The sequence below is a fragment of the Lacerta agilis genome, chromosome 10 (genome assembly GCF_009819535.1).
Source record: "Lacerta agilis isolate rLacAgi1 chromosome 10, rLacAgi1.pri, whole genome shotgun sequence".
Classification (NCBI taxonomy): Eukaryota; Metazoa; Chordata; class Lepidosauria; order Squamata; family Lacertidae; genus Lacerta; species Lacerta agilis.
In genome coordinates, this window is record NC_046321.1 from 47,629,217 (window position 1) to 47,773,395 (window position 144,179).

At 41.8% G+C, this 144,179-nt stretch overlaps 1 protein-coding gene across 4 annotated transcripts; it reads left to right on the forward strand.

Annotated features, from left to right (window-relative positions):
- The first annotated feature begins 19,145 nt into the window (after window positions 1-19,145).
- Window positions 19,146-97,678, forward strand: ADAMTS20 (ADAM metallopeptidase with thrombospondin type 1 motif 20). 4 transcript variants are annotated; one of them, XM_033161650.1, is made up of 39 exons: window positions 19,146-19,292; window positions 20,668-21,014; window positions 33,739-33,904; window positions 38,623-38,882; window positions 40,790-40,873; window positions 41,438-41,562; window positions 42,097-42,137; window positions 42,391-42,496; window positions 43,432-43,578; window positions 50,184-50,325; window positions 52,389-52,493; window positions 53,699-53,844; window positions 55,970-56,151; window positions 56,246-56,382; window positions 57,917-58,034; window positions 58,722-58,817; window positions 59,518-59,684; window positions 59,789-59,918; window positions 61,720-61,846; window positions 62,169-62,379; window positions 62,668-62,832; window positions 64,008-64,172; window positions 64,625-64,747; window positions 64,860-64,967; window positions 65,738-65,902; window positions 66,145-66,435; window positions 67,479-67,640; window positions 68,261-68,437; window positions 86,494-86,661; window positions 89,276-89,449; window positions 90,265-90,435; window positions 90,917-91,117; window positions 91,230-91,359; window positions 91,456-91,550; window positions 91,635-91,729; window positions 92,410-92,543; window positions 94,380-94,471; window positions 97,010-97,114; window positions 97,584-97,678. In XM_033161650.1, the coding sequence occupies exons 1-39, from the start codon at window positions 19,202-19,204 to the stop codon at window positions 97,671-97,673; spliced, it is 5,739 nt and encodes a 1,912-aa protein (XP_033017541.1). In that variant the 5' UTR covers window positions 19,146-19,201; the 3' UTR covers window positions 97,674-97,678. The 4 variants fall into 4 exon arrangements, with proteins under 4 accessions (XP_033017541.1, XP_033017543.1, XP_033017542.1 ...); XM_033161653.1 differs by lacking the exon at window positions 19,146-19,292 and adding an exon at window positions 26,563-26,667 and having other exon boundaries at window positions 20,883-21,014; XM_033161652.1 differs by lacking the exon at window positions 94,380-94,471.
- The last annotated feature ends 46,501 nt before the right edge of the window (window positions 97,679-144,179 follow it).

Genomic DNA, 144,179 nt, shown 5'->3' on the forward strand with positions numbered 1-144,179 from the left:
CCTCCATAAGGTTGGAGAATATTCCTTTCTGGAATCCTGGAGAGCTGCTGCCAGAACTGTGTCAAACTCGGTGGACCAATGGTCAGATTTGGAATAAGTCATCTAAGTTCCAAAAGGGACGTACATTTTATGGGTTGTGCCTTCTTGCTCTTGGATCTGTTTTCCTGTTTCAAATTCTAGATCTACTTCAGTGTCACAAACAAGGAGTCTCAATTTCACAACATGGACAAAAATTTCTGTATATTTCTGGAGTATTGGTAGAATAAGGTCAGAACGTAAATCTCTATAAAACAAACACTGGGGGGAAAGCATGTGTTCTACAGTTTCAAATTGGCCAGAGCCACAGGGACGGTGTCTCTCCAAATATGAGATTTTTCTATAACGCCCTTCAAGGACAGCAGAGGCGAGGACACGGCATCAAGCCAGGGTCACCCTCTGAGGGTTCAATCCCTAGTGTGTCAAGGTAGGCCCCAGCTTAATCCAACTGACTTCAGTGGAACTAAATTAAAGTAACTTGGTAAAACTGTCTTCTGAACTGGGCTGTTCCTGATTCACACCTTTACCATGCTTCTGATTCAGATATTAATGTTTAAATCTTGTTTATAATTGATCAACCCATTCTGCAAAACATGTTTCCCTCTTGGGCTTGCTCTCTTTTTCATGTAGGGAAATATGTTCAGTGTCTCTTCTCGGTATATATGGTTGATCTCAGATATATTTACCACCGTGACCTTTCGCACTAGAAGCTGAATGATACAGTCCCACCAAATTAGTTCTGAATCAGTAAGTTAAAACAAAACAAACACCTCAGCTAGTGAAATCTGAGACAGGGCTGGATTATGAGATGGTGGTTGTTTCTAAACCAAAGCCAGTGAACAGAATACAGAAAATAGGAAACTGGGTTCATGAGGCCACCACAGACTCATCGAGTTAACTTTGTTTTTTTGTTCGAAAGACCTCCTTGCACAAACAAGATTCAGAGACTGCCATTTCCAGGTTATAATCCTGTGGCAACATCCTCTGTTTAAGCAAGTAAATGCTTTTAATGTCTTTCAGTTGTGCACCCTTGCTGGCTAAATTGTGTTATGCAGCTGTCATTGCATTCATATGAAGCTACGAACTCTGTTCAGTAGGCATAACCCAACAATTATTTACCTACAGCTCATTCTGAAATGAAAGGAGTGAGACAGATTCCTGATCTTGCAGGAATGTTGGCTCCCGCTACCCCCACTAGTTAGTGATGAGGAGAAGCTCAGTTTCCCTACCTAGTTCACACTTCTCGAAACAGTACGCAAAATGAAACATAGTCATCTTTCAAAATTCACGTTTCTCTGGGATTTTGCAACGCAGTCCTCCAACAAAGTAATGTGTATCAAAATGCATAGACTAGGGTAACATATGCATAAAAATATATTGGTGAAGATAACATAAAAGTGCACAATATTAGGCAAAATCACTTTGCAAAAGTGTGTAATTACCATATTTTCCTCTCCATAAGACGCACTTTTTCCTCCTAGAAAGTAAGGGGAAATGTCTGTGCGTCTTATGGAGCAAATGCATGGTCCCTGGAGCCAAATTGCCCAGGGGCCAAAAGCAGATCCTGCTCTTTTTTTTTTTTTACAAAGAGAGAAGGGGGTGTTGAAAGGAAGCTGCTGAACAGCTGTTCAGCAAGTGATTGGGAGAGAGATAAGGCTCCCTTTCCAGCCCCGCCCCCTTGCCCAGGCCTCCATTGTTGAATGCAGAGGGAGGCTGTTTGTTTCCCCAGCGACATGTGACTGGCTGATTAGATTATCTGTCTGGAAACTGTAGAAATGGCTGCAGGACTAGAAGCTGCAGAACTGTAATTTGAACCCCATAAAAATGGGGCTTTTCCTCTTTGAAAAAGAAGCTGCACAACTTTCAGATGATCCTCAAAAAATCAGGGCTTTTCCCTTTGCAAAAAAGCCTCACCACTTTCAGCTGATCCTCAAAAAACAGGGCTTTCCCCCTTTCCTCCTCTAAAAACTAGGTGTGTCTTATGTTCAGGTGCATCTTATGGAGCGAAAAATACGGTAGGCAAAATTTTCATGAAAATATGTGCATATTGTGATAAATTTGCTGATGTATTTTGATGCAGACTTCTTTTCTTAAGCAAATTGATATGGAAATGTAATAAACTGAAGATAAGATTGGGAAATGAGAAATTAAGAGAAAACAAATCTGACAGATCTCCTGATCCATGTTCCTAATCCTATTGCCACTATAAGAGAATTCAATAAAATTTACCTCAGGATGTAGCTACAATCTTCAGCACATTGACTTGGAAGGTATCTCCACTAAAATCAAGTATTTAAGACCTGGGATGCCAGACAGCAGGGAGGATGCTTGAGTGCCATTTCAAGTGTTATAAAAATATTTCAGGCTTATGCTGCTTGTTTTAAAGACACAGTAGGGGAGGGAAATGAAAGAAATGACTCACTGCTATCGTTTTAGCGGAAGTATCACCACATAGAGAATTACAGCCATCCAAATCAATGTCTCAAATGTTGCCGAGGCATATTCTTGTCCATGTTGCAAGCCTGGCAGAGTTGCTGATGCATTTGAAGATGGGTAGAAGAATTTACTCTCAGACCAGTAGTATACAACCAACATAAACTCTAAGGAATACTAACTTTCACATCATTTCTGAGACCTATAATAAGTGTCACAACAATGAAGTGCTAATAATGGGTTTAAGGGTGGACTGGAACTCATAGGAGAACCATTTAGCCACCATGCCAACTTCAAGAGATATGTGCCTAAATCAGGGTTGGAGAACTTGTGGACTTCCAGGTGTCTCAAACTTCCCTTGGCCCCAGTCAGCATGGCCAATGGTCAGGAATGATGGGAGCTGGAGTCTTGGAACATCTGGAACACCAACAGGCCTAAGTTCTTGGGAGTAGCATTTGCTTTCCAAAGTGCCATACTTAAGTTGCCGTAAAGAGACATATTTAGAGATGTTCGCTATAGTAATAAGCTCAACACTGTTTCATTCAAACATCCATTCATGGCAGAGCATATGCATATTTCAAGCTTGTGTTTTCATGTCAAACACTTTGCAGTAATTAGGGTTTTTTTAAACTCCTTTAAACATAACTATATTTATCAAAGGTCATATGAAAACAAACAGCTTGTAAATTGTTTTACGAATTACGCCACACTTTATAAGCCTCCCTTGTTAGGCATCAATATTATATATAAACCTCAGTAATAAATATAACTTGGTGATGTTTCTACTAACCTCTTTGGAGAGAGGTGGGGCAGGGGCCAGAAAGTGGAAAGAGAGAATCTGTCTAGTTATATACACTGACAACTTTTCCAGGGCATGTTTACTTCCTCTTGCCAATGGTTTATTCCACTGAAGTGTAAAAGAAACGATAGCTTATTGTGTCTCTAATGATGGTTTTATATCAAAAACTGACTCTGTGATTTTAAAGGCTTACAAATTGTCCCTAGGCACAAGTTTATACAAGTGCACGGCACCATCTGCATGTAATTTTAGCAAACAGATATCATGGAAACTTGCAGTCTCTCCCAGAATAGTTTAATTAGATGTGAAAAGTGGGCTATGCTCTTCCATTAACTTCAACAGTTATAAAAACAGTGTCAAGTGTTTTGCGATTGAGCTGGCTCCACTTTGAAGGTGTGTCTAAGGATCTGGAAGGCATCCATTGCTTCAAACTACCCACTGTCAAGATCAGGCTTCTACTTTGCATCACTTCAGCAGAATTTCATAGGAATGTAAGAAGCTGCCTTAAATTGAGTCGGTCCATTGGTAGATCTAGCTTAGTATTGTTACGCTGACTGCAGGATTTCAGGCAGGGATCTCTCCCAGCCCCACCAGAGCATGCCAGAGATTGAAACAGGGCCTTGGGAACCAAAGCAGATGCTCTACCACTGAGCTGCATGTGGCCCTCTCCCATAACTGAAGAGTTCAACTTGCCATGCCAAAATCAGTGCCAAATACTCCCTTGACTCCATGCGATACTAGATTGAATTACTAGTTTAAGTTCAGCATTGAATGATGCTGCTGTGAATATATATATATGATGAATATATATATATATATATATATATATATATATATATATATGATGACAGTTATGCTGGTGTTACTTGATCCTTTGGCAAATGACTAGGCAAATTCTAGTTCTAGTAATATATCTTTATTCTGGTGAGTCACTGATTCAAACAGAGCGGTGGGACATAAGTGATAGTTTCCCAGACAGAAGGAGAAAGGGTGCAAACATTTAGCTCAGTTGAGCCTCTAGCAAACAGATGTTGCATGCTTCTTATTTTTCCAAAAAACCTCCCAACATGGGGCAAAAGAACACATGAAGCTGCCTCATATCGTTAATTTTTGATAAGAGCTGTTGGAACAGTCTCCCCCAGGAGGTTGTGGGCTCTCCTTCCTTGGAGGTTTATAAGCAGAGATTGGATGGCTGAGACTCCTGCATTACAGGGGGTTGGACTAGATCAAGCATAGCCAAACTTGGCCCTCCAGATATTTTGGGACTACAATTCCCATCATCCCTGACCACTGGTCCTGTTAGCTAGCGATGATGGGAGTTGTACTCCCAAAACACCTGGAGGGCCAAGTTTGGCCATGCCTGGACTAGATGATCCTTGGGCCCCTTCCAACTCTACGATTCTATGATTTGTCCATCTAGCCCATTATTGTCCACTCTAAGTGGTGGTGACTCTTTGGGGTCTCAGACAGAGATCCTTCCATGGAAATACCAAGGATCGAACCTGGGAGCTTCTGCATGAAAACCATGCACTCAGACACTGAACTATAGCCCATCCTCATGATGTGCATCCACTCTATGGAAAGTGCCCGTTCTCTCAGACCACTTTCAACTTCCAAAAGAATTATTGTCCAGCTCTGATCTCCATAGATCTATATCGCTGCTTGCTTTTGATGCTGCTTCTTATTGCTGCCCATAAAAATTAGAATCTGCATATTAAAATTAAAAAGCCACCCCATAAAGGTCTTTGTGGCAATATAGGACATTTCCAGATGACCTGCTTATTGAGCATTCATCCTAATTTGTTTGCATGGAGATTAGATGATGTTGGCTCCGAGATGTTGTATCAAAACAAAGGTTCTTCCACACTTCCCATTTCCTCATCACTTTCCTTGTGGCAAAAATGCCTGATCTTTTGGGATTTGTTGTGCAAGAGCTGCAAATCAGCTTTAATTGTGCAACCTGAATTTTCTGGTATGCAATTGGATCTGACTCGAAAATAGTGACAGTCTGGAAGTGCCCATGGAGGAAAAACTTTCATTTTATACAAATATTCCACAGCCTGCCAACTCAGGGCATTTTGCATGGAGTTTGCTGGCTTCCACCCCTCCAGTCTGGCTTCAGTTGTGTCTGTATTCCTTCATCTGCCGTTTTGCTAATTCTACAAGAAAGGAAGCACATGCTGTTGCTCAGCAACAGTTGGATGGAAAACAGTCTTTTACCACTTTTGGAGTCTTTTTATGTTTCTCAGTGTTTCTATGATATCTTCATAAGCTGCCCTGGGAATTTATTTGAATAGCAGGATAACAATTCTGTAAATCATATATATTAACAGTGATCCCACGTCTCCAAGTATTGGTACTTATGTAGCAGCGTCCATGCAATAGATATTGGCAAGCTTGGAGACCCCCCAAAATTGCCGAAGTATAATCTTTGGGTGGAAATTCCTAAACTGGGGAACCCCAAAATGCCATGATGAAATCTGAGTATGCACAGTGGCCATGGGATGCTGGTTGATTATTGTGGGGTGGGGGGTGGGAGAAGATGGGCAGAAAACTGGGTGGGAAGGAGTATGGAAGACAGCATCCTGATCAGGAACACACCACGCTGCAACATTATGCAGCAAGTCCGACTTTGCAACTGACTAATTTTATGATGGGAAGGGTCATAATGAAGGGAAAGAAAGGCGAAGGGCATTTGACTGAAAAGGAGGAAGTGGGAGACTGGAGAAGTGGGCCCCTGTCTAAGGCAAGGAACTCACAGAGGTTGCAAACTATTTTGAAATAGCTTTACAATCTTTCACTTTCTCCTGCCTGGTGGTAGCTAAGTTTCCTTCTAATAGTGCTTCAAATCTCCAGAGATGAGATAAAATGCATACTGAATGTATGCCAAAAATTGGGCTTGGAGAAGTGTAGGGGTTTTGGCTCCCTCTGGTTTTAGCCAAATTGTGCCCCCCTCCTTGTGTTGTCTTCTAAGAACAGTAGCTAAGGGGAGGCTGAGCCAGTCTGCAAGAAAAGGTGAGGTGGTTGAGTCCTTCTGTCCTCCCTGTAATGTGAGCATTCTGCAAAACATTTTGCAAAACTCTCTTTGCTGTACTCTTGCAGCCTTCACGAACATAGTTGTAGCATAGCAGATAGTAGCATGTGCTTGGACTGTGGCCATCAGCACAAACTACCAAAGGTTCCTTGCCTCTTCTTCACCCCTGGCCTGCTGCCCTTTCACCTTATTTGGCACAGTTATCAGGTCAATGGGGTAAAGTGTAACAGAAGTTGTTGAATTCAGAACATCCTGATGGATGACTTTCCTGGCATGGACTTCCAGGAGAGGAGCCATGTGGTGCCCTTTGCATTTGGAAAAAGAAAAAGAAAGAAAGAAACACCCTCCCTCTGTATAAGATAGTTACTAACTCTGTCTGGAATTAGCACGCCGTACTTGGAAAGTGGACTGTAGCTCGTAACAGCACACTGTTTAGCTTTCTTGTAATTGTAGGTCATTTCTTGAAACTCTTGCTGTGTACAGCAGGCAACATTGGCTCTAGGATTTGAGGGCTCTCATGTTTTGGCAGCCTCAGTCGAGCCCCCTAACCCAGAAAAGTAAAGCCACGTGACCTGATAATTCCCTGAGGCTGCATCTGATCTCCTTTGTTATCCTTTGCAAAATAGAAATGGTATCACTTCTCGAATGATGGGGCATTGATAAATAGGGTGGCCATGTGTCCTCCTTTACACAGGACAGTCCTCCTGTTTCAGGGATGGGACACCTTTTGTATCCCAAGCGCCATGTTCCCTTTTGGGAAACCTTCTGAGAGTTACATGTGCCAGTGTTGGTTGGGGTCAGAGGCAAAAGTACATTTTGCTTTTCTACTGTAGGCTAGTTTCTACACACAAACCTCCATGTCCTTCCTTCAGATAAGCAAAAGGCATTTTCACAGTTCATGGACACATTCCAGTCAGACCACAACACTTGGGGCTCAAAGCAGGGCAAGTGAGAGTTGTGCTCAGAGGAGATGAGGTGTGTGGCCCGATGAGAGTTTTGAGGGCCAGCTAGAAAAGTCTGGAGGGCTTCATTCAACCACTGGGCCTAAGGTTCCCCACACCTACTCTGTTTGGAGTTGCCTTCTTCTTGAAGAGATACATTTTCAAAGCCCGTTTTAAAGGCAAAGAGCCATAAGGAAGGAGGGCAGGAACCTTATAGCGACTCATCAGCAGTTAGCACCCGAACAGCAGAGTTACCTGATAACAGCTTGCTCCACTATAGCATAGTAATTGACTACTCTGGGGCTTTCTAAATTAAGAGCGGTGTAATAGGAGCAGGTGGCGCTGTGGGCTAAACCACAGAGTCTAGGGCTTGCTGATCAGAAGGTTGGCAGTTCGAATCCCTGCGATGGGGTGAGCTCCCATTGCTTGGTCCCAGTTCCTGCCAACCTAGCAGTTCAAAAGCACGTCAAAGTGCAAGTAGATAAATAGGTACCGCTGCAGCGGGAAGGTAAACGGCATTTCTGCTCTGGTTTGCCAGAAGAGGCTTAGTCATGCTGGCTACATGACCCGGAACCTGTACGCCGGCTCCCTTGGCCAGTAACGCAAGATGAGCACCGCAACCCCAGAGTCGGACACGACTGCACCTAATGGTCAGGGGTCCCTTTACCTTTAATAAATGAACCTAAACAATTAGTAAAACATATTTCTAAATTTTCATGTATGCACATAAATTGCCATTATGATGCATTTCCTCTTCCTTTTGGGGGGGTAATAGATCACCCTACTGGCAAATGTTCAACCTGGCCACCTCTAGAGCAGTGATTCTCAATTAGCCAAATACTGCAGACCAAACCATGGCCCACCAATTTTTTATATCTCTGTGGTAGTTTATTGTTATGTGAATGGTGCCATGGACCACAAGGGTGGGTTATGTGGACCCCCTGGGGGTCTGTGGACCACCAATTGGGAACCAGAGCATGACGTAATGCCGCGGTCTTATGAACCTCTGTTCCAGACCTCTAACTCAGCCAGTCACTCCTCAATTCCCTGCATGCAAGAACTGTTGCACCCGATTCACTGCACCACACAGACAGAACAGGCCAAGGAAAGCAACAAAGTTCTCTTCTTATCTCTTGCGCAATGTACTGTGGGGCTTTTTGGTCTGAGTCCCAGAGCAGTAAGATTTAAGTATCTAAATTTAGGTAGTGTGGCAGCTAAATTACAATGCCCTTCAGTAAAAACGAATACTGGAACACCAAGTGACTAGGCGTAACTTTAAGGTTGCAGCTTTTTTGGCAAAATTGTTGAGCTCTTTTTAGTTCCGCCATACATCCAATTTCTACCCGGACACTGCTGCCGACTTCAGTATTCCAAATATGTCCGGGAAAATCTGGATGTATGGCAACCCTACATTACTACGTTTCTTAAGACCCATTGACAGCCATGCTCACCTCCCCAGCATTTTCTGTTGATTCATTTGAAGTGTAGTAGAATCAGCAAGATGGAACCTATGGGTGGGGGGATCCAACTGTTGTCTTTTAAGGGCCGGGTTGCAGGGAGGGAGAACCTGGGATCAGCAGGCCACTGGTCACTGTTAAAGTTACATGTAGCACAACCCTATGCCTGTTCTCTCAGAAGTGATTGTGCAACTCTACTTGCCCCACACCCATAGTCACAAGTGGCATCACCTCTGGGGCAGGACAGCATGGTTTGAGGGGAAGGGCTTCAGGTGTCGAAACAAATCCCTGGCTGCAGGTTCCCCACCCCAGTACAGATTGCTTTGTGTGATTTTGCTAAAACAAATGCTTTGGGTAAAATAATGGTCTCTATAGTGGATATATTGCATATTTTCATGGGTATGGCTGTTTGTCTTATTTAGCCTTGAATCCACCCGAAAATCAGTACCGTCACTGCTTCTGCCTCGTTCATCCTTTCTGCTTTTCTGCCAGTGGTGTGTCTGGTTAACTGGCTGTACTATTTTGACTTAACTGGGGTGCGAATTTAGCAGCCCTTTATTTAAAAAAATAGCTGCCCATTATTCAAATAAGTTTATGAAGGTTTGCTTTGAATTTCTCCCTCCATCCCCTAGATTGACATGAAATGTCACTTTTATTTTCTTTTGTGCGATATGCATGAGATGTATGAGATTCTATTTTGAGATGAAAGGCATAGCATGCATTACCATATTTCTGATAGTATCTTTTTTTCTGTGGTTGGAATATCCCTGCAACCCACCACTGAACGACACAAAGGCAGATTGTTCCATACGGGCAACAATGCATCCTATGTGCTTCAGCTGAAAATTCCAAAAGTACAGTGAGTGTTGTTGGAGAAACTGTCATCTTTTTCATCACAGCATTGAGTCCAGAATTAAGAGCGTCCAGTTCTACAAGCTTCATGGAAACTGTATAAAATGTATGCATGTGGAAATGCTTCCACGATGGCAGTATGCTACACTCGTGTGACTTATAGAGAGTCTGCACAGAATTCATGTCGGCAGCATGCCAGGCTCAAGAGAAAGTTAACTTTCTGACTTGTTACTTAAGCCACATTCACATGGAGGATTTGAAGAGTCAGAGATGTACCAAAAGCACATGGAATTCCTGAAGAACACACATAAACCAACTTATTCAGAATAAAGCTAAGGGCCACAGAGAGAAAACCAGTTTCAGATGCATGCCATAGAGACAGCCGGATGGGCCTTTTCCCACCTCACTTAGCTTGGTGTCACATCATCCTAGGATGGGGAACAATAAGCCAAGAGGGCTGTGTATCTGTGAGTTTTGGGTGATGATGGAAGCTGGAGAAACAGACATGTCTGCCCCACGTAAGACCAGAATCTGTTTTTGGGGGCTCTCCTGGAACCCTAATGTGGGGAAGCAAGATCCATTGGGGTGCTAATGCCTTGAGCCCCTCTATCCTAAGATCAGGTGGCATATCTGCATAAATAAAAACATACAAATTAAACATATCACACTCCCCACTGACCTTCATTGCAAGGAATCTGAATCCTGGATAAGTGTGGGTATCCCTGGAGTCTCTTGAGACTGGGGTGCATGGAACCACTGGCGGAGGAAGAGGAGTGCGGAGGGAGCGCACCGCCCCTGGCAGCGCGATTCTGGTGGGGTGCCATTGTGGCTGCCCCCCACCCACGCTGGGTGCCACGCCCCTGCAGATGGCATGCCACACCCCCAGGATGCACATCACACCCCTGTGAGCGGCACACCATGCCCCCAGGACGTGCGCCACCCCCACCCCCGCCTGCTCTCTGCCCCCCGGTGCCGGAGCATGAGGCTCCGCCACTGCACAGAAGAATCAAATTGGAAGGGACATAGTTGCTCACCAAGCTCATTTTTGAGGCAGGACACTGACTAAACTTTGCCTAACCTTTAAACAAAGGCAGTCCAATAGACTCAAGAGGCAACTTGCTTTACTGGAGAACTTTATGTTGAATCTGTGGTTTAGCCAGTTTTGTTGTGCTTATTGCAACTCTCTGATTATATTATGTCAATAAAGTAAAATAAAAAATTCATGGCCTATAGATTCGGGGGGGGATTGTGGAAAGTAAGATTATATAATATTAGTGTTATGAAACCAATGTGGAACTATCATGGCTATTCCTAGAACATCATGAAGAAAATGGGATCCGTCATTAGGAAAAAAAAAAACCTTTATGAGCCAGACTGAACTCTGTAGGAATACTGCTGATGTTATAGTAGGATGATTTTGATTTATTCCTTGTGAGAGCTATTTCTCATTCACCAAGATAACAGCTGCAGAATGCTCATGACAACTGTAATCTTATTTATTTATTTATTTATTTATTTATTTATTTATAGGATTAGAAGTACAAGACTCTCCAGGACAGAATGATAGCCCAAACTTTCTAGCTCTGTAGTAATGGAGTAAGCAGTATTTTTTTCACAATTGTGTTTTGTGTGAAGCAAGTCTCAATTCTTGTGCAAGTTCTTTGCTTCACACACACACACACACACACACACACACAGAGAGATATATATATATATATGGAGTCTGCACTGACCTGAATTTCCATCCCCTCCCGTGTGTAGCTGAAAATTCCCGCCAGCTGACATAAACAGCTGTACAGTGCTGAAGGAGATCCAAAAAAGGCTGAAGTGCCATTCTCTGGTTGCTGTTTCCAGCCTGACAGCATAAATGAAGTAGCCATTTGCCAGCTTCTGATTCTCTGCTCTTGGTATCTGCTTACAGTACATGACGATTGCAGGGCATGGCACATCTTACACTGAAGCAGGATATCTGAGTATTGAGAAAACCTTATGTAAGATGTTAAGGTGTTGTTACGCTGCTGCGGGTACTACTGCAGGTATTAGTGTCCAATGTGCACTCAAAAGACTAAGAATCTACATTTCATGGAGTAAATACTTTTTTTCAGACTTTTCTGTATTAATTTTTTTAAATGAGGAACATGTACCTGTTCGTTAAACCAATTTCTTTTTGTGCCATTTGTGAACCTAAAAAAAGGACAGCACATTTCAATAGTCCTAATATCACTATAGCAAACTGCCTATATTTGGTTTTTTAAAAAATAAAATAAAAAATAATAATAAAAGGAGGCTGGCTCAAAAGGTTAACATCCCTAATAAACTAAAATGGTGATTTAATAAAAAAAAGAATGTTAAAAGATTTCTTGAGTTTTTGTAGCATGGGTTGGCAACAGTTTTGCATCTATCATACTGGAATGCCAGACTCAACACCTATCTCTCGTTAGAATTTATAACCTGCCACTTCATTCACATGGGATGTGAAGTTATATATTTTAAGACTTGCAAAGAGGAGTATGCATCTTTTTTATTTTTAAAGGTGAGGTGTATGCACACTTTTCCTATACCTGCTTTAGAAGTGCAACCTCTGCTTGAATTGCTCCTATTCCTGTATTCCCCAAGTGGTAACTCCTTCAAACTCAGTTGCAGTTTGACTTAATTACCAAACATCAAGCACTGGTTATTCTGACTGTAATTCAACTTGCAGCGTGGACAGAAGCAGGAAGCAGTTTTATTACTTCTCCGCTTGCACAGAGTGAGTTCTTCCCTACTGTCAGGAAAAACCCCCCCCCTCGCCGCGGCTGGCTGAGCCGGGGGAGCGTTTGCAGTATAGGGACCCACCCCCGCTGTTTACCAGTTCGTCCAGCCCCTCCTCCTCTGGAAGCGACCATTCCTCAGGAGGAGAGGGGGAGTTAGAGGCAGGAGGGCGGTGCAGGGGCTCTGATGGGGTCGCAGAGCCTGAACACCGTAGGGAAAGCGGGGAGCGGGGTCAGGTTCCCACGCTCAGAGGTCGCAGGCAGGAAGGACGTGGAAGGGGGAGGCGGGGGTTCAGAATCCCGCGCCTCTTTTGCTGGACAAAGAACCGGAAGGGGTCATTCCTGGACTCTGCGGAGAGATGAGATGGACGTTTGGCGTTTCACTCATGAGCAACCACTGAACGTCCTTACACCTACTTTTGTCTCTAATCATAGCAACACGTTGTGGGATAACTATGAACCAGTGTTTTCAAAAAGGGAGGGTATAAATCTGGAAGAAACTATGGTGGTATACTCTGAAAGGCCAGAAAAAATGTTGACGGAGCCAAAGAAAATGAGGTACTGCTATTTATTAATCCAACAGTAGGAGTTTTCTCCTGGTAAAATGGAGAGTATGGGTAAATGTACCTACAAGTGTCAGGCTGGGAATATTTTTCCCCCTTCAGAGAACTTTTCCCCCAAAGCTACTAGGGCTAATGGACTGAGTACTGTACTAGGATACAATGGTGTCTTTGTAAGATGCAGGGGAATTTTAAGTGGGAATCTCCAGGACATTCATTTCAGCATACATCACCACTGAAAAGGTCTAAAAATCACTGCAATTTTAACTGAAAGGAGAAAGTATGAATAAGCACAGATTTTGTTTTTTTGATATACAGCCTTTTGAAGGAACTGGCTTAGGCACATCATTCCATACATTTCTACTAGACAATGTAAGTGGATGGATTCATTTCACTGCATTTGGAACTATTTCTCAAAGGCAATTCTTTGTTAGCAGCAACAATATGCATGCAGATTTGAAGAAACAGAAAACGTTTCCACACCAGAAGTTATGGTTTCAGGATGTGTAACTTGGCATATTTCTATTGATTTCATCAGACTAACTTTGTTTATAGTAACAATCAATTTCTACATAGTCAAAGCTATGAATGTTTTTTGTATTTTACTTCTCACTAGAATAATTGCAGAGCAATAGATTTCGCATTTCCTCCTACAATGAAAGATTGGCGAATGGATTTTGTAAAAAGAAAAAGAAAAAAGTATTTATTGATCTATGGATAAAGAGAGTAATAAGTCTGAATTCTCCTTCCCTTAACTGTGTTGCATATTCTCATCCCTACCATTGAAGAATAAAGCTGGAAGACAGGCTGGCACTGTTGTGGAGCAGAGCCTCCTTGGTAGCTGCACCACATCTGTAATTCCCCCTCCCTGGGAGGATCATCTAGTGGGAAAGACCTGATATTAATCCCTAACACAACAAGGTGGGCAGGGAGGCCATGCACTGGGATAGGAATGAAAAGTGAAGCTCCCTGTTCCTCAGCTGATTGGTGTGGATCCCTTGAAGGTCCAGTTTTTATCCCTATCGTGGTGCACTGGGGAGGTTTTACCCTTCCTGTTCAGTGTGCCACAATGAGGATGAATTCATCACTCATCAGATGATTCACGTAAATATAAGGGGGAGGGTGTCTTCCCAATTGTGTGTGAGGCATGGAGGTTAAAACTTCTCCATCCAGCATACCACAATGGAGATGAAAGTCAGACCATCTCTGCTGCCCTTCAGCAGATCAACGCTGTTGAACTGGGTAGGCACAGATTTCATCCTCATCCCAGTCCATGGCAAATGCTGGGAAACAGATTGAGAGACCTAGCAACCAAACTAGGTCCTCCATCCCTGACCTAGCCCAACAGTCTGAACCATCTGGCAGTTTTCTGTTTCAAGTTTTCTGGAGCAGTGTAAGAAAAAGTGTCAATGGTTTAATGTTAAAGGTTTGTTTGAGAATATTAATCCACGTTGTGTGCATAGTTACTGCCTTAGGTTAATTCTTAATTGGTAAAAGGTGGGATATGAAAATCATGGGCAATCCAAAGATTATATTCTAACAGCTGTGCATCACTGAAGATAACACATTCCTCAGATATCTTTTATTTTAGGGTATCAGTTAAAAACTGGTCCCTTCTACCTGGCAGCAAAGGGTTAGAGTCGAAAGCCCTCATTTCAGAACATTCTTCCATAAAACTCCACTGAACAAGCATCACTAGTTTGCAATATATGGCAGCCATCTTCAAATATTGAAAGTGCTGTCACATGGAAGATGGAGCAAGCTGTTTTCTCCTGCTCTGGAGGGCAGGACTCAATCCAATGGATTCCAGATACGAAAAAGGAGATTCCGACTAAACATCAGGAAGAACTTTCTGACAGTGACAGCTGTTCAAGAGTGGAATGGACTCCCTTGGGAGGTTGTAGACTCTCCTTCCTATGAGATTTTTAACCAGAGGTTGGATGACCACCTTCATGGATGCTTTAGTTGAGATTCCTGCACTGCAGGGGGTTGGACTAGATGACACTCTCAGAGTCCCCGCCAACTCTACAATTCTATGATTATTTATTCTTAATTATTGGCAGGAAGGAAGCACTGTGTATTGTCATAGTCTTAATTGACTCTGCTTTTAAATGAAGAAGACATTGCAGTTGTTTATTTCCCCCCGAAAGGTATACAGGCTTTGGTGGCATCATCACAGTGGTGATAATTTATTGGGGTGGGGGTGGGGGAGGGAAAACCTGGGTTCAGCCCAAAGTATCCTATCCCATCCCAAGATAATTGATGCCATACTTCCTCTTGGAGGTGTGCAATATTTTGAGGACTATCAGTTTGAGGAATTAAAAAAAGAGAGAGCCAATTACCATATTTTTCGCTCCATAAGACGCACCTTTTCCCTCCTGAAAAGTAAGGGGAAATATCTCTGCGTCTTATGGAGCGAATGGTGGTCCCTGGAGCTGAATTGCCCAGGGGCCAAAAGAGGATCATGCTTTTTATTTTACAAAGAGAAAAGGGGGTGTTGAAAGGACCCCACTCAGCAGCTGATCAGCAAGAGATCAGAGAGATAAGAGTCCCTTTCAGCCCCGCCCTCCTTTGTTGAATGTGCTGCAGAGGGAGGTTGTTTGTTTCCCCAGTGACATGTGACAGGCTGATTAGATTATCTGTCTGGAAACTGCAGAAAAGGTTCCCTGCAGAAATGTGAGTTCAACTCCATAAAAATGGGGCTTTTCCTCTTTGCTTTTCCCCCTTTGGAAAAGGAGCTGCAAAACTTTTAGCTGATCCTAAAAAAAACCCTGGGTTTTTCCCTTTGCAAAAAAAAGCTGCAAAACTTTTAGCTGATCCTCAAAAACAAAACAAAACAGGGCTTTTAGAGGAGGAAAACCAGAAAAATATTTTTTTTCTTGTTTCCTCCTCTAAAAATGAGGTGCGCCCTATGGTCCGGTGCACCCTATGGAGCAAAAAATATGGTAGATAAAAGGCAGAAAATGACACTGCACCCTCTTTGTGTGGGCTAGACAACTATTTCCCACAACTCTGCCTTGCAGACTCTTGGAAGGATGGCTGTGGCTTCTGAGCCAATGCCACACAACTTACAGATATCAGGACACCACTGAACCCAGGCCCCAACACCTAGTGTTTTTAAAATAAAAAATAAAAAAATTCAGTAGCAGACAAGCATCAACCTAGAGTGTAGCCCCCTCTCCTCCCTATGCATCTTTGCCCAGTCCAGTGCACAGTCTCCCTTTTTTTTTTGCAAGAAACTCCCTTATTCCAAGCTGTTTCCCGCTGCTATCCCTGATTTTTTATATCCCTTAAATTTCTCTTATTTCAAAGGGAATATTCCTCTCCCCAGGCACGTCTCTACCCTGTGGCGCCAGTGGCATGGGGAACCAGGGCCGGGCGGCAAGCTGAGTGTCCGGGAAGGAGAGTTGGAGTCCAGGGAGAGCAGAGCTTCTCCCCCTCTGCAATCCTAGAGCGCCGCTGAGGGAGGAGGAGGAGCTGGAGGAGGAGGAGAGTCCACCACCCACCCACCCACCCACCTCCCCGCCCGCGCAGCTGGAGGACCATGCTAGGGAAAGAGGCCACACTTCCCAAACTTCCTGCCCCACGTTCCTCAACATCCGGCTGCCGAGCACGCGCCAAGTGTGAGGAGCGAGGAGAGAGCCACGTCAGGCCCAGCAATTATTAGACACAGGGCTACTCAGTGGGGCCCAATTTGAAGCAGTGGGGCGTAACTTGTTTTTTTTTTTTTCTTGTAGCACCTCAGTTCACACCCAAAGTCTGCAAAATCTTATGGATATAAATAAAATCCATCTAGATTGCCTTGGTGCAGGGGCCCCCTTAGGAGCGGCCCGCAGGGTCCAGGTTGGCCCAATTGCTCCAATTGCCTTAAGGTCAGCCCTGATGAGACTGTGTAGGGGTTGGACTGACAAGCCCTGCACCTTCTAGGTCCCTGATGTCACCATTAAGAGTACAGACTCAAGGACTTGTTATGGAAATAAAGGGGGGCACTTATTGGAAATCAGTTTTGTCACTTCTTCCCGCCAAACCCTGGGACAATGAGCCCAGCCACCTTTTATTCACAGTCGCATAAGCACTACACTACAGCATGGCCTGCACCCAATGTTGTTTTTGTACCATCTTGTTTGTCCTCAGTAACCAAAATTATATTATCAACGTATACAAGCAGAAAAGTTGTTTCCCTTCATTTGCAAGGAATCATACAAAACAAAGTGGCACTAATAAAGAAACGTTCCAGTGTGGCAACAGAAAGCAAACTAAAAATGCATTTGCAGTTGATCAAAACTATCCAGCAATATCAAGTTATAGGAAAAGAGGTGCTATTAACAGTAATCCTTCTGGTTGGTTAATCCTTCTGGTTGGTTAATCCTTCTGGTTGGTGTATCCTTCTGGTTGGTTAATCCTTCTGGTTGGTGTGATGCTACTTATTTCCCCCAAGAGTTAAATGATAATTGATCAGAGGCAGCTACCGGAGAGCTATGAGATTCAGGTGAGGGTGAGGGTCAGATGACTTGTCAATCCCAGCAGGTATATGAGAGGACGACCCGGCCTGCCCATCTCTTTCTATTCCCGTACGTTGTCGCCCACGGAGCACAACTATGCTCAAATTGACAAAGAGGCATGTGGCATTCCCTCTGATGCAGATCTGATATATACATATATTGGGGGGTGGGGTGGGGGTTGCACATGTGCCCATCAAGCTGTGTGTGGGAATTATCCCTCTGTGTGTGGTGCTGTCAGGAGGGGGTCGTGCAAATGCTGCGCGTTGTGCAGAATGGAAATATTTAGGTGCAATGTTCTATCCATGGATGCAGCTTGCAGAGGGGAAATTTGAGAGGGCGAGGGAGCATGGGTCCGCTGTGGGGAGCGGAGCGCGTTTCTTGTGCATGGGTGCCTGCCTGCAGAAGGGATTTGTGCTGCGGAGCTGTTGTGGAAAATGCCTATGTGCTTGTGTTGACAGGTGTGCAAAGGAGGGGTGCAGAAGCTAAAGGTCTATATGGCCTTTCCAAAGGGCAGGTTGTGCAGTCAGCTGGGGCCTGTAAAAAGCCAGGCCGGGAGCCACCTTAAGTTGAGGTTGCATAGGCCTTGTGGTGCATGTGATTCATTCTATTCAGTTGAACCTCTGGTTACAAAGTTGAATTTTTTTTAGCAATGCCCCCCTAGTGAGCCTTCTTTTGTTCACTTCTTTTTATTTTTAGGCAGTGCACACCTATGTTTGCGGAATTGCAAACCTTTCCAGTCATGTGTTACTCCATGTGATCCCTTATTTTCAAATCCGAAACTTGACAGCTATGGTCCAGTGAGACTTACTGCCTTACTTCGGGGGTTTGTTCTGGCTGCCTTCTATGGGTTTAGGACTGCCATACGTCTGGACACTACTGGGATTTCAAAGGCGGAATTGACATTTGGGGGGAATTTCCCAAAAGTGGTGCTTTGTCCTAGAGTTTAGGAAAGTCACTTAAAAAATCATGGTTTTTTCCACATCTTTCCCTTTAAAAAAGCTCAACAATTTCGGTGGTTTCCTTAAAAAAAAAAAAAAAGAGTTCAACAATTTTGGGGTCTTCCTAAAACTTTCGGGGTGCCTTGGTTTTTTTACTTTTCGAAATATGGCGACCCTAGAATCCAACTGGGATTCGATTTCTCGTGCTTTCTTTTCCAGAACTCTTTAGGTGGGTTTTTGCAACGGGTCCTTTTCTATTGTCCTGAGGCTACCTATAGCAGGAATAAATAACCGCACGCCGACTGCCCTTGCTTACGGGGCCGGTTTCTTTCCGCGATCCGCCTCTGGCAATGGCAAGCCAACCGCGCACCCTCGAGCCTGCTCCGTGTGCGAGAGCGAGCTGAGCGCGAGCGAGTCGGTAGCGCCGCCGCGACTCCTCCAATCGCTGGTCAGGTCCCTGCCCCAAGGGGGCGGGCAGAGTCTTTTGATGTCGGGGGTCCCGGGGTGGCCGGAGAGTCCGCGAAGCTGGCACCCTTCCCTCCTTGCGCGGCAGGAAAGAGCGAGGCGGCAGCAGCAGCAGCTCTGGAGGGAGCGAACGTGGAGGGGAGGCGGCGGCGGCAGCAAGAGGCAGCAGGGCGCGCCGAGCCGGCAGCGTTGCCTTTCGCGAAGAAGTCCCAGGCGAGCGGGGACGCCGGGGCGGAGAGGAAGAGGCGGCGGCGGCGGAGGAGGAAGAGGAGACGCGGCGGCGGGCGCAGGGAGGGCGCCGCGGGAACATGAGGGAGCCGCGCCGTCCGAGGTCAGCCCAGCCGGCGGGCGGCTGCAGCAGAAGCAGCCGCCGCTGAGGCAGCGAGGAGCGGCGCCGGAGGCGTTTCCCTCGCGAGGGAGAAGCAGGCGGAACCATGCGGGGTCCGGAGGGGTTGGCGCGGCTGCTGTACCTCGCCGCCCTGCTCGTCGCCAGGACGTGGGAAGCCCGCCTGCACCCCAAGCAAGGTAAATGGGGTGGGGGGGAAAAGAGCCGGCCGAGCCAAGAGCGCGCCCGCCCGGGCACCCGCGCGAAAAGCCCCGGAGGTCCCCGGCCACTCTCCTCACGCCCCCTCTCCGCCAGCAGCCGCTTTCTAGGAACCCGAGGCTTTGGAGCTGCGGTGGCGGAGGAGGAGGGACAGCGGCGCGAGGCGAGCGCGCGTGCGCGTGGGGAAGGAGCCTGGCACGTGCGGGAAGAGCGCGCTGAGGCGAAGGCAAAGCCCGGGGTTCGCGGCTGGGGCTGGGCGCTTGCCTCTTTCAGGTGCACTCCCGACTGGAAGGCCTATTCTCCCCGTCCTCGCACATGGTTGCACTATGGCAGATAGGCCAGACCAAAAATCATTTCAGGCACCCATAAGAAAGACATTTGTCCGCGGTTGTGTTTGGAGTTAAGTTATTCAATAGGCAAAGAGGAGCAGTGCCTGTTCCCACTGCCCTTCTGTTATTATTGCATGGAGGGCGGAATTAATTAATAATTGCCTGAGGAAATAACATTTTCTCACTTTTATAACATATGATGTGTTTTGGAATATGCCAGACTTTCAGTGTTACTCAGCTAAGTTTTACTCAGGGTAAGCTTACTGAATTAGCATGATTAACTTAGGCTCGTTAATTTTTAGTAGGTGTACTCTGAGCAAATTTTAGTCAGTTAACACCCAATGAATGCTAGAAAGAGCCCTGGGATTTTGGACTGGTTTTATTCATCTGGTGACTTAACATCATCATCATTCAAGTTTTAAAGTGGTGTGTAGGAGCATAGACAGAAAATAGCCTGTACTGTATTGTCAGGAAGGTCAGATATGAGTGAACCAAAAGTCATTGTTTTTGCCCTTTGTCTGTGTATTGATGATGCATGTATTGCATTGTTTGTTTGTACATCTTTTTCAAACGGTGACGACTGAAAGATTGAGTCGGACAATTGGGCCAACTTAGCTTATTACTGTCTACACCAGGCATGGCCAAACTTTGCCCTCCAGCTGTTTTGGGACTACAACTCCCATCATCCCTAGCTAACAGGACCAGTGGTCAGGGATGATGGGAACTGTAGTCCCAAAACAGCTGGAGGGCCAAATTTGGCCATGTCTGGTCTACACTGAGCGGCAATGGATCGCCAGAGTGCTTGACCAGGGCTTTTGTCCCAATCCTATTTGGAGCTGGTGCATGTGCAGATTATTTGCTTAACCTCTCTGCTTTCAAAAGGGCAGATTGTATTGCACTGGTTTCCCCAAAGAATAGAAAGTCTAGCCTTGTCTCCTTTGGTAGGCAGTAGACTGTGATGGGGCCCATGCCTGTATCAGGAATCTGCACCGTATTCAAAGTGTGTACCTTTGCTGTTTTGTTGCAGAGACTTTGGTGAAACATCTGCCGTCCTATGAAATAGTGACACCTACGCGGGTAAATGAATTTGGAGAAACTTTTCCTCATACTCACCACTTCAAAAGGAGGAAAAGGAGCATGGAGACAGGTGTGGAACCCATCCCTTTCAGGACTCACTATCGCCTCGCTGCCTATGGACAGGTATTCCAGCTGAATCTGAGTGCTGACACCAGCTTCATCGCACCTCACTATATTGAAGTACATGTGGGGGCCACTGAAAAGCAGCCCCCCTCAGATTTGCACCACTGCTTCTACCGTGGGCATGTTAATGCACATGAAATGCACACAGCAATCTTCAGCATTTGTGGTGGCTTGGTAAGTACTGTGTTTCTTTCATTCAGGTTTGTTCTGTCTGAATGGGAGAGCTGACTTGTTGGAGAGCTGGCTACTGAAGTGGAGGTTTTATGGGTTGCTGACCATAAAGGAAAGAGATTCTGAAGTGCTGTTGGCTTCAAATAGAGATGATATTCTTCGGGATACATATATGGCGTTTATATATAATATCTGCATTTACCTTAATGGCATTCTGTCTGATATAATGAACTTTGTAAAATGCAACAAAATTTGTTGCGGTTTGGAATTCTGGCAGTCTCTTTTCTCTGCCCAAAGTATGATACTGGAATTCAGTAGAGTATACCTTTTCCAATGCCACTATATAGGGTTGTCATATGGCCCTCTTAAACAGCGTCTGGGCAGAAATCGCTTAAATGTTAGGAAATCGCTTAAATCTAGGATGTGTAGATTTTGCTTAATTTCATTAAAAATAGCTGAAAAATTTGTGTTTTGTTTTCTGAGATTTTGCCAAAAAAAAAAGCTTAATAACTTTTCCAAAAAAACTCAGCAACAACTTTTGTGTCTGGATTTTCATTTTTTAAACTATGGCACCACTACTGTAACACAAATAATCTACCTAAGTGCTATTGCTAATATACTGTGTATATATAGCAATTAACAATACATTTTGTAAACTTAGCTCAGCTTCAGAGCAACCCTCAAAAATAATTTGATATGATTTTGGCTTTGCTGGGGTTTTTTTTTTAAAAAAAAAAACTCAGCCTTTTCTTCTTCCTCTTCCTTACTCCCTTTCCTTCCTTTCCTGCTAGCGCTCTCACCTTTTCTCAGGCTTTGGGGGAACTTCTTGTGGCCTCCCAAATGGCAACTTGAAAACAAGGGGCAATTTCAACACCTCCAAGAGCTGCTTGTCTCAGATACAAGGCAAGCACATTGTCTGTAATCAGTCCTTTGTGTCACAGTATGTTTTGTTACTGGTGCTTTAACTCGGAAGGGATCATAAAGAACTGTTGCAGCATACATGGTTTGTCACTTCATTTCAAGTTTCGTCCATCTTGCTCACTAGGGAAAGTGCTCCCCACCACTAGCAAATTGCAAGGCTTTATTCACTTTTTTTTTAACAGATTGGAAATTAAGGCTGAGAAGTGATGTATCCAAGACCATGCAACAACCTGTGCTAGGGCTTGGAATCAGAACTCTGAGCTCCCATGTGCTATCCACTATCTAAAAAGTTACTGCATTGTCTATGGGTGTGATATTTGAGCACTTTCTACAGACAGCTAGCCCATCTGAGCCTAGATTCATGTCAAAAAAAAGTGGACTCAGCATCTGCTGCTGGAATAACTCAGTTCTTTTGAATTTCAGCCCGTGTTTCATATTTTCAGCTATGACTTAATTTATGTCCAGATCTACTTTTAGCAATGTCAACAGATTAACTAAAATTTTAAGTTCTATTTAAGGAAGTTTGTTTGAGATCTGAGCTATGGAAGACTGAAACTCTTTAGAGTGCTGCAATCTTGAAAAGAATGGGGGATCCAACTATTGCACTGTTGTACACTTTTTGACATAAGATTTTACTGGTACGTGGATGAATGGAATTAAATAGACTAAATTTTGCAAGCCATTTAAACCTACAAAGGCATTTCCACTGTGACTTCCAGCTGTGTTTTGCTGCGATGGTACTTAAGGCGAACAGAGGGTTATGGAAAGGAATGGAGCATGTGTCCATTGAGATCCATTGAGCATGTGTAAATGTCCTGTGAGTGCAGTTTTTGGCCGCAGGAGGGCTGCTGAGAGGGGGTGGGTCAGTGGCAGGAAATCCCCATGCATGGAAAGTGATGGGGTAAGTACAAAGGGTGACTGGATTGTATCCTGTGTAATTTCTGTTGAAATGATTGGCTTTCTAGTGTTTTAACTGTTTACTGAGAACCATTTGGCTCTTTTATTGAAAGCTGTTTATATTATTCATGTTTCAGTAGTTGTTCTAGTATCTCTTCCTGCCCTTTGCTGAAGTGCATTTATGGCTCAAAGAATGTTGAGATTCACGATCTAGAGTTATGCATATTTAAGACGTGAAAGTTTGTGGCTTGCCACTTTGGTTTGTTTCCTGAGAGCTATTGCAGCCCACATTTCTCAATTTTGTTTTGGCAAACCTCCATACTAAGAGATACATTTTGAGCATACAGTAACTTCAAAATAGGATATTGCTGTTGTGGTTTCAGTTTGTCTTATTTGTTATAATTTAACAATGTTGTATCTTCTAGCTTCACTGTTGCCTCTTGTCAGTAAACAAAAAGAGATTTCATAGAATCAGAAAATTAATAGAGTCATCTAGTCCAATCCTCTGCAGTGCAGGAATCTCAACTAAAGCACCCATTACTCCTAGTACATTTCCATGCACAATTCAAAGTGTTGCTGCTGACCTTTAAAGCCCCAAAGGGCTTCAGCCCTTTATACCTGAAGGAGCATCCTCACCCCCCATCATTCAGCCTGGACACTGAGATCCAGCTCCGGGGGGGCTTTCTGGCAGTTCCCTCATTGTGAAAAGTGAGGTTACAGGGAACCAGGCAGAGGACCTTCTCGGTAGTTTTGCCCACTCTGTGGGACACCCTCCTGTCAGATGTCAAGGAAATAAACAACTATCTGACTTCTATAAAACATCTGAAAGCAGCCCTGTATAGGGAAGTTTTTAATGTTTGGTGTTTTCTGTAGTTTTATAATTCGTTGTAAGCCTCCCAGAGTGGCTGGGACAGCTCAGCCAGATGGGTGTCATATAAATTACATAATCATTACCATTACCATTTCATTTTGGGTGAAGAGAGAGGCAGCTCCGCCTTCTCTCTGCCACCCAATAGCATTTTTCCATCTTCTTCACTCAAAGGACCTATTGCTTGCTTGTTCTTGCTTTGAACGTAGCTGAAGAAACCCATTTCATTTGACAAACCTGGGTCTGCTACACAGAAAATCTGTTATTATCAACCTGCTTGTAACTTCCCTTCCATGCTTCTTCTTCTTTTTTTTTAAATTTTTTCTTTTTTAAACAAACAAACAAACAAAAACACACCCTTCCATGCTTCTTAATACAGAAGTTGAGAAATTGGGGTGGGAGAAATGCTAAAGGGTTGGTAATGGTCTCTACCCATGACAGACATGCCCCCCCCCCTCACCCTTGTTCTTCTTTCACAAGGCAGCAGAAAGCTTCTCAGCATACTCTCAAGCTGCAAGAAAAACCTAGGACACAGGTGTGGTCCTTGGCAGGCAGGACTCAAACTCTGGCTATGAGGAATCAAACTGTATCATTATTGCCTGTTCCCACCCCAGGGCCAGAGGTGATGTGAGTTGTAGTCTAGCAACATCTGGAGAGCCACACATTTCCCATATTTGCTCTAAAGGCCTCTCATTCTACTGGTACTGTCAGGGAACAGTCAGCGCTCAGCGGGACGGTGCAGGGGCTGTCAAGGGATGGAGAGCCACAGCACTGCGGGGATAGCAGGGGGATCTCCAGCAGGAGCAACAGGAAGGAAAGCACCCCAGCGGAGAGAGGGCTGGGGGGATGCTTCAGAGACCCAACGCCCACTCAGTGGACGTTTCGTTGCCCCAATTATGCAGGGGTATGAAATGTAAGGAGGGAAGGAGGAGACTAGGGGTGCCCAAGTTCTTACGTTGGGGGCGCTCCAGAAAAGCGCCACTTCCGGGATCTGAAAGTGACTAAGCTGGTCATGGACTTTTGAGCTCTGTACTGTATATATCTGCACAATAAAACCTGTAAATATACAGGACCTGAGTCGAGCCTCTTTACAAGTGAGGAACCACAGCAGAACCCTTACAGGTACCCTCCAGGCAAGGATAGTCTTGAATTGGCTCAGCACTTAACACCTAATGTTTAGCGGAAATGGTCCAAGCTTTTGAAAGATCTTCTAACTGATTTGGGGTGGGGAATACGTATCTTTTTCTACGCTCTCTTCCCGTGAGTTCCTCATGAGTACCCATGTTTATGCTTTTGTTACTTAATGAGTGTTCTGCATTCTGTTTTCATTCTACACCAAATGTGAAAGTATTTCCAAACCAGACAAACCAAGATTGCAAGAGCACCAAACCATAGTTTGATATTAAATCCAAACCAATCCACATCTTCAGCATTTGTAAATCCTTCAAAATATCAATAACCAAGTTGCGTCATTATCAAGTGACATCATCTTTTTTGGAGTTATGGGGATGCAATCTTATTTTGTAGGAGGCTAGTTATATTAATATTAATAAATATATAATAAATATATAATAAGCAGTGTAAAAATGATTCCAAGTGAAAAAAATCTTTCCTTGTTTTGTGCCAAACCCTGATACATTTGAGAACAGTTCCTTTCATTATTGCAATTGAAGTATGAGAAGCTCCTTTGATTGATTTGATGGCAATTATGTCACACAGTTTCACATATTTGTGAGGAACAGCAATGGATCATTGCTGTAAATGTCAGAGGAAGAAAAAATAGGACTTAAAAAAGCCTACAAGAAGTTTATAAGCTAAGATTTCAAACATATTCTGAATGGGCATGCAATCTGCCTGAGTGATATATACTTGAGTAGAGTATATTATCAGAATTCTGCATTTGTCCAAACCTGTTTAAATAAACAGAGTTTATAGCAGTGGCAAGACTGAAGGTCTAGGCACTGTGACTGCAGCCCTTCACTCAAATTTATGTACTTAGCACTGAAATAAATGAGATACATTCATTACTGTTCACTGTGGGTTCCAGTGTGCAGTATTACATGCACTTATCTGGGAGCGAGCCCCTTTAAAAAAAAATATAATTTACTTCCGAGTAGTCATGTTTAGGGGTGTACTGTTAAGAGGGCACTTCTACAAGCACTGCTTCAGGTATGACAAAATTCCTCTGTGAAAAGCACATCTAATGAAAATCTATGTATAGGTTGCCAGGTGTAACCCTAAACATACCGTCGTATATAACATTTTCTTCATAGAATCATAGAATTGTAGAGTTGGAAGGGACCCCAAGGGTCATCAAGTCCAACCCTCTGTATTGCAGGAATCTCAGCTACAGCATCCATGACAGATGGCCATCCCACCTTTGCTTAGAAACCTCCAAGGAAGGAGAGTCCACAACCTCCTGAGGGAGACCATTCCACTGTCGAACAGCTTACATGCAAGTGTTTTTGCTGTGTGTGCATGCATGCGTGCGTGCACACGCACACACACACACACACACACACACACACACAGAGAAGGAGTCCTAAGCATATGATAAGTACTTCTTGAATAAATGCTGTGGGCTAACTAGAAACATTTCTTAAAGATGTGATTCAGTCATGCAATGTGCATACGTTCTGGCATGCAGATGTTAGAAGTGAATGACTGCAAAGGGAGCTAAGGGGAAAAATGGAAATATGCTGTAACCAAAGGACACAGGAGTTATGTGCAATGGCACATTGAGATATAGAGTGTCTGCTCATTTGTAGGCAGGCAGACATAATTTAGAATTCATTCTAGACGCCACAAACTCACTACATTTTTCTGAGTTCTATATTTTTCTTTTGCTTTCACTTCATTGGTCAGTTTTAGCTTCCTACAGAAATGGGCAACCAGATCTGCTGAGGATTTCAGTGGCTGCAGGTGGATCAAAATGGCCTCTTAAACATAGTCCAGAGAGGAAACAAAGAGGTAAAATATATTAATTCTTATTAAACTTAGTTGTCACCAAAGTCTGTTAAGAAATGCAGGGTATACAATTGACCACAATAAGTCTTTCTTCAACAATCACTATTTAAAGTGGGGGAAAGAGTCCTTTTCTAATGTAAAAGGCATTCTTGGAGAATCTGGTGTTACCCTTGGCAGACACAAGAAATTTGGTGAATCATCTACCTGTAATTAAAACAGTTTTATGGTCAAATATTACCTCACTTTTCCATACTTCCAAATGTTGTGGATCTAATTCTGCTATGTGTGGTTAAGATATTAGCAGTCCATGTCTAAATAGTCCCAGGGTATGGCAAGTTGTTTGAAAGATACAGGGCACAGACCCATAGACACAAATCTGCATAATATCTGCATATGCCAAGTTATATCTGTGTATGCAAATGTATAATTTAAATGTTACAGAAGGCAAGTCCACTAATTTTCCATCAGGATAACCGCTATATATTCAGTTAATTCAGAGTAAGTTCATTTGCATCCCACCCTAGATCACCTGAAATCCATTCATCTTTTAATTCATTACCCAAAACTAATTTCCTCACAGGTCCTGCTCCAAATAACTCTAATTCCATTTGACTAACGCTTCTCCATCACTCCCAAATCGTCTAGGAAAAGCCATCTTAAATTTATTCCCCCCAATTTATATCCTCCAAAATTCATTACCCACCCAGAAACACTTGGTTCACTCAGAAAAAGGGCCTAGTGCACTATGAGTCCACCCTTACTAAAACCCATAGGTTGATCTATATAGGTCTGGGTCTCATTTGTGTCCTCATGACATGCTCTGCAAACCTTAAGGAAGGGTTACTGCACGGTGAATGATCCATTTGCTAGAAAACTGAAAGCTGCTGTAACAAACTAGTTGATGTAAGAATTTTACATGAATATATGTGGGTAACAACTCGCTTGTCCTTTATTATTTGAGTTAGTGATTGTGCCTAACTGGTGCTTACATATAGAACCAATTATATAGTAATAGTTTAGGGATATACTCAGTAAATAGTGTAATTATATGCCCCTAGGTGGCACTGAACTTTGCGGTATCTGAGTGGACTCAGGAATTTCCTGTTGCTGTTTTGATATTGTTGAGGAGAGATGATACATTTCTTATGTAGCTTACTGACTGGTCTAAGCGTTCCATGACATGCATTGCAAAGCAGTAAGAATACCAGTATTACTGGGCATACTGGGATCTAGTGAAGCTCTTGGCAATAAGTTGTGGAGTGTCTGGGGATGAGGCTTCTCTGTGTGACCTGGGAATATATGCATGACAAGATATGTACAATTTGACTGATTGTGAGTATATGAGTTATATACTCCTCCAAACACAGCAAGTTGCGTTGATGCCAAAGAGCTCAATTTTGGTCTCATCTGACCACAACACTTTCACCCAGTTCTCTTCTGGGTCATTCAGATGTGCATTGGCAAACTGCATACGGGCCTGTACATGTGCTGTCTTGAGCAAGGGGATCTTGCGGGCTCTGGAAGACCTCAGTCCTTCATGGTGTAGTGTGTTACCTACTGTTTTCATGGTGACTATGGTCTCAGCTGCCCTGAGATCATTGACAAGTTCCCCCCATGTAGTTCTGGGCTGCTTCATCACTGTTCTCATGAGTATTGCAACTCCATGAAATGAGATCTTCCATGGAGCCCCAGACCAAGGGAGGTTGACAGTTATTGTGTGTTTCTTCCATTTGCGAATTATTGTACCAACTGTTGTCACCTTCTCACCAACCTGCTTGGCAATAGTCTTGTAGCCCAGTCCAGCCTTGTGCAGGTCTACAATCTTGTCTCTGACACCCTTGGACAGCTCTTTGGTCTTGGTCATGGTGGCTACTTTGGAATCTGCTGGATTGATTGCTTTTGTCGACAGGTTCTTTTGTACAGGTACTGTAATGAGCTGGGATTACAGGTAAGACCTCTCCCTTACAGCAGGTGTTTCTAATCTCAGCTCATTACATACAGTGAAGATACCAGGTAGACTGACATCTGGCTGGTTGATAGAGGATCATATACTTATTTCACTCATTATAATGCATATCAATCTCTGACTTTTGTCTTCTGGGTTTCTGGGGTTTTTCCTGTTGTTATTCTGTCTCTCACAGCTACAATAAACCTACCATTAAAATTATGGACTGGTCATTTCTTCGTCAGAGGGCAAATGGGCAAATTTAGCAGGGGATCAAATACTTCCCCCCCTCACTGTACATGCACAAAATTTCACACTCATTTCACAAAAGCATAATGGCTTGACACCAGAAAGCTCTGCACTCTTGTATACCGTATATGCGTTAATCCTGTTATGTGACCTGGTTAGTAAAACTGGCTTTGCTGTCCAAAGCTAAATGTTTCTTAACCCAAATTTTAGGCTAGTGGCTAGGTTTCAGAACATGATCCAGGGTAATATTTACAAATTGTTCTTTTTGTGCCTGACAGGTTTCAGTTGACTGCCTCCATATTTCCTTTTGTGCGTGTGTTTAATATTTTTGTTTGTTTGTTAAGCATGAGCACAGGTTAATGTTTTCAGAGTCAGCAAACCATATTGCCAAACTGTAAAATGTTTCCAACACACCATTTTCCAGTCACTTTAACCTGGAGACTGAGAACATCCTTCCAGCATGCATTCTGTCATTTAGTATGCACAAATGAAAGGGCTTTTGTCCTCTTCATGCATGTACAATTCCTATTGAAGTAAAAGAGGTTTAAACTTGTAGATGGAAAGGCAGAATTTGACCTCATGGCTATGTAGTGGGCTTTAAAGCAGCCTTTGATAGAGTTGTGGTCTGTTGATCTACAAAGGAGTATTTGACTTGATTCAACTGACGATTTATCCTGGAGTGCTAAGCTTGTTTGTTATGTGCTTTTGTTTACAGCGCATTGCATAAACAATTTTATCACATAGTGCAGTGATATTAAAATTCTATTTGAAGTGAATGCATTTAGAAACACAGCCTTCCTGCCCCATCGTGTATAATTCTTTATAAACAGCAGGGGTAAGGAACCCTTGGTCGTCACTCAATAGGCAAATTGAGACCTCCGCTCACTTGCCATGTGGGTTCTTGCAAGGTCACCGTAGCCTTTATCAATCTGATCCTGCCCTTTCTCTCTCCGCTGATTCCCATGCATGTCCCAGTGGGCTGTGTCAGTCAGGGATGGGAGTTTCTAGGGGACATGGACAAAGCTTGGTTTATTAATGTTTTCTGATGAGAGAACCTGGCTGCATATAAGCAGCTGTGTATTGAGTGTAGAGTGTATTGAGTCATAATTCACCAAAATCCAGAACCGATTTAAAAGAGTTGCTGCCTATTTAAAAGAGTTTGTATGTATGGGGAAGAGGAATGTAGGAGTCTTTGTTTTGCCTCATTCTGGGAAGAAAAAGAGGTAACTTGTCTATTTTGTTCCATTCTTAAATTATGGCTTACAAATGGATCAGTCAATAAAGGAGGCATCTCCACCTCGCCTTTTGCATACCTGGGATATTTATTTTGAAAATAGCAAGATAGTTTGTGCAAGTGTATGCTTATTTGTGCATGTGCTAGTGCATAAGTGTGTAACCATCTTTCTACAAATCGTCTTTAGCCATTCAAAGATGTTTTTCCTGTCTTCATATAATCCATAATAAAGCCATTTCAAAATTAGTGTCAGCTTTTTTTTGTCATTATGTCTGAATTGGGATGTCATAGTCCCCCTGCTATAGACTTGCCAGGTGTGTGTGTGTGTATGCCATCTTAAGCAAACACTCTTGGCCTGCGTAGATGATGACAAAACACTGTATCTCAAATAGCTGTTCATATCTTCATCATGTTTAGAGTTACACGGCCTTGGAACTTGTTTATGTTCACTGGTTATAATGTTTTAATTGTAGAAGTGCCATGCTGAAGATATTGGATGGCCAAAACTAATGTATTATTTATTGCAAGCATTTATAGTCTGTTCTTCATCCAATGTTTCCAGGGCGGAAAATACAAATATAATAATACAACAACAAGATAAACAAAAATCAACATCATCAAGAAACATTTGACAGTAAACATCTGCAATAAAACCGCAGCAACAAAATCAGAAATCAGGACAGTGCGACAGAAGGTGCTATCAGTACCTAATGCATTTTATCCCTCCTGAAAGGCCTGAACGAATAGGTGTATTTTCACCTGTCAGCGAAGAAAGAGCAAAATCAGAGCATGATGCACCTCAGAGGGGTGACCTCATTCTATCAGCACTGAACCATCATCTTGGACTCAGCTACATTAGTCAAAAAACAGCATTTCAAATGTGTTATAAGCATGCAACATCAGATGACGCTGTAGAGCACAAAACTTTTCTATGTAATTTTATATAGTGGGTTTTTTCCCTTTTGTTATAATGATTTAAATTATAGCTTATTTATAGCAGCCCCCCCCATGTGTAGATCCACCCCTCATTGAAGTACATATTTTCAAAGGAAAACCTTTACCCATAAGTTCATACACTTGGATTTATAACCTTCAAAAATGCTTCCTGATTCTCTGAATGCATTAATTTTCCAGTTCTTGGTTCCAGAATAATATTTCATTACTGGACAACCCTTTATTCAGTTCTATATTTTTGTTCAATAATCCTGATCAGAGACCACCAGACTCTCTAACATCCTCTTCAAGCTTGCTCTGGCTGAAGATTTGTTATTGTTAATCAGCCCCATCTTCCTCTCACCTGGGGCTCATTATACAGTGACTGACAATTCCCCAAGAGCCATCTTTCAATTACTTACAGCTGTCCTTGGAGGCCCAAGTCTACCAAAACCCATGGCAGCCTGCCATAGCTACTTTTCTGAGTTTTGTTTCACATAAATCTCACAGTATTACAAAATGAGCAGCCAGCAATTGCTGTTACATAAACTGCAGTTTTCCAAGTTCTTGGAAGAATTAAGGCTGAAGAATTGGACTCAGTGGGATATCCTCTTGCTTGGGAAAATAACAGACAAGTCAAAAAGTGGAAGCAGAAAGAAGGCAAGAGAAGCCTTGCTGGATATAAGCAAAGAAGTAAACAGGATGCTTCCATACCATCAAATGAAATAACTTTCTCTGCTGATGAAAATAACAGAATACCTGATGCCCAAGATGGAAATGATGGAAGTTATGAATTGACTTTAGGAAAACCAAGTAAACCTTCCACTTCTAATAAAAAGGCAGAGTACAACATCATTAGAAATACATAATGTTGCTATGCAGAGCATCGGATAGGGTGAAATTGACTGCCATCTCCTTTGATGCTCATGAACAGGGGCGTAGCTAGGTAAATTGGTACCCGGGGGCAAAAAAATTTTTTGTCACCCCCCCCCCCCCCAAGGCATGGGAAGGTCAGGTGGTACCCAGTGCAGAAAATTTCTTGTCAACCCCCCCCCATTGACACCCCCCCAAAATGGTTTTATTATTTCATATTTTCTTACAAAGGAATAATAACAAGTAATAATAATAAAAAAACCTTTTATTTATATCCCACCCTCCCCGGCCAAAGTCGGGCTCAGGGTGGCTAACACCAGATACATAACATTGGTATAAAATCAAACAATAATTAAATTACCTCCTAAAAACCTCTCAAAGTCTAATTAGATGGCTTTCCACAGGGTTAGGGTTGGGAACAGTAAGTGTTCTCTGAACTGAAATTTCAGCCTTCATGACATAGGAAAACAGCCAAGTGAACAGCTATTTTGGTGGAGGAGGGTCAAGATATTAACTGATATGCATGAAATTTCATATATAGCTACCGGTATATAATCCCTAGTATAGTAAGATAAGACCTTCGGAGCAGGCATTTTCAAGAAAAAAAGATTCAAAAAAAATTCCCAAAAATTTTTTCCCAAATTTTTTTCCCCCTTGCTAATTTGTCACCCCCTCCATTATGGAACCCAGGGCGGCCCGCCCCCCTTGCTACGCCCCTGGTCATGAAGATACAACTAAAGTTATGCTGAAAGCAGACAATTCAGATCAGCAGTTCCCCAGCATCAGAACACATAAAGGCTCTTGTAGATGACTGATATAACTATCTGCAGTACAGTCACTTGTAAATTAGTAGAATTTGCAACTCACTTATTCTGATAATTTAATTTGTTAATTGATGTGTTTAACCCCAATTCCACTAAATATGCAATACTACTTCTAGAAATAATTTCATTAGAATTGTAAGCTTTGGTCTCTAATCTACATTTATCTTTGCTTTCTTGAAACTACCTACAAGTATAATAATGAAATCCTGGGCATGTCTTCTGGCTGCCATGCATTCAGAAGTTCCTGGACATAGATGGGATTCGTCCGTCAAAGAGATTTCCTCCCCCCCACACCCCCCAAAAAGAGAGGAAAAAGCTCAACTTTGCAAGAAAAAAAAAGTGTTTGGCAACTTTTGTGTCTGGATTTTCACTTTTTGATATACGGCAATCCTATAATAAGTTTGTTGGCATGTATTAGCTCTAGAATTACTACAGTTATCCAAGGAACGGTGGGAGTGAACAAAGGAACCATAACAGATTACCTGTGGTCACCATGGTAGGCACAGAAAGTACCATCAAAAGTGGATAGGGCAGACATTCGAATGTGTTGCTGCCGCCGCCGCCGCCACCACGGAGGTGTGTGATTGACCCGATGTTATCTAGAATCATCAAAGCAGCTGGGCAAGCCTGGGTTCATTTTGGTCTGATATGTGCACATATCCCTGGAGCTCAGCATGAATTCCCCCCCAAATAGCTCAAAAACCTTTCCTTTTTTAAAATTAGATTTTGCCCCCCCCCCCAGCCTTTTGTTTCTGGATTTTCACTTTTGGAAATACGGCAACCCTATATTGTTCATTCTGACATACCGGGTATTCCCAGGTAAGTGCATATAGGATTGCAACTTCAGTGTTTCAGCTTCATCAAAAAGCTTGAAAACCCAGTTTTGCCTGTAAGGTTTAAGGACCATTAATTCATATAATAAATAATGCAACTGTGATTGCTTTTTAAAAGGCATTAACCTACTCACATTTGGGTTGCTGCAGCTTCTCCAGTGACACCTTCTTTTTCATTTTCAGATGGGCACATTTAAGTCCCATGACGGTGAATACTTTTTGGAACCTTTGATGACAGCAGCTGAAGATGAACAAGAAGACGACCACAATAAACCGCATCTAATATATAAACATGAAGAATTCAAGAAAGATTCTTATCAGAATTCCTATAAACCTTGTGAAACTTCAGGTACAACTAAATCTTAAACAGTGATGGACAATATATTTATTCTCTTGTTAGAATCTTCAGTGGTTTGTTAATATTATCCCATGGTGATATTAGTCTTCATCAATATATGCTTGTGTTTCTCTATCATTTTTGTGGGTGTTGGGTAAGATGCTGTAAGTCAGGTGTGGGGAACCTTTAGCCCTGCAGATGCTAGTTGCCATTGCTTGTCGTTGGTCATGCTTACAGGGGCTGATGGGAGTTGTAGTTCAACAACAACTGGGGGGTCAAAGGTTCCCTATACCTGCTGTAAATGATTGTTGAAGATGAAGGGTGTATCTAAGCAACGAATTCACATTTAACAGACTTGTTACAACATAGAATTCTGGGAATTGGTGTCAGACTGAGAATTATGTTAGAGAGCCTCAGCTCCCCCCCCCCCCACAAAACTGCATTTCCCATTTCCTGTGGAGCAGGGAAAGACTGTTAAACTAGTTGAAGTCTGCAGTGTAGCTGTCCCCTCAGTATCTGTGCTGAAGTGACATGATCTGCTACTGCTGGCATTTAAGAAAGGTTGGCTGGTTAGTAAAATACGGCTGCTCTGATCTGTCTGTACCCAAGAGACCTGGCCAGCATTTTCTTCCATGTTCTTTATTAGGTGCTCCATCTTAAAGGCTGCAGTGTCCTTTGGTATGATTGGACTAGAGCTGTTTTTGAAAATTGTATTGTATATCTTAGTTCCAGAGGAGAATGGCGCTTGTATGGAGAATACCAAGCAGGGTTTGATTGCAGAATCTGGTTGGATAAAGTTCTTGTTTAGCTTTAGAAATCTAATTGGAAGATGTGAACGGGCCATTTTCTTCCTTCATTTAGTCTTACATGGATTCCTTTCATGAAAAGGCTTTGCAGTCTGGAGGTGTGTCGTGACACTTGGCTGATCAGGCACCAGATAATGCCAAAATACTCTCCCCCCCCCCCGCCATGTTTGCTTGGCTACTGAACAGTGTCCATTCCTTTTCCAGGAATTGGACCTAGTATTTCCAGTAATTCCCGTGTAGTCGAAATTTGTATGATTTTCAATTAGATAACCTGGGATTGTTATTAAAAATGGATAAGCGTTTGTTTGCTTTTTGTAGGAAAAGGCTTATGTTTATAAGTTTGGAAACAGCAAAAAATGGTAGATATGCGTTGTTTTAACATAGGCTCTCTGAGCAGCATTTCTCTTAACTAGATCACATGCATTTTTGAGAGTTGGCACCATTGCCAAATGCTCAGCCTAGGGCTTGCATACAGATTAAGAATATTTTGACAATTGTGAATAATGCAGAACGCCTCTTAAACAGTATTTTGTGAAGTTGGGCGGTAAAGAGAAATGAAAGCAGCATGCTTTGGGGTGTACTTTAGCCTTTCAATTCTGGTTTGATGAAGCAAGATTGGCAATTTTCTGCAATTTTCTCTCATGTGCGGAATTGTTTCTTAATTTGATACATAGGAAATAATTGTGAGGATCTGGCTGTTCAGTGTGTTTTGTTTAAAAAGGCATTTCTTGTATACCACGATTCCTCTTATGGTTAGGGAAAGAGGGCAGCATTGTACAGGGAGTGGAGTTTCTGTGTCCAACATAACTATACGCCAACGCTACCTCCCAGCATCACCTGCCAATCAGACTTTTCCATTGGTTCCTCAAACCACTTCTCCATTGTTTACTCACCCTGCTGTTTGAAAATGGAAAAATCCAAATTCCACAAAATCACAACGACTGAGTTCAAAATAAAGCATAACAAATTCTGGGCATTTATAAAGCATAACAAATTATGGGCATTTATGCAGACCTAAGCCTAAGATTTGGCTTTAATGTTGCGTCTTAGTTCAGGGTCTTGGTTTAGCTCTCTCCAGACAAAGCAGGAATCATATGGGCTTACCAGGGTTTACAAAGGCTGTGCATTATGTAGCCTATTGAAATTTTTGGTTGTTATGTCATATTTGTGACTAATCAAACTCAGATTGCATTAAATTAAATCTATGGCACCCCCTTCTGTTTGTGGTGTCACTCTTCTCCACCTACATCAGAGCAACATCTGCTTCTCTATCCTTTACATTTGTCACCCCCTGGTGTCCACCCTGCAGTATAGCTGTTAAAAAAATTATGGCTGCAATCCGATACACATTTACAGTAACTGGAAATCTCTTCCATTGAACTTTGTGGGATTTAGACAGTGAGAGTAGACATATATTGGAATTTTTATTGTGTGGTAGTAGTAGCAGTAGTAAATTTATTACGGCCATTGGCCCATATCAAAACAAAACAGACAAAGCAAACAGAACATACAATTTGGAGCAACTCGACATAAAACAATTAAAAAACGAGGCAGCAACTGCTGCAATTTGAACAATATCAATTCTAAACAGCCCTTCAAGAATAACATTTTAACTCAATTTGGTTAATACATATGCAGCATAGGGATTCAGCTAAAACTTTATTTAAGAGTTAATTAACTTAATTTCCTCTTAATAATACTGGGTATTAGTTAAACTATCAAAACTATGCAGTGACCCATTTCTCTTTTTCTGGGATAGGACATTTATCAAAAATCTAGCGACTGTAAGAGATCTACTCGGTTCCTCGTCATTCAATAAATGGATTAATTTAGCCTCCTGAGTTCCGTCTGCCTGTCCTATCAGAGGGGGGGATAGAAATCTAGACTGGGCAGCAAAAAAGTATAAGCTGGGCAGCAAAAAAGTATATGTTGTAATGTTTCTACGGAACCACTATTACAGTCACATAGCAATGAAATCTGGCCATTAGAGAGTCTGTTGCCCATGACATTTGATGGGAAGGCATTGAATCTGGCCTTGATAAAGGCATACCTATGTGCCACAACAGAAATAGAGTATTGTGTATATAATGGTATCATAGGTGGTCAAGATATATAATACCAGTTTTGCAAAGTGAGTCTTCAGATTTAACGTGTGCATTCATGGAAAACTAGGTAGGGAAATGTATGTTTAGCAAGAAGATTGTGTCACCTTAGGAAGGTCTGTGTGGTGCAATCCCATGTGTATTTTTTGAAGTATTTATGTGTAGATTAGGCAGTGTTGTTAGTTCTTCACTGTTTCATATGAGAGCAATTGTTTCTTCTTATAAGTGTAATTATTTCTTCTTGTGGAGTTTTTTTCAACATCTTCATTTCCAAGCCATGTTCATCACTGTGCATTGCTGCCATTTATTTAGGAATGTCTCCCCACCCTGCCCTATATAGCTAGGTAGGAAGGCAGTTTTATAAATATGTAATACTTGTAGCTTATGACTTTATAATTCACTGTTTTTCAATTCGCCATTTTTGTGTCTCATTCCTGTATTTTGAATTTTGCGTATTTTTAATTTCATTGGCTAGTTGTTTTTATATCACTGCATCTCAGCCATTTTTTTTTGTTCTGTAATGCTGTGATTGGTAACTCCACACCATGTATAAATGGGTTGTGTCTTCTCAACCTCTTGTTCTGTGATATGAAACCTTTTTGTTAAGCCATTGAACTAAGCAGAAAAAGATTCACAGTACATAAAACATTGGTAGTGGGTACAATAGCACCAAGAGGGGTACTCTTGTTAAAGTTTGTTTTGGGGGAAATTGAAACTTGGAAAAAAGAAAGGTGGTAGACAATATTCCATAAGCATTACACACTTGAAGAGGCACACTATGTACTGGATAACAGCCAGCGGTGAAGAGGCCTGTTTAAGGGTTGCTGTATTCACGCACAGGTGTTGCCATATGGTGTCTGGATTTCTAACCAATGGGTTTTGGAATAACACTTTTGTTCTTATTATGCATGTGTTATGTAGCAAATGCCAAGTTTCAGAGTTGCTTTATCCACCGAGAACAACAAAAGTAGAGTGTTATAGGAAAGCCTTCGGGCAAACTAGCAAGTTTAGGACATCTTTTCTTTTGGTATTCAGCATCCCCATCTTTGTTTGGAATGGGATGAAGAATATGAGCAAGGCTGATTCAGGCTTCTTTTTCAGTGCTGGGGATTGTTGGCCTTGTTCCCATGAGTCCTGGATCTTTATAAGGTGCCTGTAGGCAATTATTGACTGGCAGAGAAAGAGCCTAAGTAGCCCAAGCAGAAATTTTAGCTATTGAATGTAGTAATGACATTGAATGTAAATGAATTTCTATGCTAGCCTGACTCTGCTTATTGGCATACATAGACAAGTGAGCATAGATTAGTTTCTGTTCTCTTTTGGGCTGATTGGTAACATTCCAATCTTCTTTTCTATCTGTTCCCTTGTTTGTACAATGGTGCCCGAAGCAAGAGAAACAAAAAGGGCAGAACTGAGTTCCTGTGTGTGCAAAGGGTCCTCTTAAGTATGCAAGCAAATCCCATTGCTGTTTTTTATATACCGGTATATAAAAACTATCCCCTAAAATGACCTGAAAGAGATAGGGACTGAGAAGTGTGCATGTGAAGCAACAGAGAACTCAGGTGTGAGCCCGCACATGCCAGAATTCGGAGTTAACACCTAAACAAAGCAAGTAACTTGTTTCTTCAGTCTAGAGCATAAAGGGCAGAGGGAGGAATTGAAGTCCAAACAGACAAAAACTTATGTTCATTCTTCAAACCAATTCCCCCACTTTCTGTGTGATCCTTTAAGCTGCAAGGGAACTGAAAGAAATATGTTTAGCATTAGGGTGTTAGCCTTGCAAATTGTATGTGCAATAGTAATTGTTCGTTTTATTTTGCAGAAGAGCCAAAGAAAAGCACTTTACTGTTTCCATATGAGAGCAGCTTAATGAAAGACATAAATGTACTTCAGGAGCACACAGTTGTAGAATATGCTTCTAAAAACTTTTCTGTCGAGAGTGATAGAAACAATCCACATTCCCGGAGGAAACGTTTCCTTTCCTATCCAAGATATGTAGAGGTGATGGTTACGGCTGATGCCAGAATGGTTCAGCACCATGGACGGAACTTGCAGCATTATGTATTAACGCTAATGTCAATAGTAAGTAGGCGTATATTATTGTAGATGTATTCCAGCAGGTGCTTGAGGAGAATTAATGTTGTATCCCTGTCAGTCTGGAGGGACCAAAGTAGAGCCTAGACAACTGTTCCTGGCGTCCCGTCATTGTTTTAAGCAACGTACCATTTAGACTGCAACCTCCAGGATTGTGATCAAAGGCTTTTTGTCCCCCCCCCCCAAAGAAATTGGCAACCTTTCCCTACCTGGTGACATGTTGCAGTGTATCCATGAGTGCAATTTCCCTGGTCTTCCTCCAGGCCAGAAGGAGAGTTGAAGAATTAGCCAAACATGCCCCCCTAGCTTAAACAGCCTTGTGGGATAGGGGATTTTTTCACAGTTGCAGAGCAGAAGATTTGCACCTGCACTCCAGCCTCTTGCTGCCAGGGTTCCATAATGCAAACATTTTTAATTTGGAGAAAAAATTGACTCTCTTTTGCAGGAGGGGGTTATAGAGAGGAAAGAAGTAGGCTTCTGCATACCTCAGGGTTCCCCTGTGTATGCAGAAAATACTTTGTTTGTGAATGTCCAGTTTTGCTTCCACATAGATTGGCATAGGGTCACACATTTTGCTTTTAGAGGGAATGATAATGGCTATTCAAGAAAAAATCAAACATATTCATTTGGGCTAGCATAGTAACCTGGCATGAGCCCAGGCAGCTCTTTGGATCCAGGCCCATATTACTTGGTTGGCTGTATCCAGTGGCAAATTCTTTTTCACAGTAAATTTGGTTCTAAAAATGATGTCAGGGGAATGTTGAGCCCCAGATACCCACAAATAATGCTGTGAATGCATATAATGTCAAATCTGCTTCTACTAATCTGTTATGTACAGTTCAGGCCAATATGGATTAAAATAAACTTATCTCATTTCATTTAAATTAAAGAACTTTGGCTTAACTGGGTTGTGGATGAGGTCTAAAGTTAAGACAGTTATGGAACTTTTTTTAAAATTAAAACACAGATAAGGTCTCTCAAGAATTATCTTTGCCTTTATTAAATAGAAAAACAGGACCTTAAGCCAGTGTACAGGCTTATTAAAATACTTTCTGCACCTAGAAAATAACTAGAATTTTTGGAAGGGGAGAGATTTGAATACTATGCCAGAGGTTTGCCATAAGACATGACCTTTTCCTGGTGTGGCGAGAATGTACCAGTAGTTTCCCAAGTTTGATGGGTTTGTCCCATTGACGACAACAGGACAATAAGCTAATTTTCATATTAAAGGGTAAAGGTAAAGGGACCCCTGACCATTAGGTTCAGTCGTGTCCGACTCTGGGGTTGCGGCACTCATCTTGCATTACTGGCCAAGGGAGCCGGCGTACAGCTTCCAGGTCATGTGGCCAGCATGACAAATCCGCTTCTGGTGAACCAGAGCAGCGCACGGAAATGCCATTTACCTTCCCACCAGAGTGGTACCTATTTATCTACTTGCACTTTTGATGTGCTTTCGAACTGCTAGGTGGGCAGGAGCATGGACCGAGCAACGGGAGCTCACCCTATCACGGGGATTTGAACCACTGACCTTCTGATCAGCAAGCCCTAGGCTCTGTGGTTTAATTTGCATATTACATTTGCCCTAAATAACTCTCTTGCTGATTCTGACTGGGAATGGGCATTCAAGTGGCATTTGTTAGTTTACCTGTTTGTGTATATATTGCACTTAGAGAAAATGTGACATGAAAATTGCTTCAGACTGTACAATCCTATGCATCATTATTCCTAAGTAAGCCCCACAGTATTCAGTGGGGTTTGCTGCCTGGAAAATATGGATAGGATTGCATGCTAAATCAAACAGGGCAGTGGAGTTGAATGAATGCTCAGTGCAATGTTGGATTCCACTGAATGTACAGTACCATAGAATTTTAACACTCTGGCTTTTATTTATCTAGGTTGCTACAATCTACAAAGATTCAAGTATAGGAAATCAAATAAATATTATGATTGTAAAATTAATTGTAGTTCACAATGAACAGGTAAGAAGATGCATTCATTTCACGATTCAGAGTAACTTGCTGCAATTTTCAGTTTTAATGTGTACTTTCAGAAGTTAATACTTTTAAAAGTATTGAAATTAAATGCTTGAAATGAGATTTGCTAGCTGCTCTGCCAAGTATTTTGTACATACATTGCAGGCAGACAGGCTGGTGCAAATTTGTAGAATTGGGATCTAGCTATTAATACTGATTAACATGGCCAGGTTTATTATTTATCATGGGGGGACTATTGGGTTGTTGTTTTTATTTTGATTATATATTTTGTGGTTTTATATTTTGATTTTATTCTGTGAACTGCCCTGAGACCTCTGGGTATAGGGTGGTATATACATTCTAATAATAAATAAATAAATAAATAAAATTTTAATGCTGACCAGGTTCAGCCTTGACCCCGTCAACTAGTCTTTCTGGTCATCTACTTGCTCAAAATTCATACAGATATGTACCATTGAGATATCTTTTCAGAGCTGGTCTTACATTATAATATAACTGCAATGGATTTAAACTTGCCATCCTTGTTTTGTCTTGGCAACTTATGTACAGGAAGGACCAGCTATCAGTTTTAATGCAGCTACCACTCTTCGCAATTTCTGTTTATGGCAGCAAACACAAAACATTATGGATGATGCTCATCCTTCTCACCACGATACTGCAGTTCTTATCACTAGGTACAGTATGTGAGAAAATGCATTTTTCATTACTATCCCTGTTCCATAAAATTACTGCATAAAAGTACCATTGGGCCCTCTTAACCTTTGGGTGAACATTCAGGATTAAGAAGAGGAGGAGGAGGAGGAGGAGGAAGAAGAATTTGCAAATAAGAGGCAAGGGATATTGAGAAGGAATGCATAAACCCCTGATCTGCTTCCAGTTTTAATTCTAGTTGAGGAGTGGTGATATTACATCTTTAACCATGTGGGGCGTGTTCTCTTGGAATTTAGTGCCATTGATCTTAATAAAAAAATATGTATGCTTAGGGTCACAACTAGGCACCTTGATCCCAAGATGCTGCTTTAACTGCGAGTACATCTTTGAGAACCAGTCAAAGGGGGCACTTGCCCATTAAAACCGTTGAAATATTAATGGAAGAATTCAAATGGAGAGGGTGGGGGGGTCAGAAAAGTATGTATAGGTATCTGGAATATGTTTTCCCTATTGTTTTTAAGACTTACATTTTCATAGAAAACTTTTGTTTCTTTAAGGGAAGATATCTGTAGAGCTAGAGAAAAATGTGACACCTTAGGTAAGTTAAAGCAAAAAGGCGATCATGCAATTTTTCTGCAAATAAGAAAAATGTTATTTTAAAATGTAAACGGGTATTTAATGTAATTTATCTTGTTTTGCAAACTTTTTGAACATATTTTGAACCTTTTTAAGCATTTGGTTACATGATGATAAATATTTGGATCACAGTCCTAGGCCTGCATTTGTCTGTGAAGACAACACTGCTGCTATATAACCTATTTCGCATTCAGGTAACAAATTCCATTTTATAGGTTTAGCTGAACTGGGTACAATGTGTGACCCACTGCGCAGCTGTTCCATCAGTGAGGAAAATGGATTAAGTGCTGCATTCACAATAGCGCATGAACTTGGACACGTGTAAGTCTGTCTTTTCTACCAAGTAAATCTTGCATTTGCCTTACATAGGGGACACAGTATTTAAAAAAAAAAATGCATGGAAGCCTCTACATGATTGGCTGAAAAAGCATGAGCTTGCAACAAGTGCTGTACTGTATTTACATAGTAATACTTAGCATTTATATAGCAGTTTAGACTCTAAAGTTGGGAGTGTTCATAGTGGTTCATATACAGTACGTTATCTTACTGATTCCCAACAAGAACACTGTAAGATATCTCAGTGTCATTACAAGTGGTGTTGCTGAGAATAGCTTGAATCTTGGCTTCTGATGTAACTCAGTATCGTATCTTAGCCACTGTGCTACTCCAGGTTATCATTGAAACCTGGCATATTTTGAAATGAATTTAAGTAGCAGACGGCAGTGGGGCAGCAGTTCTCAACTGACCATTCGTTGCATTGCTGCTGCTTACCGGGAAGTAGAGTGGGAGGCTCAAGGCTAGTGAGATGTAAATGCACTGGTGGGAGCAGTAGAGTGGATCCACCAGTGGGTTTGTACTATGCCAATCTTACCATTGCCTCCTCCCCACTTTTACCCCCTGATAAGCAGTAGCAATGTGACTGGCCAGAGGTCAGGTGAGTGCCGCTGCCCCACCATGCTGTTGTGTAGGAATCTGCCAGAATATTATTGTGTTGAGAATTGCCTGTGTCTTTTCACTTTTTGCCCCCAAATATGTACAGCTCTTACTCTGCAATATCTTAATTCCCAGTTTCTAAAAACATTGCTGAGATTCAGAATATATATTTCCGTAGGTGAGTTGCTAGAAAGGCAAAGAACCCCTAAAACGCCATTCAAGTGCTGTCATAATCAATGAGGCGATGCATCGGTTTAATGTTTGCTCGTATTGTTATTGAAAAGTAAAAGGCCCTTTCTGAATTTGTTTTGTATTTGTATTAGGTTTAATGTTCCCCATGATGATAGCTTTAAATGTAAAGAAGTTGGGACTAAACATCAATATCATGTAATGGCCCCGACTTTAAATTACCATTCAAACCCATGGACTTGGTCGAAATGCAGTGAGAAATACATTACTGAATTTCTTGAGTAAGTATGGTTCCAGTCCAGCCACCTCCTGTGTATGTTTAGCACATGGACGCTGTAGTGGTGGGCATTTGTGTGATTTCTCTGTCATGCAGAATTTCAACCTTTAACTTTATTAAAATAGGTGTTAAATGAGGGGCAGGGAGAGAAAGAGAAAAGCTTCAAATAAATTTTACATTTTGGGGTTTCCTTATAAAAGGTAAAAACAATCATAGTTTAGAACACAACTATATTACATTTGAACATGTGCTTATTTTTGTGTCAGAAAATAGGTTATGCATCAATTCACAAACCCAGAGTTGAATTCTTGTAATGGCACCGCATTAAGTTGAATTCTTTAATAGCAGTGCACCATAGCAAATAAACCCCGGTCCTCAAATTTATTTACAAAGTAGGACTTCCGGTGGGCGCCATTACCGATCGGCAGGGTCCCTTCCCAGTCTGGGGGGGGTACTGACGTTGCCAGGCTTTTGGGGTACCGAAACTGCTATTCGGCCCCGTTTAAGCCTCAGATTGAGAGTTCTGAGGACCTGGGGATTCGGCAGATGCCCTTTGCGCCTCCCTCGCCCCCCGGTAAGCCCTAGTAAGAGCTGCCGAGAGCGGGTGAGGTGGTAGGCGCGGGCGCTTGAATCGACCGCTTGCCTGACACCGTGCTGCAGCAGTGCCGACGGATTAAGAGCGCACCATCCTTCCTTAAATTGGATTAAAAATTTGGACTCTGTAAGTAAAGAGGATTGTCTTAAAAGTTTTCTTTAGAAGATTTGGCGCGGAGGGAAGCGTAAAAAGGGAGTCCGTTTCCCCCCTGTTTGCGATAAGACTGTTGTAACGGGACTGTAGTACAGCCGAGAACCTTTCAGAAGTTCTGAAAAACTTTAATTTGGAAAGAAGAAAGCCCCCTGAAGGGTAAAACCTTGTGGGGGGGGCAAGAAAGTGGACGATGAGATACTTTTAAAAGATTTAATTTAAAAGAGAAAACCCCGCGCGCCCTCTGGAGTACGGAGAACCGGGTCAGTCCGCGGGCGGCCATTGAGGTGGAAAAGTCATTTGAACTGCCTGATACATTGTTTCCGAATTGAGTTTTACTGCTACTTTGAATCCTGTGGAAGCCCTGAGAGGACTTTGAAGGGTGATAAGGAGCAGGGAAGCCGCTAAGAGACAATTGGAAACTGTTTGGATCTGTACAAAAACTTTTGTTAACTCTTTAGACTTTGCCTGAAAGGGAAACGGTGCTCTTTGGTGGTGAGTTACTGAAATTACAATTAGTCTGGAGAAGGTCCCTCTGGTGGCCACAAATAAATTGTATTGACAGTTTAAAGTGACTTTTGGAATTCTCAGAGCCTTGGAACATACCCGCAGCTGGGTGACCTTGAGATGGAGGATGATAAAACTACACCAGCACAAACAGTGAAAAGGAGAGACCAAAGGAAAGGCTCTATGAAAACTTTTGAGGAACAAATATTAGCACAATTGGCCGTATTGCAGGCAGGCCAGAATTCTATTGCGGAGCAATTGAAACAAAATACTCAGGAGGTGCGACAGAATACAGAAACAGTTGATAGATTGGGGAAGGAGGTGGGTTTAATGAAGGCAGAAATAAAGCAAAATAAAGAGCAACTCACAGAGGTGCAAACACAGGTGAATGCTATTGAAAATATTCGACTTAGGGTGGTGGATCAACAGCAGGAGGACTTACAGATTCGGATTGCTATGGTTGAATTGAGAGAGAGACAGAATAACCTGAGAATCAGATCATTGCCAGAACTGGAAAAAGAGGACTTAAAAACATTTTTGATTGAGCAGTTGGCGGAATTTTGGGACTTGGAGGAGGAGGAGTTAAATAAAACAGTGGTGAGAGCATTCAGATTTGGAGGCAAAAGTAAGAAAAGAAAAACAGTTAATGATTGTTTGGTTGAATTTCGAAGCAGAGAAGATAGGGACAAAATATTGGAACTACATTACGCAAGAAATTTGGTGATTGAAAACCAAAAGATCATACTTTATAAGGACATCCCCCAATACCTCCTGGACCTTAGGAAAAAATATTCTGACGTAACTACAGCTCTGAGGAAGAAGGGAATCTTTTTCCGGTGGGAGTTTCCGCAAGGTCTCTCTTTCAGGTATAAAGAGAGGAAGGTAAAAATAAGATCGGTCGAGGACAAGCAAAAGTTTCTGGACAGACATTCAGAGGAATTTGAAGAAGGAAAACAACAAGGGAAGTACCCTGGGAGTTTGGGAATACCACCATCAAGGTTACCGATATCAAAACCATCAACAAGACCAGAACAGGACGACGACGACGACGTGGACGCATTAGGAGCAGCAGCACCGATACCTGATAAAGGATAAAAATGGCGTTAAGACTTTTGACGTGGAATATAAGAGGTCTTAACTCAAAGGCCAAGAGGAACCGCGTAAATCATATACTAATTAAACAGAATTTGGATGTAATTTGTTTACAAGAGACTCATGTAACGAGAATACACAGAAGAGTGCTACAAAATAAAAGATTAGGACAAGAATTTATTTCGTCAGACAATGTCAAAAAGAGAGGAGTGGTAATATATACAAAGGAAAAGTACAATCCAAAGTTACTTTTTAAGGATAAGGAAGGAAGATATGTGGCAATAGAATTGAATGTGCAAGGAGAAAAATTTCTAATTCTGGGAATCTACGCACCGAATGATGCCAAAGTGGAATTTTACAAAAGAATCCATGACATATTATTAGACTATTTGGAATACAAAATCATCTGTATGGGAGATTTGAATGGTGTGGTCTCCACACTGATGGACAGATCACAAAGAACCAAGTTCTCAAATGAAGGAAGATTACCAAAATCATTTTTTGAGATGATAGACAACTTGGACTTAATTGATTCATGGAGATTGCGCAATCCTCTGGAAAGGGAAGCAACTTTCTTTTCAGAGGCAGCATTAGCATGGAGTAGGCTCGATTACATCTGGATTTCAAAGGACTTGGCACCAAGAATTAATAAGGTACAGATAGACCCAAAAACTTGTTCGGATCACAATTCAGTCCAATTGGAACTAAAATTGACTTTGCAAGGCTCATTTAGATGGAGGATGAATGATTCGCTTCTTAGAAATGGAACAGTAGTTGAGAAGGCCCAAAGAACTCTAAAAGACTATTTTGAAATAAACTTGAATACAGATGTGGAAAAAAGGGTGATTTGGGACGCAAGTAAAGCAGTAATGAGAGGTTTCCTGATTCAACAAAACGCAATTAGAAGGAAAGAACAAAATGAAAAGAAAGAAAAATGTTTGGAAAAGATCAAGGAAAAGGAGGAAAAATTGAGATGTAAACCAAAAGATCAACAAATACAAAAAGAAATTAAAGCGTTACAAGTACAGTTTGCTAATTTAATAAATCAAGAAATAGAATGGAAAATTAGATGGTTGAGACAGAGAACCTTTGAATCGGCAAATAAATGCGGGAAGCTATTGGCTTGGCAGTTAAAGAAGCGACAAAAGCAGAATACTATTACGAATTTAATGGAGGATGGGAAGAATATTGAAGATCCTAAAGATATTAGGAAATGCTTTCAGAAATTTTACAAGCAGTTATATAAAAAACAAAAGCAGGATAAAGATGTGATCCAACAATTTTTGGAGAAAAACGGAATGCGTAAGATACCAGAGGAGAAAAAAGCTATCCTCAACCTCCCTATTACAAAACAAGATATAGAAGAAGCAATTAAAGCTATGCAATTGGATAAGGCTCCAGGACCGGATGGTTTGACAGCAATGTACTATAAAGTTTTAAAAGACTGGATGATTCAACCAATGATGGAGGTATGCAATGAAATACTACAGGGAAAGAGGGCACCAGAGACTTGGAAGGAAGCTTATATTACTCTGATACCGAAGCCAGACACTGATAAAACACAAGTTAAGAATTACCGACCGATTTCATTATTGAATGTGGACTATAAAATATTTGCAAATATTTTGGCCAAAAGATTGAAGAGTGTGTTGAAGGAATACATCCACAATGATCAAGCAGGTTTCCTGCCAGAAAGGCATTTGAATGGAAATATAAGAAATATAGTGGATGTATTGGAAAGATTAGAAAAAAGAAGTAATACAAGAGCTATTTTGATGTTCGTTGACGCGGAGAAGGCCTTTGATAATATTTCTTGGAATTTTATGAAACAAAACTTTCAAAAGATGGAGATGGGAGGTAATTTCTTGAACGGAATAAATGCAATATATCAGGAACAGAAAGCAAAAATTATTGTGAATAATGTGGTCTCAGAGGAAATAAGAATCGAGAAGGGAACAAGACAGGGGTGCCCTCTATCCCCATTACTTTTTATTTCGGTCCTGGAAGTCCTATTGAATATGATTAGGCAAAATGAAGATATTAAAGGAATAAGAGTGGGAGAAAGAGAATACAAAGTGAGAGCGTTTGCAGACGATGTGGTTTTAACCCTACAGGATCCAGAAAACAGTGCAAAGTATGCACTGGAGACAATTCAGCATTTTGGGCAGGTCGCAGGTTTCAAGTTAAACAAGAATAAAACCAAAGTTTTAACTAAAAATATGAGTAAAGAAGAGATCACAAGATTGGAACTACAAATAGGGCTTAGCTTCGTGAAGAAAGTAAAATATCTGGGTGTCAATATGACTGCAAACAATTTAAACTTATATAGAGACAATTATGAGAAGGTGTGGAATGAGATAAAGAGAGACCTAGAAATATGGAATAGATTGAAATTGTCATTATTAGGTAGAATTTCTGTGATAAAAATGAATGTTTTGCCAAAAATGTTATTCTTGTTTCAGTCGTTGCCAATTATAGATAAGATGGAATGTTTCAAAAAATGGCAGAAAGATCTAACGAAATTTATCTGGCAGGGAAAGAAACCCAGAATTAAGTATAAGATTTTAATAGATGCAAAAAATAGAGGGGGATTCTCCCTGCCAGATTTGAGAACGTATTATGAGGCAGCAGCTTTCTGCTGGTTGAAAGATTGGTTTTTGTTAGAAAATGCCGATGTATTAGATTTAGAAGGACACGATAATGTTTTTGGTTGGCACGCTTACTTATGGTATGATAAATCTAAAGTACACAGTGGTTTCAAGAAACATATAATTAGAAATTCTCTGTATAAAATTTGGACGAAATATAAGGTATTCATTGAAAATAAAACACCCAGATGGCTATCACCTTTGGAAGCTAAAGCACATAAATGCAAAAACTTGGATCGACAATGGCCGAAATATAAAGACATTTTGATACAAGAAGGACAGAGTTTTAAATTAAAAAGTTATGAACAATTGAAAGACCAAGTTACAAATTGGTTACAATACCATCAGATTAATGAAATATTTAAAGCAGATAAGAAAGTTGGTTTTCAGACAGAAAAATCCAAATTGGAGACAGAACTACTAGAACCAAAAAATAAAAATCTTTCCAGAATGTACAATTTGATACTGGGGTGGCATACACAAGATGAGCTGGTGAAATCGGCAATGATTGAATGGGCAAAAGACCTAGGGCACAACATCATGATGGAGGATTGGGAGAGACTGTGGAATCAAAATATCAAATTTACAGCATGCAGTTTGCTAAGAGAAAATATTATGAAGATGATTTATAGGTGGTATTTGACTCCTGTCAAACTGGCGAAAATGTATCATGGTTTAAGCAATAAGTGTTGGAGATGTAAACAATCCGACGGAACATTCTTTCACATGTGGTGGGGGTGCCCGAAAGTGAAGGACTTTTGGGAAAAAGTTTATAATGAGTTGAAAAAAATTCTCAGATATACTTTTAAGAAAAAGCCGGAAGCCTTTTTATTAGGTATCTTAGGTAAAGATATTTTGAAATGTGATAGAAATTTAGTATTATATGCCACAACAGCAGCAAGAGTGGTAATAGCAAAGAACTGGAAATTGGAAGAGCTACCTACCATTGAACAATGGCAGATGAAGATGCTAGAATATATGGAGCCGGCGGAAATGACCGGGAGAATCCGTAACCAGAGTGACGACGTGGTGGAGAAAGAATGGGGAAAATTTAAATTGTATTTAAAAAAGCACTGTAACATTTAAAAGTTTAATTTTATTGGTAAAAGAAGGATAGGCTGTCAATGTATAGGTTGAAGTGAATAATAAGAATTTTAGGGAATTATAAATTTCACAAATAGATTCTGAATATAGGTTAGTGGTTAATAGTTAATAGTTAATAGCTAATAGTTATAAATTTAAATAGTTTTGAATTTTAAGATTGTTAGCATGCATAATGTGCGAGAAATTAAAATTGGAAGTTACGTTTAATATTCTCAAGGAAAGCAAATAAGGGGAAACAGGAGGAAGTTCCTAAAAGATGATAAGAAAATGGAGTTATTTTTATTATGATGATATATTTTTCTTTTTGTGTTTATTTTCTGATGTTTTTTTTGTTTTTTACTGTGTTAAGTTGTTTGTTGTTGTAAGTGTGTATTTGTAGATGTCTATTTTTCTTATTTCTTTTTTGAAAATACAATAAATATTATTGGAAAAAAAAAAACAAATTTATTTACAAAGTATGCTTGAGTCAAAAGCAATGTGTCGTTTAAGAGAAGTTCTGTTTGTTTATTATAGCACTGGTTATGGGGAATGCCTTCTTGACAAACCAAATGGAAGAATCTATGACTTTCAGTCTCAGTTGCCTGGTTCCCTGTATGATGTGAACAAGCAGTGTGAGCTTATGTTTGGACCTGGGTCACAAGTATGTCCTTACATGGTAAGTTATATAATACAAAACACAATTTATAATACTTGTATAACACTTCAAAATCTTGCTGAAGTTATCTTGAAATCCTGAGAAGATGGTTGAAAACGTTTGTGTCCCCCCCCCACCTTTAATTTGTAATTCCTTGTTGCTTTTCCTATCCTTGGAAACACGTGTATCCTGCATTTTAGCGCCAAACCACAGGATTTTTCTTAGCTTTTCATTGTTTCTCTTGTTAGTGACCCGGGTAATGGAGGAGCTAGAAATAAATATGTAACAACATTTAATGAACAATTTTAATGGAAACAAAATGCATCAACTCTGTTAACTCAGTAATCAGTAATAAAGGAAAGTTAGCAGGAAGATAAAATAATGATAAAATAAATAAAATGATCAAGTAGCATCTTTTAAAAAATGTTGCCGAGGTAGAGGTGTTCATTCCACTGCAAAGGGCAATATTCAGAAGAAGTAAGATATTGCTTGAAATGCAGTATCTAAATAGAGTTTGATAGTAAAGGGGCAACAAAGCCACAAAAGCTAATCTAAAAGTAACCATAATGTATTGTGTGAATACTTCTTAATCACACTGAGCTAAGAAAGAGACGTATTGTCAGATACATAGATTTGTCCCTTCCTTCCTCTTCCTCCTCCTTTTATTCCAAAATGGAATTTAAAGTTTGCCTAGTGTAGTTCTTTGGATCTTAGCTCAAGGCCAAAAGTTTATAATGTAAATTTAATTAATAACAGACCAATCCTACCAGATTGGGGGACTGAGTGGTTACTGTCATATCACATAAATGAATGAATGAATGAATGGGCTCACTTTGCCTGACAGAATGTGGAGGGAGCATATTTCATCCCACACTTCTTCTGTTGAAACTTCTGTTGGTCCCACTGGGGAAGGGAAATAACTATCCCAATCCCACAGTGGAGTAAGTACTTCATTATTTCAGGACATGTTAGAAATGGGAGGGCTTTGGATTAAATCCATTTACCCTCAGCACATCCCTGGTATGCCCATTCTCCCTACAACCACCATTGGAGCAGAGACAGCTGTTGTGGTTTCTATAGCTGCAACAAACAGGCCTCTGCAGCTGAACCACCTACTTTGGCCATGGAGAGGAAGATCCCCCAAACTCCTATGCACTTCAGGATAGCCATAGGATTGTACCTTTAGTGGGCTGAGTATCTTCTAACATGACCATTTAGAGATTTCTTAGGCTCACTCACCACAAGATTGTATTTGGCATGCAGATATCTTAAGCACAAAATACATGTGGATCATGTCCAAGATAAATGGTCCATGTTTCAAACAGGGCTTTTCAGTTTAAAATGTAAACAGGACCACAAGCTTTTCCTGGTTGCTCTTTGAAACTATTTGAAGCCACATTTAAGAATGCATGCACACTTCATTTTTAATTCACTAGATTAGAATATTGGTGTTCGAACTCAGGACACATGGGTGGCATCTAATGATATAGTTTTGCTAGTGCAAGGACTTCTGGCTATGGAATGGAATTTCCCTCCCTCTCCAGTCTCTTTTCTCCCACAACTGTTCTGAGAGTTCTCACAACCCTCCAGAGCAAATTTTGGGGACAGCGCCGTGTGCTAAGGGATCTACAGTGGTACCTCTAGATGCGAACGGGATCAGTTCCGGAGCCCCATTCACATCCTGAGCACCGTGTCTGCGTATGTGTGTGATGCGATCCGGCGCTTCTGCGCATGCGCATGACAACATTTGACGTGTCTGCACATGCGTGAACCGCTGAACCCAGAAGTAATCCGTTCCGGTACTTCCGGCTTCGGCGCATTCGTAACCCGCACCGTTCTCATCCCACAGCGAATGCAACACGAGGTATGACTGTACTTTGTTGCATACCACCCAGTATCCTGTAAAACATCCTTCTCCTTATGTTGCCTTCTTTCTGACACCCCTGGGGTTGTTCCCAGTTGACAACTAGGCCTGTCCTGTAGCTTAAAACCAAAACATAGTTTAAGTTGGGGGTATTGCATCTATAGATTGATGAAAAATAAGTGTTACACGTGTAACAAAGTAAATCCTGTTTGTTTGGTAGAAACAATGCAAACGTTTGTGGTGTACAAGTGCAGAAGGCATTCATAAGGGTTGCCGTACGCAGCACATGCCTTTGGCCGATGGAACAGAATGTGGCCTTGGAATGGTAAGATTTCTCTTCCACATCTACCATTTCCCTTTCCTTAAATCACTGGCTTTCTGTCCACATCTAGATCTATCCTTATCTTCAAATGTCATCATGACCTCCCTTTTCTCTCTGCTGTTACATCCACACACACACACACACTGTACCAATAATACTGAAAGAAATCAATCTTGATTTTTCATTAGTGGAGTGCCTTGCTGGAGGTCTCCTCTGAATGAAAACTGTGATGTAGAAGGCAATTATGAATTAACAATTCAGGATGTATCTATGCTTCCATAGATTGGTTTCTACAGCCACAGCAGGCACTGTAACTTAATGGTTTGACTTTACCCCCAATGGCACACTTTTGCATTGTCACTCAAGACAACTTGATTCCAACAACCAAGAACTGAAACAAGTTTGTCTGGGGTAAGGGGGTTCTCAGTGGCTGCTAATAGACTATTAGTTGGGGGCCATAATGATTGTAGTCCAGCTACAGCTGGAGGTCACCATGTTGGCACCCCTGATTAAAGGTACCTTATTTGCCCTCTGCCTGGACTGGCATGGTTGCATAAGGCCTCTGTCGTCTACTCACATGATATGGGTAGATTGTGTGGCTGCACACCATACTGAAAATGAACCCCTTCATTTGGAATGAAAGCAGGATATCTATCCTGTCTTGAGTGGAAAATGGAGAAGTTTCTACAAGTGCTATGAAAACAGCTGGTGTTTCTTACTGTCCCATGTTTCATAGGAACAAATCCATTGTGGATAAACACTAGTTTTACACACATTAACTCCTTTAGTCTGTTGCATATTGGAGGCCCATCTTATTGCACATGTTTTAGGTGTGCTTTCTATTCTGATCAGAATTGGAGTTCACGCTTATTTCATTGCATAATGTATGTGTAAAAATACCAGCAGCCAGATATTCTGATGTTCTGAATTAAAGATACTAGGAGCAGATTGCTTTTGAATTGCTAGACATCTCATTTAAATGCATAAATGAAGGCTTAGATGCTGAACTTTCCAGATTACTGAATTGTTAATAGTATTTTGACAGCAAAGTTCATTACATAGTGTTTAAATGACACAGTAATCTTCTAGCTCCAATTTAATTTTCTTTGATATCAATTCCTGTTCTCCTATTTGCTTATCAGAGTCTGTGCACACTGAATTAGTTTTTTTTCTAATTTTGATTTTGTTAATGTTTATTAATTGAGCAGCATTGCCGGCATGGGATTTGTGTAAGCAAAGAAAAGGAAAAGCTCCCCGTAGATGGAGAATGGGGATCCTGGGGACCTTACAGTTCATGTACCAGAACATGTGGAGGTGGCATCAAAAGCACAACCAGACTGTGTAATCGGCCAGAGTATGTGTTTTGTTCTTCATTTTAAATATATATCCATTGAGACTATGTTTACTCTGCCTAGTCCTCTGAAAGCAATAATAAATTAATAGCAGGTTTCCATAGTGGATCAGATAATGACATACTGTTTAGCATTTCCATTATCACTTACTTGAAACCACCTGGAAGGAGTTGATACTTGCCCCATGTGAACAGGTGAGTGGGGGTACCACAAAGCTTGTTTTCAATCCCTTAGGTCAAACAACAGATGCTATTACTCTGGAACCCAATTTTATTGTTCTATTTAGTCAGATGCAGCCAGGCATGGCTGTTTACCTCTGAGTTCTTGAAAACACACTACTATACTTTGGTAAAAGGTAAAGGTGACTATGGGATGAGGCGCTCATCTCACTTTAGGCTGAGGAAGCCGGCATTTGTTCACAGACAGCTTTTCAGGTCATGTGGCCAGCATGACTAAGCTGCTTCTGGCACAACGGGACACTGTGACGAGTGCCAGAGTGCGTGTCCCGCCACAGCGGTACCTGTTTATCTACTTGCACTGGTATGCTTTCGAACTGCTATACTTTGAATGATCTATCAAGAGTAGCATGCCTGTTCAAGCTCTTAAAGACACATTTCCATATTGGATCATAATTTCAATGTGTCTTTTGAAATTTAAAGGCAGAAATTATGAATAGTGCATTACTCAAAGCCAAATGAAACATAAGCTATCTTTTTTGTATATATTGTAATAGTTGGTTTGTAGAATCCTGGCATTTTGGCAGTGGATAGTAAAGCCTTAGAATAATGTGGTGGGGTTTGTAAAAAATGCATGCTTGTGCAATGATGACATTTTATATTTAACTCCCAATCACTTTGTAATTGTATAAATGGCTTCCCACCATGATGCACATTACAGCTGTTAAGTTGTGTTAAATATTTTTGCTTGCAATGTGTTTTATTACCTATTGAAAGCTGCTCTGGAAATTTTTAATTGAAAGGCTGTATATACAGGTATATATATTTTCAAATAAACGAAAACCACAGCAGTGTAGTTTAGTTCTGAAAATATTGTTTATAGTGTTCTGATAGAAGTCTGTTAAAGCTATGCAATGGTGGCCATCACCTTAAGAAGATCCTGCTGAGTCTGGCCAATGGCCCATCTGGTCCAGCATCCTGTTGTCACAGTGGCCAACCATAAGCCTGTAGGAAACCCACAAAGAGGACCTAAGCACAAGAGCACTCTTCCTCCCTGTCATTTCAAACAACTGGTATTCAGAAGCATTACTACCTCTGCAGGCAAAGCCTAGCCATTGATAGCCTTCTCCTTCATGAATTTGTCCAGTCATCTTTTAAAGCCAACCATGTTGTCTAGATTAAATCAGTAAGATGTCTTTGGAAAGTTTGTTTTGAATATGACTGTTGAGCTGGAGCCCTTGTAGAATTCAAGTGAGCAACATATCTTTCACAATGTCCTAATTAGACTAAAAGATGTTGAGAGACAAAATATTGTGGCAGCAGTAAATAAAATTTGCTCTCCCATATTCTATGATTTAAATATCCTAGATAGCAGGGTCAACTATGTTACTAAACTAATAATACCAGCCCAACGTAGGGCATTTATGTTGGCCCGACTGAATATCTTTCCCTCGGCATTTGTCAGGGGTAGATATCAGAATATTCCCAGAAACAAGAGATACTGCAGATGTTCCCTGAATGTCCCGGACACTGTAGAGCATATTCTCTTTTATTGTCCACTACACAGTACGCTGCGTGAACGCGTGTTGTCCCCCCTTTTGGACGGTTTGAAACCGCAGCATGGTGGAAGTGTTGGATTCTGTCTCTCTGACATTGACCAAGGGGTGACTGCGGGGGTAGCCGAGTTTTTGGCAGCAGTGCTTCAAGGAGTACTTTAACAGGAGGAAATTATAGATTTTACTAATACACACATACAATCAGCCTATGAGTTTAATTATTGTTTCTTTGTGTATATATATATATATATATATATATATATATATATATATATATAAGTTCCTGTATGTGATTCTTTCTCTCGCGATTTTACATGTAAATGCCTAATAAAGGTTTGATAAGTGAAGTGACTGTCTGTCTGTGTTTAACATGCTTGCAATGCAATTTTCATTAGGCCAAAACATGGAGGACAATACTGCGTTGGCCGCAGGATGAAATTTCGATCATGTAATACTGATTCATGTCCCAAAGGCAGAAAAGATTTTCGGGAACAGCAGTGCTCTGAGTTTGATGGTAAACATTTCAACATCAACGGGCTAACATCTACCGTGCGCTGGCTTCCAAAATACAGTGGCAGTAAGTAATCAGAAACTTCCTCTTTAAACTAAATATTCATTTGTGTACAATTTCACAAGTGACAAAAACATACTTGGCTTTTTTCTCCCAACAGTTTCTACGAAGGATCGCTGTAAGCTTTTTTGCCGTGTTTCTGGCACAACATCCTACTATCAACTGAAAGACAGGGTCATTGATGGTACTCCATGTGGAACGGACACTCATGATATATGTGTGCAAGGCTTATGCAGGGTAATTGAGTTCACTAAAACAACACAAATCTTTTTGGAAACTGTTTGAGAGCAACAAAGAGTTTTGTGGTGCCTTAAAGTCCTAACATGCCATATTTTTCGCTCCATGAGACGCACTTTCTCCCTCCTAAAAAGTGAGGGAAATTGTTGGTGCGTCTCATGGAGCGGAGGGAGAGCTGGTAAAATGCTGCGCACGGCTCTTGGTATGCTTGAGCGAGAGTCGCGCACAGCGTCAGGCTTCCCCTCCGATCTCTGTACAGGGAGCAGGGAAGGAGGGGTCCCTGCACAGCAATCAGGCTCTGCCTCGGATCGCTGTAAGTTGAGATGGGAAGGAGGGACCCGCCCCTTCTTCTCTGCTCCCTGCACAGCGATTGGAGGCAGAGCCTGCTTTTGGGATCGGTGGGCAGCGCGGAGGTTGGTGGGGGGAGCAGCGGGGATGCTGCTGCCTCCTCCGCTTCCCCCTCCAGCGCCCCCTCCCAGCCTTTTAGAGGAGGAAAACCAGAAAAATATTTTTTCTGGTTTTCCCCCCTTTAAAATATAGGTGCGTCTCATGGTCCCGTGCATCTCATGGAGCGAAAAATGCGGTATTTATTACGGCATGAGCTTTCATGAACTACAGCAGATGTCAACTACCAGACTTTTAGAAGACATCTGAAGGCAGCCCTGTTTAGGGAAGCTTTTAATGTTTAACAGACTATTGCATTTTAATATTCTGTTGGAAGCCATCCAGAGTGGCTGGGGAAACCCAGCCAGATGGGCGGGGTATAAGTAATTATATTATTATTATTATTATTATTATTATTATTATTATGTGGAATTGTAAACAGCGAGAGGTCAGAGGGAAATGAAAGGCAGAGAAGTACAAATAGTGCTAAAAACAGTGGTCATTAGAAAGCAAACACCCCGCCTAGTTGGAGTTGATAAAACCGACATCCTGGAAATGGTATTAAGTGAACCGTTGCCCACAAAATCTAGTTCATAGGGAGCTTCCAGATCACACACACAAACATACATATATAGCAATGTCCTATGATGTTGTCATCATAAAAATGCCAGTCCATATACTTTTTTATATTAAACCTGAATTTTCCCTGAGCATGGAAAATCTAATTAATAAACAAAAAAACCATTTGCAGACAGATGATGTGTGTGATGACATGTTGGTGGGTGCTTTTTATTGCCACACCCCCATTTCTGTTTGTTCCTCTCCTAAGCACAACCTCTCCATTTGTTTTGAACATGCTCCTAAGCCACAATCCAGCACACCTATGCTTTTGATATTTTGTTTGTCGCAACACACTTGTATTAGAAGTATGGTTTTGGTGTGCTCATTCGTTTGGAAATCTTCTTTTACAGACTAGTAAAGCTAGTCGTTGTTGCAACACAGCACCAAATGCATTATTGTTCATGAGAATTGTTAAATGAATTATTACTTGCAAGGTGTGAGGAATGATAGGTTAAAATGAGTAATTTGAATTACCTGTAAATTGAATGCTGTTGCATGTACTTAAAAACATTTTGACATGTTTCCATAGCAAGCAGGCTGTGATCATGTGTTAAACTCTAAGGCAAGGCAAGATAAATGTGGAATCTGTGGTGGTGATGATTCTTCATGTAGAACTCTTGCAGGAACTTTCAATAGCGCTCATTATGGTATGTTTCTTGATATCCATCTATCTATTTACATATTTAATTGCATATGACACTGGCTTTCATATGCCAGACAGATTCGCAAGTTTGATTTTGTGTGTGTGCAGTTGGCTGTGTTTTTCTAGTAGCAAATTTAAACAATTCAAAATTAAAACAATAAATATTGGCATTAAATCATTTTTTTCTACATTCAACCATGCTGTCCACTATGCTAGACATATTTTCCTTTCAAAAATGGCTGTATTTTTAAACCTCTATATTACAATCTTATTAATTTCTAACATCACTTTCATTTCATTCCCAAACCCAGCTATGGAAAGGAAAGCTCCTTGGAGTGTTATGAGCAAGTTTAGTATAGTGCCACATATTTTAATGGGTTAAACCAGTAGTTCTAAACTTTTTCAGACCTGAGGCCCACCTTTAACCCAAACATGCATTTCCAATATTGTGTTTTTACTTGTGAGGTATGGTAATTTTCTTTTTTGTGCGTGTCTTGGTTGTTACGGTCTGTGATTAAGATAATTAATAAACAAAGCAATATTACATAGGGAATAAATTGTTTTCGTTGCTCCTTGGAAGTGATGATCTAGCTGCTTTAATTTCTCTTCAGGTTTATCACTTCTCCTGGGAAGTTTATCGTTTACAAGCATAATCTTTCATACGATTAATTTAAGCTTAATTATATTCTAGGCTATAACATTGTAGTAAAAATTCCCATAGGAGCAACAAACCTTGACATACATCAGCACAGCTATTCAGGGAAGCCAGAAGATGACAACTATCTTGGTAAGTGTTCCAGATAATCCGTTACTGGCTTTCATTCCCCATGAGAAATCCAACAGCCCTAAGACGCTCTTGAACACCTTTGCATAATAATATCACTATATCAGCTGACTCATTTCACTGCAGGTATTTTACCACTGCAGGGTTCAGATTAATTCTTACAATTAATTGAATCTTGGGATTTCTTTTAATGTTCCATATCGTAATTCCCTGTTGTTGTTCAGTCGTTCAGTCGTGTCCGACTCTTCGTGACCCCATGGACCAGAGCACGCCAGGCACGCCTATCCTTCACTGCCTCTCGCAGTTTGGCCAAACTCATGTTAGTAGCTTCGAGAACACTGTCCAACCATCTCATCCTCTGTCGTCCCCTTCTCCTTGTGCCCTCCATCTTTCCCAACATCAGGGTCTTTTCCAGGGAGTCTTCTCTTCTCATGAGGTGGCCAAAGTACTGGAGCCTCAACTTCAGGATCTGTCCTTCTAGTGAGCACTCAGGGCTGATTTCTTTGAGAATGGATAGGTTTGATCTTCTTCCTTCTTCCATAGCTTCCCTGAGTAATTCAAGCCCCTTCGCCACGACAAGGCAGTGATCCATGAAGGGGCGTAATTCCCTAGTAATAATTAAATCATTACAAATGTGCAAGATGCGTGTAAGTATGAAGTAAAGATGCACTAATGGTGATTGTTTCTCTTAATGTTGTTATAGCATTATCCAACACTCAGGGGCATTTTTTCCTGAATGGAAATTTTGTTGTGAGCTTGTCTAAAAAAGAAATCAGTATGTACGGAACTAATTTTGAGTACAGTGGGTCAAACAACACAGTGGAGCGAATAAACAGCACTGGACGGCTTGAAGAGGAGATTCTTTTGCAGGTGAATCTTTAATATGTTAATTAATAGTGTGCATTTGCATTTTTTACATACCAGGAGTGAGGAAAAATTCATTGAAAAACAGTTTTTTAAAAATCTTTGTTTAGGTGTTGTGCGTAGGGAATTTATACAACCCCGACATTCGTTATTCATTCAGTGTTCCTGTAGAAGAAAGCCATGATTTGTTTATATGGGACCCCTACGGGCTTTGGCAAGACTGCAGCAAAATGTGTCAAGGTATTGTCATTTTCTTGGTTGACGTGATTTTTAAGATATTTCAAAATTTCTTGTCGTAACCTGCCATAAACTATATTTATTTCTCTTTCACCTTGCTGTGGTTTGATTATGGAAATGTGTGTGAAACATAGTTTTGTGTAGGTCGCAGCCTGGTAGACCATCTTCATAATTTTCCTAAGATTCACTGTTTAAAAGCAAGGAAATTCTGACTTTAAAAAACTTTGGAACAATGAGCGTTCCCCACATCAAACGGGGTGTGCATGTTGCGAGGTTGCGGGGAGGCCCGTTGAATCACGGTGGCAGCTCCTGGCAGTTGGTCTGGCTTCACCTTCCCAGGTTGGGATACCTGTGAACTCCACCTACACTAGCAGCCGCCCAATCCCGGCTGGGGAGGTGTTGCCAGGGGGATTGGCCAGGTAGAAGGAGGGATTATACAGTACATACAATAGAACTTGAGTCATACCTGGGAAGCGGCCGTTGGAACAATGAAAACATGATCGGAAATTATGTTTCTACTAGAATGGGGGCAAGTAAAAGAGGATGCCTTCACCCCTGTGTGGCACCCTTTTATTACATATACAAGACAGCAACACAATCCCCCTGACAGCATGCAGACTGATATGGCTAAATTGACCCAACACCCCCACCCACCCCCTCTCATACACAAGCAAAACTCTCTGCGATCCACTGAATGCAACCAACCATGCTCTGAGTTTCCCAACCCCTTGCACCACCAACAAAAACAGACAGACAGACAGACAAATAAAGAACCTTCAAACACAAAAGAATGAAATAACATTACCCCCCTTCTTTCTCCCCCTCTCACTCACCAATTCTTTCCTCCCAACCTCACAATGCTTAACACAGCAATGTCTCACCCCAAATGTAACCATAGCTGTCAACTTTTCTTTTTTTGCGGGAAATTCCCTTATTCCAGTGCCGTTTCCCACTGCAAAAAAGGGAAGGTTGACAGCTATGAATGTAACTGACCTATAGAAAAGATTTTATGAATTGAAAACGGAGATGTTGTATGTACCCTTGTTATCCATGAGAATCTTTCAATAAAAACACCTTAAAAAAAGAAAAGAAAAGAAAAAACAACGTTTCCAGTTCAGTATACCAAGAAGCTTAGGGAAAAGCTCCCATCTTTATGAAATGCCCATGCAGGAAAAATCTCTTGGAAAATTTGCATTTTGTGAATGCTGTCCTGTTCATAACTAAGTTGCAAATTATATATACGATGCCTGTGTTTTGATGTTGTGCTCAACTACTAGTGTGGCAGGCATAGACCCGAGTTGAGCCTCTCAATTTCACACTTCTCCCTTCCTCCTCAAGGCAAGACTGCAAAGAGATGGGCAGCTTTCACTGATTTTAATTAACTTCAGTTTAGTAAGTAGTTCAGTCCTAAAATGTGGTTGATGTTGACCAATATTTGTTAAACACACAACAGCTTCATAACTCACAGGTTGGTGTCTGTTTCAAACAAACCATAGGTAAGATTAACCACATATTGGGTTCAAATAATATGACAGGCTGTGTTTAATTCAAATGGAGGTGAAAGCTTCTGAACTGAACAACTCATGGCTACCTCAATTTTACCGGTGTTGAGTCTCCTCCCTGATGTTCGAGACTGTCAGCTCTCTGAAGTGAACAAGGAAGGTAGATGGGGAGGGGAACTATAACGTTTATTGCAAATTTTGATGAGATTAAGCTAGTTTTTAAATAAAGCCTGAAATAAAATCTGCTTTCATCCTGTTTAAATCTCATCTTTAACTTTTTTTCCTAAATCTTTTTATTTAAGGTCTTCACAGGAGGAAGGTTACATGCATACGAAGGAGTGATCACTTGGTGGTCTCTGACCAAAGATGTGAGCATATAACCCGTCCCACAGCTGTAACAGAACAGTGTAACACAGAATGTGAATTAAGGTATAAACATTTATCAAATTGTATGACTTGATTAACGTTTACTCAGACTGTTACATTTTCTGATTTTACTTTTGTAACTTTGAAGTGTGTGTTCCACAAACTCATTTAATTCACTGTGTTTGGATTTTTTAAAATATGATTTCCTTAAGTGGTATAAAAATTCCTTGAGTTGGTGTTTCTTTCATTGAACGATTACAAATAATAAAAAAGTAAGCTTAATGTTTGTTTGTTTGCTCCGCATTCTATTTGAACACCTTCATAATTTAGGTTACCTTTACACACTAAAACATATTTAGTTTTATATAATAGTTTATACTTATAGGTGGCATAACACTGGCAAAAGTGAGTGTTCAACTCGGTGTGGCCCGGGGTTTCGATCTTTAGACATCCACTGTATGAAGTACTCTGTTTCAAAGGGACTGAGTGTTCCAGTGGATGATAAATACTGTGCTGATCAACAGAAACCACCAATCCGAGAACCCTGCCATGGAGACTGTCTTCTAACAAGCTGGCATTACACAGGATGGTCAGAGGTACAGATGTAGAACCTTCCTATGATTAGGTTTTTGCATTAACAAGTGTGCCGTAGCCTTACTGTATTTTCTGATAAGCAACAGAAAGCTCCATTTGTGTATAAACCACTGGCCGTTTTTTAACATAAGATTTTTTTAAAGCATTCAGCAGTTTATAACAACCACAGAACTAGACGCTAAATCTTTTTCAGCCCAAAGCATGTATTGATGCCATCTGTGCTTCTATTCCTTAACGTGCACTTGTTTATTTTATAATGATACATTTCTTGTCTTTTCTCGATAAACCAGTGTTCAAGGAGTTGTGGACGAGGTGCGAGAACCAGAGAAGCTTTTTGTATGAACAACTTTGGCCGCCGGCTAGCAGATAGAGAGTGCCATGAACTTCCAAAGATTATTACGGAGAGCTGCAATGAATTCTTGTGCCCCAGCTGGACCACCAATGATTGGAGCGAGGTAATGCGTGCAGATTGATTTTTTTTTAAAATAAAAATTTATTGGATTTTAATAATAAACATACACAAAATACAAATACAAACACTACAAAAACTACAAAACAAAATACACACAAACAAAACATTTATCTACCCTTATCCTCTTTATGATTCTAAGTTTGGGACTTCCTCACGTCCTCTCTTCTGCGTTCATTTCTAATCTTCTTTAGTAACTTTGTAACCTTGTAAAATCTTCTTTCTTATTCCTAATCTTAATCTTGCACTTATAATCAACATATCTTAAATGTTATTCTTATCAAGCAAAACAACAAATTCCACATCTCAACTTCTTATATCCTCTCTTAACTTTCTAACACTGTAGCCTATATTCCTTCTGATTCCAATTTCAAATATTAATAAATCACATCTTATCTAATACCTAATTATTTCTTCCTGTCTCATACACCGTTTTCCCTCTGGTTTCGGAGTTCTGTGGTCAGCCTTTATGATATCCCCTTTAAATATTCATCCTTTACCCCACCCCCCTCCTGTCCATCACAGATTGATTTCACTGCAGATTGATTTCACTTTTGTGAAGCCATTAAGCCCTTTCTACCCGGTGCTAAGGATCCTTAGAATGCCAAGGGGTCTCTTATCGCCAGAGATTCCTGGTGAACTGCACCTTTAGGCTGAGTTTGGAGTTCTTATCATCCTAGGATCTCTTCTTAACTTAAATTCCTTTTGCCCAAACTTGGCCCTGCTCCCATTCCTCATGTAAAATCAATATATTTCATAATTCTGTGGGCTGGACAGTACATTTTGGGCCACCATGGATGGGAGCAAAGCTTGACTCCCATTTAAAAGTGGTAGTGGCAGGCACCCTCCTCTAAAACAGTTGTCAGAGACCTAGCAGGGAGTGGCATCACTGAGGTGTCGCTTTGAGACCACAGGTGCCCACAGAAGGCCATTTGGTGTTTTTTGTGCTAGTAACATAGGTTTAGCATGCTGTTAGTGTGAGGAACTTGATAGTGGGTGATAATAAAAGTTAGGATTTTTCTTTTTACTTATGCAGATTTTATTACTTTGTTTGTGTACTTCCAAGAGCCTTGTCGGAGGAGGAGCTGTAATATAAAAGCTGCATGAATCAGTCAACAAATAACACTCAAATCCTTTTACCATCTCTGATACTCTATGTAGTGTCCTGTGACTTGTGGGAAGGGAATGAGGCATCGACAAGTACGGTGTCAACTGAATGACGAACAACTGGAAAACGTTTTCTGCAATCCAAACTCTATGCCACATTCAGTGACAGCATGTGAACTTAATGAATGTGCAGCTTGGCAAGTGGGACCCTGGGGAGCAGTGAGTACCTAGAAGTTCTTACATAATATTTTCAAGCATTTCACCACTAAAAGGCCTCTTCTTAAACCATTCCTGTGAAGACAGGGGGAGAGGTAGGTTAAAGATGCTCCAAAAAATAAAATAAAAAATACTTGTTATGGCCTAAGAAGTCTTTGTACAAGGTCTCATAATACTTGATGAAAGACATTGAGAATCAGGTGGAGAACTTGACAAATAGGCAATGGAAGAACTGTTATGGGAAAAGAGAAAATACAAATATAGCCAGGAAATAGAGAGCTCTAAAGGCAAAAACTAGGACCTTCAAATTCATTCAAAGCAGGATAGGAATCCACTGTAGAAATTTAAGAAGAGGAATACATGGTTAGCAACAGTTGGAACTGAAGAGTTTTCCATTTGTCTCTGTGGATCCTAAGTCTAATCTGGTCTATCTTTATGGAATTGTTTGTGTTTAGTGCTCTGTTACATGTGGGCATGGATATCAAGTGCGTGCAGTCAAATGTGTTGCTGGAATTTATGGAACTATTTTGGACGATGACAGAGAGTGCAGCGCTGCAACTCGTCCCAGGGACAGCCAAGTAAGCAAAACAAGTATTTAGAGAAAGTGCTGTGAAAAAATAACAATTAAGTGAGTTTTATTCTACCCTTCCAGCCATCTAATGTTTCCAAAATGTACTTTGTCATCTTTAGGAATGTGAAATGGCTTCTTGTCCAGAGACCATCAAGCTGTGGCCAACATCACTTCCTGTGATCCAGACTGATAAAGCGGCTCAGTGGAGATATGGATCATGGACTCCAGTGAGTGATATTGCAATGGTGCAATCAAATGTGCATTTTCCTTCTTTATTTCACAATTGCTTAAACTTCTCCATGTCAAAATGTTATTCTATAAATAAACTGGGATAAGGGTAAGATCTTAAGAATTGCCTTCTCTTGATAAGAAAAAGAGATGAAAAACTCCTGCATCCCCTTTCAGCAAATTAATTTAGCCCAATTGCTTTGCACTATTTATAGTAAAACTATGCATTTGTTCGCTGCTCTTATCTCTTGGTTCAAATTGTGCACCCCAGGAGCAGAATAATGGGTAGGCAGACCAGTTGTGGTTTAAAAATAATAATAACAGGCCACGATTTACAGCAAGAACATGGGGTTGACTTGGCATGGGGCAAGGATCAGTAATAGAACAGCCCACCTGCTGTCTGAGTGAGATGGGCAGTCTTGGTTGGGGTCCTTTGTTCTGGTTGGGGTTCAAGCAAGGCCAGTATAAGAAGTCTTGTTGTGCAGGATGGCTTACCTTGACAGCTGCAGGGCCAGGGAGTCAAGTGCTAACAAATGGCACCATAATGAAAAGAATCTAGGTAAACTGCCAACTACACAGTGGCATTCTTGGCTTCATTGAATATTTGGCAGTATTTGTCCACAGTTGACTAGCATGGCAACCCTAACTGAGGAACATACCCTAGCTACACTTAATATCTTAGGGAAGGAGAAGTTTCTTGACTCTGGGTCCTGAGTATGTGCCTGTTTGGTTAGAATAGTACAATTCTGGTTTTGGTCTGTCTTCGCAGTGTTCCGCATCTTGTGGGAAGGGGAACCGCGCTCGTTACGTAAGCTGCCGGGATGGTCACGGCGGAGTAGCAGAAGAATCATTTTGTGCGCATTTGCCACGACCTGAAGAACTTTCAAGCTGCTTTAGTCCCTGTGGTGTTTGGCAATCTGGAAGCTGGTCACCTGTAAATATTACTCTTTTTTCCATTTTGTTTTTTATTTTCCTTTTTTTATATTAGAACGCTAGGTAGAAAGACTTCCTATGTTTAATTTCTGATGAGGCATGCATAAAGCTGTTTTGGCCCTTGTTCCACAAATGTAGATAATTGTTAATTGCCATCTTTTTTTAAAAAAAAATGTTAATCATTGGTTATAACTTTTTCCTGTTACGTTGTGTCACATAAATGTTGGGTTAATTTTTGGTCAGTGCACAGTTACATGTGGTAATGGAATAGTAACAAGGCAAGTTGTCTGTGTCAACCACCATCAACAAATTGATGAGAATTACTGTGATCCCGAAGGCCACCCTGCAAAAGAACAAGAATGTAACATGCCACCCTGCCAGCCAGTTTATCACCACAATCCGGATACACGTGAACATCCAAACCACCAGGATTATCCTCCAATACACAAGGTCCATCATTCACATGACAATGTAAACTCAAGGAATCACCACTCTCCTCAAGGAAACCAGTGGAGAACAGGACCATGGGGAGCAGTAAGTAAATCATTGTCTGTGTGCATCTTTCTGCAAACATTTGGATGATGGATGATGATGATGATGATGATGATTACCCCACCCATCTGGCTGGGTTTCCCCAGCCGCTCTGGGCAGCTCCCAACAGAATAAAAAAATGATAACATATCAAACATTAAAAACTTCCCTAAACAGGCCTGCCTTCAGATGTCTTCTAAAAGTCAGATAGTTGTTTATTTCCTTGACATCTGATGGGAGGGCGTTACACAGGGCGGACGCCACTACCGAGAAGGTTCCCTGTAACCTCACTTCTCACAGTGAGGGAACCGCAAGAAGGCCTTTGGAGCTGGACCTCAGTGTCTGGGCTGAACGATGGGGGTGGAGACGCTCCTTCAGCTATACTGGGCCAAGGCTGTTTAGGGCTTTAAAGGTGAACAGATCTTGCTGCTGTTTGCTTTTTCCATATTGTAGGTCCCTGATCCAGAGGTGTTCAAATGCAAACCTGTCAACACATATACTGTAATCTTCCTTACAAGTTTCTCTTCTCTCACTGAACACCACAACTATATATAATGCTGATGTTATATTTTAGGTGCAAACAAGGTTCTCCTTCCTTGCTCTAAACTGAAGGATGGCGTAGTGTGAAAACGCAGTCTTCCAGAGAGGAGATTGCAGCCACTTTGCTCCTCCTCTAGACCTGCTGCTTCAGTGCAGCTGTGAGCTAAGCTGTGGTTTTACTTTGTATGCTGTCTGAACCCAAGCTTGTAGATTGTCTCCTCCATACAAACCACAAACTGGAACAAGCCTTTGTTGCAGCTCCTGGTTTGTCTGAAGCACCACAAACCTCATGCCTGAATTCAGATGGCTTACTAAGCCAAGCCATGACTTAGCTCACAGCCACTACAGCAGATGCTGGACCAAAGATGGAGCAAAGGGACTGTGATCTCCTCAACCCAACACATCTGTGTGTATGCACTAAGTTTTGTGCTAAGTGTGAACTGGATCATTGTATTCTTTTGGTATTCACACAACTAGGGCAGCATATTGTGTTTATTGCCTCCTAGTGCTCAAGTACTTGTGCTGGTGGATTTCACCGCCGGGTCGTGGTGTGCCAAGATGAGGAAGGAAGAAGTGCTAGCTTCTGTGACGAAGCACTGAAACCACATGACTCCAGCCATTGCGATTCTGGTCCCTGTCCAAGATGGAACTATGGGGACTGGGGAGAAGTAAGATGATTAGACTCCATTTGGTTAAAAAAAAAGTGTATTTATTTCTATTAATGCTTTCTAACTTACAGTTTGATGTTAGACTATTTCCACACAGCATTATGAACCCAGCAATGTAACATTTGTTACCAATTTAGTCCATTTTCTAGACAAACCCCGCCCTGGTTCACAAGTAGGGAATGAGGCTGACTTACAGATGTTTTAGCATAGTAAAGAAACTTTAATTTCACTGCTGTCTGTTGTATTTTTAACAGTGGATTTTCCACCTCATTTCTAAGAATCCACTCCCCTTATCTTCTTCTGTTTTCACCTATCATTTTGTGTCATGCTTCTCAAATATCTATATCTTCTTTATTGTAAGCCTTTTCTACAGGTATATAAAACAGGCTGCAACTTACTACACTTGCTGGGAGTAAACCCATTAGACTCATATAGGCTTCCTCTTTTCACCAGTTTTGTTTTCCCCATATGGAAATGATAAGCCCAATGAATGCCACACACAGCTGATTGGAATCAGGAATACAGATGTCTTTGATAATTAAAATTATGAACAATAAACTATGGGCTCTTCTTGATAACAGTACCATTCATGAAAATGCTGATCTTTATTTAACTTGCAGTGTACTCAGACATGTGGCGATGGAATAAAGACACGACTGGTGATTTGTCAGCTTGCAAATGGCCAAGTGCTGAATGATCAAAACTGTGAAATGTTAGAGAAACCACCTGAAAGAGCACAGTGTGATATACATGCATGTCCTGTTGAAGTTTCATGGCATCGTGGACCATGGAAATCGGTACGGTAGTATTCACTATCATATTTATTTTACTTTCTTCCTTTCCCCAGTGCCTTTTTGTTTATTAAGTAGAAGTTTCGTTTAAATACAAGAAAATTCAGTATGCATTTTGTATATGTAGTTTGCTACTTGGTGTTGTATCCTAACCCCTGTAACTGCTGCATTGCTTCAAGCCTTGGAAGTGGCTAGTCAATGGCAGCAATTTCAGTGACTCTAATAGAAGTCAAATTGATGCTTTGTACACTCTAGGGTGTGGGAACAAACACGTAGGTTTCTGATCATCAAGAGTGACTAAGCTTTTTGTTACTAACTGGTTTTGAAGACAACAAAAAGGGGGACTTGTTTAAAAGTCAGCGTAAGAGTCTATAATGTTTTCTACATATTTATTTTTGTACATAGAAAATAATGAACACTCTAAAGTCTCTTTGCTGTGTATATAGCTTGCTTGCCTTATATTCAGTAATGCATACCATGCCATACAGTGTGTGATAAAGACTTGTTGGCTACAGAAATATGTATAATATTGCATTGTGTATAAAATACAACAGCTTTCATTTTTTAGTTCAGATAAGATTTTGATTTGAAGTTATAAGCACTAGCCTGCACATGTCTAGGGATTGTGTGTTCCCCCGTCTCGTTTGTGTGTGAGTAAGGATATTTAAAGTATCTGTTCCTGGTTTGTACAGACTGCAGTTGCCTGAGTTCAGATGAAATGAAAAGGGGGGGAAATGGTTTAGAACAAACCAATGAGATTTAAGTCTCCTCCCTTCACACACAAAGGGGAGAGCAACAAGGCATGTTTTATTGTTGTGTTTGAACAAGATCACACCTTGGTTATACCAAAAACATACATAGCTATTGCCATTGATTCTTTCACAAGTGCCATTTCTGCCCCCAAAATGTGAACTATCCAGCCAAAGTTAAGCAGTTTATGGGCTTATCTATTGCTTACCACACAGGTTTGGACTTTCCCAGTCTGTGCCCATGTGCTATTTTCCCTCAGGAAAACCCAATCTTTACCACTAAATTGGAGCAAACAGCAATTCAGGTTTTCTGCAGATTGCCATTTGCTCCGATTCAATGGTAAAGAGCGGGTTTTCATGGAGAAAGTGCTAGGGCAAGAAACAAAAGTGCTCAGACACAGACTTGGAAAGTTCAGACCTGTGCAGAGCTAAGGTAAGCATGGATGAGCTCTAAGCGGGTTGTAGTTAAAGATGCTTGAGTCATGTTCTCAGTATAATCACAATATTATTATTTTGGGAGTAGAATTGGAGAGTGGGAGTTACTGGATAACAGAATAACACTGATTAGTCTAGCTAATGTTGGAAAACTCACTGCATTTATTAGAAGCCTCTTGTTTAATTAAGAATGATTTGCAAGCAAAACTGTTCAGCGTTCTCCTTAGCTATGTCAATATCTATCAGGTTAATACTATAATATCCATTTGCAGTGATTTTTCTTCTGCTGTTTTGAAGTCAATTTTATAAACAAACATTTTATATGCTGAAAAATATTTTAAGTAATTCTTAAAAACTTTTCTGCTGCAAATAGAACATTCAATCTAGAGCATACTGAACATTCAGAACCAGAGTATTTTGAGAAGCATTTCCATGCTTAAATTGCACTCATTACACTTGTAAAATTGTAAAATTAAACTCTGGCTGAATTCTCTCCATTTGAATTCAGTGGTGCTAAAGATGTGTCTGGATCATACCTCATAATACCGGTATTTATTTTCCTTAATGACTCTCTGAAATTGTAAACACTAATGATGTTGCAACTAATGCATGAATATGCCAGTAACCTAATTAGTGAGGCATGAATTCTAGAACATAAATGAAAATAAGATCAAGACATGGCAAAGCTGCCAGTATTGGAAAGAATAATATTTTTACTCAGACAAAAGTGTGGGAATACTTGGGAATGCAATAGAAAATTATCTAGGCTCTAAGTTTATTTGAATATGTGAAGCTACTTTTGTCTTCATTTGTAGCTCCAATACCCTCTCATGTGAATGGAAGTAACCAACCAACTTGGTGAAGCTGTGAACATCTATATTTACTCCTAGATGGGTTTCTGTTCTCTCTCATAAAGCTTTATAAGTGAACTGACATCTTTATCCTAAATGCATTAATTCAGCAGTGCATTGGGCTGGATCCAGAGCAAGTTCATTGCATTTGGGCTCCATTGAAATCATTGGGAAGTTAGTCATGATTGCTGATATTTCTCATTGTTGTCAGTGGGCTCCAAGTGCAACAAACCTGCTCAGGATGCAGCTAATTCTGTTTATTGAAATTATGTACAAATATGATTTATTGTGCAGTGGGTTTTTTTTAGCTTCCTTTTGTTTTGTAGATCAAGATGCAGTAGATATTATCAACCCTCTTCTGTGTTTATATATTTCAACCGCTTTCACCATTAAGTCAGTGGCCACCATCTTTTCTTGGCTTCAGTAGTCCTTGGAGTCAGATGAAGTATATATAAGTAAAAGAATATTTATTTGACCCGTGTTAATGTAAAGATGGAATTTTCTGTCATAAAAGTGCCTCCACTCACTTATTATAGTGCCTGAAAGTATTTATATTTTTAATAGTCTTTTATATTAAAAGGGAAGTCAGGATCTTGCTTACAAAACCAACTACATACTTCTTCCTCTGCTGCTGAATATTGTCAAGCGTCAGAATACCTCATTACTGATATTTGTCCAATGGTTTGTTTACTAACTTCAGTCTTACTATGTGCTGATTTTTTTAATGCTATGGGAGAAAAGGATGATCTGCCAATGTCTGACATAATTCATAGAATGAAATCAAAAGACTCTAAACATTTGACACTCCATCCAGCGCACAATTGTGTTGAAAAAGGAGAACAAAATAGACATTTCTAAAATTCTCAAACAAGTTTAATGTGTTGATTGTATTGTTGTTGTTATTGTTGTTTTAAAATGTCCATGTTAATGTTCTATTACCTTGTAGTTAACGGAATAAAATAATAATAATAATTTATGTCTGATAATTTAATTTAATTATATGGATACTACTTGGTGTCTATGCAAAATAATTGCTTTTTGATTTAATTGTTGTGTCATCTGTCTTTCGTGGCTTCATAATTGTTAATAATTAAATGTGCTTTTATTAATTCATCCTTTGTTTTTGGATTGCTGTTTGGATTTAACCATTGATGTGGAAGTGTTTTATATGACAATAAATGTGCTATTCTTCAGTGCCAATGCTTTCATAGGGGAATAATTGTTACAACACCCTTAAATAATTAAAGATTGAAATACTGTAGAGTTTGTCATGGCCTTTATGTGTGGACTTATATTATCTATTATCAAAAATATATTCTGAACCAGGAAGACACTTAGCACTTGGTGGAGTTTAGGCACATTCCTTTCTGTGTCAGAAAGAAAAATACCTCAGGTAGGAGGAAATCATTCCATAACTACTAAAGTTTCATGGCAGCTTGAATCCTTTAACCAATGTGATCTAGAACAAATACTATTTCAATATGACTGTGACATTTGTGTCATTTCAGCCAGGGCTGGTTGTACCATTAGGCAGAGTGCAGTAGACACAGGTGGCACTGTGGTCTAAACCACTGAGCCTCTTGGGCTTGCCAATCAGAAGGTCGGCAGTTCGAATCCCCGCAACAGAGTGAGTTTCCGTTGCTCTGTCCCAGCTCCTGCCAACCTAGCAGTTCAAAAGCATGCCAGCGCAAGTAGATAAACAGGTACCACTGTGGCGGGAAGGTAAAAGGCGTTTCCGTGTGCTCTGGTTTCCGTCACGGTGTTCCGTTGTGCCAGAAGCAGTTACCGGTAAGTCATGCTGGCCACATGACCTGAAAAGCTGTCTGTGGATAAACGCTGGCTCTCTTGGCCTGAAGCAAGATGAGCGTCACACCTCATAGTCGCCTTTGACTGGACTTAAACGTCCAGGGGTCCTTTACCATTTAGACATCTCAAGTAGCAGATTTTGGGTGTCATGAAAGTGAAAAAATACAAATTGTTACCTATTTAATATGCAATTAATGTCATTGACCACAAGGGAAGGGGAGGTTTTTAAGCAGAGGCTTCACAGCCATCTGTCAGGAATGCTTTGATGGTGTTTCCAGCTTGGCAGGGGGTTGGACTGGATGGCCCTTGTGGTCTCTTCCAACTCTATGATTCTATGATTCTAAGAGTTGTTCGACAGTGGAAAGGTGGGATTTTTCTGCCTCAGGCACCGAAGTAACTATACTAACTGCTAATATGGATTAAATATGCACACTAATTGTGGTGTACTTTGGCCACATTCTTATGTCACAAGTAGCCAGGGTTGCTGGTGTACCATGGCTTATTGTGCGCAGACACACTTATTTGCTTACTCCAGCTTCGTTCCTCCTCAGACTAGGAAGCCACAATTAAGTTGACTAGCCGTGATTGCTAGTCAGCCTTAAACCATGGTTTGTTCCCGGCTTACAAATCCTGGCTTGTTAGAGTGCAACGTGCTTTGATCTTAGGTTTTGATGTAATGGGAGGTTGAGCACAACCATGTCTTACTTTGTTTCTCTGCTCATTCCTGGGAAGGAATGAAGCAGGAGTGATAAACTAGGAAGCTGCTTATGCGCAACAATCCGCCATAAGCCAGCAGTCCTGTTACATGTGAACTCTGTTTTGTAGAGATGAGTGTGTGTGTGTGTGTGTACATCTATTCATTTATTTAGAGCACTTGTACCCTGCTCTTCAGCCAAAAAATGGCTTCCAGAGCAGGTTACATGAAATCAAAGCAAGACACTCCCTACCTGCAGGCTTACATTCAAATAAATAAATAAAAATACAACACACAAAGGAAAAGGGACAAGGAGGAAAGAGGAAAATAAAACTTGAAACTCAGGCACCAGCTTGTAGACAATTGTTTCAGCAGGCACAGTGGAGAGGCAGGAGGTCCCTGGTGGAGCCGGGACTCCAGAAAAGTGGATGCAATGAACCCTGCTTCCTATCTTTCCCACTGAGGCAGCCTGATGATATGGCTTTGCCCAAATGACAGCTGAAAGTAGAGGAGGCCTGATGGAGCTGGCCTGTCACAGCAGAGCTGATGGGGTGAGCTCTGCTTCTTCAGTTTTGTTTGGTGCCTGCAGATCTTCCTGGATCCTGAGGTTGTTTCCACCAAGTTCATAATATATGAGTTGGGGGATCTGTAAAGCTACATGGTTTGAGTTGTAGCTCATTCTTTTGCAGCGTCCCAAACCATATTTTACCCTGTTTGGGGAAGAACGAAGAGCTAAGCTGAAGAGGTATGTACAACATGAGCTGCTTTTAAGTTGCTTAGCTATAGTAAGTTGTTTCCCTATAACAGTTTTTTAAAATATATTTTGCTAGATAGTTCAACAGCTGCAAATATGAGCTGCCTTAGTTTAGCAAGTACTTCTGTTCATGCAGAACAATCGTTATACCTACCATAGTAGGCATTTCTGACCCCTAAACTGTGTGTATGGCACACTTATGTACATAAATGACATATATGAACAGATTCATGGTAGCCTATCAGTGGCTACCTGCATGTTCAGAGGAAGAATGTTTTTGAATACCAATTTCTGGGAGGAAACAGCAGGGGTAGGCTTTCCCCCTCCTGTCCCGCATGTGGTATTGCAAAAATGTGCCTTTCCTAAGATCAGGCAGGGCTATTTTTATGTTCTTAAATCCTAAATTTCATCTGCCTTAATTGGGTATTCCTCAGTGAAAACAGAATGTCTAAATCTTTTGTTGTTGTTGTTCCTGAAACAAATGAATCAGTCAATCAAACTGTCTGTGTTCCAATCCGCTGCTGTAAAAGTTGCATCAGTTCTGCATGGAAACTCATTGAAACCCACTTTTTTTCTGTCACACACAGCTATTTGTTCTCCAGCAGGATTCTTGCCAAGCAAGAGGTGATTCAAACATATCCTCTTCAAACATTTTATTGATACTTTTTGCTTAAATATTAACTTTTCATTGTTATCATCAAATATATGTAATTACATTAAGTAATATAATGCGGTTAGAGAATATCATTAATTCTCTTAATAAGCTCCTAAAGATATATTAAATAATATGATGTAATTTACTAATGTCATCAGTCCTATTCATCATTCTACCCAATGCTGTCCCTGCTGAAACGTTCTTGATTTACATAGCAGATCCCTCTGCCGTTCACCATGCTTAACATCGACCCAGCAAATGGTTCCTGTGTTTGCTGCTGGGCATGTCCCAACAATTGCAGGCACATTGTAAAAGTACATCTGTCTCAATATTGTTGGCATAATAGTTTTCTTACATTTGAAGAGGAACATGCTGAAATATTCTTTGGTTTTTCTGTGATCTTTTAGTAAATTATTCATACTTTCATTTTTTGTGAGAATCCTTTCGTTGTTGTTGACAGAATCATTCCAGCCATCATCTTTGTCAGTGTTTTTTCCTAATGTGACTTTCATCTTGTGATAAATGCATGCATTCATCATTTCTGAAGCAGGTGGGATTGATAGTTACAGCTAAACACTTTTGTTGGTGTTTTAGGTTGGTTCAAGATGTTCCCTGAAAATCTCACACTCTCATGCCAGTTTAGTGTGCCTACATAGCCTGATCAGCTGTTGAAGTTTTTTCTTTCTAAAAGAGAAGTAGCTTAGGTATCTTGTTAGTAATAATGACATCATCACATAAGTCAGTCAGGTGTTGCTACATAGCCAAACAAAATCAGTTCAGAGTGAAGGCCATCTTCCCGAACATTACTCCGAATTAGCTTGTTGGTTCTCGGTGATAATCTCATGTGACCAAATCTGGTTATGGGGGAACTCACTTGTTTCTATGGGAAAATAACTAATTTAAAGAGAAATAGCGCTGCGGAAATAGATGAATAGATCTCCAAAGATACACCAGACCATCCAGCTCTACAACATCCAACTGACAGGTAATGCGGAATGAAACCTATACAGCCATGCTAAAAACACTTTGCCCCTTTTTGAGCCTTCCAGAAGGATGTTGGAAAGGGGACCTCAATTTTGCAGCCCGAAATGTTCTCATCCTAAAGCAAAGTTCTTAACCCAAGGTACTATTTCTGGGTTAGCAGAGTCTGTAACCTGAAGCATCTGAACCTGTAACCTGAAGCGTCTGTAACCCGAGGTACCGCTGTATCCAGTAAAGGGTGATGAGTTCAATTCTGAACAGCGATATAATGCATAGATGGGATGCGGGTGGCACTGTGGTCTAAACCACTGAGCCTCTTGGGCTTGCTGATCAGAAGGTTGGTGGTTCAAATCCCCGTGACGGGGTGAGCTCCCATTGCTCTTTCCCAGCTCCTGCCAACCTAGCAGTTCAAAAGTAGGTCAGTACAAGTAGATAAATAGGTACCGCTGTGGTGGCGTTTCCATGCGCTCTGGTTTCCCTCACGATGTTCTGTTGCGCCAGAAGCGGTTCAGGCATGCTGGCCACATGACCCAGAAAGCTATCTGTGGACAAACGCCAGCTCCCTCGGCCTGAAAGCCAGATGAGCCCCACAACCCCATAGTCCCTTTGACTAGACTTAACCATCTAGGGGTCCTTTACTGTACTTTTATGTCTTTCTTATAATGCACTTTTGTGTATAGTGTATATGGGAAGACATTTGTGATTATGCATGCAGTAACCATATGACTGATATATCAAGCTGTTTTAAAACTTTGCCATTTTACCAGCTGGTGATAATATTTTAATAGCATCTGTACTTGAAATAATGACTGGCCTTCAGATTGTGAAGTAGGGAGGGAATTTATTGACAGCTGATCCCACCACATAAGTAAATGAAAAAACTAAGTAAGTGTGTGTGAGAGAGAGAGGAGAGAGAAGAGAGATTTTCTGATTCTCGGATGGTAATCAGGTGCCACAGCAAAGATCCCTGTTAAGACAAAAGCAAAAATAATAGTTCCTTCTGTTGTAATGGGTTTGTGTGTATGTCTTTTTTATTATTTTATTAAACAATGCATGAAATGTTGATATATCTGTGCAGTTGGGGAAAAGCGTGTATTGATAGTAAATATTGAATAGGTAGTTTTAAACTTTTATGCAGTGTGAAAATAAGTTTATAGAGAGACACGCTTACATATTGTTCAATAATAATTGAATCTTAGAAGCATTATAATGTTTGCTTTTTCCAATACAGTATGTAGTTTAATCCTGGGGAGGGGGAGGGACATAGCTGAGAAGAGTAGACCAACACAATTTTATTATGGAAATTTCAGTTGCAATAGAGGTGTCAAACATAATGGCCTAGTGACTTCCTGAAATGCTCCTGCAAAATATACTATTGAGTTATCTTTATAGTTTGAAATCTGATGTTCATTTTAAAATCAATGTATTTATTTATAAGCATCCTATACATACAAAAATATATAAACAATCAGGCAGTTTAAGAGCTGCAGACAACCCATACTAAAGTCATTGTTATTCCTGGTATAAACAATTAGCAATACAATAAAGATTTTCTCTTAATATTCCACAGTAATCAAATTGTCATAATATTCAGTAATTACCAATAAACCTATACTTCATAAATAGTTGAGAACACATTCTATTGAATTGAATCCACATTCTATTCTTTACAAAGCAATTTTTTTAAGCACAAAGGTGCAAATCTATCAATGATCGCTGCTGTATGGTGCAGACAGATGAGTTATTTTCAGTTTTAAAATATGGGTGTGTTCCTTGCTTGGTGGCAAATTATTGATCCTGCAGTCCATTTGAATTTAGCATACCTAGTCAGAATCATGATTCTGAAATTGTTGTTGTTGCTGCTGCTGCTGCTGCTATTTCTTACCCTCCCCTCACTCAAAGGTCCCAGGGTGGGTTGCAACAATTTCAAATACAGGTTTTTTAAAAGTTACAATCTCAAAATAAGGTCCTAAAAATATGTATCTCAGGTATCAAAGGTCACGGTAAAGAGGTGAGTCTTTAGCACTAGCTGAAAGCCATTAAGTGACATTTCCAGAGGTGTCTCTGTTTTAAAACAGAGGTCTAAATGGAACCTGTTATCTGGCCACTGCACTTTTGAGCAGCTGACATTTCTGAGTCATCTTCAAAGCCGGCCGGATGTAGAGCACATTGCAGTAATCCAATCTGGAAGTGTCCAGAGCATGGAGTACAGTGTCCAAGTCATTTCTGTCCAAAAGGGGCCAGAGCTTGGCAAACCAGTGAGAGTGGGGGGAAAGCACTCCTAGCCACCGAGGCCACCTGAGCCTCTGGTGACTGTGCTGAATCCAGGAGTTGCCCCCAAGCTGCGGACCTGCTCCTTGCAGGGGAGTGCAACCCCATCCAGAACCAGCTGTCTCCCCACTTCCCAGGCATGAGAACTTGTGGCACGCGACATCTTTGTCTTTTCAAAGATTCAGCTTTGAGGTATTGGCTCCCCTCCAGCTAATATGCCAATAACTGTCCTGATAGTTAGATGGAAGTGCTTCATTGTGCCTGAAGACAGTTGATTGGTGGAATTGATATATATTTAAGCACTTCTTTGTGGAGGGTTGCAAGAGAGTGGTGTTTCGAGTAGAGAGGGAATGTGCTGCTGTCGCCAGAAAAACTGGGCTGATACTTTTCGTCTTGATCCAATCCAACCCAGTTGCAGCCAAATGAAGCTGAAGATGTGTGTTTGGATGCGCAGCCAAATCCTGATGTCACTAATTCACAACACATTGCTTTTTTCCCCACCCGAATATTTAACTTCATCCACATTCCACCACACTTAGCCACACACAGCTACGTGCCACTAGAGTTGGACTGGGGACGAAGCCTGGATGTGCAGGGCTAAATAGGCAATGTAACCTCCTGCGCGGCACAGCAAGGCGAGAATATTAGAAGTGCATCTCCACTGTCCAAAGGGATGGTTTCATTATCCGTTAGTGATGTAACCTAATCTCATTGGCTGTGTCAGACTGCAGTCATGGAATCATAGAATTGTTGAGTTGGAAGGGACCCTAAGTGGTTCTCTGTGTAATCCCTAACTGGTTGGGATCATTCAGTGAAGAAGAATCACTGCAGATGGACCTAAAGCAACAATATTATTGGGGCTAGGAAAACCTGAAAGGCTACTGTGATGGGTGTGGGGGCTTTTGGAAGGTTTTTCTTGCCTCTTGAAAGCTCAAGCTTGAGTGTAAAAATTCTTCACTAAGGCAAAGGAAAGAGGGGAGAAATATGGTGCAAAAAGGAAGAAGAGGAACTATAGCTGGGGAAGGAGGGGAAGGATAGAAATGCTGAATGGCTTCTTGAAATTTCACAGGCCTTGTCACCTCAATCTCTTCCAATACAGTTTATTGCAGAACATTCCAACTATTCAAGATTCTGCAATCAACTGTGTCTTGAGGTGTCTGAATGTGAATATTACACCTGTATCGTATGAATTCATTTGTATTCCAGCGGCTGCATTTGATTGATCTCCCTTGAATGTTATTATTTAAAGGAAAAGAGGATTTAGCAGACAAAGCCCAGTTACCAGAGAAGCATACAGACTTTGAACAATACTAATCAAATCCAGCTTTTTCCCTTTGATGTGTTAATATTTTTAAAAGAATCTGCCTTACAGCAGATGTTAGTTTAGTCCAGTTGAGATAAGTAATAGAATCTTAGCATAAATAAGAGATCATTCAGCTTCAATTTAGTCGGTATATTTGATTCTTCAAATTATGGTGAATGGTTTCTGCGTGTTACTTCCAATGCAAGTATTTTGTATAAATTGTCAAATGAATAAGATTTAAGACTGAAATCTTGTACGCCCTTACCTGGCAGTAAGTACCATTGACAATGATAAGACTTACATTGGAGTGACGATGTAGAGGATTTTGCTGCATATCTTCTAACAGTATAATTGCAAAAATGTTCAAAGAGAAATAAAATGGTTTGAAAAAACAAAGTGGGGGGGCACTTTTGTAGAAAGTGTGTGCATATTCCCATAAGGGACTATACTATTTTTCTGAGCTTTAGCTAGACTTATCCTTTTTAGAGTAAACTCACTGAAATCAATGTAATTTTAGTTAGCCCCATTGGTTTCAATGGGTCTTCCCTTAAGTCTACAGCCAAGTATTTCTTTTGTCTGTGTGAGATGCAGCAAGCAATTGATTACTTTGCCAAAAACTACTTATGCAATAAAGTGCCAATGGGTGTGATAGGATGCCAGGCTTCAGGTAATTGGCTTCCTTCCTCCCCCTTTGGCAGTAGATAAGCAGAACAAAGAGAAAGGAGTCTCTTACCAGTTAGAAACTTTAATGATCACAGCGAAAGAACAAAGAATCCATTCCTAGGAATGAAGGTGCTCTCAATTAAGGGTTCCACCCACTTCCTCCCTAGTCACCCACGTCACTACCGCGTCTTGTAACCTGATCTCGCACCCACTGTGCTTTCTCTGCTGCGACCTTATCTGCTCTTCTTGACCTTGGGCTGAGCGGATGAACACTTTCAAGTGACAGTGAGTCTGTTAACTCTCTCCCAGTTCTCCTCTTTCTAGCTGTTCCCCATCCAGTACTTCCCAGCTTCTGCCTTCTGAACTATGCCCCTCTGCAAACCACTGTTCCAAATCTATACTGTCCTCCTGCTCCTGGGATCCTGATCAGGAGCAGGGGGAGCGGGAGGCTCCCACCATTCCTCCTCAGTGCAGCCCTCCTCAGCACGGTCCCTGACATACGATCATTTTTTAAAGGAGTCAGACAGCAGGTACCTTCCTTGGAAAAGGTGCTGAACTAGCACAAAACAGAACTTGTTAAATCCTCCAAGTGTCAGTAGTGATAACTCTATTGTGTTTATTAAGTTGGAAAGACAGAGTTCTACTCCATTGACACTAACTGACAGCTATATTATCGCTCGCTAAATACCTATCATTTTGATGGACAGTTTGCTTGTGGAGAAAGAGTTTGTATATTGCAAGGACTCCCGAGGGAAGGGAAAGCAAGTATGCAGTGACTTTTGGCATAGCCTACGTGATCCCATTATTACAGAGAAGGGTCGGTTTTGCCCTAAATTGTCCCCAAACTGCATCACTCTCCTTCCACCCACCACCCCTTGGCAACCAATAACTTAGGGAAAAGCAGAGAGGTAAAAAAAAAAACCTAAAGCCATGGTTAACCAGGCCCATCTGCACAACCCACCTCCTCTTTGGATAACACAATCCATTGGATTGTGTCCAAGATCACCTAGGCCTGTGATCTTGGACACAATCCAATGGATTGGAACCTACAGAATTGACTTGGTGTATCTCCATGTTTCTACACATATGATATTATGCACTATATATACTCTATCTAGAGAGATGTGGCCAGCTGTTTCTTGGGCATTGGAGATTTACCATTGCTTCTTGCACAGCTGTTATAACCCCTGAAACAAGCAGAAATGCATAGTTAGAAGCAGACATCTGAAGCAATCTCATTCCTTTCTTGTAGCTATAAAATAGCCTGCTTTTATTTGTTTCCAAATAGCCGCATGGTATTTTTTTTTTTTAAAGGTAATGTTTTCCACTACTGAAGAGGCAGCATTGATCTAAATTGCAGTCCAAATGATTGAGGTCCCTTGGTGGCACATATGTGGGGTGTTTATTGAAAGGAAAGATATAAAAGCTATATGAAGAGTTCCTGTCTGTACCGTTTCCTGAAAAGCGACCCTTTAAAGCGCAAGCAAGGAAGCTTTTGAACACAAACCTGAACAGACTTCTCAGTTTAGTTTTACAGACGGAATTAAGTGGCAGCCGTGAAAAAAAACTTTTAACTTTGCAATAAAATTCACACGATGCAGCCAAAGTTAAGCACTATTAATTTCAGTGGGAGATTTAAGCACATGCATAAATCCCTCCTGTTGAAACCTGTGGGAGTTTAAAGTGTTTTGGCTCGGGGGGGGGGATGCATTTATTAATCTATTATAGAGATTAATGCCTAGGGCAATTTGCAAGAAACTACCTTTGTAACAAGGGATTATTTACTGAACCTTTAAATGCTGATCCTTGTGCTTTTTTCTGCACTTAGATATGGATAGCTGAATGCAAAATACACCTTGCTGAACACATGAATTTTCAGCTAATATTTTTCTTGGTCTACTACATGCTGGTGGGGGCTCTTACTGCTTCTACTCAGGTAGAAAGTGATGCAAATCTCAGAGTTTGGGACTTCCTTCATGAAATTTATGTACCCACAAGCTGAGACACCCACAGACCCTTCCAAGTGTCCCTATTTTCCAGGGACAGTCCCAGATTTACAGAAGCCTTCCCGGTTTCTGATTTGATCCTGGAATGTCCCACTTTTCCTTAGGATGTCCCTATTTTCATCAGAGAAATGTTGGGAGATATAGTGGGATGTCCCTATTTTTGTCAGAGAAACATTGGAAGGTATGGAGTAATGCCACCCCTTAGCCAGGGAGATAAGTAACTATACAACCTTTAGAAGACATCTGAAGGCAACCCAGTTTAGGGAAGTTTCTAAATGTTTAATGTTTTACTATGTTTTTATATATTGGAAGCTGCCCAGATTGGCTGGGGCAACCCAGCCAGGTGGGCAGGGTATAAATAATAATAAAATTATGATGGTGATGATGAAGGAATAGGTAGGACATCCCTATTTTCATTGGAGAAATGTTGGAAGGAATGCATCCATGTTTCAAGGGGTAGTAGTAGCTCAACCATGAAATTTTTCTTCAGTTCGGATTTTAATCTGAGCTGTAGAAGAATTCCTTATACTCATTGTGTCCCAAGCCCTCTCCATTCAACTGAATCCCTTGGGCCCCTCTACCATACCCTACCCTACTCTCCCACACCGCTAACTGGACTACAGTGAAGACAGCAGTATGGCTGTAGCAGCAAGTTGCACTGTGTGCAGGCTACAGGGAAAGGTGGCAGAGAGAGGCCTCCCATCTCCATGGGGTGTAGCAATATGCCAGTCCAGCCAAAGCAGGCCCTGGAAAATGTGCTGCACCTAGGCCACGGCTACACGTAGATGCAGACTACATCTCCAAAGGCTCCTTTGAGCCAGTGTGGTGTGGTGGTTAAGAGTGGTAGACTTGTAATCCGCTCCTCCACATGCAGCTGCTGAGTGACCTTGGGCTAGTCACACTTCAGAGAAGTCTCTCAGCCCCACTTACCTCACAGAGTGTTTGTTGTGGGGAAGGAAGGGAAAGAATAATGTTAGCCACTTTGAGACTCCTTCGGGTAGTGATAAAGCGGGATATCAAATCCAAACTCCTCTTCTTCTTCTTCTTTTGGTTGGTCTGGTGCCCTGCTACATATCACACAAAAGTATCAAGAGAAGAGCAATAGGGAGGAAAGACATCCCTCCCTTCAGTCTCCCTACATCTTAATGTGGTACATAGTGTGAACTGCCATCTGAAAACTGCAGCCTGATAAGTGGATGTGGGTGTGGGTTTTTTAGGTACCAGTGGAAGATAAGTTTGAGTGACTAGGGGGTTGGGAATGGACCCTATTTGGGAAGAGATAACTCAGCCAACCTGAAGTGAACCAAGGCAAAGGAGGCTCACCCATCACTAGTTCAAACTTAATAACAGAGAGGCACGGTCGGACACAGTTATGTGTAAGGAACAAATCCCATAGATTTTAGTAAAATTCAGTAGAGAACAACACTGGAGTATGAGCCTTTGGCCTTTATCTTTTTCATCTAGAGCAAGTAAGTGTGTTAACACTTAAGGGCTCTTTATATATGTAAAAACGATGAGCAGTATCCAGCGAAGTCAGTCGTTTGCTGGCACAAAGATTTCAGTCTTCACAACAGAACTTTCCTCCCTCTCCTCTCCTCTCCTCACACCCCATGCCTCCCCCAAATCTTCTCTGGAGTTCTTGTGCTGACAGAACAACTTTGACGGATCCTGCCCTCTAGCATCATCTGTGTAGTAGACAAAGAGATAATTTTAATTCCCAATATGTTTCAGGCATCAGCCTGTCTCAATAGACCAGTTGCTTTATGTAAGGCAGATGAATCCGCTTGCCCATTCAGTAGAGTATGATACTCTCTTGCATGTATGTTTTGAAACTTTTATTAAGCAGTCAAGCTATTGTCACATTATCACACTAGGCCAAGGAAGACTCTTTAAAAATCATACATTTGGTACTTTCTCCACTCCTAATATTTTTTTCCACAGCTGCTACACCTCTTTTGTTGCTTTCCTTCCATTACTAGTTTTATAGTTCCTATGTGAATGTACAGCTAATGTTTTTTCCTTTATCCTTTCTGAATTACTAACTTCCACTCTATGCTTCTTCTGTTTTGTCATTATTTTATTGTACATTAATTGACACTTCATTGACCGTTATCAAGAAATCCTCTTAAGAAGCTAAACCTACTACTGTGACTTCATAAAACACACTTGCACAAACACCATCTTCTGTAGTATATATTGTCCGCGTCCTGTTTTGTGTTATTCTATACGAGCACAACTTAAAATGAACATTTTGCAAACAACGAAATATTCCCTATATTCCTCGCAAGCAATACTGGTGCCCATTTGATCAAAGACAGCATTGGTTTTATTTCAGAGCATTTACATGCTGCCGTTATACATTTGAGGGATTCAGCAGGTCACAATTAAAACATTTATCTCTTTACATTTCAAACAATACATTTATAACAAGCCAGTGTATGAGCAGTCGTCTGCCTTTTTATATTGGCATTGTAAGCATTATCCTTCTAATGCAAATCCTGTTGATTTCAAATATGGAGAGTTCAGCATTGGCTAAATTATTCCATTGAAACTGATGGTGATTTAAAGCAGTACTGCTTTTCTAGAAAAAAGAGGTGCCGGAACTCACCATGAATGCCTCCCTTGCTCTCATATAATGCCAATGGTGCCCACCTGAGAGGTGCAGGAACTGATTTCTGGCGAGTTCCTGCTGAAAAAAAAAGACTTGCTTAAAAGTGCTTAGCTGTGGCTGGATTGCACCCTTAATTTTTGATTACTAATCACTGAGTAGACCAGGCATGTTGCCTTGCTATGGAAGCCCAATTGAAGTAAAGAACAGAACAACGTTCTTACCTTAACATTGTTGCCTTTGGTGAATATTGTTTGGAAACCGCAGACCTCAGAGAACAGGGGTAAAATGGAAGTAAAGTGCCTGGTGAGGAATAATAGCTCATACTGGGGAAATGGAAACTGCTGTGGAAGGAGGAGACATCCTAATACACTGACACTGGATCTGTTTTCATGTTGGTACTTCAGATAAAGAAATTAAATGATTAGATCTGCCTTACGGTGCAAGTGAACTTTAAAAAAAGAAAGGAAGAGATGAGCCTTTTGAGACAATAGAAAATACGTTGTGTCTCTTTCAAACACCTGCCTTACTTAAGTGCCACACCATTTATCAAGTTCTGTTTACAGTGTAAAGACTTTAATGTGGAGCTTATCACTGGGATCCTTTGATACTTAATCCTTCCAAAACTGGCTCTTTGAAATGCCTTTATAATGATAAGGTTTGCAAAAGTGGCAGGTTCTCTGTCGGCCTCACGCTCAAGGGCTCAGATAAAAGAAAAGAATACCTTGCAGGGAATATCGAGTATCCTTTGCGTGGGTCTTTCCACCTCATTAGAATGAATACCCTCAAAAGTGTAACAGAATACAAAGCCGTTAGTGTTTGAAAGTTTAGCATAAGAAAACAAATACAATGACATCGCTACTCCTGACTGTATTTACAGCGAAGTAAATCCTACCTTTCAGTAAAACTATAGGTAAATTCCACCATACAATCTATATGTAACTTCCATAGAAATATATGAGGCATCATGCTTAGATACAGTGATGTAAAGTGCAAGTCTCAGTTAGTAGCCTTAGAAATGTTTCCATTTGCTGAAAATAAGAACTGCATTAATTTTTTGCTTTGGGGGAAGTATGGCTGCTGAAGGTAAATCTTAAATACAACTACAAATGAGCAGGTGACTTATTTTAGCTGCCCTGAGCATTTGGGTCTAGCTGCTATTTTAAGTTCCCATTATGGCCCACCATGTAGTAGTATCACTCTGCCAATGTGGGAAATTTAAATGCCTGCCAAGCCCAGGGCAGATAAGGGCAACAGAAAACAGAAAGATAATTCAAAATAATAATAATAATAATAATAATAATAATAATAATAATAATAATAATAATAATCCTTCCAGTAGCACCTTAGAGACCAGCTAAGTTTGTTCTTGGTATGAGCTTTCGTGTGCTCATACCAAGAACAAACTTAGTTGGTCTCTAAGGTGCTACTGGAAGGAATTTTTTTATTTTGTTTTGACTATGGCAGACCAACACGGCTACCTACCTGTAACTAGAAAGATAATTGTTAGTGATAGGGTGCTCTGGTACTGACCAGCTCTGGTATAAACTCCACCTGACATTCCAGTAAGATTTCCTCCCACCGCTATAAAACTGGTGACTATCAGAGTAACAAATCATACAGAGATGAATGGTCACACAGAGGGTAGATACACCAGCGTGCTATTAAACACATAAGCAAAATGGAATGTTTAGGCATAGCTTTCAACTTTTCCCTTTTCTTAAGGGAAATTCCCTTATTCCGAATAGGATTCCTCGCAAGAAAAGGGAAAAGTTGACAGCTATGTGTTTGGGTGTCAGGCCATGGGAACAAATAACAGGACGTGGTCACTGTCAACATCAGTGGTGGTGCCAGGGCAGGACTTGAGGGTAGAATCCGAGGAGGACCCACTTAGCAGAGTGAGCAGGGGGACCACCAAACACAGCAGGGCTGACTTCAAAGTAAGCAAAGCAATACACAGAGATGCTCTGTAAGACTGTTAAGTCTGGACCCCAAAATTATGTAACTGCATCACTGGCCAACATGTCCTGTTTGAGAACTTTAAGACTTAACATGGCTGACCACACAATAGAACCCTATGAATGTTTGTTCAGGAGTAAGTGCCACTATCTTCAATAGGGCCCGCTCCCTTAAGTGGGTGTATGATTGTGGCCCAAATGGACCTGATTCAGCATAGCATTTATTTGCCATGCAATATTTGCACCAATAACTGGCCAAGATTCTGCTATGAAAATGTCATTCTAAAGTCAAACAGCTAAGAATGTTTGATTCTCCTTTCTTTTACAGTGCTCTGTATCCTGTGGGAAGGGTGTAAAGGATCGTGACATATATTGCGTTAACAACTTCCAAATTAAACTAGGGGATAATGTGTGCCAGCATTTAAAGAAGCCTCGAACCCACAAAGTTTGCAGAGCTGCCCGATGTCCTGGATGGAAGGCCAACAGGTGGAATGAGGTATTTTTTAGTCTTGCCGTCAAGTCATGATACAGTTCTGCAGCAGAGGGAAGGTCATACCTTCTGCAATGAAATATAGTACCAAATTTTTTTGTACTGTGGTGCATCCAGTAGAGTTTGGCTCGTATGGTCCAATCTACTGTATAATGACAGTTTTTACTTACTTACTTACTTATTTGTTTAATCAGTTTATGGACCAATTTATATATTAAAAAGCTCTTAGAGTTTTACAAAGTAAAACAACAGCAGCATAAAATAGAATACAAATTAACTGAAAATACAAACTATCAATGAAACTCAAGGAACAAAATGCAAAAAAACACACCAAGCAGTGCAATCTATAAAAAAAAAATAACACTTGGGAAATGTTGGGGGCATAAATTTTTAATAAGAATTTAAGACACTTCCAAGCTGGGGTACCAATCCAGTTTTGCTACAGCATTTCATTTTCTTAGGCCATTATTTGGACACAATGGTCACATGGAAATAAGCCCCATTGAAGAATCCTGAGTAAATACAGGATTGAACTGGATTTTAACTCTCCCATTGAAATAAGTGAGGTTTTTAAGTGCTTAGCCAGTATTCTCTTGTATTGTGTGGTTCCGTTTATTCAGAAATATTTCACAAAAGTTGCAAATCTGTGATACTAGGGGAGCCACAGGTTCGTTCTGAACACATTGGAACACCGTTGCTATAGTTCAGAAACGCACAATTTGCACACCACTGGGCAATAAGGCCTCTTGAATTTGGGTGGTCTGCCTGGGCCGGCATGGGTTGTCAGACACCAAGCAGGCCACAATATTTGGCGCAAGAGCTGTTGTCAGTTTGAGAGGCCATAAGCTGTGCAAGCCTGCTACAATCATCCACTTCCATCCATCTCATTTTGGTCTCTCTTAACATGTGGTGAAAGCATAATAGGACCTTAGGAAGCCACATTATATTGAATCATCACCAGGATAGTCACAGGTCTCTCCCAGTCCTACCTGGAGATGCCAGAGATTGAACCTGGGACCTTCTGCATGGGAAGGTTCTACAGCCCTTCCTTTATGATTAGGACAAAGCGGCCATATATGTGTCCTAAATTATTACACACCATTTTTCATTGCGCCGCATTGTGTCAATACAGTTCTGAAGTTAATTAACATTCTGGGGAGGGGTGCGCCTTGCGTCAGCGAATGCAATTGATGGAGATGACTACAAAGCCAAACACGTATAGAGGATCTGCTCTCCTTTCATGCTTACATACAGATCACCATAAAGTTAATAGTTACGATACAAATGAGTCTGGAGAATAGAAACTCCAGCTTCTCCATCTGCGATTTTCAAATAAAGTTAATGGAAACAAGTTGTGGTATGTGCTTTTTTTTCACTCACGTACAAGAAGGCTATATATTCTGCCTTTTCAAGAGGCACACGTTTTAGGAAATGTGCCATGGAGAATTAACATTAAAAGGCTGCAGAGGAGGGTATGACATATATATATATGAAACGAATATGCAATGAAAGGGTGGAGGCAATAATGGCTAAATATGATTCAGTCATTTTTGAAGTCTGGAAAACATTGGCAATGGTAAGATGAAGCTGCTTGAAAGCATGTGGCCTTTGATTTCTGTGTGAGAGAGAAGGCAAGTGACATCAGCATGTGAATAAATTCCCTCTTTACCAGTTACATGAATGCCATGTATGAGTGGTAGGAAATAAAGAGAACATTTGCTCAGTTGCTTTTCAGCCCTCCTTATAAGCCTGCACAGCTCGTGACCGACAATACATCCTGACAACCATATATTGTGGTTTTCCAATGCCGGAACTCTTCCGTTTTGCCTAGACAACAAGGGATGGGAGATAATTTTGATTCAGCCTGCGTTTAAAGGTGAACTTAATTTTCCGAAATGATCTGATCTGAACTGAGGTTCAGCCATCCTTCACAATCCACACTTCCCTGAATTTTGCAATGCAGTTCTTCAGCCAAGTAATGTGTACGAAGATGTACAAACCAGGGTAAAATGTGCATATATTTTACTGAAAATAACATAAAATGCATTATACTAGGGAAAGCTGCTTTGCAAAAATGTAGATATTGGGCAAAATTGCACACGAAAAGGTGGATTCTAGGAGAAACCATGAACTGATGTGGAAATCTAAACTTAAAATCGGAAAAATTGGAAACTGAGAGAAAATGACATTGATGTATTTCCCCATATATGGCTCATGGGTGCAATGGCTCACAACTGACAATTGGTTTCCACTAATAGAGCAAGATTTTCTGTGCTTTCCTGTGCTGTTTTACAACAAAGACCTATACTTGCCTATTCACAAGTGTCATTCTGAGTTTAACAGGACTTCCTCCAAGGTAAGTAGGTAGGCTGCAGTCCTGTCCCCACTAACCTGGGTGTAAACCCCATTGATTTATTTTAGAGTACGTATACCCTAGCAGAGTTAGTAACTATTAAAAAGGATGAATGTTGTATTCCTAACAATACATACTTGGGTTAAGCACTGTTGAGCTCAGCAGGACTTTCCTCTGTGCAGATATGGTTTGGATTGCCATGTTATGTCTCATTCACTCATTTCCCTGGTTTTTCTATGTCTGTGTGTGCACATTTATTTATTTCAGTGTTCCGTGACCTGTGGAGAAGGAGTTCAACACCGGGATGTTTACTGTAGGTTGAGAGGCAGCGGCAGAGTTGATGAAGTGCTGTGTAATTATCTGATGCAACCACCTAGTAAGAGGCCTTGTTGGCTGCCTGCCTGTGTACAGTATCACTGGCTGACTGACGAATGGCAAGATGTAAGTATGGCTAAGAAATAAGCATCCTGCTTGAGATTATTCAAACCAGTTACAGATGTCTGCAGGTTTGGCTGCAGTTACACTACTTGTTAAAAAATATTTGCAGTGGGAAGACCGCCATAGTTTTCAACGGTGACATGCAACAGCTTTCCCATATGTGTATTATTTGTGCTTTCTGCTGTTTGCCCACGTATTTACACTTTGTCTACTTCAGTCCTTGCCAATTAAGATGCCCGTAAAGTGAGGTGGGTGGTAACGCTACTGACACATATGTTTTAAGGATCAAAGGTGATCTGTTGAAGAAAGATCTGAAGGTTGCTTTATGATGTATGACTCTATGGCTGCATTAATAGGGTGCCCCAATAGTTTAAATGGGGCAAATGGAAACAGTGATACATTTTGCTGCTTTGGGTTTTCCTTTACAACTCTGATTGGCTTTGAATGTCACGATGACACACAGGGAACAGGAAGTGATTTTGATGCGAACTTCCTTATTCCGTTGACTCTCAGTCTTCTGTGAAATAGACATATTATATTTCACCCAGTGATGAAAATCCAAACGCCTGATTGAGGAACAACTTGAACAGCTCTCCACTAGGGCAGACATGAAACATGTAGCTTCCATGAGATGCCCACCCTGAAATGCTACTCTTAGCACCAACCACTTAATATATATAATACTTTAGTAAAAATGAGTAGCTACAGAATTCCACTTGCTTTCAGAGTGGCCACATTTGGGACGGGCTTCTCTGAGGGAAAAAACCCGGCTTCAGAAATGTAGTCTATCTTACAGGATTTGTTCTTGTCATCTTCAGTGTTCCTCGTCATGTCAAAAAAGGGAAACATACCGCAAGGTGAGGTGTGTGGATGAAAACGGGATCCAAGTAAACGAAAGACTCTGTGATCCTGGTGCAAAACCTCCATCCAGCAAGAAATGCAAACTGGCTTCCTGTAAATATATTGCCATTACAGTTGACTCCTCACAGGTATGTATATGTTCATTTGTGACCAGGTGTCTGATTTTATACCTGAAAATGGCAGATGCATTTTAAAAGAAGCATGGGAGTACAAACAGTCTCTCCTACCAACAGTTCAAAAACTTTCATTCAATTCTCTCAGCTTCCACCAATTCAGTTTGCTTTTATTATGGTGTACAGTATAGGCCTTGGAGCTGCTTTCCCCAACATGAACATCTATTTCTGTTGAAAAAGTTTTGTATTTTGTGGCATGTAGCCTAAAGATTTTAGGGGCTGCCACACACAACATGCCTTCTGAAGAGCAGCTGCCACCCTGAATTTCTGAGGGAGGTGGAACTACCAAGAGATAAAATCTTATGCCTACTTTCTTGGGAGTAAGCCCATTGAAATGGGGACTTCCTTCTAGGAAACATGCATAGAACAAGGTTGCAATAAGTATAATAACAATTAACTTCATGTGCCCTTTGTGACAGTAATTATATTATTTTAGTGTCCAGCTGGTTGTTACCTTGAGAACCAGCAGAAGACCTCATACTGTGTAGAAGCCCACAATGCCTGGAGCAGCCATACCAACAACCTTCGAACAATAGCATACAGAAATTGCCCACTGGCTCAGTCACCATTGATGAATAAATGTAATGTTGTGGCGTGTGCACTTGCCACATCATGGCATGTGGGAAAATGGAGTCAGGTGAGTATTGACTTGGCAAGGTTAAGGCGCCTCAGTCCAGGAAGTGGCCCCCACTTTGACTTGTTTGTTTGTTGTTGTTGTTGTCTAAAATATTTCCATGATCTCTGTTTAGTGTTCAGCGCCTTGTGGAAAGGGGACGGCAGGAAGAAGAGTAGAATGCATGACCCAAAGTGGTTCACCCAGTGACTTGTGTCTGTCACATTTGAAACCTGCAGCTAGAAGGATTTGCCATGCGAAAGACTGTAAGTAATTCAGATATGTGCAATGGATACAATGGAATGCTTCATTCACACACACACACACACACACACAATATGACATGACACGTCTATTTTTAGGTGAGATGATAACCAGCTGCAAAGAAATCCAGATCCGAAAAAAGATTAGAAAGGATGGGGAATATTTGCTAAACATTAAAGGAAGAAAGATAAAGGTATTGTTACTCCTTTTATCTGAGAGGGGAGATTTGTGGAGGAAAGCCATCTTTTTCTAAAGGAATTCTATATTTCTGTTGTAGATTTTTTGTTCAGACATGTGGCTAGAGGATCCCAAAGAATATTTAACACTGGCTAAAGGGGAAGCAGATAACTTTTCAGAAGTATATGGATATAGGTACTGTGATTTTTAATTTTTTAACCTTTCTTTATTTACAGATATATTCATATGTAAGTTGCAGAATTATATCTCTGTTCCTTTTTATGTTCTGAATTAATGTTGAAGAACCTAGGAATTGCTATTCCTAGGTTCTTCAACATTAATTCAGAACATAAAAAGGCAATTCTGCACTCGTGCACATTCGAGATGCAGGCTACCTGGGCATGTTGGACAGCCATCTGAAATGGTCGTACCCTGCACGCTTTAAACTGAGCATGTGTAAATTGTTTCAGAATTCATCTGGAGCAAATTCCAACTCCCATAATCCATGCTATTATTTGGCCAGAGCTCGACCAAAACTCACAACCTGAGCATGGCTTATTTCTAAGCATTGAATCTGCAGTGGCTCTCTGTGTTGGGCATGATCCAGTCAAAGTTAACAATTTCTAAATCCTATTTATTTTTAATGTGAGAGTTAAGGACATGCTTACACCTCTCTCCATAATATCAACAGGACTTAAAAGATGTTTAGCATTCCTGGATTGTTTTCACACTTTCTAGATGCAAATCTCTAGGTGTTTATACAACCCTCCGTGTTGCATAATGTAGCCTAATTAGTTTTCACCCTCTTCAAGCTTTTAATACGGAATAGCACTTTGCTGTGATGAAAGCAAAAACTAAAGAATGCTTATTTGTAGGCTGCAAAATCCATACGAGTGTCCTTTTAATGGAAGCAGACGGCAAGATTGTATGTGCAGAGATGACTACCCTGCAGCTGGCTACACCATTTTTAGGAAAATAAGAATCGACCTCAGTTCTTTGGAGATTAAAAGTGAGTCTTTATGTAATAATACTGTCTTTTGCAATGACTGAGTGACTGTTGGAAACACAAATTGTATTCCCAGTAGTGCCCTTTTGAAAGAAAAAGTCTCTCTCCCCCCCCCCCCCCTTTCATTACACAATGATATATTGGAGGTGATGTGAGATTCTATGAAATCCCTTCTCGGTGGGGTTTGATTTGTGATAGGTTTTCGCATGTGCACATCATTATGGTGTGATGCTCCTATCAAGAGGTGAGCTTGTATGTGTAGCCTCTCCCCAAAGCAGCCGGCCATATTGTTCTCTCTTCTCATTCTGTGCAAAGGCAAAACTCAGTATGATGCTAGAGATTTGTCATCCGATCTCTGCTCTCTCTCAACTTTTGCAAATAGCAATCCAGATCAAGGCTGTGGTGCAGGCAGAAATGAGGCTTTTATGGTTTCCCTAATGGCACTAATGTCAACATCAGAAGGGAAAGACACTGGAAAATGCTCTCCCTTGTTGCCACCCTCAGAGGGGGCAGTGGGCCTCACATGAAGACTACAGGACCCAAGTAGGTTCATGTCAGGAGAGGCGCTCCAAAATATATTGGGATGGACAGAGCTTTATAGGTCAAAACCAGCCCTTTGTATTGGATATGCAGATGCAACCAGTACAGCTTTCCCAAACAGTCTGTAAAGGCAGCCCCACATAAAGCTCCTCAATACGGCACTGAGCTTCTCAAGCCATAGATTACTGCAGCCAAGGCTATCCCTGCCCTGATAGGGTGATTGCAACTTCAGAAAGGCCATTTTCAGTAGGGAAATGGCTCTTTGAAAGGGCCATACTTTCCCTCCACTGTTGTCCTGATATGGAGCTACACACACACACACACAGAGAGAGAGAGAGAGAGAGAGAGAGAGAGAGAGAGAGAGAGAGAGAGCCCCACGGTGGTTGCTATTTGAAAGGGTTTAAAGAGATCTGAGACCTATTCAAGCACTTTTGTGGCCATGTCTGGTCCAGCCCTTAAACTAGATGCTTTAAGGAACTGGGGGGCAAGAGAAACAGAGTGGTATAGTTCCATGTTTCCCATGCACTTTGGCCTCCACCAACTCAGAGTTCTGAAGGTGCAGGGCAGGGCTGGTCCACCCATGAGGCAAGCGGAGGCAACTGCCTCAGACAGCAGGATCCACAGGGGCAGCAGATTTGGCCTCCAAGGAATGCATTGCCTGCTGCTGCTGCTGCTGCTACTACTACTGCTGCTACTGAGATAGCAGCAACAACTTTGCCGCTTTCCTTAGAGACCAGCTCTGCCTCCTCCCTGGCAGCCTCCCCATGCTGCCTCTACAGCAGCCTCTTGGTGCATAATAGGTGCTGCTGGTCCCCCACCTCCACCCTTGTTCCCATTGTAAACCTTAACCCCCCCCCCGTGTTCCCAATGTTGATCTTCATTCACCCTTCTTCCATGGGGACGTGGGTGGTGCTGTGGTCTAAACGGGTGAGCTCCCGTTGCTCTGTCCCAGCTCCTGCCAACCTAGCAGTTTGAAAGCACACCAGTGCAAGTAGATAAATAGATACCACTGTGGCAGGAAGGTAAACAGTATTTCCATGCTCACTGCCACTTGTCACGGTGTCCTGTTGCACCAGAAGTGGTTTAGTCATGCTGGCCACATGACCTGGAAAGCAGTCTGTGGATAAACGCCGGCTCCCTCGGCCTGAAAGCGAGATGAGTGCCGCAACCCCATAGTCATTTTTGACTGGACTTAACTCTCCTGGGTTTCTTTACCTTACCTTCCATGGGGCGGGCACAAATCAAGATTAATTAAACTAGTTTTGCTGGCCATAACGAGCTTTCACTTTTGCTTGCTAGCCACCGACTTCCGTTTTGCTCACACCATACTTGGGAAGCCCGTTCCTTTTGCCACAGCAGGAGACTGTTACAGCGCTGCTAGATGCCCACAGGTACGTGTCAGGGATAGAGATGGGACTCAGTTTTCCTTTGTCATGCATTTTTTTCCAATCCATTAAGTATTAGCAGCGTCATACCATGTGTTGCTCAGGAACTCTTAAGAAATCAAAAGAATAGTGCAGTTTTGAAATCAGTGCAGTTTTGAAAGGCTCAGTCTGCCATTTTGAGTCAAAATGGCGTCCAACTGTATCCAAACATAGACAAAAACCTTCCCCCTTGATCTCAGGAGCCATCATGCCATATTTGGTTAATATCACGGAAGGTTTGAAAAGTCAAGTTTGCCAACTTGTTTGAAAATTGTGTCCAACTGGACAACAAACAAACTCTTTGATCTCAGAACCAAATGTGATTCCAATATCTCCAGAAGTGTCCAAACAAGGGGTGAACAAACAACTTTCCAAGATATATAGTTGATTTTGTTGAGAACTTTAAATACCCAAATATCCTTCTTTTCTTGCTTGGTCCCTTTTTATTTCATTTCGGCCTCTTCTTCAGCTGGTTTCTCACATTTTATTTGTTTCAAATGTTCGGTGACTCCAGTGATCAGAAGGACTGTAGAATTTGGCTTGCCATTCATTGTATTTGATGGGGCACATTCCCAAGCAAGTGTGAGGGATTTTCAGCCATTAGCAAGCACTGTAGAGATGTGAGAATTTTCCTAGTGTCTGGCAGAAATCAGTACCCAAATTCCATGAGGTGTTCTGTTTCTGTTTCTTTTCTTCTTCTTTTTTTACCCTGTTCCCCTCTTTTCTTGAAATCCCCACTTTCTGTTCACCCGCTCTTTCACTCTTCCTTTGTCTTGCCACTTCTTGCAGACCCCCCCCCCCACACACACCTGTTGCATCTGGAGTTTGCAATGCAACACTGCCCTCTTGTGATACCACAACTTCTCTTCAGCAATTGTGCTTTAGGTTGGAGTCAAGGCAGTCTTTTTCAGAGCAGTACGAGAGAGGCATTGACCCAATCCAGAAGTTTTCAACCTTTTTGCGTCCATGGTTCCCTTGACCAACTACATTCTTTCTGTGGCTCCCCTGTAGGGTTATGTGCTCCAAACCTCAGAAGTCCCTTGCCTGCAGAGCTGTCAGCCCCTCACATCTTTTCGAACCTTGAAGAGTGTTCCCTCAGCCTCCTCTCCTCTCCCCTGGCCAGCCCCAGAGGCACCATTTGCTAGGGGAGCTTGTAGCCAGGGTTGCTGCAACAAACAGCTGTGCAAGCCTTTGGAGGCAGAGACATGAGAAGGCATCAGAGGAGGAGGGGAAGGAAGGAGGGACAGAGGCTGGTGTTGCCTGCAACACCTGTGACCATCATTCAAGGCACCCTAGGGTGCCATGGCACACTGGTTGAAAAACACTGCCCTAATCCATGGCAGGTTCCCCAACTTTAGGGTGTATTTCGGATGTAACTTTTAGAAGGCAGCCCTGTATAGGGAAGCTTTTTAATGTGTAATGTTTTATTATGTTTTTATATATGCTCGAAGCTATACAGAGTGCCTACGATAACCCAGTCAGATGGTTGGGGTACATATTATTATTATTATTATTATTATTATTATTATTATTACTATTATTTCAAATATCTAATGTGGTAGTGACTGGTACCTGTTGAAGATGGGCTGGAGGCAGGGGAGCAAAAACGTGCAATGCTGGACAGATGGCCACGCATGCACACACACACCCCTTGACACTCTTAACAAAAGCACACACACATATCTGACAATGTTTCTGCCCACCTGACACTCCATACAGCTGACTCTCGCCAGTGTGGTGTAGTGGTTAAGAGTGGTAGACTCGTAATCTGGGGAACCGGGTTCGTGTCTCCACTCCTCCACATGCAGCTGCTGGGTGACCTTGGGCTAGTCACACTTCTTTGAAGTCTCTCAGCCCCACTCACCTCACAGAGTGTTTGTTGTGGGGGAGGAAGGGAAAGGAGATTGTTAGCTGCTTTGAGACTCCTTCGGGTAGTGAAAAGCGGGATATCAAATCCAAACTCTTCTCTTCTTCTTCTTCTTCTTCTTCTTCTTCTTCTTCTTCTTCTTCTTCTCTCTCTCTCTCTCTCTCTCTCTCACACACACACTGAGAGAAATTAAAGGAAGGAAGGAGAAAATACTAAGGGCCTTATACACACGGTCTCGAAGTTTGCCTTCAATTTGAGTTGCTTGTTTCTTCATTTTTGGGGTAGGAACCATGTTACATTTCTCCTCACTGGGCGATACACCAGCTTTTCTGGAACTAAAATCTGCTTTTCAGCCAATTGTTAGTTAGAGCAGAAAGATTTTCTAAATCGAATACACGTCACTGTGCTGTTTGCTACATCACGTCCCCCCCTTATCCCCTTACCCCCCTTTCTTAACTCCTCTTTTCTGATGCTGCCCCATACCCTTTCCACCCCACCTCAGCCTTCCTTGTCTCATCTTTCTTTTATTGCCACTTCTGCTGTTCATTTCTGGGCGCACCTGCACAAATGTTAGCAATATTACTAGCCTTGCTCTAAAGCTGATCTATATGTTTTTTTTTCTCTCTCCACTTGAAAAGGGGCAGTTTGGCATCAATTTGGCAGGCACTGGGCTGAGGCTATCCCCTACGGCAAAGTGGATCGCTCAGGGAAATTACGTTACAGTTCAGATACACAAATCTCAAGTAAGTCTGTTTGCACCAATGATTATTTGCAAGGATGGGGGTGTTTGCTTCAGTTGCTTCAATTAGCAGCAAAGGAACCTTGAGTCAGGTACTAAGGAGTTGGAAAGCGCCAGGCATTAAAAAAGAAGAGGAGGAGGAGGAGGAGGAGGAGGAGGAGGAGGAGGAGGAGGAGGCTATAAAGACTTAATTTCAGAAAACTTCTTAAGCGAGAGAACAAGGAACGTGGCAGCAGACTTCTGGAAGAAGCAGACCTGTTTTAAGGCAGGGCGGCGGCAGTGGCGGGGGGAGCAATTTGGAGCTGCCTGCTACACACCACAGAAGGAGAGGACATGCAGGTCATTGCTTCATCTCCTTGCCATGATTCCTGGTTCTCAGACAACTTGTGCATTGCTGCAGCGAGGGGGTGCTCTTGCTTCCAAGGCAGCTATGAGTGTATGCTTCTCATGAAGTGATTTTCTGGTCTTTTCAGGATGCTACTAAGATATACGGAAGATGTGGAGGATTCTGTGGGAAATGCATTCCTAATGGAAACACTGGCCTCCAACTTCAAATAAACTAGAGAGAGAGAAAAGAAGAAGAAGAAGAAGAAGAAGAAGAAGAAGAAGAAGAAGAAGAAGAAGAAGGAAGAGGAGGAGGAGGAGGAGAAATCCTTAAGAGTTATATTGAAGGTGCTGTTATTTCCTCAGTCCTTTCAACTCTGCAATGTTCTTTTACTCCAAATTCCTTCTCCTTCTCCTATGTTAATTGGCAACTCTGTTTCTTGCCACACCCACAACCTCCTACGAGGCTGCCACAGGTTGCCGGGTGCATTCTTAAGGCCATTTCGCCCATTAAAAAGGAAAATGGACCCCTTGGTGTTTTATGCGCGCACATAAAACTGCAACGCGTGACATGAACATGGCAAACGTGATTACAAATGCACATAGCATGTAAATACATTTCTCTGACATCCGGGGTTTCTTGCAGCTCCCTAGCACTCTGAACACACTGGCTGAACGTATAGTGAATGTACATGGGGACGTAGCCGGCTCCAGCCTGGGCATGTTTATTTAATAGTCTGTATCCTGTTCTGCTGGGGCTTGGGACCTGCAGAGAAAATGGTAACCAATAGGAGAGTCTCAGCAAGGCCACTGCTCAGAGTCGTCCTTGGGGCAACACTGGGACTCCGAGGCAAGGTTCTGTATGCAAACCAACCCTGCAAAAAAGTAAAGTCCCAAACGGCATGTTCAGGCCCTCTCTGCACAGTTTGTATGCACATAGAAACCAAACAGATAGGCACGTGGCTGCCTGGAGGCCAGTGGGGTAGGACTTGCTACTACGATTCCATTAGAATCATAGTTTGAAGGGACCCTGAGGATCATCTAGTCCAACCCCCCGCATTGCAGGAATATGCAGCTTCCCCATGCAGGGATCAAACCTGCAACCTTGTTGTTATCGGCACCTCGCTCTCAGCAACTGAGCTACTATACATGTGATCGCCCTGTGACGGTGCTCCCCTTTCACTTGCACAAGAGCATTCTCGCTCGACCCCCTGGTAAAAAGAAGAAGAGAACTTCAACCGGCTTTTTGTAAAGTTGTTTATTAAATGAATAAGTTGAGATCCTTATTACTGTACAAAACAAAGAGCTCACATCTGCTAAGCTGGCTCGATCAGTTACGTTAGAAAGCACAGGTGTTGAAATGTACAATGTCCAGCATAATCCTAAATATATTTAATCATATTTAAATCCCTCTAGGTTCACTAGGACTAAGTCAGTTGGTTTAGGATGTCAATGGATCAGTGCTGTCAAGTATCCCGTTTCCCCCGGGATTCTCCCTTATTTCAAGCAGTTTCCTGCTGCTCTCCCTTATTTTTTATTTTCCTTAAATTTCCCGTTTTTAATGGAAGCAGCTCCTCCCCTGCTGGGCAGGGACTGGGTGGGAAGACCTCGCCTACTTGGAGAGAAAAGCCTCAGCCCTCAAAGCAAGTAGGAGCCGTTTCCCGTGCTTACAGGGGGGTGTATTCCTCCCCCTGCATCAGCCCCTATCCGTTGCGACCGAGCCCCTAAGCCGGCCAATAGGGTTAGCTGGCGGGCGGAGCCTGGCTGCCTTTGAGCAGCTGCTGCTTCCTGTCCTGTTTTGATGGGATCAGACAAGAAGACGATGGGGCTCCATCGCGCGGAGCACATGGCTGCCCTCCTCTTTGCTCCGCTCTGAGCCTGAGCCCACTTGGAGTTTACATTGCTACTCCGCCCACTTTTGCTTCTGGCTCCGCCCACCACTGACATGTGACTGTCCCCGGGATAGGTGAGACTGCTGATCCCTTATTTTCAAATCCGAAACTTGACAGCTATGCAATGGATCAACTTTGCAAAACCTTGCCAGGGATTATATTTGTCCCCAGATCTATCTCAGATAGGTGCATATCAATATACTTTCTGCTGATACAGTTCCTGTAGCTTTCTTCATTGTGCCCCTCTTTTCACATCACACTTTTGGTGCTTATACAGATGCAGCAGCAAAGCTTCAGAAATCTCCTTGGCACATGCTCAGCAAGTTAACTTCTATTGTGGCTAAAAGCAAGTAATCACATAAAGAAAACCAGCATAGTTCTGAACCTAATGTTAGCGATCCTACCTCTGTACTATGAAAACAATTAATTTTGTATATTGTAGGTTTTTTTTTTATTCAGTTGTGTGTGTACACACATACACACACGGAAGTATACAACCATTGCCCAAATGCTTCAAAATGAATGCCCATACTATATGTTAATGGAAACCTCTGTTGCATCTTTGAAACTCTCATGCAAGAAACTACGTAGGAAGAAGAGCTCACTGCCTTTAGGGAGATCTAGTTTAGATTTCTAGTGCTCCTAGTGGTCCTTGTTCAGGTGTCCTGCTTTTTTCCACATCAGGAAGTCATTGCTCTGTGCCACTTTGTCTCCACATAGGTGGAGAGTTTTGCCTTTAAGAAGTGTTCTGGTTGTTGGACTTGCCAGAAACCCCAAATATTGATATTACATTGAATTTGGACACTATTTCATAACAAGTTCTCAGGTATTTGGAATGTATAGCATATAGTACCATTCTGTTTTCTTTGTGATGCCTACTGTTGAAGCCAAATACCAGCTAAAGGTACAATCCTCATTCCATTCAAGTCTGTGGCAAACGCCCCATTCATCTTAACGGATCAGCATTGCAACCTAGACAATTAAACCAAATACCGTTAACTGCCAGTAAAGCATTGGTAAAGGAAAAATGGCAGCTATACTAATATCACCGACAAAAATATTTAAAATAAGGGCTAAGTCATACCACAGGATTTTGAGCAGTTAACTGCCTTTGAGCTAACACATATAGATAACTATTTTTTGACCTCTGTATCAGAAAAGTGTTTTTTTTTTGCACTATGTGCCTTATTCTAGTTGTAAACATGAAAATTGTAATGTTATTTTCCTAGAAATGTTTACATTTACAATACCTATGTTATAAATTATAAAAAAAAAATCTTTATGTAACAAATATGCCATGTGATCACTGCTTAAATACATTGCTAATGTGTCAGCAAATCACTTATGGGATGGTTTGTGCAAATCATTCAGCATCTCTTCAACCTTTGACATTTTTCTCTACATTGGGAAGAAAGAGTCTGTGCAATGTAATTTATTAAGGCTGCATTCCTCTGTATGCCTAACTGAGAGAAGCGATGTCAGATAATTCCGATGAACACAGAAATGGGAGCAGAAATTGCTGGAGTTCACTTATTCCTCCTGCATCTGAGATGGAAATCCATCAAGGGAATATGATCAGCATTCCCTGTTTTCGTTACTGTCAGTCTGCAAATGATACACAACTGGAAAAGAAAGCCCTAGTCTTAGGGCATTACACTGTAGATAATCTCAGAGCATTGCACTAATAGTTAGTTGGTTTCCAAGCCGTGTAGACTTCGTAGATAAAAACCAGCACTTTGAATCTGGCCCAGAAACAAACTGGAAGCCAGCGAAGAAAAGAAAGGACCAGCGTAATGAGTTCAGGATGCCTGGTCTCACCCCATGTTGTGCACCAGGTGCCGTTTCCTGATAAGCTACTACTTCTTCTTTGGCGATCACTCGTAGTTGTGTAAGATTGTCTTCCATAAACACAGTATTAATAATGAGTCCATAAGTGACTGTGAAGGCCAATTCTGGATCCACACGTCCTTCCACAGTGGGGACATTGGTTTCCAGGTGGGAGTTGATCATTGTGAGGGTTTGCCAAAAGTGCCTTCCTCTTGGCACGTTTCTCCCTTGCATCCTGAGTTTGAGTGTCTTCAAAGTCCATGACACCTTTGGTAAAGGCTGTGCTCCAACTGGAGCGCTCGCAGGCCAGTGTTTCCCAATTGTTGGTGCTTATACTACATTTTTTAAAGATTTGCCTTGAGACAGTCTTTAAACCTCTTTTGTTGACCACCAGCATTACGCTTTCCATTTTTAAGTTCAGAATAGAGTAGTTGCTTTGGAAGACGATAATCAGGCATCCGCACAACATGACCAGTCCAACAAAGTTGATGTTGAAGAATCATTGCTTAAACACTGGCGATCATTGCTTCTTCTAGTACACTGGTATTAGTTGATAAGCTACAAAGGTAGCCCCACAAACTACAGTAACCCAAATGGAAGGGTACCAGAACGTGAGTCACAGAAGCCTGGTTACCTGGAGCCAGATAGCAGCATCGCTGGGATACCAACCTATGCTGAAGAAAGGTACTGCATTTCATTGAGGACACTAGCACCTCCAGTGTAAGTAATGGATCAAAGAGCACCTGCAAACAGAGGCCTCCCTAGGCTCCCTTGTGCCCTTGGCAAGGACACATTGGCCACCCAGGAGTCAGCTACACTAGTTAAAATGTACAGTGCTTTAAATGTGTTATAAACATGCAACACCAGATGGTGCTGTAGAGCACAAAACTTTACTATGCAATTTTACAGAGGCTTTTTCTTTTGTTATAAGAAATTTAATTTATGACTTTTTAATGGGCAGGTTTTTTCCACCCCCAGAGCAGCGGAGGAGCAGCAGCCCAGGAGAGCGTGTGCATGGGTGGGCAGGCTCCTAGCCACTCTGAGCTAGAGCAGAGAGGCATGATTTTCATGACCACCCAACCGAGCCTGAGCCCTTGGCCAAGCCCTAGGTGTGCCCCTGTTGCCAAGCTACAAGGCTGAACAGGTTGAACACCACTCATCCAGACAGGGGGAACCATCTACTTGACAGCATCTCTGTCTTGTCTGGCTCTGAGCTCTCCTCTACCAGACATCATATCCATGTGACCGTGTTCCTTCAAGATTTACTTGAAAGTTATTGGGAGCCACATCCAAATTCACAGTTTTCACTCCGCCTTGCTGGTGCATTGCTATGTTTAAAAAGATGCTGGTGGAATCCAGTTAAGTCTATATTGTGAAGAAATGTTTACAATGTAGATCCCAATCTACATTGCCTCCCAGTACGTTTCCAAGCACAATTCAAAGTGTTGGTGCTCACCTTTAAAGCCCTAAACGGCCTCAGCCCAGTATATCTCAAGGAGCGTCTCCACCTCCATCATTCAGCCCGGACACTGAGGTCCAGCTCCAAGGGCCTTCTGGAGGTTCCCTCACTGCGAGAAGTGAGGTTACAGGGAACCAGGCAGAGGGCCTTCTCGGTAGTGGCACCTGCCCTATGGATGTCAAGCAAATAAACAACTACCTGACTTTTAGAAGACATGTAATGGCAGCCCTGTTTAAGGAAGTTTTTAATGACCGATGTTTTAATGTATTTTTAATCTTTTGTTGGAAGCTACCCAGAGTGGCTGGGGAAATTATTATTATTATTATTATTATTATTATTATTATTATTATTATTATTGTGAGCCAGTGTGGTGTAGTGGTTAAGAGCGGTAGACTCGTAATCTGGGGAACCGGGTTCGTGTCTCCGCTCCCCCACATGCAGCTGCTGGGTGACCTTGGGCTAGTCACACTTCTTTGAAGTCTCTCAGCCCCACTCACCTCACAGAGTGTTTGTTGTGGGGGAGGAAGGGAAAGGAGAATGTTAGCCACTTTGAGACTCCTTCGGGTAGTGAAAAGTGGGATATCAAATCCAAACTCTTCTTCTTCTTCTTCTTCTTCTTCTTCTTCTTCTTCTTCTTCTTCTTCTTCCTCCTCTTCTTCTTCTTCTTCTTCTTCTTCTTATGGCTCAGCTGGGATTGCACCTCAGTTTTGTTGTTCACCACAGAAAAGATCTGAGACGTTGGCAGATGACTTTCTTTGTACTTGAAAGTCGCAATGACATCTGCGTGGAAGATGGGAAAGTGTGGGGAGGGGTGAGCAGGCCAGCTCCTTTGCCAAGGTAAACCAGTGAAAATGGAAACATGCTTATCCAACCTTGGTAGGGGCTCGGGCTCAGGAGATTCATATTTTAGTGCATGTATAATATTCCGCTAGACAATTTCTTCTTCAGACTGAGATGTTAAGGTAATCAGCATTAGTTCACATGGTGCTTATACAAAGGGAGGCATTGTTCAGCTTGTAGGCTATGTCCTGGGGAAAAAGTCAGAAATGTTCAGATGAATTTCTGAGTTCACGACCACAGAAGGAAAGATGGAGCTTGACAAAGCAAGAAATAAATGTTAAGTCTTTCACCTAGATCTTTAACTTTCAGTACTTTCAAGGGAGTATATTTCACTGTTGTGACCTAGGTACTTCAGGACATCCTAAGCTTTAGGATTCAAAAGGGGAAGGAGAAAGTCATCACTTTTTATATTTGATTTTAAAAAAAATCAGGAGTGGCCAGCTCCTGAAATCTGGCAAGACCATATGTCTATAACATCTATATCAAATCTGACAATCTGATATGATTGAACATACTTGCTGCTGGGTTAAAAGGTGGGATATTGAAACGAAAGCTTCAGTGATATCATGTTCATGTTGAATTTCCATTCCATTACTTAAGTGAAATGACAGAAAACTTACAGAGCACTCTTTATTCTTATTCGTGTGTGTGTGTGTGTGTGTGTGTGTAGAATAATGTGCACAGCCCCATCTAGTGGCTATGCTTTACATTGTTATAAACTACAGTACACTGATTCAAAATAACCATTATTACAATTTAGTGCACAGATGTTAAGCCCAATGACCTATAAACAAACATAAAATGCTTTGCTGGAAAAGTGCAGTTTTGAGGCAGTTGTTGGCATTTGTCTGTCTCAGGAGATGATGGAAGAGTGTGCCTTTGGGGGTAAAGTCAAGGAAAGTTACAACACCTGCTGTGGCTGTAGAGACCAAAACAGAAGAGACATGTTTTATTGCAGGTGAGGCAGATGAAGGCATCCATTTTTGCTGCTACAGGTGTACCATGGTGTTCCTTCTCTCTGCTCTCCTCTGGTCACTGCTGTGGATACATAACCTGATTGTCTCCAGGCACTGTGGTGGTCTGCAAGGGATTCCCATTATGGGCGTACCCAAGGAGGGGCAGGAGGGGGCAGCTGCCCCCCCGAAGCAAATAATAATAATAATAATAATTAAATGGTTATCGGCAGCCTAAAAGGAAAAAAAAGCTCTCCTAAAAAGTTCAACTACCGGTCTTTCTCCCCCTCCCAAAATCTAAATAACAATTGAGCTTTGCCGACCGGCAGCCGGCCACTGTGTGTGTGTGTGTGTTGCGCCGGCTGATCATTGCAAAGGAGCTTTGGAAACAGCTCCCTTGCATGATGAGTTGCAATAGCTGAGGATCCTAGGAAACTGAGTTTTTCAGCCATTTGGGGGCTTTCTCTTTTTGGGGGGGGAGTTTTTCTGTTTCTTGAAGCTGTTTTTGTTTGCTGTTTACATAATATGGTCAGTAATCTAAAAACAATCTGAACCCCTAAAAAACGGGGCATTCCTCATCCCCAAAAAAGGTCAACAACTTTGAGCTGAACCCCAAAAAACGGGGGTAGATCACTGCTGAAAGTAGATCACAGTCTCTTGGGAGTTGGCCACCCCTGGTATAAGACATGTAACTATAATAAAAATGTAAAAAAAAAATTCAAGCAAATAATTGTAATAACTACAATAATAAAGAACTGCTATAATTATATATAATTTTCCTAAAATTTTGGTTCCATTTGCCTTTCCGTGCTGAAATGTCACAACCTGAACGACCATGGCTTGCCCCCCCCCCCAGTTTTGATCCTGGGTACGCCCCTGATTCCCATGTGGTGGGGTTAATGTTGCTGGCCTTCTGTATCATGTTGACTGATAGGCCAAGCCTTTCATAAGCATCTGTGAAGGTATTTAGGATAGTTTGGAGGTCATCCTCTGAGTGTGCACACACTATGTTGTCATCAGCCTATTGAAGCTCTATGATGGAAGTTATGGTAACCTTACTCCTTGCTTTCAGCCTACTCAAGTTAAAGAGCTTTCCATCTGTTCGATATATGATTTCTACCCCAGTGGGGAGTTTCCCTTTGACAATGTGTAGAATCATGGCAGTGAAAATAATAAATAGAGTTGGGGCGATAACACAACCCTGTTTAACACCTGATCCCACTGTGAATGGTTCATTTTGAGAGTCATTGTTATCTGCGATTATTGCTGTCATGTTATCATGAAGGAGCCAAAGGATGTTCACAAATTTATCTGGGCAGCCAGTTTTCAGAAGAACAGTCCACAGGGCATAACGATTTACAGTGTCGAAGGCCTTAGTCAGGTCAATAAATGCTGTATACAGGGGTTGGAGCTGGCTAGCCCCCAGCTGGACCATGTCCTTCCAAGCCAGCATGCTGGAAGATCCCTCGACCTGTGGTGCGGCATAAATCAGTGACCCAAGTCTAGAGACATAGGCACACTCTATTTAGCAGAGCAGACTGCGCAACACAAAGAGGCTTGAGGCTGTGAAGACATACTAGGAACTACGGATTTATTAATCATAAATCAGGAACAAAGAAACATGTCGTCTCTCTCTTTCCATCTCTTCCGAGAAAGAGAGAGAAAAGCAAAAGCAAAAGCAGCGGAAGTTCCGCTTGTTCCAGCAAGCAGTGCTGGAACGTAAACAGACATGCGACACACAGTAATCCCATGTCTGCAACTAAAGGTGGAATGGAATTTTCCAACAGATTTTGCCTTCTGCATTTTTATTGAAGCTGTCGAGCAGAGAAAATCATGTCCACTGTCCTCCTAGAAGGTCAAAAACCAAATTTGGGATTCAGGAAGGGTAGCCTCGGATATAGTTAGGAAGCGGTTTGCTCGGATCCTTGCAAGAATTTTGCCGGCTGCAGCTGGTTGCCCCAGCCACTCTGCGCGGCTTCCATCAAATTGATGACCAGGCGCACAGATCACCTTGCTGCAGTCTTTCCTCCTACAGTGAGATACATTGTGTTCCTGTTTACATTAAAGTCATTTGCAAGTAGGAACATTTCAACACAGATCTGTGCACTCTTTTGTCCTCTCCCCCTCCCCTTAGAAGAAGAGTTAGTTCTTCTACGTTACTCAGAATAAACAATGCAGTCGTTCCTGGTTGGCTGCAGATCAATGTGTTCGACACTAAATGTGGTTTTCACAAAATCAGATGTGATAGGGTGTGCCACCATTTGAGGCTGATACTAATTGATACTGCTAGGTAGAAGTTAGGGAGGACAACAGTAGGGGTCGCTAGAGCAAATGGCTGATGGTAGGTGGAGACAACTGCTGCAATTTTATAAGGGCAACACTGGGACTAAGGATGAGCAGGTGGACAGCTGGTGTCCCCCTCTGGCAGGTGGGACTGACTGAGCATGGCGTGGATTTTGTGGCCCATTGCCTCACTTGCCCTAATGAACTAGCTGCCACTGTGTGCCACTCAGAATGCACTATCCTAAGCAAGAAAAATTGAGCTTTCTGACTGCTTTGCAAAGTCTCCCTTGTTCTTACATAGCCTACAGTTTAACACAAATATTAGGATTTTGGGGGGGGGGGAAGATGGCAATAATTTTGAGAATAGCAAGTACATAATCTCCGCATCCTTGGGCCTTTTTATGCTTAAGCCCACAGAGGAATGGCTTGTTTGACTTCAGATCCCTTTTTAACACATAAAGGTTTTCTTTTACAGTACGGGGCAGTTCATTTTACAAGCCCTCAGCTTCATAGGTTTTGGGTGTGTTTATTCTGGCTGCAGGAAAAGATTCTGTGCTCTGTTTTCTGATAAGTTTCCCCTCGAGTTCAGTTATGACAGATCTCCCTTTGAATGTGCTTTGCTGAAGAAAAATACCATAGCACAAGACAGGCATCTCTGGCTATATTATATATTTATGTCTGTAGTCTGTCCTTAAACATCAACAGCTGTGCACACATTGATCTGGCGCACGGCCGATTCTCCACTACATCCAAGAAAGCCTTTTCGAAAAATCTTGGGGATTATGCCTACATTATTGCAATATGATTTCCTAGCCTACACATATTTTTCCAATATTATCTCTATTTTTATTTATTTTGTAAAGATGGATAAAAATACTAGGCTGTATCCAATGTTAACCATACTCTTTGAAATTAAGGGGGATGTCTAACTTAGGTTCATTCATTTCAATAGGTCACCTCTGAGTAAAACCTGGTAAAACCCAAAGGCTGTAATAGGAAACATAGGCAATTGTTATACATTTGTAGCTGTAATATTTGCAGACAGTTTGGGAGCATATATTTCTGGCTTTTTGTTTTTAAATGTGCTTCCTCTCTGGATGGGGAGAGGTGGGAAAGTTTTCCCCATCTTGCAGTTGGTTTTCCATTCCTTTCTGGCGTTTCTGTTGTGTCACACTTACACATAGGGTTTGCAACAGAGGAATTAGACCTTGACGTACACAGGTTCATTTAGGAGGTGGGCTGCATCTTGTACACTCTCATTTACCCTTTGAGTATTCAAAATGAGCTCCTGAAGAGGACTATGCAGAAATTAGAGGCCAGTTATCCTCAATGTATGGTAACTTTTATGGCCACCTCAAGTAGAATCCTCAGTGAAAAGGAGGTTGTCTGAAAATGTTTGTTCCACAATGACCATCATGACAACCATTCTTTAAGCAAGCAAATGGCCAAAAGAACAGTTCTAGCACAGTTTATCACATTACATATCCCCTTACAATTTCCTCATATAGGTCTCCCCTCTTCCAATTTAATGCAGATGGCATTGTGCAGTAGGAGAAATGCTAATCTGAAGTCATTCCAATCTGAAAAGGAACATCAATTTTGATACAGGAGCAAAACAAGTTTAATTCACGGGACATTCCATATGCCAAGAGGGATATACCGGTAATGTTTTTTATACAGCTAAATAATTCAAGCTGTAATTATACGACATACAATTGGCATGTGCACTTATTAAATAAATTAAAAAATCTCTCTCTTTAGGATCTTGAAAACTTGGAACAGGAAAGGATAGGGATTTGATGATAGAGCTAAGAGCTTTAAAAAATAGTTAAAAGGAGTTTGGGAGAAAAACACAAAAAAGCAAATGGTTTTAACTTGGCCCGTCAGTTAGGTATATCTCCAGCTTATCTGAAAATTGAAAGCCGTGACCTGTGAAGAAAATAACAAATTAGCAATGCAATCATATACACGTCTATCCAAAAATAAGCTCCATTGAGTTTGATCCTGTGGTTTTCCAGCCCGGACACTGCTGGACTATAATTCCCATCATCCATTTTCTGTCAGCCTTGCTCATTGGGGTTGATGGAAGTTGGAGCTGAACACCACCTGCAGGGTCACAGGTTCTGCACCCTGCCTTAGGCTGTCTTACTCTAATCAGTATTTCTCAAACATGGGTCTCCAGCTGTTGTTGGGCTACAACTCCCATCATCCCTGACCACTGGTCCTGCTAGCTAAGGATGATGGGAGTTGTAGTCCAACAACAGCTAGAGACCCAAGTTTGAGAAACACTGCATAGCCTCTGCTCCCACTCCCAAATAGGACTTTATAGATCAGCAAGATTTAAAAAAATTAAAAAATTAAATGAGTGTCGGCCTCATAGTGCCACATTTGTAAAGCTGAGCAGAGTCCGGTATGGTTTCAAATTGGATGAGTGACCTCATGTTGAGATTTCTGCATTGCATGCAGGGGTTTGTCCTAGATGACCCTCGCGGTCCCTTACAAGTCTACAGCTCTATGATTCTATGTTCACTTCCAGGCCCAATGTGGATTTATCTTGGGATTGCTTATGGAAGTTGGCTTCTGCATATTAGGGATGGCACAGCTGTCTATTTCATTTTCTCTCAGTAGGCAAATTTGAATCAAAGAATTGATGCTTTTGAATTATGGTGCTGGAGGAGACTCTTGAGAGTCCCATGGACTGCAAGAAGATCAAACCTATCCATTCTCAAAGAAATCAGCCCTGAGTGCTCACTAGAAGGACAGATCCTGAAGTTGAGGCTGCAGTACTTTGGCCACCTCATGAGAAGAGAAGACTCCCTAGAAAAGACCCTGATGTTGGGAAAGATGGAGGGCACAAGGAGAAGGGGACGACAGAGGATGAGATGGTTGGACAGTGTTCTCGAAGCTACTAACATGAGTTTGGCCAAACTGCGAGAGGCAGTGAAGGATAGGCGTGCCTGGCGTGCTCTGGTCCATGGGGTCACGAAGAGTCGGACACGACTGAACGACTGAACAACAAAGGCAAATTTGTATTTCAGTTCTCCGAGAAGAGTGTAAATAGATAAGCCAGTGTGGAAGTGATCATATGCATACTTTATTGGCTGTAGGATCCAATAACATCAATAGGAGTAATTTCCAAATAAATGTGATTAAGGGTTTACAACATGAAGTAGTGTATGGTGGTAGCTGTGGTGGTACTAAGTAATACTGTTGCATGCAATACCTTAGTCTAGCCACTCCGGGTCAGTATTCCTACATCTGAAAGGCCATTGCCAAAATGGCCAAAGAGGTTTGAATACCTGCCAAGGAAGAATGATGCTGCTGCCTTTCCATCAGGAGACAAGAATAAATCACTCTCTCGTACACATCAATCCAGACATTTCACTTGGATGACAGCAGTTGCACATCGGTGAATGGAATATTATCTGAATATGAAGGGAGCAACAGAATAGGAAATTCTGCAAATAATAAACTGGGAGCTTACATTTTAGATTGAAAGCATCTTTTTTAAAAAAAGATTACAAACTTCTTAGGTCAGGGACTTTCTTACTTATATCTCTGTTGTAGTTCCTCATAGGTTTGGGATACTCTATAAATCCCACACATCTATAAATCTAAAACCAACATGAATAATTATTCAGTTAGGCAAAGGACTGGTTCTTTTTCTCTTTTTAGAAAACATAATACAGCAAAGAAAGTCACTGGCAAATTGGCAGCAACGCCACTAACAGACCTACTAGCCGTCCTAAGGGAAGAAAACGTCAAATTGACCTCAACTAAATACCAAACAACAGCCCTGATCATGCTCATTCAGAAGGAAGTCCTACTGAATCAGTGAGACTTACTGCATCGTATCCAAACAGGGTATAACGGGTATAGTTCAATTACACCCGGCAGGACTGGGGGCTGGGCACGGAGAATGAACACCCCACCCACCAGCCCAGCCCTCGCTGCTGGATGGGCATGGGACACAGAGGGTTCAGGGGGCCGCATTGTACCACCAGCCTGGCCACCAACGCAGGTGAGAGCCTGGCTGGCCGACACAGCTCTTGGCAGGCACATGCTGCCAATGCTGGCTGGGCAGCCATTCAGTGAGGGGTCCACGGATGCAGCAGCAAGGCAAGGCCAGGCTCCAGGGTCCAGAGACCCCTGGCAGCAGGCAGGGCAGGACAAGGATCTCTGCATGGGGGCACCTGGTTCATTCCCCCCAAACTGTGCTCTCAGGGCTACTGCCTCCCCATGCTATGCCCCTGGGTGAGCCACTTACGATCAGAGGGAGAGGCAGGCAAAGATGTAGGTTGAGACAGTGAAGAGGAGAACCAGGTCTAGGAAAAACTTGTCCAGCTATGGATGCCAGACTTGCATCAGAAGGCCATGTAAATAACATATGGTTGGGTACCGACTCCCCGTAAAGTATATGCACATTGGTGGATATAAAAAAAACTCGGGAACATCCATGTTCGCTTTAGTTTGTTTTGAGTTTTGAAGATGCCGTGTTTCTGCCAGATGTACTACTTCTAGTTGCAGTTTTCCTAAGGATGTAGTATCTCTGGCAGAATTTTAAAGCGGAGGAAATTTGTGGCTTTGCCTGACTTAAACTGGCGCCCACTCTTTTCTGCGTTAATTCCATGAGATGTTTTATTAACAGAGACAGAAACTCGCCTCGCAGTCCAAATGTGTACAGCCCACAACTTTCTTGTCTGGATCCAAGGCAAGATGTTTCTGCCAAGCATTCATAAACAGAAATGATGAACAGAGACCCTCGTGCAGATGTCGAAGGCTGTGGAGATTTGGCAGAAAGCACACGGAAGAGGCCTTCCTTCACCCCCCCCCCCCAATCAGTCTGACTGCCCCAAGGATCCTAGGACACCTTTTAAATGACACATTTAAGGATCTGGGAGTCTGTGGCCTCGGTCAGATATTTTGATGCAGCACACACATACATATCCTTGCTTCTTTAACCATTCACGGTGGCTTACCAGACGTTAAAACCCACAGCAGAGAAAACTCAAGCATATAAGCTGAGGTTCCTGAAATGCCAATGTAATAAGAATTGTAAATGAGTGCAAATAAATGAACACATAGTACATAAAAAGAGTGTGAGGAGAGATTGAATTATCCCTAATGGCCTAACAGATTAAGTTGCAAATCTGGTTCCTTTTAATTTAATGGGAATTTAGCCACTGGAGTCCAAGCCACCCTAGATCCTAAAGAGAAAATCCAGAGTTCTTTTCGCTGCTTGACTATTTTTGGATGGCAATGGTTTGTTTGTGTTAAAAAAAAGGTTACCGGGGCCTAGGAAAGGCCCTATCCTTTGGTCTAATCTACGTTGCCAGAATTTCCAGTTCCAGGCTGCTTGAAGCAAGCACAGAAGAAGAAGAAGAAGAAGAAGAAGAAGAAGAAGAAGAAGAAGAAGAAGAAGAAGAAGAAGACTTTTCACTACCCGAAGGAGTCTCAAAGCGGCTAACATTCTCCTTTCCCTTCCTCCCCCACAACAAACACTCTGTGAGGTGAGCGGGGATGAGAGACTTCAAAGAAGTGTGACTAGCCCAAGGTCACCCAGCAGCTGCATGTGGAGGAGCGGAGACGTGAACCCGGTTCCCCAGATTATGAGTCTACCGCTCTTAACCACTACACCACACTGGCTCTCCAGTGTTTTTTGTAGGTGAGCATCATGTGCAGAACCACAGTGGTTGCTTGAAACAGCGCCAAGGTGCCAGTGTTGGGCACTCTCAACCATCTTCACTATACTTTTAAAGCACTACTATAACACTTTAAATAGTATTCAGCCACTTTAAATTCTGAGAGCTTTCGTTTGTTAAAGGTATGGAGAGTTGTTAGGAGATCTCTGTTCCCCTCACAGAACTACAGTTCCCAGAGTTACTGGGGAAGAGGAATTGACTGTTAAACCACTCTGAGAATTGTAGCGCTTACCCCGTGTCCCCATCCGGCCACTTTGATCTATGGAAACGGGCACTTTTACAAGTTCCACGTAATGTTTGTTCTGTACTTGCAAGAAATCAGACTTTTAGTATGGCAGCATGTGAGGGGAATGGGGGATAGGCGTCTCCTAACAATTCTCAGCACCCTTAACAAACTGCAGTTCCCAATATTCTTTGGGGAAACCATAACAGTTTAAAAATTGTTGACTTTTTTTTAGGACTGAAATTGTTGAGTCAGGATTGGAGTTGTTGAGCTTTTGAGGGGGGTTTTGCCACAGGAAATAACTGCCACAGGGACCGGATTAAATCGACCAGAGGGCCAGGTTAGGCCCCTGAAATATACTCGGAGTCAAGTGTGAATTTCATGCTCTTTATTCAGCTCATAGTAGTGAGGAGGAATGCAGTTTCCCCAAAACGTTTGCTTTATATACACTATTTACACAATGGGCCCCACGTGATTGGCTAATTCCGGGATACTCCTGTATGCCAATCGGAGTGCGGATTCACTTCCACCTGGAGCTGGATTGGGTGGCTCCTGCGGACCAATCAGACTGCTGCAATCTCAATCCTATTGTTCTGGGACCAATCAGACTGCTGCAATCTCAATCCTATTGTTCTGGGACCAGTCAGACTGCTGCAATCTCAATCCTATTGTTCTAGGACCAGTCAGACTGCTGCAGTTTGGATCCTATTCAACTCAGTACATAACAGCCCCTCCCCCCCGAAATGGACTTTGGGCATGCCTGCTTGATGTACAGTGCAGATGGGACCTAGATTTAACTTGAAGGCCAATAACCTTCACCCTGAACCAATCAGAGACCCTCCAGATGTTGTGGACTGAAACTCCCATCATCCCTGTCCATTGTCTGTGCTGACTGGTGCTCATGGGATCTGTAGTCCGCATCATTATTATTTTTTTATGGGGGTGGTATCATGTCGGCTAATCCTGTATCCAATTTGATTGGTGCTAATTCAAACATACTTGCTGGATCAGAAGGAGGAAGTGGCCTCAGGGATAATATCTCTAATTCTGCAGGGGGGAAAAGAAAGTCAAATAAAAATAGTTTGAAAGATAGTGCCAATTAAAACAAGCCAGGGGAGCGTGCAGCTTGCAATCTGGATCCTGACCTTCTTCCCCCTTGTGGATCATTTTGACAGGTGGGCATGGCTAGCCACCTATCAGTCACCTGACAAGCACTATCCTGAAATCAAGCTACACGGGCAAAGAAACATGTATTTGGAAGTGCTGGCAACCAGCAGGGGTTGCAAAGTCCTGACCTTCTGCAAGCACCGATGAGCTGTCTCAAGGACTCACCTCTTTGCTTGGTGGTGGGCATGGCTTGTGGAAAACCCCTTCCCAGGCCAAACTAGGAGACCGCAGACCAGAGGGTCCCTTCCGCTGACTCAGAGGCAGACCAATTCTCATTAAAGCAAGAATATTATCATTGGGTGAACGCATGCGCATGTTCCCAGTGAAATAAATTCAGGAGACGACAATGAACGCTGCTCTTATTTCATCCTGGTAGGCCTGGAATCAAGCATCTCTCCAGGAAATGTAAGTTGCAGTGGGAATGCCCTTTGATTTGTCTGGGGTGAGTGTGAGCGCTTCGAAGTTTATTGATAACAATGGAAAGACAGGCTAGCTAGTGGCCTTAGAGTTGAGTCCCCAAAGTACCTGCGGGGAGACCGTGCATCGCTGGTAGAACTCAGTTGTCATTTTTACACTAAACACAGCCTCTTATAAACAGAGCACATGCCTATGATACTGACAAGCTGTGCATCGGACAGCTGCTGCCTAGCAGCTATTCTAAAGGAAGCGAGGAAAATGTATCCCATTCCTAGACACACGGGCTCCTTGCCAAGGCTGCTCAAATGCACCACATGGCCGGTGAGTAAACCTCCGCTGCACCGTTTCTGCAGATTTACTTTAGTTTTTAACATGCTTTCTTGGCCTTGGGTTGAACAAAGGTGCGATATTGGCTAGGAAATCGTTTCCCACATGTTTTGAATCACCTATAGCTCCTTGCTCTCCAGCGCCCTCCACAACACACCAAAGAGTTCAGAAACTGGTCTCTGTGGGTTGATCTTACCTTATTTGCGGCGGGGTGGGGGGTGGGGGTGGACTTCCAGGTTTGCTTTGTTCCTTTCATTCTTTACGGTATTATAGACAGTAACCTTTTTTCTCTGAGAGGATCAGATCACAAAGATGCTGAATCTGTGGCTGTGAAACAGGGCCGTCTTAAGGGGATTGGGCGCCCCGGTGCGATGATCCCTCGGCGCCCCCGGTGGGCCGCCTCTCCGCCCACCTCCCTCCCGCGCTGGCTGCCCCTCGGGAGGGGGGGTGGGCGAGCGGGGGATGAGGGGTGTGGTGCTGGAGCGGCGCGGGGCTTTGCGCGCCCTTCCCAGCGCTCCAGCTGGGGCTCCGGAGGGCAGACGGCTTGTAACTCGCCCGCCGGCACGCGAGCACCCGCCCGCCGGCGCGGGCGGGTTGGGGAGGGGGCGCCCGGTATGCCGGCGGGCTTGTGGGGGCGCCCCTGGGGGGCCTGGCGCCCTGGTGCACCGTGCCACCCAGCTCCTATGACAAGACGGCCCTGCTGTGAAATTAGGAGGAAAGCCATGCAGAAGAACACAAGAACAGTCTGCTGGATTGGGTCAATGGCCCACCTAGGCCGGCATCCTGGCCAACCAGAGGCCTGTGGGCATCAGGGCATCAGCACTCTGCCCACCTGCATTTCTCAGGAACTCATATTTCCAAGGCACACGGCCTTATGTGCTAGGTGAGAACATCTGATCTGATTAGATCAGTCCTTGTAAACTTGAGGATATCGAAAATCGTCTCCTGTTTTTCCCCCTTTTCATTTTACGATGGTGACAATGGATTTACAATCCTTTTCTTTTAGTCCCTAATCTCTCGTTAAAAAACAAGATGAAATCACTAATGAAATCAGCTGGAATATGTTAAAAACTGCTTTTCCCCCTAAAACAAATGTTTAGGGGCAGTGCAGGATTTACATACAGTATAAGCTAAACAAGCTGTAGCTTAGGGCCCCACCCTCTTGGGGGCCCCCCAAAAAAAATTAAAGGGGGGAAAACTGGATGTACATTTCCAAGATAAAATAAAATAAGATAAGATAAAAAACTAATTAAATAAACTCTACATACAGCAACAGTGTGTAAATGGCTTTAGATTAGAGATGTAAAATTTCCGGAAATTTTGAAGCTAGGGAAAAAACCTGGATTTTTTTGGGGGGGAACGTAAATTTTCAGAAAAATTGATTAAAAAATGCTACATTAGCACTTCTTTTTTCTTTTCCAGATTGAAAGTCATTCTATTACTTTAGAAACCTAAAATATAACTATGGACAATTTTAATGGGCATAAAGTTATCACAACTAGCATATTAAAAATATAGTGTATCCAAACAATTATTAGGACAGAATTTACTTTAAAAATAATATTTATTTGTATTTGTAACAAATGGAGCAACAATCTCATGAACTGTTTACTAGTTTATGTGGAACAAAAAAAACCTCCACAAAACAAATTTTAAAAATCCAGAAGTAACAATTATTCATATTTCCTCTCCACAGTATTTTTTTAAAAAACATTCTCATAAAAAGAACTGAAGAAGGAAGTGGGACTAAGTTTCAATGAATGGGCATGAAATTTAATCAGAATCATTTTCTGAGGTGTAATTAAGTATATACTTTCAGGCCCTTTTTGTTGCTCTATATTTTCTTCCAGTGCTTTGAGGCCTAGTGAAGAGGAACAGAACCAATGCATACCACATGCATGCGAAAACAAAACTGAAACCTTTTTCTTTTCTGGTGACAACAGCACCTCCTAAAGGAAGAAACGTATCTTGTTCTTGCATTGGAGAGTTCAGTTTGTAACCTAGGACTTGCTTGTCCTCACACAAATTAGAATAATCTGATACCATGCATATTTTTTAGAAATGATTTATAAAATATCCGGGTCCAAGGACACATGTCAGCCAAGCAAGAACATTCAAGGAGGGAGATGGATGAGAGGTGTAGCCTGCAGAAAGAGGGCGTGATTGGGAAGGGGATATAGCCTGGGAAGAGTCCCAAGGAGTAGCTGAAGGAGTCTGAGGTGGACACATTTGGCCTGTAGCCCTGAGGGTCTCCACCTCTGCATTAGGCAAAATGAGCCAGCTATCTCAGGCAGCTGATTTTAAGTGTCATGAAAGGCAGTGACTTGTTAATTATTCAATCTGCTGTTGTTGTATTTCCCCCCCCCCACTGCCACGAAGGGGAAGAGCTATTGTGTGGGGTTTCCTGCCCCAGGTGTCAAAATGGTTATACACTTCGTCCAATTTGCAGTGGGCAGGGAAGCTCACTTGCTGTTCTGCCTCATGCAGAGGAATTGGCTCTGGAACCAAATACTTTTAGGCCTTGTTTCACTATTGCACTATTTGCAGCCCAAACTTTGTTTCCCCATTGCAATATTTATTATACAAGGCTGTGTCATAAAGCTGTATTGGTCTAGGGATTCGTCCAACACTTCTAGCAAAATTTGCAAATCTTCTGGAGGAGAAGGTATTCAGAAAAAGGCACCAGCTGTCAGGAGTCACAAGTGAGGAGAGTGCTGTTGAATCTGGTTGGCCATGGTGAGAAAAGGATGCTGGACCAGATGGGCTTCTCGCCTGATCTAGCAGGGCTTTTCTTACATTCTTGAGGATGCCAACTTTTGAGATACTAGCTGGAGTTTGGCAATGTGCTTTATTTCACTATTTCCTTTTATATCTCGGTAATATTCTATTTCTATAAGTCTACCCCAGAATTGTGGAGAACTTAAAACTCCAAGCCTTGCAATTTCATACTGGTTTGTTTGTTCTCCCTGTTTATGAGAACAATAAAATAAAAGATTCATTTAAAATAACGAGGAAGGCATAACAGCCCAGAAATAAAATGGGGGGAAAGGAAAAAGCAGAGCAATTCTTGTGAGTTGTTGTTGTTGTTTGTGAATATCATGAACTGTACTGTGGAAACTTTTTTTTAGCCATCAGTCTGACGGATATTAGAAACATGGCGACTGTGTTAAAAATAAAGTGTTGGGCTGTCTTTTGCAGAAAGTTAATAAAAAGAAGGAAGTGAAAGGCTGCTCATTATTTTTAATGACTTTGCTTTCCAGCAGAGTGCTTGTATCTCCCTCCCCTTCCATTCTGCTTTATTTTAGTTCATTATGGTACATTAAACTGCTCAGAAGAATGATGGCTTTGTTCTAAATCACTGCATTTATCAAGAAGTCCACCATCCTGGCTGTTAATAAGGGCTTCTTTGCCAAGGCGATGATTTGGGAAGAGCTGGAGACGTTGTCACCAAACAGCAAGTGAACAGCCGAGCAGCCGAGCAGCTCTATCACTGCAAAGAACTGAAGTGTGAATGAAAGTAGCCCAACACCATAGACAAAACCAAACTTTGCTGGACAAAGTGGCACAAATCATTTCATACCTTCTTAGAACAAGTGTCACTGCTTACAGTCAGCTGAGGAAGAGGACCATATCGCTTCCTGTCAAGCCATCCGTGTAACAAGACTTTTAATGAGTTGAAGCTTTACCAGAGATGAAGGTATTAATTATTGTTTTTACAGTTTTAGCACTCAGGAAAAGAGGCTTGATTTGCCAAGTTATTGAGGCATGAGCCAAAGACTGTAGTCAGCTAATGTTTACTCAGAGTAAACCTATTGAAAGTAATAGCAATGACTAACATTGATGGTGGTGGTGATTAATTAAATTTATTAGTTGCTTTATCTTGCCCAAGGCAACCCAAAGCAACAACCAAACATCAAACAAACAAACAAACAAACAAAACAAAACCACCACACAGATACATTTAAAGGGGGGGGGGTCATTGAAAACATCTCACTCACTTCTAAAAGGCCACAGATAGTTAAATGCCAAAGGCATAGATACAGAAGAAAGATCTCCCTGGCACCTAAAGGTATATAATGATGGTGCCAGGTGAGCCTTCCTGGGGAGAGTATTTCACAAGCAGGGAGCCACCACCAGAAAGGTCCTCAGATGATAACTGCAGAGTTCAAGGCAGTTCATCTGGGGAGAGGTGGTCCTTGAGGTTTAAGGCTTTATAAGTCAAAACTTCAAATTGGCAGCCAGTTGGGCCATGATTGGTGTAATATGCCTGAACAGTCTTGCCCTAGTGAGCAATCTAGATGCCTTAATCTGCCCCAGCTGCAACAAAACATGTCTCTCCTGTATCGGTTTCCAATGGTCTGACTCCCCACTGAAGGCACATTGTCAACCAACACACAAAGTTATGAGCTTAAAAAACGACGACTTCCATTTACCTCAGTGCTGTTCAGTGAGACTATGCCTGAGAAGAAAAAAGGATGAAATATTATTCCCTGTGTGCTGTGATCTTAATTGGCCCCTCCTGCTTTATTCCTGCTGCTTTTTTATTTTTTTAAAAAAGCTTAATGTTTCTAATGACATATTTAACATCACATCAAGTTTGGCTATTTTGCTATTTTTAGAATTTGAAAAAAAAATCGATAATGGATTCTTGTGCAAAAAAAATTAAAAGGTTACATTTGAAATCCAAACAGCTTGTACCCTTGACCAAAGTTCTTAATTTCTCCATCTAATTTTTAATAATTGGATTCCACAGGTTTATCTATATTATCTCTAACTATAGCCCAAACTGACATCTTAATTGCAGAACTCCATGCAAAGCAAAAGTACTTCAATCTGTTCCACTTAGCAGGATCTATTTGATGCCTTTCTCATCAAGAGACATAATTATATCATTGAGAAGCTAGTTAGCAGACATTGTGGGTTTCAAAGTTTATCCCAAAAGTTTATCCCAACTGTACAGAAACTTACCATTTCATATTCTTAAGAATCAATATAGTTGACCATTCTGCTTTGTCCTTATTTAAAATATCCTGAGATTTGACCACAGAATTTCTGTAATCCTAAAACAAGGAACAATCCCCATTTATTACACCTCTTTCTGCCATGCCAGCTCTTTCCTTCGGGGCTGCGTGGCCAAAAGTTTGCTCCCGAGTTGCATAAAGGCTTTATTCAGTTGCAAACCAATATGTTTCAGTTGGTATAGCAACCGGGTACTAAGCATGCTTGTTCAGGAAATATTTAAATTTCAAAATTTGAAACATACGGCTTTGAATTAGTATTTTTTCCTTAACAATTTAAGCTGAAAACAATCCACCCTGGTGTACTATCAGTAGTATACCTTATGTCTATAAGGGGGTGGGGGAATTAAAGGATTCTGAAGTTAAAATTGTGCTTACTAACCACTCCACTCAAGCTGCTCCACTCAAGCTCTCAGCCTTATAATTTCAGTGAGATATGCTCCCTCTTTTAACAGAGACTTCATATCACCATACATGGGCGTACCGAAGGGGGGGCAGGGGGGGGCAGCTGCCCCCCCCCTGGAAGCAAGCTGCCCCCCCAGAAGCAAAAATGATCGGCATTCTTTTCTGTATTTTTTTCCCCATGAGCATTTGTTTTCCTGGCTGGGCACAATTTCTCACCCTTTCCCTCCCTGCATCCTCCCTCCTCCACCTCCCCTAGAAGCAAGCTGCCGCCCCCCAGCAAAAATGATCAGCGTTCAAAACTTCAAAGCATTCCCCCCCTAATTATTTTTTTCAGAAGCATTTCCCCACCCGCGATCGCTCTCCCCCACTGCATCCTCCCTCCTCCCTCCCTCCTCCTGATGCAGCCATTGGCTAATATCGCTGAGGCACAGGCCAATGGGTGGGCAGCTCTGCAAGGCTGAGAGCAGGAAGAGGGCTGGCTCAGCACGTGCACGTGTCTCCTCCTTGGCCCCTCTGCTTTTTGCTTCTGCTTTCTGCCTCAACACCAGCCCAGCGCAGTAGTCCAGCAGCAGTAAGTAATTTATTTCTGGGAACTTCGTGTATAAGAAACCTTTCTGAAAAGTTATAGCTTTCTAGGTCCTTTCCTTAGGTTGTGGTCAAAGAGATAAAATGTCCTTCATAATTCAGTCCCCCTCAAGTCCTTTATGGGAAGAAATTGTTGTGGCCAATTGGCCATTGTGATGCATTGACAATTTGGTCTCCCATAAAACATCCTTTTGAAATAAGCCTGCAGGGGGTTGGTTGGGGTCTGAAGACAATAATGTCTGAAGACATAATTAGTTTAAAAAAAGGAGGAAGATAATAATAGTCAAGAAAGGAGAGAATAAAACTCAAATCTAAACTCTGAAAACCCAGATTTCCATCTTTCCTTGCCAGAAAGCAGAGTTGGTCTGAACTCCAACCCATTACACCAGTATTAAAAAATAATAAAATTTATGCTCCAACGCTTGCAGACACATTGCTTTCATACCTAAATTGAGAGTTGGAAGGGACCCTGAGGTCACCTAGTCCAACCCCCTAAAATACAGGGTTCACAACAAGATTTGTACTACCAGAGAGAGACACACACACTTGGATAAATACCTACTTTATATGGAAGCCTTTAACACAGATGGGGTGCTTATTATAACACATAAACTACCCAAGTTGGGCAAAGTCTCTAGAGAAGAATTAATAGTTAATAAAGATAAAAGGGAACACACACAGGAATTGAGAATGGATGAGTACCTTTCACTTATATTTTTATATTTTATATTGGCAGTGCCAGTAGGCCACGAGTTTCTGCAGAGCTCTAACTTTTGTAACAATGTGTCAGGGGCAAGGGGACATTGTCTAGAGGGGCTCCCTTGAGGGCATAGATTCGTTCCTTACTGCTCAACTTGGGAGACTTCGGCGGCCTGTTTTGGTTGTGGACCGTGTTATAAGAATTTTTAAGGTCTTTCATATTTATATAATATATATGTGTTATTAATGTATGAAACAAATAAGGCCACATGTCTGAAAACAGCACAGGAAGACAGGCCTCATTCCATTTTTACTCCTAGCTGGCCAAGTGTTTTCATCTGCAGGGAGGAGGTGAGAAGTCTCTGCCTGAGTGATTCTCTGGCATCCAGAGTGCCAGATGATGGGCCATTTCCCTCACAAAGGAGGACCATTAGCTCTACCGGCCATGGCAGGAAACCTTTTGTTTTACAGAAATGTGTGTCTGGGAGGGGTGAAGGAGAGATGGCACAGGTGTGGAAAATTCCCAAGTTACCTCCTCTGACCCTCCCAAATTTATTTGCTAATTTATTTCCATTTATTTCCATGTGCTTTATATTGGATTTCTTGGGTGGGGCCTGTGTTTTGGCACCAAAAGTACAATATTTGGGGGAGGGAGAGACTATGGGAAATTGCAAAGGGGGCGTCCAAAAGAGTAGTGGTGGGTTTTTGCAGGGATAAATAAAAGAAGAGGAAAAGAATGGGATGTGTGTGTATGTGTAAGGGGTTGATTTCAGGGAGCCGAAATGGCACCGGGAGATGTGTGTGCATGTGTAAGCAACGCTGAAGCGATTTAAGATGCAGGGTGCATTTTGGGACAGGTGGCAACCCAAGCAGATCAGAGCCCTGCTTAATTTGCTTTGCTTCTCCACTATGGCACTTTCCTCTTTCCCCCACCTCTGTGGCTTCTCCTTCCCTTTGCTCCCCAGTCGTATCCATATGGCGGGCGGGGATCTTTGTGCCATGGGGCGCTGCTGCGTGCATGTGGGGGGCGCCGGAGGGATCGTTGAACCATGGCGCCAGGTAGGCTTAAGACGGCCCTGGGCGTGACCATGGCTTGCCCCCCCCTAGTTTTGATCCTGGGTACGCCCCTGTCACCATATTCTATTGTCAGAGGAGGGCAAGGCAGCAAGCTAGGAGATTCAGTAATCAAGGAGAGGAGCAAATAACAGGATTGGGTGTGTAAGCCCTTCCTCCTTTTCTTGAGCACCATTTCAAACTCTCCTGTCATAGTTTAGGAACAATCCAGAGATGGGCTACATAGGAAGCAGCTGATAAAGCGTCTACCAGAAGACTAACAGAGGGAAGAAGGAACTTCTTGGACTGCCAGAAAGCAATTGAAGCGAACAAAAGGAAATTTCAGTCCCCAGAGGACTATTGTGACTCTATTTTGCCTTTGAAGGGAAAGACTGGTCATGGCCAATGCAGCAGTGGCGTAGCATGTGTTGCCAGCACCCAGCGCCATGTGAAGGGTGGGAGGGAGGGAGGATAACAGATGATGTATGCATGCCTAATGGCATCCGCATCACCCAGGAGATCGCAGCCACAGAGATGAGAAAAGAAGAATTGTTCCATTGTCTGGAGAGGTCACTTCCTGGTTCTCATGGAGAAGGTGTTTTTAACAGAGCCCGGCGACAGAACCACGCAACTGTATTGAGGCAGCACCAGGTGTTGAAATTTTGCGCCCCTAACAATTTTGCGCCCTGGGCAACCAGCCTTGTGGGGTCCCCCATGCTACGCCACTGTATCAGCTGGAAGATAAAAAAAAAAGATGGCTGGAGGAACAGGCCAGGCAATCAAAGGAGAAAGAGACCCTCCTTTGCTATCACTGAGCATGTCACAGTAGTAGGCTTCTTAATCCCTTGGAGGAGAAGGAAAATTCTTGAAATAGAAGCACATATAATGTGCTTTTGTATTTCATCAAAAGTTAAAATTGTAATTCTGGCTCAAGAATGGATAAAGAAATGGGGGAGAAGATCAGGGAGGAGCTTCCACTTTCTACTTTGAGAGCTATTCGTTAGGAGGAACCACGAAAGAGGATGCGTGGCTCTGCTGAAGCATGCCTGTCTGCTATGGATGGGAAATGAACCAGAGGCAGACAATCTGCAGTCATACCTCTGGTTGCGTTCGCTACGGGTTATGAACGTGCCGAACCCAGAAGTACCAGAACGGGTTACTTCTGGGTTTTGGTGCGCGTGCATGCTCAGAAGTGCTAAAACGTGCTTTGCACATGCACAGAAGCGCCTAATCGTGCTGCGCACATGCACAGATTTGGCACTTCAGGTTGCGGTCTTTTCATGTTGCGAACAGGCCTCCGGAACAGATCCCATTCACAACCAGAGATACCACTGTATTCTATAGTGGTAAGAACAACATTGCTGCACTCAGCAAAGAGCCCTCACATACATAAAACATTGGTGTCTGTGTTCAGTTTTACTTATTTTTTCATTCCACTGACTTTTGTGTGCACGTTGTGTTTGGAAATATACTGAAGATGTAAGATTACTAAATGAGACTATTGTGAGAACCTCTGGGACATGTTCATTTTCCAGCCGAAATGTCAAAAGAGCAGATTTAAGTAGGTGCCAAATTGAAATAAAGCCCACGTGGAATGATATGTTTCTCCCACATGAAAGCCCAGTGAGCTCATTTTCTGTTTAATATCATTTTAAGGGATTAAAGAGAATTACTCGATTCCTTTGCAGAGAAAACTAAGCAAAGCTTCCAGCAGATTCAGGATAAACCCATGGAATTATATTAATAGTTGCTGTTGCTTTTATCAATTATATAGTGCCTCTTATCAGATAACGTTCAAGTCAAATATCTGGTTAAAACCCATTTTTAATAGGGGAAAGAAGGGCAAAGAAAAGGGAAATCTATTATAAAAAGAAACCAAAGCTGGATTCTCTAAAACAGGGTTGAGAAACCCGGCGGCCCTCTAGACTCCAACTCCCACAATCCCTGACGAGGGACCTCGTTGACTGAGGCTGATGGAGTCCAACAACAACTGAACAGCCACAGTTCCCCATAGCTACTCTAAACTAAAGTTTTGAAGATGAGTCCATTTTGGAAAGAGGCATGTCTTTAAGAGGCTGTGATTCTCACACCATTGATGTGGACATCTCCAGAAAGATCCAATCAATCCTCTAATTTAGGGTGCCCTCACACTTATTTATAATTACATTTATACACCACCTTTCCTTCAGGAGCTCCAGGTAGCACAAAAGATGTCTCATTCCCCCACCTCTGATTTTTATTTTTATTCTTATTCATAGACAAATAGTTATCTAGTTGCTCACTGGGGCTGTTTTCTGGTTAGTCAACGCCAATTTTACCACTAGCTTTAAGTTTTCCTAGTGGCTTAATTAATTTTGTTCACTTCTGAGCGGGACTTTTGGATCTTTTTAGCTGCTGTTCATTGTATTTTATGGAAACAATATACTGTATTGAGGTTTTATGTATATTTTTACTTAAGTCGCCTTGGCAGTGTTGTTGTTGTCCTGACAGTTTACCTAGAATTATGCAAAAGTAAATTGTAAAGAAAGCATGAAAAATTCAAATGAGACTCCCCCCCCACCTATAAGGTACACCAAGCTGCAAAACATTCCTGCCTATTTTGCAAGCATCCTGAAGATGACAGTACTGCCACAGTTATTATGGTGATCCACTTGCATCCAACTGTTACTGTAACTGCTAATGTCCTTCCTTTGTGTAGCATCCAGCAGCTATTTGCATCAAGGGGTCTTCATCTCAATAGCTTTGTAAGAGCAGCTGATAGTCTCTCAATATCCCAGAGGGGTTGAAACGTCTATTAATATTTATGAGCGATTATCTAAGAAATCAGAGCTCTTAATAACACAGCAGAATCATTTTCATAATCCTCTTTCAGGGAAATATTGGATCTCATTTATCATCATGTTGAGGGGTGGTGGGCTTTTTTAATTTTAAAAAAAAAACTAAATTACTGATCAGGCATGTTTTTTTGATCAAAGAATGAGCATTTTTTTTCTTTTTCTTTTACAGAGATATGAAGAAATGATGGGATTCTTACCATACTATGTGCATCTCTGTTTTTCATCTGTAATCACATGCTACTTAATTTGGGCAAAATTGATTTATTTCAGCCTGGAAGCAAGTTGGGATGATTATTTTTAAAGGGATATAAGAAAACCAGTTTGGATTATTTCCCGTCTTTGGTAAAATCACTAATTTGTTTTATGGTGTTTCAGACACTCATGTATTTCCTTACATACGGTAGTTCTTCTTCAACCACCTGCAGATAAAAGTTGCGGGTGGGGTGGGGGAGAGACCCACGAAGCCGAGTTTAATCCAGAGTATTTTAGATTGGGCAGAATTAAAACCAGAATATAGAGCTGACAGAATGAGCTGATAACCCAGGCTCCTCAACTTCGGCCCTCCAGATGTTTTTGGCCTATAACTCCCATGATCCCTAGCTAGAAGGACCAGTGGTCAGGGATGATGGGAATTGTAGTCTCAAAACATCCGGAAGGCCAAGGTGATAACCTATTGCATGTGTGGCATGAGTGCTTTTTGAAGTTCCCTACGATTGATTACGTTTCCGAGCACAATTCAAAGTGTTGATGCTGACCTTTAAAGCTCTAAACAGCCTCAGTCCTGTATACCTGAAGGAGCATCTCCACCCCCATCATTCAGCCCGGACACTGAGATCCAGCGCTGAGGGCCTTCTGGCGGTTCCCTCACTGCGAGAAGTGAGTTTGCAGGGAACCAGGCAGAGGGTATTCTCGGTAGTGGCGCCCGCCCTGTGGAATGCCCTCCCATCTCATGTCAAAGAGATAAACAACTACCTGACATTCAGAAAATACCTGAAGGCAGCCCTGTTTAGGGAAGTTTTTAATCTGTGATATTTTAATGTATTTTAATATTTGTTGGAAGCCGCCCAGAGTGGCTGGGGAGACCCAGCCAGATGGGCGGGGTACAAATAAATTATTATTATTATTATTATTATTATTATTATTATTATTATTATTATTATTAATGAAGATACACATGGGAAGGTGATGGATGGAAGAAGGAAGAAGGTAAGGGGCAGGCTAGAGAGGATCTCCCAGGGTAGGAGGCTGGAAAGAAGAAGAAGAAGCTCTCAGGTGAAAGCTCATAGAATAGAAGGAATGTGGACTGTTACCGGTAATTGGCAGAGTCTGCTCTCTGTCCCAGGTGTGGTACCTCAGAGATTAATTGATAGCTATCAAACAACAACAACAACAACAACAGGCCTGGCATGTTACTATTTTCAACATTGTCATGGTGCCTCCTATGCCCCATAGCTATTGCCAGTTGTAAAACAACAAAAACAACACCTCACTGCTTTCATCTGCTGTGCATTTAGAATGGGTTAATTTAAAAAAAAAAATAGAAAAAGGCCATTTTGTGTATACAGCATGCCATATTTGCCAAAGGGACCTGCCAAGACGTTTGGAACATGATGTAAAAATTCCACTTTCATTAAGCAGAATCACAAAAAGACTTCTGGCTGTTCTTGTTTTTTTCTCTCCAGCAACCTTGAATCTCTCTGTTTTAAGGTAGTTTCACAGCTGTGTGGAAATCACCATTGAAACTTCACATGTATTCCGGTGCTACAAACATGTGCATCATAAATAATCACACTACTAGGCTTCCATTATTATTATTATTATTATTATTATTATTATTATTATTATTATTAAGTTGGAAGCAGGGCCTGGTCACAGAAGAAGAGTCTGTATTCTTTGTTGGTAGAAATGCTTCACCCTCAAATCAGTTCATGACCCTCATGTGCAAGTTTACCCACAAATAAATCTGAGTTCAGTGGGCTTTTCTCCCCAATTTAGTGTGCACAGGATTGCTGTCCAATGGGCTCAAAGAATGCAGTTTCTAAAGATTTCAAGAGAAAAAAGTGCTGCAGTCGAGACCAGGTGCAAATCTGTGTTAGTTTTCTCAAGAAGAATTTATAGACCCTGTTGTAAAAGAGAGAGAGAGGGAGGAACACAAACTTGCTTTGTTGGTCTTCTAACCCATCCTATTGTTGTGGTTTTTCAAGGTTTAATTCTAACTTGCTCTGCATTCCTATGCATAGAGATTGATGATAAAGGTGTTGAAAGAAGCAACAGTAAATATGCTATGGCAGAAGATGCTATATTGGAGGCATTCAGTTAGTTCTGTGGAATTTCTCAGAACTCCACCAGTTCGCCCCCCCCCCCCCCCCGGTCAAAAAGTCCAGCTGGATGCACTTAAGAAATGGGAAATTCAGACACCTGTGTGTTCCCCAGGGCTGGTGGTTGAGTTGGGGAGAGCCATAAATGTTTTAAGTAGTTTTGGGAGGTGTGGGTCTGGCCCCGAGGGTGATGGGTAGAGTGTGACATGGGGGTGAGGGAATGAAAAAAATGCACACATCTATTGTGATATGCTGGAGGATTTTCCATTGGCACAGTCACAACCAGGACCTACGACAAAATATTGCAGTATATCTTCATCCCCTACCAGGAGAGCTCTTCTTCAGGGTACTAGTGACCCATGCCCACTTCCAGGGTATTATAGGATTCCAGATGGCAACCCAGCTTCTTCCAATCTTCTTTTCCAGTTTAGCGGTTGCACTCTTTAGATAGAAAAATGTAGTCTTGCATACTTTGTTGATGTCACCCTTTGGTTTGCCCTATTTTGCCATTGGTGTTCAAACACTTGTGTTTGCTATTAGAAGGAATGACAGTTCTGCCTCCATTTCTATTGTTTCAATGTGTTACAACTCAGTGCTGAACAATTCACTGGGTGGGCATTACAACTCTCTGCAAGCCAGCAATGCTTTGATGGAAACTAGTTTGTCATTGCCAAGATACTTTGAATGAGTAGAAATGAACACAGTCTCATTTTACCCAGTTTATTGTTTTGGTGTGCGGCTAAGGGGACCATTGGAAGCTATCTTACGCCAGTCAGACTATTCATCAGTCTAGCTCAGTACTGTCTGCACAGTGGCTCTCCAGTATTTTCAGTTGAGTGAGCATATAATGGGAGACCCAAGTTTGCCACTTCACAAGGTGAGAAATGGACTACATTTTTGTCACAGAGTCAAGATGAATCACACCAAAGAAGATATCCTTCTTTTACCTGTCCCTGAGGTGCTGCTTGACTACCACTGGGGATGGGGAGAGAGTCAATTCAGTTCACATTCCAAGGAGAGTCTATCCAATTTGTCCTTTCCAAAAGCAATACAAGAACAGAAACGTAGTCATCTTTCAAAATTCGCTCTTATCCAAATTTTGTGATGCAGTTCTCCAGCTGAACAGCGCTTACAAAAGTGCATGTGTTAAAGAAAGCATGCATGAAAATCAACATATTAGTGAACATAACATTCAAAAATATAGTAGGGAGGGACGCACATGGAGCAGTGAGGGGACACCTGCCTAGCTAGCCAGATCAGCCGAATCAATCCTAGAGATCAATGGAGTGACAGATGATGCAGCCAGATCCCCATCACATCCATTATGGTAGGAGAGATTGCTTGCACAAATACGTGCACTGGTCAAAACAGCATACGGAAATGTGTTTTACCGTGAGAAATTTGCGCTAAGATGCTGATGAATTTTCACGAAATGTGCTGCAGAAATGTGGAAAGTCGAATTTAGGGTTGGAAAAATACCTGAAACCACTCAATGGTACCCAGAAGCTGGAATTGATGTGGAGCCATTGCAGGGTAGATAACAAAACAAAATGTGAACCAGCCCTTAGAATAGCAGAAATCAAGCACAATAACGGAGAGTGGGAGACATTGATGAGGTAATTATCCCTCTCCCATTGAAAAGAAGTGTCACGCACAGGGCGGTGGGGTTTTGTGACAACAGCAGGAGACCATCCCATGATTATGATGTTCCTTCTTTCCCTTAATTTCTTTTTTTTCTTCTCTTTTTTGGAAGGTTTTATGAGGATTGGGTGCAGCTGCGCCTCATCAAGCCTCTTCTTATTTAACATTATAAGGGTCCTGATTAGTTTAGAGCTTGATTCAGCTGCTGCTTATGGAAACCTTGGCCCTGCCTAGGATGCTCTTGCTACAAAATTGAAGATAGAAACTCTCTGAACCAAATATAAAAGCTCTGCCATCTGATAGATGCACATGCAGATTGCTCTTCCTCCACCTTTCTACTCCTGGATATATTTCTGTGATTCACTGTGAATCTGTAGTTTAACATATCTCTCTATAGTGTGATTTTTTTTTCTTCCCACTTCAAGTCACAGGGTAGTAACAAATGTATCTGGCAGTATTTAGAATTCCAAAGCAAAGGCTGTTGTTTTTGCCAACAAGAAATCCCTTAATCCTAATAAAAGCAGGCAGAGCTGAGCAAACGACAGTCAATAGACGGCAATTTGAAGTTTGACCTGAAAATAATCTGGATAGAATCCTTGAAAGGGTAAGAGAGATTTATGAAGGAATTCTGGGGCCCACACTCTAAGAGCTCCTTCTCTCTTATCCTTGAAGGTTCACTCCCTTCTATAGCAGTTAATAACATAAAAACATGAGAAGAGTCCTGCAGGATTAGGCCAGGGGCCCATCCAGTTCAGAGCTTTCTGAGCTCTCTGGGACTTTGTTAAAGTGGGGTGGATACTCTCCAGAGACTGTGAATCTGTTAACTCTCTCTCTCTTCTAGTGTTTCTTCTGTTAGCTGTTCCCCAACCAGTATTTCCCAGCTTCTGCCTTCTGAACTATGCCCCTCTGCAAACCACTGTTCCAAATCTATACTGTCCTCCTGCTCCTGGGAAGATTCAGGATCTGGCGGCTTCCACCATTCTTCCTCGGTGCAGCCTTCCTCCGCACTGTGACTAGGAGCTATTGGTATTTTCATTCTCCATGGAAAACTGGGAACGGTGCTGTATTCTTTACCACTAGTTTATGGATTGAGGTTGCAGTTGTTTTCACCATCTAGCTTTCTTGAAGGCATACAATGGCTCACAACAGGCTCTGCTTATTGAATGCAACAAGACTCTAGGCAACATGGGTGACTGGGTAGGGAAACCATGGAAAGTGGCAATAAATTTAGGTGGGGAGAGGATGTGAGGAATCTTAAAACCCAATCTGCAAATTACAGGTGTTCTTTTCACTTATTCCAAGAATTCTTCAAAGTAATCTATTCAGACCTTCACATTTATTCACACTTCCAAATGAGCTGAACCACTTGAGACTACTCTAATCTGAGTAGGGTTAACGTTGGATACAACCCAATAGTTTTCTTTAAAAAAAATAAAATCCTCCAACTAAATATATTTAACATTCAAATAAGCCATCTGTAAAAAAAAAGGAAAGAAAAAAGGATGTGAATAGCAAGAGATGCGAACAAGCAAAGAAGATTATTGAGGCAGATGAAATGCTATGATAGTCACTCACCTAATGATGTACTTTCATTACCTGGCCACAAGATCTTAAAGTGAGCATTTTCCTGATGTTTGCCCAATTCTTTCTGAGTCAGCCATACTTCCTTACTGTTGAACTTTGGACAGTTGCAGGGGAGCAGTGTCTGATAATGCAAATAGCTTTAGAAATGAACCATTGTCTGTTGACTCCTATACAGTCATAAACATGTTTGCTGTAATTGAGGCATGGAAGGATTTGTAGCACGACTGAAAGATGAAAACAGCCCAGATTAATGACTCCTCTCAGCCCGTGTTCTGACAGCCCCCTTTTCAAAGCACCAATATTACCCACTTAAAAAATGGAAATCTGCCAACATTTGACGTGCCGCTGCCGCCGCTTTCGACATGCCAGATGGTACTAAAAATTCAAAATATTTCCTATAACAGCTGTATCTTTGACAACAAAATTAATACAGGCAGAAACTTCCACTGCTGCATGTAGGCCACACTGGTCAGGTTTCTCGCTTTAAGGTCTAATGTAACAAGAGTTAATAAATAGATCTGATCAGCTCGGCGATGAATGTCAATCATGTGTCCACGTCTGATGTTCAAAACCAGATGCAAAGCTCGGTGTCTTTATAGTTTAGCAGCTGCTTTAATAAGACTGTAAAATACACCTTCCCCTAGTGACAATAAATGTGTTAACACTTTCTTGCAACAAGCCCTTTCCCAAAGCTCATCAGCTTCTTGCCTCAAGCTCTGTCTTTATGCGTTCGGTGACATAAATCTTACAAGCATATTTGACCAGAAAGCTACTCTTCAAAGTCTGGATAGTGCAATTTGGCGTTTTTAAATCCCTTCCTTTGATGCCAGGAAAAGAAGATCTATGGAAAAGAGAGAAACTATAAAATGCAATCCTACTATACACATCTACTCAGAGGTAAGTCCCACTGACCTTAGTGGGGTTTACTCCCAGGTAAGATGGTATGGATTGCAGCTCAAGTACACTTCCTTCTGCATAGATATGTGCAGGATTTAGATTTGGAAATTGCTGCCTTTGTGTAAAACATCATTTGAATGGGTTCCCGGGTTAATCAGCATAACCATGTAGCCTGACCAAAATGCTTAAATTTAAGTCAATGCCTTTAAATCATCTTTATCCTGCTGAAGTCAATTGCAGTAGTGTCTCGGTTCTAAGCATATTTGTAACATATTTCAGGCTCTTAACCACCCATCATACATAGAAAGTGAATTCATTTATTTTTTCACTTATGCCTTATGGCCATTCTTGCTGCCATTAATAAATGAATTGCCATTGCTCTGTCTTCTGGAAGGACATTAGAGCTTACATAGACAAATAGCAAGACCATTGGGTCCAATATTAAATCATAGTCTGCCGGTCTTTACTTTCAGCATGTATTGTTGTAATACGATATTGTTATGACTTGCAGCTGCTGGACACCCTTAAATTCCTGGGTCCAGTGGGTGATGGAAGTTAAGTAAGGCTAGGAGTGTCAAAGCATAGATAGACTCGTGTGTATTAGGCCAAACCTTTGTGTATGTAAGCTGTGTATTGGACACTTCTAAATCCTGTAATCAACATGTGTCAAAAGCTAATTCAGCCAGGACTAGCTTCTTGCATGAGGTGTTAGCCTGGGGGCAAGGACCCATTAGGACAACAAAACTTCAAAGGGAACTCTGTGTGAAATGGCAAAGGGATAGGGCCCCTTTCACTACACAGATAAAGCAATGTGGGTTAGAAGCTGAGAGGAGTTGTGTTCCGTGAGAAGTGGAAAGCAGGAGGCAAGAGCAATAGCTGGCTGGAATACAAGGCTGTGCTTACGGATTAAGTAAGACCCTCCTGGAGTGTAATGCTAGGAACCCCTCACACATATGCTCAGGTTGTATATATGTGTAAACAAACCATATATCATAAAGACACCACAGTCTCCGCTGTGCCTCGTTTTCCAAAAGGAAACATGGATCCTGGAATTCCTGGAATCTCGCACCACTTGGAGATTGGAGTGGCCTGTAACAATATTGTACAATTCTATCCAGGGTGTGTGTCTAGGTTTTTTCACCTAGAATGTAGGGCTTTTTGTTCTAAGAGCCATTGTTGTTTAGGCCACATTCACACCATACATTTAAAGCATTACTATACGGCTTTAAACAGCCAAGGCTTCCCTCAAAGAATTCTGGGAGCTGCAGTTTGTTAAGGGTGCTGAGAGGTGTTACAACACTCCTATTCTTCTCTCAGAACTACAGTTCCCAGAGTTCCCTGGGAAGTGTAATTGACTGTTAGACCATTCTGGTCTCTTACCCCCTTATTTGCCTACCCACTCACTCAACCACTTTGAACTACAAAGACTGGCATTTTTACAACTTCCACATAATGTTTGTTTTGAACTTGCATGAAACCAGTCTTTTAGTGTGGTAGCGCCTGGAACCCCTTGTTGAATTATTTCAGGTGCCTGCTAAAAGCTTGCTTGTTTGAGCAAGCTCACCAGACATCATCATCATCACCATCATCATCATATTACAATTAAAACACAATGTTATTGTGTATATTTGCTTTTAAAACTGCTGATTTTATCTATATTTTGATAATTTTATTCTTTTTACTGTTTTTGATGTCAACTATTTTGAAATATTTTACATTATTTTATGTAAACCACTTAGAGATTTTATTATTATTATTATTATTATTAAGCAGTACATCAATCTTTCAAAATAAACTAAGCATTGATACTTCAGAACCAAGATTATTCTGACTGTATTATTGTGTTTCTGAAGAGTGTGGCTATAATTTTCAGGCTGTGCTGAACCAAATCAGTATTATTGGGCTGGAAAATTATTGTGGCCAACTGCAAGGTCAGGGAAAGAGACATGTCCATTTTCCAGCATTCCGTTTCACTACCATAACTTCAGCACAACCCAATTCTTCCTATACACATTACAATATACATTTTCAAATGCAATTCCTTCAAGAGACTTACAAATCTTTCAACCTCTCTAGAAATACTGTGCACCATTCTGGCTGTCTCTCGCTCCAAAAAAAACATTGTACTGCAGTTGGAAAAGGTTCAGGGAAAGGCAACCAAAGTCATCAAGGGGGATGGAGGCTACAGCATTTGAGGATTTTTAGTTCAGAGAAAAGGCAAGCAAGAGGCATCATAACGTTGTTGTTGTTGTTCAGTCATTCAGTCATGTCCGACTCTTCATGACCCCATGGACCAGAGCACGCCAGGCACGCCAATCTTTCACTCCCTCCCGCAGTTTGGCCAAACTCATGCCAGTCACTTCGAGAACACTGTCCAACCATCTCACCTGGAGAAGTAACTGGCAAGCCACTCCAGTATCCCTGCCAAGAAAACTCTATGGACAAAGACAACAGGATCGTAACAGAAGTGCACAAAATTATGTATATAGAAAGTGGATACCAAAAAGCTTTCTCCTCTCCCACATAATACTAGAACCTGGGAACATTCAATGAAGCTGAGTGTTGGAAGATAAAGGACAGACAAATAATATGTTTATTCACACAGCCCATAGCAACAGCTCTAAACTCTGGACTCATCCTTCTTATCAACCAGAAACTGTGGGGAATACCCATTTGCCATCTCACACAGAGCCCATTTCCTTTGTTCCCTTAATGGTCAGGCGATCACCTCATCAGGAAGCTACCCTGGCTTCTATTTTAACACTTCCTGAATCCAGGGGTTAGAAGGGTCTCGCATAAAGCCTGCTTCTCTCCCCCACCCCCACCCCACAACTCATAACAGACTTTCTGGGAGCTCCTTCCTGTTGCAGGATTAGGTGCACCTGTGTCCGAGTATTTCTGGGTCATAAAGCACTTTCCCCACACATGACGCCAGGTGCCCATAAGCCACAAACAATCCATGTGCAACGATTGACAATTAAAATGCTATCTCTCTCTCCCTCCCCCCATCATATTACAAACCCTTGTAGACGTTATATACTTGGCAAGTATCTTATGCTGTTAGATTACCAAGAAATGCATGCGACTGAAAGTTTCAGAAGGAAAAGATGCCGTTCAAGCACACTGAAGTTTGGTGAGACAAGTCTAGACATGTGCATAGCTTTCCTGATGCTCTGTTTGATCTTTGCAAGCGACAGAGTTCATTGGTAGAAGAGTGAAGTGGTGGTTCTAGAAAGGCTTTGGCTGGATTAAGCTGCGATATCTGGCTTTGGGTCTGGACAGAAGTGTTCAAAGAATTTATGCTGCATGGAAATGGATGGTTGTGTTGTGGGTGGGTGTGGCTGCTTCCTTAGGCCGAGAGACAAGGCATATTCAACTCTAAAATAGTGGAGAAATGTGGAAATGCCTTAATTGTTAAAGCCCACGCCCTGACACTCCCTGGCACAAAGCTTCTCCAAAAGTGCCTTCTTCCATTGGGAAATAGCAGGTAGGGGTGATCACAAGGTGTGATCTGGACAGCAGGCTCAGAGGACCATTGCTTAGAAGAGAAACAGACACGATGTTTTTGAAGCAGACACCATGCCACAAAGTGGAGTAGCAAGAGAGAACACACAGGAGCTTCTGAGAATGCCATTTTTTGGCCCAAGAAGGATGCTCAAGGATCATGTGTGAAACGCTGAGAGCAGCAAGCTGGATGCCACAAGAAGGCTAACAACCATATACATGGTTGCCTAGAAATAAGCCCCATTGAGCTTGGTGGGACTTGCTCTACAGTATAGATGCATTAGAGTCCACAAAACATCTGCCCTTACTCAATAAGACTCTTTGTTGTTGTTGTTGCTGCTGCTGCTGCTGCTGCAGCCAACACAGCTCCCCTTCTGGAATATGTATTTTCTCTGTATGACATGAGGACTTCTGCACCCTATTACACTGCCGGGTGTTCTAAAAGCAGAACTATAAAAGTAATACTAATTATAACGAACTGAGAGAAGTTGTGCTACAGGGTAATTTTCAACAATCTCTTGAGGGAGGGTGGTTCCCCCTCCCCTCTTTCTATCCCTGTTTGAAGTACTTCCCACTCTTGGATGCCCTTTGGAAGTATTTTTTTTTTTTTACCACAGGAGTTCTTTTTGAAGTACTTTATCACATCATCATTCCCTGCTCTTGACTTCTTCTTTTTCTCTATCTCATGAATCCTTCAGAAATCCATGCCGTGAAACGTTGGTGAGAGTTGGATCCCTGACATCCATGAAGTTACACTTAGGACCCATCAAAATCAACGTGAAAGCTGCTACAATATTTCAGCCTGAAATCCTAGCCACACTTACTTGGCAGTAAATGCCATTGAATTCAACAGGACCAGAAATTGCTCATGGTTGGTTTTGTATAGTTGCCTTTTTTTCCTGGAATAAGCAGAATGTCACCTTTTATACTTGGAAATATGACAACCTTGCTAAAAAATACCCAGCTTTGCCTCACAATGTGGGGTACACACAGTACACCCCTACTCCCTGTGTGAGCCTACTACCATCAGGTGTGTTGCCACACCATTGGGCACAGTCTTGTCCTTTGCCTCAGGCAGCAAAATGTATTGGTCCAGCCCTGGGACTCAGCTATACAGCTGCGAGTGTAATGTTTTAAGTGCATTATACAAATGTGACACTAGATGGTGATGGTGAGCTAATGGCAAATTCAATATATTTTTAAAATCATTTTTTAAAAGCATTTTGACTTTTGGACATTTAAGATCTATGACAGCTGACAACTCCATTGCCGTAGATACCGCTGTGCTGATAAATCCTCTTCTAACTCTGAGCAACCCAATTACCGGTGGTATATCATGGAAGGGAATTATGGTGCATTTTGTAAGATAAGGGTTTTTTTTTTTCCAAAGAATCTGGGGACACTTTTTTTTTGAAAAGAGGAAAAAAGTTACTGTATTAAAAAAGTTATTATGTTTTTTTTTAAAAAAAAAAAATATGAAGTAATATCTTCTCTTCTGTGGTCTCCTCTGTCGCGCAGCCTTCCTCTGGGCCAGGCCTGCTCTCTTGGAGTGCTAGCCACTGTGGAGTAGGCTCAGATTGGGCCTGGGCTCGGCCACATGTCCTTGCCTTCCTTGTGCTCTCCTACCTCTCCTCCTCAGCGAGGACGGCAGCAGCGGTGCAGCAAGGTCAGGGCTCCCCCCTTTTTCTCCTCCCTCCCTCCCTCTCTTCCTTCTCCTTCTCCTCTCCTCCTTCTCCCTGTGTTGGCTCCGGGGTTTTCCTGGCCCAGGAGCACTGCTGGACAGTCAGCTGCGTGGCCGGGCGCTCTCACTCCCGGCTCGATTTGGGTCGCGGGGTGTGTGTGTGTGTGTGTGTGTGTCAGCGGTTCCCCCTGTTGATGCAGTGGGCATCCCCCGTTCCCCCTTGGCAGTGGTGGTGGCAGCGGCAGTCTCAGCAGCCCAGAGCCAGCCTAGTAGCGCACCATTTTGCCTCGCTGAAAGTCCTCATATGATGTGTCTTGTGCCGTTGTACCAATCACCCAACATTCATTCTCTACTAATAAATCTACAACACTTAAAATATAAATCCGGGGACATTAAATGAAATCCGGGCACATTCTGGGAACGGATTTTGTCTGGGGACAGATTTGTAAATCCAGGGACTGTCCCCGGGGAACAGGGACATCTGGTAACCATATTAAAAGCAGAAATTATTGTAAAGGGGGGAAATCCGGGCGGCTATGCTGCTTTTACCTGGCCCTTGACCCCACCCCCGGCCACTGTCCTTTTGTTCCATCCTGGCCGGAGGCAGGCCAAGGGCCGACCTGAGGGGGGGGAGGGGAACCCGGCCAGGTGATCCTGCCCGGTGCCACAAACACCGCCCACCTGGGAAGGGAGGGTGGAAATTAGCTAAGGACCTTCCAGGTAAATACTTAATGATTTTTATTTATTTAAAAAAAACAGTAAAGAAAAAAAGAAAGAAAGCAGAAATTATTGCAAGTAAAGGAGACCTGCTTTACCTGATTTAAGGCAAATTGTTGGTTGCTCTACCATAAGCAAAACCAGCCTGTAAGACTAGATTGCCCATTGTTACTGATCTTGCTAAAATGGCTTAACTTTCCATTGCACCTGAGATTAGCATCACTAGGCCATTATCTTGATAGCACTGATAACATGCAAATATGAACCCAAATCTTCCTCTGTTTTATCTTGAGCAAGTCACCCGAGGCCCATCATCTTAGCTGAGTCATCCTTGTCCTAGCGGGAAGACCGATGCTCTCATCCTTTATGTGCCTTTGTTCTGTGTGCACTTTTCAACATAACAGTTATCTTATCGGGTTTTCATATGTGTAGGCTCTCGCTTCAGAGTATAATCCACTAAGCGCTAGCTGTGTGCAACTCCCGTTTCAAAACAGCTCGTGATGAATCGGCACTTTGTGGAGTGTGTTCCACTGTATGATACTTAACATTATGATGATGGAGGCACTATGACAGCAACAAAGAGAGAAGGCTTCCCGTCAATCCACTCCCAAGTAAATCACTAAAAAATCTGCTGTGTCAAACTGTTTCCTAAATTGACCCAAACTTGAAGAAAATAAGCACATGAGTTGCATGAAAAATAATTCCGCCGTGGACTGGAAAGTGAAAATAAAATTATATGCTATACGGAGAAGGAGAATATGCTGATAGAACTAATTCTAATAATTTCTGGACAAGCTAGAAAGACTGACCCCTATGTTCATTCATTCTACAGGTATTAATTTGAAGGGAGGGTTAAATATTCAAGTTACAGGTGGGTAGCCATGTTGGTCTGCCATAGTCAAAACAAAATAAAATAATAAATTCTTTCTGGTAGCACCTTAGAGACCAACTAAGTTTGTTCTTGGTATGAGCTTTCGTGTGCATGCATACCAAGAACATACCAAGAACAAACCAAGAACAAACTTAGTTGGTCTCTAAGGTGCTACCGGAAAGAATTTTTTTTTTTATTTTGTTTTAAATATTCAAATACTTCAAAGGCAAAGGTTCTTCCTGGTTTCCAGTTCTTTATTCTACACACCAGCAATTTGAATAAAGAACATTCTGAGACATACATTTGTTTCCCAAAATAGCCTTCGAGGGACTCCATAGTCATAACACTGCTATAGGGAAACTCTCTCCTGTGAGATGATCTAGCATTGTGTCTGGTCCAAAATATCCTTTTCATACAGGAAGCAGGAAGCATAATGCCCTGATGGCAAGCATATACCGGTACCTACCAATGAGAAATTGAGGGACCCAGGTGGCGCTGTGGGTTAAACCACAGTGTCTAGGGCTTGCTGATCAGAAGGTCGGCGGTTCGAATCCCTGCCACGGGGTGAGCTCCCGTTGCTCGGTCCCAGCTCCTGCCCACCTAGCAGTTCAAAAGCACATCAAAGTGCAAGTAGATAAATAGGGACCACTCCAGCGGGAAGGTAAACGGCGTTTCCGTGTGCTGCTCTGGTTCGCCAGAAGCGGCTTTGTCATGCTGGCCACATGACCCGGAAGCTGTCTGCGGACAAACGCCGGCTCCCTTGGCCTATAAAGCGAGATGAGCGCCGCAACCCCAGAGTCGGACACGACTGGACCTGATGGTCAGGGGTCCCTTTACCTTTACCTTACCAATGAGAAACTCAGGATTCAGCCACCCCAAAACGATAAACTCCTGCCACTGGAAAGCAGTCTCCCTTGTGATGTCCTAACATAATATCAGGTCCAAAGCATTACTTATGGGCCAGATGCTTAAAAGATCCTCACTCTTGCCACTATATCCACAAATAAAGACTCCGAGGGTTTGCTACTAATTTAACTTTGTGTTAGCCTGGGTCATATATCCCTGTTTCTGGGATATTCCTCCTTTGGCATTGCAACTGGCCCAAAACTTTAGAAGGTGAAAAGGGGTGTTTGGGGGAGCAGAGAATGTACGAAGTTCTTTATTTCAGCTGCTTCTGAACCTCTGGGTTGAATAAGAAAATGGGAACCAGGAAGCAATTTGAGCTTCATCAAACTTTGGCTGCTCTTCAGACTTTCCCTAAGTGTGTGTGTGTGTGTGTGTGTGTGTGAGAGAGAGAGAGAGAGAGAGAGAGAGAGAGAGAGAGAGACCAGAAAGACAGAGACAGAGAGAATTTACAAACTATTATTCAATACTATTGGATAAAAGTCTGCAATAAGATTCAAAAATTGGGGATAAATCACCCTCAGAATTATGCAGAAGCACATGATGTTTTGTCTTGCAGTCACACTCTGAGTAATTACCCAGAAGAGCTCTGATCAATGATTCAAAATTAAAGTATAAGTGCATGGTACCTATTCCATCGCAACCACGGAAACCAGCGTCTCCATTTTAGGGAGCAATGGTGATCTGGATTATCCATGTCAGCACCTTGACAAACTCATTACTTTTTATCAGATGAATTATAAAATGGCCAGCGCTGTAACAAGACGAAGAGTAAATCCCCCAACACTCCTTTTGCTGCTGTTTATGCTTAGCCAGATAATTTCATATGGCAGGAAACCACATTATGGTTGTTAAGTTAATGGAGAAGAAAAATGTTATTTAATGCAGCTGCATCTTTCATAGACATGAGCTCCCAGTCCTTTGTGAAAGACCCTTGTGGGTAATGATAATAAATTTCTAGTTGAAGCATTGTTAATATGACTGAAAATCTATTGAATGACCATCCCCTTGTAAATTCAGTCTAAAGGCACAGTGTCTAAATAGCCACTTTAATATTATGGACAATTATCTCTCTTCTTTTGGAATTAAAGCTGGAAACAAAGTGACCTGCCATATTTGCTTTCTACTTCCTAAGGAAATAGCCCATCCAGTTACTTAATACGTGAGGGACAGCGTTAAGATGCTTGACATTATGACTGATAACTAGAATGAAAAATATATTTGAGGGATAAAAATAATATTACCTCACCCATCTGACTGAGTTGCCCAGCCACTCTGGGCAGCTTCCAACATAATTTATAAAGCTCAGTGAGACATCAAACATTAAAAAAAAAAACTTCCTGATATAGGGTTGCCTTTGGGTGTCTTCAAAAAGCTGCAGCACAGAGATGTCATTTGTTGACCTACACTTGATTTGAGATAGAGTTGACCTAAAAACAACAACAACACTCTGCCAATTAATAATAATTTTTTTTTTTTAAACGGTCTCAGACCAGCTCCAACTTATACAACAAATCACATAGCAAAACATAAGAGGGATACAAAGACCATTACAGTGCAAGTAAAACAGCGATTAAGATTAAATGTTGGCGTGCCCCCACTGGTTGCCTTTAAAAGGGTCAGCTGTTGAGAAGCTCTTGTTTCCTACGTCTAATGGCAGAGACACAAAATTTAGCTACATTGATCGTGATTTCGGGGTCCTTGTCATCTACCAAGGCTCTTGGACGTTGGGATTCAGGTTCGTTCTTGAACTTTTGTAGGACCGGTGTAATGAAGGTCAACCGTAAGTCCTCATAGAAACTACAGTGTAACAGCACATGTAAATTTGTTTCTACTTCCAGTGAGCCACATGGGCAGACTCGTGCCACTGCCACATAAGGTTTAACCTCATATCTGCCTTGTAACAGGGCAGAGGGTAGCACATTAAATCTGGCAAGGGTGAAGGAGTGTACTCTGCCAATTGTGTAGAACAGATCAATGGTTCTCAAACTTTTTTCTCTGGGCTACGCAGAATAAAAATGGCATACTATTTTTTAAATAAATTGATAAGAAATACATTAGAAAAAGAAACAACTCCTAGCAGTGCTTGATTCATAACATAGAACACCAACAACTTTATAATATGGTCACAGGACAGTATAAAACAATGCAGCTACATAAAAACACGGATCATTCCCAAAATATAATTATAAACGAAGCTTCTCCAGCACTCTGTTTGAACAACAATTCTAGATCACAACTAGAATTGTCCTCCGTATCACTTGGTGCTCTTGCTCTCATTCTGAAAGGATATCTATCCATATTCTGCAAATTAAAAAATATATATTTTGATGCCATACTATATTATACTACACGGAAATATTTAACTGTTTTTTTGGATTGTTCTTGGAACTTCCCATCACACTTATCCTTTCCTGGCACACCAATGTGGCGCTCCACACCCTTTGAGAACCACTGGTCTAGATGAGTATTTTTTGTAGATAGTATTTCTCTAGATGAATAGTTTCACCTAGACAATTGTCAAATCATAGTGAAGCATTTTAAACATTAATTTATTGAAACAGCAGAAATACTTTTTAACATTGGGATTACACCAGCTAAGCCACTTTGCACACAGTGAAATTAATAACTTTTAAAACAAAGAGCAATTCAGCCCCATGAGGCAAATATCCCTTCATAAATGGTTTGAATCTTTCAGCCTTTTAAGTCCAGAGTTGTGTGCATACATAAGGCGGTGTTGTCATCCACCCAGACACATCTGTTTGTGGTGACTCCGCTGGACTCGAGTCAGACTAGTCATTTCTTCTAAATTTGCTGTCAAAATAATCTGAAGGGCATGCCACACTCATACCCATATCGCCGAGGATGATCTAAATCAGGAAGAGCCAAAGTGGCACCCTCCAGATGTTGGACTACAATTCCCAACACCCCTGTCCACTTGCCATGCTGGCTGAGGCTGATGGGAGTTGTAGTCCCAACAACTTTTGGAGAGCACAACAGTGGCTATCCCTTGCTTAATCATTAACTTACCAACAACCCAAAGAGCAACTCTCAAAAATCTCACTGGAGAAAGCAAAAGGCACAATGCAAGGAAATCATGGAAACATAATACACAGTTTGGCAGAGTACAAATTCTTAAAAAGAGGCCATTGGATTTCATGGGTGCAACTCTTGCTATGCCCTTTGGATTTCTCATATGTTCAGCTTTGGCAAACTGTGTATTATGTTTCCATAATTCAGTGGCAGAGGCCATGCTTTCTTCAGTTGCCTTTGATCACCCATACTTCAGATCAAGTGCCAAGCACCCAGTGGGTTCTTAGAAATGCTAGAAACAGAGCAATGACACCAATATGCACCGACCAATGACACCAATATGCACAGACTGTCCGAAATCTGCAAGGTAATGCTTCTGAAATAGGCAGACCACACAAAAATATGATGACATTAAACCATTACTTGAGCAATAACTACGCACACAATGTATGGGGTCAGGGGATTACAAATGTGGAACGCACACTGCTTTGATTTAGCCAACCTATTGTTTCCTTTTGAGAAAATCTCCATCTAAATACACCTTGAGAGACCTGCAAGTCCTAACTGGTTTTGTTATGTAAAACAGGTTGCTGACATGCTGATGTATTCCCAAAAGTTCAAAGAAGGAATGCTTCTAACAACTGATCACCACATTGTGTTTGAAAAGAGCTGATTTGTACATAAGGTGTGTGTTTGTCAGGGTGTGTATGGCAGTGGGGGCAGGTTCAAAGGGTTGGGGAAAAGGAAGGAGAGACATTGTGCCAAGAAATCTGCAGGCTTTGAACACCAAGGTGTTGTGGGTGGCTTTCTAAGCTTGTAAACACATTATTCTGGCTCTAGTGTACTCCCAATGCTGGCTTTTGAATCCATGAGTCTGACCAAACTGCGGGAGGCAGTGGAAGACAGGAGTGCCTGGCGTGCCCTGGTCCATGGGGTCAGGAAGAGTCGGACACGACTAAACAACTAAACAACAACAACAACACACGACATTACCCACAATGCAGAGCTATTCTGTAGTTTCTTGAGAAATGCTGCTGTTTGATGCATCTTCCCTAAAATCTGCTTCAACCCAAAAGGAAAACTTAAGCCATATTCAAATTGAGGCAAGCTAAGGTGTGTATGGAAGTGAGAGCTGGACCATAAAGAAGGCTGATCACCAAAGAAGTGATGCTTTTGAATTATGGTGCTGGAGGAGACTCTTGAGTTTTGTGCAAGAAGATCAAACCTATCCATTCTTAAGGAAATCAGCCCTGAGTGCTCACTGGAAGGACAGATCCTGAAGCTGAGGCTCCAATACTTCGGCCACCTCATGAGAAGAGAAGACTCCCTAGAAAAGACCCTGATGTTGGGAAAGATTGAGGTCACAAGGAGAAGGGGACGACAGAGGATGGGATGGTTGGACAGTGTTCTTGAAGCTACCAACATGAGTCTGACCAAACTGCGGGAGGTAGTGGAAGACAGGAGTGCCTGGCGTGCTGTGGTCCTTGGGGTCACGAAGAGTTGGACACTACTAAATGACAGAAGAAGAAGAAGAAGAAGAAGAAGAAGAAGAAGAAGAAGAAGAAGAAGAAGAAGAAGAAGAAGAAGGTGTGTTATTTTGTGGGTAAGGAGACCAAACAGGTGAAAATGTGACTTGAAATGCAGCAGGGTGGATGTGAAATGCTGTGTTTTAAACCGCCAATGTGTACATATCATGAGTTTCAATTATTTCCCTTAAACCGTTTGCAGTTACTTCAAGGCCAAAGCAGCAAAAGAGCCCAGCAGAGTCAGAGAATCTCCATACTCCTTTACAAGACTAGCACAGGAAGAAGGTGGACAATCAGGCTACGAGAGTTTGCATCGGCTGTCTATTATTATTCATCTTTGCTTTATACAGCCCCACTGGGTCTCCTGCAGACAAACTACCAAA

Bases quoted from the DNA above. Each gene is read 5' to 3' on its own strand.
- ADAMTS20 (XM_033161650.1), top strand. From the start codon at position 19,202: ATGCGGGGTCCGGAGGGGTTGGCGCGGCTGCTGTACCTCGCCGCCCTG. The intron at 62,380-62,667 runs GTACAGATGTAG...TCGATAAACCAG, and splicing joins ATTACACAGGATGGTCAGAG to TGTTCAAGGAGTTGTGGACG. The intron at 91,118-91,229 runs GTGAGTATTGAC...ATCTCTGTTTAG, and splicing joins ATGTGGGAAAATGGAGTCAG to TGTTCAGCGCCTTGTGGAAA.